This window comes from Astatotilapia calliptera, chromosome 5 (genome assembly GCF_964374335.1).
Source record: "Astatotilapia calliptera chromosome 5, fAstCal68.1, whole genome shotgun sequence".
In the NCBI taxonomy this organism is placed as follows: domain Eukaryota; kingdom Metazoa; phylum Chordata; class Actinopteri; order Cichliformes; family Cichlidae; genus Astatotilapia; species Astatotilapia calliptera.
Genome location: NC_137426.1, coordinates 30,856,952 through 31,001,130, shown reverse-complemented (window position 1 = coordinate 31,001,130; position 144,179 = coordinate 30,856,952). Strand labels below are relative to the sequence as shown.

Below are 144,179 nucleotides of genomic sequence, written 5' to 3'. Positions count from 1 at the left end.
TCATACTTGACAATTGCTTACCTCGGTTAGCATTTGGTCTTTTCTTGGCAAACTGTTGTTGCTTCTGCTGCCACTTTTAAAAACGTGCCTGTCATCTTCTTCCCTGTACTATTTTCAGGCATTACAGTTGACATAATTTATAATTTTATATCACAGTTGACGAAATGACTTTGTGTGCTATGAAAGGTGTTGTTTGTAGTGACAAACCCACAGAGAATTCTCACTTTCTTTCATCTCATTGGTTTGTATTTACGGCCTGTGACAAGTGTGTTTTACAGGCTCCAAGTAGCCCAGCAGAGTGCAAAAAAGCCGACTAATTTTTAATTTACAAATACAACTGCCTGCTTTGGAAGTTAAAATTAAGCATTCAGGGTGACCAGTGGAATAATTAACTATAACGTATGCCAAGTTTTGAGCCCAAAATCATTTAATGTAGCTTTAAATTCCATGCAAAAAGCAGCAAATCTCACATCTACCTGCATTTAATAATAAAGCTTTTAAATGCTAACCACTGCTTTCTATGAATGATTATCAAATAACTTTCTGCAGCCATGCATTAAACACGGTTTCCAAGTAAACATAGAACACAATGCAGACAAAAGAATGTAAAACCTATCAAAACATATCTGTCATCATCTAAGTTTTTTGAGATTCTAGCTGGTCAGGTCTTCCTTTATTACGTTTTCTTTTTAAAATTGTGCCAGATCTCTTCGGTGGGTGCCCTACAGCTTCAAATCCATAATGTTGTAGTAAGAGGTTTGGGATCATCTTTCTGACTAGCCAAGACACTTCCTGACCAAAGATGCTGTCCTGATGACCGTCTGTGATGCTCCAAAAACTGTGTACACTCTTTAACATTATTGATGCCTCTGAATCTGCAGGTTACCCAGGACAGACATAAATGAAGCCTCATGCAGTCATGGATGATGGCTCTTCAACTGTGTGGTGATAGTAAATCAAATGCTCCCTCTTCTCGTTAACCTGGAAAAGAGAATTTCAGTTTTTGATTGGTCATCCCACAGGACATTTTCCCCACTTTGCCTCAGTGTTAGACACGTTTGGAGAAAGCAGCTCTATTTCTAGTTTTCATGTGATTTTCAAGTGATTCTCAGCCTCTTGTGGGATTTCCAAAAAGAATCCTACCTCTCTGTGGGTTATGAAAACAGTTTTGTTTTTTGGCCATGTCCCTGCCTACAGAGATTGTTATTCACTTTATGAATCTTTTAATTATGCAGTGCATCATATATGATAAAAACCCCAAATTCTTGGCAACTTTAGATGAACAAATCTTTATTTTAAACAATTTAAATTTAATATTAAGAAACTCAGCCCTGCTGAGTTCTTTTTATGCCCAGTCTGTCACTTATCATCTTAATTACTGACAGATTCTGAAACAGGTGTTTCATAGTTTTTTCTTGAGCACTGCACAACTTCCCCAGTCTTGTATTTCCCTGTCCCATCTGTTTTTGAAGCATGAAACTGGCTCCAGCTTCGATGCATGTCTATTTTTTAAAGGCTGTTTTTCAACATTTGTCTTTTGAGTTAAATTTGAAATGATTTGAAAAGTATTGTTGTCTGATTTAGTTTTCTATTTTACACATCTGTTTCTGGTTGGTATACAGCCTTTGAATTGCCAGTTTGTGAACACTTTCGGCTGTCTCATTGACCGTATATCTATAAAAAGGACCCTAATCGTTATTTTCTACTTTGTTTTACAGACAAAGTAGAAAATAACTAATTATTAAAAAAAAGACTGATGACTTATTACACTGTCATAACACCACTGAAAGCCCATAGTTAACAAATAAAGACCGGCAGACAGTGGGACCTGGCGCAGAACACTTTGTCTCTGTTAGTGCGTTAATCCTGATCTTGTTTAAATAAGGTGTTAAAATCGTCACAAGGGGATGATCCTAAAACTTTCTGCTTTGATCTTTGTGTAATAATAAATGTTCCATGATGAAATGGTGATACAAATACACTTTCAGTCAGCTACGCGAGACCAGAGCACAGTATAAAGTCTATTCTCTGACTGTGGTATGATAAGGTAGTAAATCACGTCCGTCGTCCCCCCCCCCCAGGCTGGCAGGCTCACTGATGGGCGGCTCGGCTTGTCGCTGCCCGCCCTGTGGGTGTGTTTAAGGCAAATGGGCCTCTGCATCCACCTGCTAGCGCCCTGCCTCCCTACAGTCAGGAGCGCCCAACTTTCCGACGGAGCACACGCTACGCGTCTGGACACCGCGGGGACTTTTCTTGTATCGAGCGGCTTCCCCCCCCCCCACCCCCCCCACGAGATGTTGATTGTAGTCGTGCGACGACAGCATCCAATCGACTCTCGGTCACGCACAAGGTTCAGTTAGGAACATTTTCTCCCTTTTTATTTTCGCGCAACTGTAATTTTTCTCATTGTGTTCACTGACAACTCCGGGGCCAATAGACACGCAGTGCGCACAGGTACAAAGTGCCCCCACCCCACCTCCACCCCACTCCTGAACGGGGTTCGACCAGAAAGCCGCGCCGGGATTTTCTATTGTTATTACTGCTTTCAACTTGGAGAGAGAGAGAGAGAGAGTGATCGATCTGTTGGAATTGGTTTGTTCAATGACTTGCAAGGCTGAACTTATATCCGGAGACCCGTGAGGTAAGCCTGTATGGACTGTTCCTTTGTGATTATGTATCTATGTATTTATTTTACACTTTATTTCCTTATTATGAATATCACGCAACATGTTACCTGCATACAGGATCGCGCTTTTTTTTGTCAAATACTTGAATTTATGATTGGCACCACGCCTTACCGACTCTCTCATTTTCTTTTTGAAACAATGAAACAGAAACAGCAAATTATGATCATTATTAATTTCTTTTGATCGGAAAATCAATTCCAGCGCGAATCATTATCACTGTTTATTTAATAGCTGTGCAGTTTACCGTGCGCTCTAATACCGCACCAGACTGTTTACAGTTCTGTCGTCCATGTGTAGCCAAGACTGCCAGTCTGTTACACACATTTCAGCGTGTTTCAGCAACATTCAACATTTTTGCATGAAATTTGTTTTATTATTATTATTCATTGCCGAAGAACACATTCATACATGCACGTGAATAAAGTTGTATAGTGTTTTATTTATTTTTACATACAATACAACACTGAGGAATTTCCCTGTGTCACGGTAACTGTGAAATGTTTTAAAAAATGTTTTTAATCGGCAGCAAATGCAGATGGTTATTTTCTTGTCTGCTGGATTAAAGCAGCGCTGTAGCCACTGAGCCCTGTCCATCCAGATTTTACTGGTTTCCGTCTGTAAGTTTTAATGATTGCATTACATTTGTTCAACACATGTCAGTTAATAAACTGTGAAGAAGCTGAGACCTTTTCTTCTTTTAAGCTATTTGGACTAATATGATGTTTCCATGACTAAAAGGGTTTTTGTTTTTTTGTTTTTTGTTTTTGTAAACTTTTGTATTAATATTTCATATCACTGTCTATGACATACATATTTGTATTTTTTACTTCATGGTACGGTGTGTCTTTCGCAATCCTCGGTGTCATCTGTGAGCGGTGCCTTGTTTGATTTCATGCGCTTGTGCGAAGGAGTTGGCCTCTCTCTTAGAATAAACAGCTGGATGGTTTACAAATTGTAAACAGCCGAGGTTTAAACAGCTGCTTTTACTCATAAATTCGCTTCAGCCAACCAGTCTGAAGACTGTTCTGCTCTGTTGAGGTCTCTGAAGGTGCTTTTGAGGTGGAAATTCGTCCAATGTTTGAAGTGTCAGTGGTTTGTGCGGAGAGGAGATATGCAGGCTGTAGGTGTCCGGTCAGTGAGCTCAGGGAGGCTTTATGGGAACAAAGGTGGAAAAGAAAAGTTTTGCAGGTAAAGAGGTAGCCGCATACACGAGTATTTCTTATGGTCAGTCACATATGTGTGAAACATCAGCTGCTTAAAGGTATCTATACTTCATCAACAATTAATGTCACCACCTTTTTTTTAGTTGTTCAGCTTTGAGGCTGTCATTACTTGCAGGCCTTTTCTTTAATCAACAGCTAAGACCTGTATTTGAGATGCATCAATCACAATGTTATTTTTGTGCTATTTTCCTTAAGTAAGTGTGAAGTTGTGGTATAGCCTGGCATTAGGTGAACCCAGTAATTACAGCGTGGTGTCATGATGCAGGAATGCATTTTGGTTGCGTGTAGAAGAGCAGAAGAAAAGCTTCAGTGGAGTCAGCGCGATCCTGCCATTATTTTGTCGCGCTCTGAAAAACAAACATAATTTTTACCAAATGGAAGCAATGTGCAAGTCTCTAAAAGTCTGGCTCCTTTCCATTAGGACTCATCAGTTTAATGAAGCTCCCAGAAATCTGGGCGTAAACTCTGCACCTCGGTGCGGTGTCGCCCAAAACTCGCAGTGTGATGGGGCCCTTGGGAGATACAGATTTGACGCGTCACATAAAATTATAAATGAAAAACAGGCTCACGGTGGCAGATTCTTTTTTGGTTTTAAGTGTAAAGTAGAGTCAGCATCTTCTCTTCTCACGTGTTTCTTTTTGTCCCTGCAGATTTAAAAAAACAAACAAAAAAAACAAAAAGCAGCCTTTGGAGCTACAGGAGGTTGGTCCACCATGCAGCTGGACGGTCTGTGGACGGTCCACACCCTCCTGGCACTGTGCGGCTTGGCTTTTGGGAACCAAGTGAGCAATGAGCCACTGGCCGCGCCCCGTGTCTTCATCTCTTTTAAAGGTGGGAACCTGAACTGCTCTCTTCTACCCTCATCTTCCCTCTTGCTTCTAATTCTTGGTTTACTCCTGGCTTTCCTGTGTTTTAGTCAGTGCTGGTTTTTCCTCTGCCATGAGTTTGCTCACCGGCTGACTGATGAAATGACAGTTGTGCAATTGGAGTGATTGTGGCTTTGATAAGTTCTTGAGGGTTTTTCAGAGGAAGAACTTAGAGCATCACCAGAGCAGCGCTGCGCAGACCACAAACAAATCATGCAACTCTCATACGCACGCTGCTCCCTTTCCTCAGACCTCCAGGCATCATAATAACCACCAGATGCTCCCACTGGCCTGTATTGCACAAATACAAACACAAACAGTGACGGAGCAGATGCACATATTGAGAAATGTGTACGTCTCGCCCATTTTGAGAGCATATACATGATTATTGTTTTAGTTAATCAAATGCAGTGTCTTTATCTTCAGTCTTCTTTAGTACTGAATCTCTAAATTGGAGCCACAAAGAGAGATGGGATAATAAGGAGCATGTAATAACTCCATGGCCATTATGTGATTATTCTCTGGTGAAGCAGATGCACTTTGGGAGGCGGGGGGAGGTTGTATTTGTGCGTTCCATCGGCCATACAGATTAGGTGAGATGGTCTTCCGGGTTCTCCGGGGTGCAGAGTGAGAGAGAGGGTATTACCAAGAGCAAATTGCCAGGATCAGCCAAGCAGAGCGACATCCCCGGGGCCTGTCCTGCTCGCAGATCAAGCCTTTGATTAGCATCCAGAGAAAAGCTCGGGGAGCAAGCGGCAGCTCCCCTGTTTGCTTTTGCTTTCTTCGTTTCCCAGCGCTCCCTGGTAGTACAAGTTGACTTAATTAAGTGGACTGGCACAGTTCATTGTCGAAGGCGTTTTCCTGCTTTAATCAAGTGGGATTTAACACACCAGTGAGCTCACATCCCGAGTTCAGCAGTTTTTTCATTTTCCAGATATCATCTTAGTGCTGTGTTGTTTTAGAGAGAACTGTGCAAATTGTTTGTGTGCGTGTTGTTGGTTTTTTTACTCTATAAGCTGTTCTGTGTCCAGTGAGCTTGTGTATAGGTTCATCTTTGGATGGCTGAACTTATATATTTGAAAGCGACAGACTACAGGCGCTGTTCTTTGGCTGACAAGGAAAAAGCTGGGCACTGCTGCTTACCTGTGTATGTTTGCCTCTCTAGTCAATATGAATTTCACAGTCTACTGCTACTGCCTCTCTCAGAGGAATGCACCCCCCTCTCCATTCAATATTATGACTCCCTCTGCCTTAATTGCTTTTTTGAGAGGGGCCTTGTAGTCCTTACCTTGGCAAGCTGGCTGCACTTCCCCTGATGCATCATGATGTGTAAAGTTTTTTGCTTGAGCTGTTTGGGAAGGCAGTTTGCCTCTGAGCGGCGGCATAAATGGAACACAGCTTGAAGACAAGTATGGGCAATATGCAGGTCTTTTATGGTGAGACTACAGGAGGGTATGAGTTAATTTTCAGGTCCCACTTCATAATTATTGATCATTATGCCAGTGAGTCACCCTGTGAAGAAAAATCTTAAATTGCAGCTATAAAGCTGCTTGTCTGTGCTGAACTAAACACATGTTTCAAACTGATTAACTTGGTAGCAGAGCAGCGAGGTTAAGAACCATGACCTCTGTCTGGGAGGCCCTCACTTCCCTATTAAAGCAGGTAGAGTAAATCATGGGACCTAATTGCTTTTGCCTTTCCTCCATGTCGCGTGTGCAGCTTTTATAGCAGGAAAACACGTTCGGCGATGCTAAAATAACCCTCTCAGTGTACTTAGAGGACACGGGAAGTTGAACAATGTATCTGCTCATATGCATTTGATAAAAGATTTGTGTTTGCAAAATCTAATGGATAAAAAGTCTAACGGATAAACTTAGCAAGTAGACTTTGTTCAGGCTTATCAGCTGAGGAGAAAGGGCAACTCTGGCTGAAGAAGCCTTCCTCACTTTAAACAGCAAAAAGCTGTAGTCAGTGTCAGATGAGCAAATTGGGGACAAAGCAAACCCATAACAACTAATCAAGTGACTTTTTTTTGAAGTCGACTGGCATGATAGACTCTTATCAGATAAGTAGCTTATTTACACAGTGAAAGTTTTGATATTAAAATATCTTCCTGTTTGGGGACTGAATCAATTATGGTTTCAATAACAGTTTTTAACACACAGTAATGCACGTTTTCTTCTGTTTTAATGATTTTAATGGAGACATGCATCCTGTGGAGATGAAAACCTGTCTATTGTAATAATCACTTTCTGGCATCTTTGAGCTAAGTTATCTTAAATAAAGCAACCAGTCTTCGTTTAACACCAGATACAGTGCATTAGTGAAGTGATGGGCAGAATTGTGTATGTGCTCTACCCTTTTCTCTGAGACTCCCAAGTCACGCAAGATCTGAGTTTCAACATTTTAAGAGTTACATTTTTTCTTTTTTTTTAAAATCTTTTAAATGTTCTGCTTATATCACGCTGTGTTGCAGAAAACATGGCATTTTCTAAATGGACAAAACACTCCAGGGAGGAGGGAAAAAGTCATGCTGCTTCTGTTGGCCCACATTTCTGCTATAACATGTTTCAGTTCCTGCATAAAGTAGATCCAAATCTAAATCCATACTAATGGCTCTGCTACTCTGGGCACATGAACTTTAGCCTCATCTGGGCTGCTGTGAGTTCATATGCTTAAAATAATCGCAGAACATCACTTAGGCTGTGCTGTGTTCTTCAAATGCTTTAAATGCAGTTGTTGACATAACGGGCGTGACCGGTGATTACGAAAAAAAGAGAGAAGAAGAAGCCTTTTAATGTAAAGTTTTTCTTAGTCTGCTTAATTGCTAAGGCAGACGGCAAACGTCAGCTCAGAACAAACAGAGGCACGGGGTCAAGAGTCTCCATGCAAATTTTCACTTTGAAAAGTCAGGCCAGCATAATCTACCGCTGAGGGTGGAGCCATGTCTTGCACCACAAAAGAGCACTTCAGAATTATCACCTTTTGGAAACAAGCTTCTCACACTTAACTTCAGCAATGCCACTCTGTCCCGTCAGTACAAGTAAAAAGTCCTTTAAATGCCATAACATCATCAGGATTACAGCACACTAGCCCCCACCTCCTCCCTCTGACTGCGCATGAGGCCAAAGCCACCGGGATGACGGCAGAATGTGGGTCAGCTCCGCTACAATAAACAGGCTCGCCACAGGCAGTGCAGGTGGCAGTAAGAGAAAGCCACCCTGGCTCATCATTAAGCCACATATTTCTCATCTGCACGCCCTCCTGTGAACGGCAAACAGCGGGCTACTATTTTTACCCCACAGGAAAGTCTGTAGTCTATATTGGGTGAGAGTGCATGTGTGTTTTGGTGGGTGGGTGGCAGCGTAGAGGGTTAGAAACTTCCCTTTGGGGTTAAATGCCAGGCATTCTGGTATGTGTCAACCCGTGTTATGGGGTGGTTATGTTTCTGTTTAGCTTTTAATTCCATCGAGTAACAACAGATGAGGATCAAATCTGAAACTGTCATGTAAAAAGCAGTGTAGCAGGGAAGTAGCTGCTTCGATAAGTCAGTAGTTTGGTATCGCTTCGACTTTGGGCTCGGCCTTTTACAACCAGCCTGTCACTTGTCTAGTAAATGTTTAAACTGTTATTGCTGTTGTTCACACAACACATTCCCATGGTCACTTTCTTCTTTGGAGCTATAGATTAGTTGCCCGAATGAACCCAGGCTCTTAACACTTGTGACCTTATCGGCGTGCATGTTTGAGTCTGAAGCCTTAAGTGTTTATTCAGCATTGATTGTTTCAGTGACAAATGCAGTTTAAACTTTTGATCTTTTGTATTATTACTTGTGCATTTGCTGACAGTAATAACAACCTGCAGCTTCCCTTTCAGTTTCTTGATGCACATCTGACTTGCTTCAAGCATACTGGTAGAATTTCACCCTCGCAGTAATATTGCAATGGTGCCCGACCGCGTGCATAAGCCACGAAACCACTGACCCTGTCGTCTGGGGCTGCTGCTGATGTTTTGCTGTGATCTCTAATTACTGTTTGCGAGGCCTGAGTCCATATAACCCCACGGCAGTAGAGTAATGACTGAAAAAGCACTGAAAACCACTATTACTTTGGCCACGTCCCAGACCTCAGCTTGTCTCCACAGCAGCTAAGCTCAGTTATATTTAGTGTAAAACTCTCTTCTCCCTCGGCAGCCACACAGAAGTCATTTGTGGCGCTGTGGTTAACCACTGAACGCAAACGGCCAAGTGGTGACGGTGGTTTAAGTGCAAGTGTAGTTTGGTCCGGAGCAACTTGTGCTCTGCTGCGATCCAGCTGTCAAAAGTGTCACTTAATTGTAACGTCCAACTTGGCCTGGAAACCATTGACTTTTAATTTAATGGAGTGGGTGTAGAGAAGAGTGTGTATATTAAAGAAAAAAGAGGCTGAGCCCGATGTTCCAGGAAATGGTGTTAATCCTCCGCTGCGGTGTACATGACTTCAAAACATTTGTATTTGTAACGGCTGCTCCTTAAACTTTATGGGGAAAATTTGTCTCTCATTTATAATCACTGCTGAGGACTTTAGAATTCACACATTTGTTTTAATTTATGGACATAACTTCTGTTGCGTGGTTTTCCTATAACTTCACACGTGTGAGGAAACACATTAAGTGGGGATTTGTGCTCAAGCAATTAAAAGCTGAGTTCATGTTAAAATGGGATGCAGCTCAGCCTGAAATCTATTTATCTCTCTGGCCAAGCTAATTTCTGAGCACAGCATGGTTTATGTTCACTTCATTGAGCTTCATTTAAATCTTTTTAGCAGTTGGCGTAAATGAAATGTGACTGCTGGTCTGCAGCAGTCCTCACCCAACTTTAGGCATGAATGCTTGTCTGGTCACAGGTAATCAGTGAACGCTTCACAGCGGTATACGTCCAACGGCCTCAGACTGAGAGGTCAGACTCTGGGATCGATTATCTGTCTGTCTCTGCCCCCCTGCAACCTTAACTCTGCCCCCTATTTGGTGGATGACTGATAGTACCGTGATTACATTTTATTTCTGGACCACTGAGTCTATTGTTTTGATTGGAATGCACTGAAGATGAAAAATAACAGCGTACTTTTCACTTAAAGCACAGTGTCATTAGAATTTGTGTCTGTGGATAATATTTTAATGTGATTCGCAATGAATCAATATGTGTTGCAGGTTCTAATTATTCTTTTCTTCAAGTTTTACTCACATCCGTAATGAAAAGTAATGTAATCTGTAATGCATAATTGCTTTTAAATGTGCTAAGAATTTATCGTCATAAAGTTTTGCAATTGAATTTATTCATCTGTTGGCCATAGACTGCAGTACTGCAGGAGACAGTGCTCCTGCCACCCTCACCCCTCTACTTGTCAGGTATATGTGTGGGACAGACGTGTGATATTCCCTGAAAAGATGAGTCTGTTGGCTCCTTTCAGCATGTTGCCCCTGAATCCAGCAGTAAGCTGATGCCCCGTCTCTATCAGTGCCAATTTCCTTCTGCAAATAAACTCGCGTTCACAGTGTCATCTCATAGCCAACCGTTAGCTCTGTCTGAGCCTCCCACCCGGCGCTGATGCTGCGCCTCCTGGAATATGTGTTTTATCCTCTCACTGCCAATCGCTGTTAAATGCGCACAGGCTTTTCTTTATGATGGTCCATGAATTGACTCATTGTGTTTCAGTGTTATTGAATATAGCCGCTTGGCACCTCTGCTTGATTCTAATGCCATATGGCTGTGAGGTTGTAAAGAGTATCACATGCTGCTTGGGTGGTCCTAAGGTTTGATAAAAGAGGGAGTAGTATCATTGCTGGGATTCTCTTTCTTCAGCATATGGTTACTGGATGTAGGGAGTGTGTGTGTGTGTGTGCAGGTGTGTGTGTGTGTGTGTGTGTGTGTATGTGTGTGTGTGTGCGTGCAGGTGTGTGCAGGTGCAGAGTTGTTAAGAGAGAACATTGTTCTTATGCTTCTGATGATTGTGGGCAACCAATGAAGGTGACAGCTGATCCCCCACGCACCACTCCCATCCACAACCAGTTGTGCTGCCCCTCATTGAGTGTCCTTCCTGTTAAAAGGGGGATTTTTCATTCCCATTGTCATCAAGTGGTCATTCATTCAAAAAAAATATATCCAACATGCTGACTTTCAGTTCTACCAAATTCTATCTGTGACTTTCTGCACATATTTATACTTCACACCTGCACATATGGATAGTATGCATTCAATTGTTTTATAGTGTTGGTTGTGTGTGTGTGTATGTATGTATTAGGGCTGCCACAAACGATTATTTTGATAGTCGACTAGTCACCGATTATTTTTGCGATTAGTCGACTAATCAGATCATCATCCATTGGACGTACAGCTTATTGCACCAGCAGCATCTGGTCTTATATAACTATCATTAGCTTACAGCTGAAGTGTTTGTGCTAACTAAAAATAAAGACAAGATGGTAGTTTATTAATTTTTAATGAAATTTGCAGATTGTTTCGGTGAAGTTTAATAAACTCCTTGCTTTCTAAAATATAACAGGACACCGGAGTATATTCTCCAGCGTCTCACACTTCTGATAATCAGCTGTCTGCTTGACAGTTTTAGCTGTGCAAAAACTATAACTTTAATCTCAGCCAAACCGATTTACTCAGGAACAAATAAAATACTAAAAAAAGCCAAACAATAACATTTTAAGTTATCTAAGTGACTTATATATATGTTTAACCTGACTAGCGAAAGACGGCGGTGGGTTTGAAAACGATTTGCCGGGAGTCCGGTGTTCTCACGGCTCTAGTTAGCCTTGCCCCCGCCTAGCTAACGAGCTAGTGGGTAACAGACGTCTCCGAAAACGTCGGAGCGCTTTTGAAAATATGTGGTGTCTTGATAAACTGAGCAGATATTTGAGGTTTACACAGCTACATTCTCGCCTGAAAATATGTTAAACGTTTATTTTGTGACCCAGAAAGAATAATAAGAGTAAAGTTAAAACTAACTAGCTGCCGCCATTGTTGACAGCTGCGCTATGAATTCTGGGACACAGCTTCTTCTTCTTCGGGGTTTAACGGCAGCTGGCATCCTTGTACATGCAGTGCTGCCATCTTCTGTTTCAGTCCGTTATTACACTCTTAAATCCTACTACTCATTCCTGCGTCCTTTGTGATCTTACAAAGCTTCAAACGATGCGTCGACTATTAAATTAGTCGTCGACGATTTTAATAGTCGACATAATCGTGACTAGTCGACTAATCGTGGCAGCCCTAGTATGTATGTATATATATATATATGTATATGTATGTGTGTGTGTGCTTCTTTTCATGTGTGCCGAGAATTACCAAATTAAATTTCTTTACGTGTGAACATATAATCACAATAAAGGACTGTTCTTCTTCTTCTTTCAGTTAGTTGAATACATACATACACAATTTCTTTTACAATAGGTCTGTATAATATTAATTAATTTAATGGAATCTGATCAAATGAAATTTACTTGATCGGTATGCAGTTTATGCGAAGCATATTTTCCAAGCATATTGATTATTATTATTGTTTATTTATTATTATTATTATTATTTGAATAAATAAACTTTTGATTTGATATATTTCAGTTGCATTTTACTCTTAAAATTATTGCTTCATGTTTATGAGAATAAACAACATTGTTTTTAGGGTAGGGGTCTGATTGATAGGATCTTACAATATGAAGCACCTGGAAGTGACTGTTGTTGTGATTTGGTGCCATAGAAACAAAGTTGAGTTGAACTGAATTAAAAATGGTTGCTGTAACCAATTAACAGTTTAACTACTGGTCATATTGGGTAAAGAAAAGCCTGAACTAATTTCAGAAGCCTGAACTGGTAAATAACTCCACTCTAACCATAACATATCAAAATAGCTGCCAAATAGTCTGTTAATTTCAGCTCAGCTCTAATCGAACTCTTATGCCTTAATGTCCTTTTTCCTTCTACTACTTAGCTAACTTTCTCTGGCATCGGAACTACAGTAAATGCACGGGGACTGGGGTGTTTTGGATTCCTGGCGTGTCAGCGGCGCTCTCTTTTTGCATCTGCAGTATGAGATCTGTCATATCGAGAGCAGGGCGTTTGCGCTTTGGTCAGGGTTTCACCTGACGAGCAGCCTTCTGAGTCAGGTGACTCGCCAGTGAAACCGAGATGGTCTCTCAAAATGAATGAGGACCCAGTGTTGTCTCTCCATCTTGTCTTTCAAGGGCATGTTGCTGCATCTAATGCCGCCACCCTGACTCTCCTCACAAGACTGAAAAATACCACCCAAACTGTCCAGATATTGTTGTAATTTTTTCTTTCTTTCCACCAGTAGCTATCTGTTGCACATATGTTTTCTATTTATGGAACTGTACACTCTTCCAGTTTTTTATGAAATTGCCAAAATATGCAGGTTTAGAGCACTAGAGATCTCAAACCGAGCAGAGGACGTGGTTATGTCACAGTATGGACAAATGTGTTGGAGTCGTAAATTATTTTGCATGTTGAAACCAAGTAATGAGGTTAGATGATGTACTTTGTTAGTTTCTGTAATCACAACAAGCTGCCAGGGAAAGGTTTTACTGCCAACAGTAGCCTAAAACTTCTCAAAGGAGAAAACCGTCAGTCACCCTTTGTTGTCATTGTACTACATTTTCCTTTGTTGAGGAAACTGATAATAGATAATGATGTAGCATTCCCAGCCTTGACATCTTGGTAACCTGGTTGGTATCTAGCACACCTGCCAGTCTTCTAGGCTCATTCTTTCCAGGTGGCATAATTAAGACTTCCTGTGGGACTTCATGTCTTTTCTCACTTGTGAAAACAGGGCATTAGCGGAGACCGGATGAACAGGTTGAAGACTCAGACTAGCTTTGTCTTTGCACTGCTGCTGAGGCTGAACATTGTATATTCTTAGCACCAGTGTTTCTCTTGTGGCAGATTAAGGTGTCAGGGAGAATAATGGTCCAGACGGCTTACACAAGTTCTTGGATCCAGCTCAACCTGCGCCCAAGTTTCACAAAAGGTTTACGGTTTCGAATGTGGCATTGTGTGTTTTCCTTTAGGAAAATGTAACTCAAGAGAAACATGGTAAAAAAGACAGGAAGCTGTACACAGAGGTGTGGGAGTAAGATAATGAGACAGGTAAAATGAATTCAGTGGTTGCCCAGGTGAATGGCACCTGCTTTGAAGTGCTTCTTTGTCTTGTCATCTGGGCAGATGGATGACTTGATCCCTATCACGGTCTAATACTCACCAATTTCTGTTATCTTAGATCATCAGACAGAGAATTGTCGTTGCTTTTTGAGACTTAAAACTGTGGATGGTATTCAGGTTTGAGTCATTTATCTGCTCCTGAACACTTCCCTTGAAGCCAGCCTGTCAAAGCACTCTTTTCATTGCAGCTCATCCAGAACACTGAACCACCTTGTCTTCAACCTCTGCAAATTCACCCCGCCACCCCCAACGCCAACCCCCTACCGGGGCTGTATGTAGACGTTCATATCATATTCAAAGCACAGTTCTGCCATACCAGGTTTTGAAGGTAACAGTCCCTTTCCTCTCCTGCCTTGTACCTCCTGGTCTGTGACTTTAGTCCTGCACACCACCCCAAACTTCCCCGGGGTAAGCTGCAAAAAGACACTTGGCTCGTTTTTTGCTGCAAACAGCCAAATCATCACTTGTTCGTTCTTGTTCCTTACTTAAGGCTTCTGAATGCTTACCTCACTCTAGCCTAAAGAGTACAATCAGTCCACGTCTGTAGTTGCAGGCTTTTAACGTTATCTCTTAACGAGGTATCTCATATCACCCTCATATCAAGACGCTAAGTATATAGGAGTTGCTCAGGAAGGTCAAGTGGGAGGGAGTGACCCAGACACGGGAGGTCAAGGCCACTGTCACCTTCTGATCTACAACCTCAACATTATTTCTCACCCTCTGACGCTGGGGGGTAGTATTTCAGATGCCTCTTGCAGACTTGGAACTCCTAAGATGAGCACTTTTTTCGTCCCTGCAGTAAATCCACCATAGCTGAGATGGTGCAATGCACTGTGACGTCATAGACTGCATATTGCCAGTACAGATTAAATGCTGCACTGGACCATCAGTTTGTTAACTGTCAAGACAGAAATGCTGATAATGTTAATGGTATGTTTTCTATGCTTTTGCTGTGTAAACATATTTACTGTGATATCTGACAGCTTGTTTCAATGAGGCCCCAAATTGCTCCCGATGGTCAGGCCGCTACCTTTCATAGCAGCTCTCTGTGTGTGAGGTCGGTCCAAGTACTTGAGCACTTTGGACAAGCATAGGTTTACTATGTACAGTATGAAATGATTTGTTTTACAACTAAAAGATACTGTAGACCATTTATTTAAGTAGAAGCACTGATAGCACCCAGTTAGTGCTCAGGTAAAGTATGTATAGTAACCATGATAAGATAAAAATATTTTAAGTATTAAAAGTGATTGCAAATCGATTATTGTTTCTCATTCATTGACTTTGGGGCAGCATTTTACTCTTGGAATTAGCTGAAGTGGAACAGATTTTTAAAAAAACAAGAGTATTTTGAGATTTTTGTGTGTTTTGCATGTAAATTAAATAATCTGAAAAGCACCTAGTAGCACAAGCTGTCATATAAAATCTACTGGAATGAAAATAATGTTTATTTCTGATATGCTGTGAAAGTGGAAGTAGCTCAAATTCCAACTTAAGAACAAACCATAAAATTTGCAAATATATTTAAAGGTGGCTACTTTTCACCAATTTATTTTCCTAACAATATGCTATATTTACATTTGATCATATGAGTATTAGTTAGATTGTTCAACAAGCAAGCGGCTACTTTCTGAGTAAAGTTTTAAATAAAGTGTTTACATTTGACTCCCACTTAATCTTTGTCATAATAATCTTGATAGAGATTAATGTTGAAAAAAGGGTTTTGCAAACATTAGGTCATGTTAGTGAAGCTGACGTAATCGCTGCCATGTAGTTTAAGTCATAACACAGAGTTTTTAAAGTGCGGTGTACAAGAAGAGCATACATCCATAAATATCTTTTTCAGCTGAAGCTCCATTCATGATGTTTCTAGTTGCTGTGTATCAGTGCAGCTGGCCGCAGTGATGAAACTGGATTATTTCTGCTGCGCTGTGACTTTTTATTGGGGTTTCAGAAAATTTAAAAAAAGTGATAGTAAGTAAATCCAGGGCAACATTTGACCTCTTCAGATTCGCATTTAGTGACAAACAAATGTTCATTATCAATCACCAGTCACCCATACTGCTAGGACAGAGAAAGTCGTCTGTGAGATTGGAGTGCAGAACACAGAAACTGTGCGCTATTCAGCTCATAAACTGCAGTCAGCAGTTCACCTCCCGCCTAAAACCTTTCACCATGTTTAGACCCTGCTTCCCACCTCTTCATCCGATCACTGATGAGGTCATACATTATTCCACGTTGGTAAGGGGAAATGAGGCCGTTTGGAAGACACACTGAAGAGTTTAACCCATAAGAGCACTCGGGCATAATACAATGCATGCACTTTGATGTCTTTGTTGTGGTGTGGTTTTGAAATGCTGATTTGGAGATTTCTCTTTTGCATGTTGGTGGAGTAGGTGTTAATTGCAGAGTGTGGGGACGGACTCTTGATCCCACCCATTGAGGATGGGCTGGGGCCGGCAGTGACCCCCTGATAGGCTTGTTTTTTTGTAAATGTCCCCCCTGTGGTGTTGTGTCCTCTTGATTGGTGAGGGAGATGAAAAAGGGGAGACCCTGGCATGCAAGTCCCCTTGTTGTTGTTGTTGTTTGGCGTCGCCCACACACTCTTCCCCCTGTGAAGGTCCTATAGCTGCAGGGGTGTTTGTGTAGGTTTGCCTCTTATTCATAGAAGTTCATTCACATTCTGGGAGACCTGGGGGTGGACGTCAAACTGGCATCAGGCCTTTTTTGTCAATGAATGCCGCACACAGGATCCCCGCAGGCCTTTTACCGTGCTTCCTATAGGATTCCTCGGTCCGGGTCCGAGGAGCACCACTGTGGCGCTCCAAAGGGAGGACAGCAATTTAGAGTGGAGGTGAAAAATGAGGTCCTCAGATGGGAAAATGAAAATCAACAAGAGGAAAAGAGACTGTTTACATCCTGCACTCCACCTGGCACGCTGCCAGACCAACAGTGGGAGATGTGTTGCAATATAAAAGCAGAGAGGATTATGAGTAGTAAGGGAAATATTTGTGAAACTATTTGGTAATGCCCTGGTGTTGCTAACTTTGTTCTGTCATCCTTTTCTTTGATTCTCTCAGCGAGATGTACATGCTCATGAGCTCTCCAAGCCTCTTATTGTTTTGTAAATCTTCAGATGAAAGAGCGTGGTGTTACTGTGTGTTCTAAGTCCCTGTTTGACTTCTTAACTCAGTTGCTTGTTTTCCTGCTTAGCCCTTCAATGGTGGGTTAATGAATACTTTATTGCCACTTTACTGTGTGGATCTTAGTGGCCGTATTTAATTTCTCCCCCCTCGAGGGACGTCCTGTGGCGTTTCCCAGAGTTTCGGCGCAGCCTACTTTGCATTTCTTTTCTGCGAGAAGACAAACGCGCCTAGAGTCCAAGATGAAGCGCTCTGACAGAGGGAGGCCGGGACAGAGAAAAGGGGATGAGAGGAAGAGAGGCAGGCACAGAGTGAGCTAGGATTTCACTCCCACTTCTTTGCCTCCGAGCTCTGAATCAGTCCAAAGTTCCTCTCATGGGCTACAGTGTGGATCAGGTTTTACCCCTGCTTGTCTTCTCCTACCTTCCCAAGTTTTGACATGCTTATGTTTTATCTTTCAGGGTGGAATTAAAAGCAGCACAGTAGGGCTGCACAGTCAAGAATAGAGTTGCAGAAAGTTTGTTGGATGAGCTCTCCAGGATAGACACAGAAAAAAAACATAAACACAGAAAACCCATTCAGTAATCATACACCATGGGATGTGTCCATATTTTGTCATTTAACTGGAGTTGAGCTTCAGTGGTGTGGATTTCAGGGAGCAGTGAATGCATTTCTGTGTCACTGTAGTTGACACCTAGAGAAAAAAGACAAAGCTCTCAGGTCCACCTCATGTGGGTCACCACTGATATCATAGCCCACCTTGAAAGTGTTTCTTCTCTTCACTCAAAATGCTGTCAGACAGATCTCAGTAATCCTGCTCAACTGTGATGAGTGTTTGCTGTTTTAAAGCCTGTAATTAAGTCAGTTAACCTCCCCTCTGTTCCAAGAAGTTCCAGAGAGAGAGGTTCCAGGGGGTCCAGGCGCCCTTCTCTGTCACATGCTGAACCCCGTGGTGAGCGATGGGTTTTTAATGGAGGCCTCCCAGCACAAAACCAACCTGAGGGAATATTTAAAAGATTGGCACAAAACAAAAAAGCGCAGGAATGAATAAACAGCCCCTTCCTGTCCCCGTAAATTTGGGAGCCTCCTTTTTCCAAAGGTAATTGATTGGAACAAATTAGCAGCGGAAAGATAAACTATGGCTAGGTGAGATGCTGGGCTTCTGGTGATACGCTCTGGGCATAATTAACTGTTGCGTTGAGGCCCGTGGTAAAGCTCGCCCCTGTGTTTGCCGTATTAGCACTAGTGCTGGACTCTGTGGAGACGATCTGTAAATCTACTCTACGTTCAAGCAAAGTGTTTGAGTTGTTTTAGGGGATGCAGTTTGTTTCCACAAAAGTATTACGCCAGAAATAAGAAAAAAAGTTGGGCGTTGCTTAGACTGGCAATGATGTGGGAGGCACTTGTTGCACATGTGCTATTGTGGTGGTTGTGGTCATCAGTTTGGACATAGGGTATTGTAGTTGCACCTCATATTGCACCTTAAAAAAAATCCGTAGTGGCATCAGAGACTAACATCACAGTCAGAAGTAATTACACCATGACTCAGTTTATTATGATTTGCATGGTTAAGGGAAAAGCAGGAGTGTCTTTTAGCTAAAACTAAGGCAACAGAACATGAAAGCTCAGTGAAATAAAATCAACAGAAGATGATAAAACCTGGCATATTTAAATTATACCTAGTTTAAGTTGCACATTATCGGCTTTCCATTCTCTTTCTATTCTTGCCAAAGAAACTTGCAAAATCTAACAACCAAGTTACGTCAAGTTCTGAAACAGCTTTTAACACGCAGACACCAGAGTTGCTGATAGATGCAGCGATGAGTCTTTTCACAGCTCAAGCCTACCTCTACCTCTGTGTCGTTCCAGGTTTAACACATCCACACTTCTTTCTCTTAACAGTGTGCTTCAGCTGCTCGGCAACGCCTCTCGAGATGTCAAGAAAATTCACTTTCATGCGTTAATCAGACGGGAAGTCTGAGCGAGCTCTGAAAAGAGCTGTCATGACCCCAAACAATCACTGACACACCTGATACTTTACCTGTCACAGGGTTCCCTCTCCTTTTTAATTCTCCTTTATGAGCCGTGCCTTCATTGTGAAGGATGCTTTCATGTGCTGTTAAATGTCTGTTGATATGCCTGCAGACATTTTGTCCTTTTGTCGTTAGGGCTTCACACACAAGGTCTGCTGTTAACATTCTCTAATAATGTCATCTAAATTAGGGCTGATATAACGATATATATCGAATGACAATATAAAAATGTCTATCGTTTCATTTTACGCTATCATTTGTTTCGTGGTGTCGCAAAATAAACTGTTTACGGCAATATTTTTTCATCGTTCTGATGGTCACTGTAGTGGCTATATTAATTTCTTAAGTATTTCTTAATTTCTAAGCAAGTGCGACGTTCGTGACAACAGCTGTGTGCAGATCAACAGTGCATCATATATCGAGTGCGGGAGAGAGTATGAGCGTGCAGCGTTTAAAGCGTGGAAGTACTGACCTTACTTTGAGTTTGATTCCATAAAAAGTGACAAAAACATTAGTGTCCATTGTGCGTGGGAAGAAAACTTCTTTTTACAGCGAAAAAAACCCCCTAAACTTCCAAGCAAGCACTGAGTGCGCTACCACGTAATGGGGAACTCACAGAGAAACTCGCGGATTCTTCCACTGACCGCCGCGGCACACCTGCACCAGGGTAAACCTCCGCCTACCCAACTCCTGCTTTACAGGTGAAAATAGAGCAAAAGGACCGCTAGTCTTTGATTTTATTTATTTTCTGCTGTGTTTTACTTGCATCTATTTGAAAGACTGAGTGTAAACACAAAAAATATTTTATTTTATGTGCTGGAATGTGCAGAAAATAGGTTTAAATGTTAAACAAATTTATTCAAGACAGAGAATGGTGCATATAATTTTATTTTTGCTTCATGCATACAATTAAAAGATTAAAACTAATAAAACAAGTTTTAAAAAGAGACTTTTCCATTTGATTACATTTTGTGTGATGGATTATGTAGAAAAAGTAGAATTGGGCTGAAAGAGCTATCGCTTTATCACCTATTCAGGTTGTAAATCGTGTTTTTAAAAAGTAACTAAGTAACTAAGTAATTAATTACTTTTGAAAATAAGTAATCAGTAAAGTAACGGGATTACTTTTTTGGGGAAATAATCAGTAATTAGTTACTGATTACTTTTTTCAAGTAACTTGACCAACACTGTTTGAGGTTAGCAACAACAACGGTAACAGCATCGCGTGTCCGCTTGATTATGTTCCACATAAACCTTTCACAATAAAGCTCAAGATCTTGTTGAGACTTTTCAAAACACCGCTTTTTAGTAAAGCTTCCATCTGCAGCCTTGGTTCTCAATCTGACTCTTGCTTGTTTTGATTTAAAAAGGGCCTTGAGGTTTATTGTGAGAAATAACATCTGACAAAATGAGGTGTGCTCATTTCTGCAACCTAGACAAGGTTAAGGGGAAGATGACTGATAGATGGATATTTCTGTAAGTTTCCCATTCTTTCACTCAATTTCAATCAATTCAGTTTTATTTACAGGGCGTGAAATTTAAAACAACAGTCACCTTCTCCCCCATGAGCAAGCACATTGTGACAGTGGGAAGGACAAAAATCCCTTTTGACAGGAAGAAGCCTCCAGCAGGACCAGGGGCAGCTTTACCAGATTTGTATGCTTTAACCAGAATCCTTATATCCTTATTATAATTATTTTCTATTACTTTCTTCTACCCTACTTTTTAAAAACATGCTGTTTACAATGACACAAATTGTTTACTTAATTACCCCCCTTTGTTTTTTAATGTCACATAATCGTGACACTCATGCTCTGGTAACTTCAGGTAAAGGTTACAACATGTGACATGAGACGAATCTTGATAAAAGATTTTTGTTTGGCGGCCTCAGGCTACGTCCACACGTACATGCAGAAATGAAGGAAAACGCTGCCAGGAACATGCCAAAGCAACAGGTGGCGCTAGATTCCTAACCGTGTAGAAATGTTGGCCAATCAGAAGTGTAGAAGCCTCAGTGGGAAAAAGTAAACAAAGCTGGGGCATAGAAGCAGAACCGAGTCGTATGTGTGGAGGGACAGTAACTGTGTGTGTATATGTAAGCATTTAAACACTGCAGAGAGTAAAATTAACAGTAACAGTATTGTAGAAATTCATTTCACGGAAACAATGACGTGGCGCACAGTGTGACGTCAAAAAATGCGCACACCTTTGATGCTGCGTTTTCTCCGTTTTTCTCGTCCACACGTAAATGCAAAAACTGAGTTTTCGAAATTATCCACCCTGGCCAGAGTTTTTAGAAATCTCCGTTTTCAGTGACCGAAAACGCCGTTTACGTGTGGACGAAAGGTGCAAACGCATAGAAAAATCTCAGTTTTCAAAAATACCCGGGTACGTGTGGACGTAGCCTCAGTTTTAGAGCAATTACAGCAGCTGACCTGCTGATCTGAAGCAAGTCTTTCTGGTTGGCGTTTATCTAGAAGTTGAATGTTTTTCAAATATAAACTGAGCATTATGCGTAATAATTTTCACATAATATTGTTTCATGTTTTCTTACTTAAAGAAAACCTTGAGAAGGTTTAAAAAGCACTGATAAATGCAAAATAATCTAACTGCCTGCTTTTCATGTGTATGTCAAACATGCATAATTTGTTTTATACCGGTTAAAATCCGGCACGACCCTTTAATGCTGATGTACACTAATTAATCTCCCACTACTCCCAGCGGTGATACACTGCAGTTAACTGCACATTATTCCCAAATATTTTCTCTGCAGTGAACTCTCCCTGTCTGAGATACAAGCAATATATCTTGGATGAATACTCCACATTCTCAAGATAAACTTGCCCGGGGAAGCAGATTACTCTGCTCATATAGAGGTTCCGCAAGAGCTCTGTTTTGACTTGTCTGGCTTAATTGCTGCGTCAATTAAAATGTTTTTCAGAAACACTGTGTGAGCTGGGCAAGGGCCAGGAGAATTGCTAGAGGCTCCGGCTTGTTCACAGCTGTGTGTTGCCTGCAGTGTTGATGAAGGGAGAGTGAGAGGAAGTGAGGCTGAGTTGCCGAGGAGCTCAAGCGGTTAGCAGCCAAACAAAGGCATAAGGTGCGCGCTCCTGCCCGCAGTAAACAACGAGCGCTGTTATCAAAATGTAAACACAAACATTGGGATGTAGTTAGGCTTTATAGCGAAAGAAATAGACTAAAAAGTCACCTAAATACAAAAAGCATCAGTTGTAGCCTTATGATTGAAATTATGTTCATTTTGTTAATATAGTCACCATGGCCCTCTGCGAGTTTATTATTAAGAGTGGAGCCAATGACAACATACGATATTAACAGGATTATAATTGGAGCTGAATCGTGTTCTCTTTGGCGATGTGTAATATATTAATGTGGTCTCCTTTGGGACATGAAGGACGTGACCCACGATGGGCTTCGTACGAAATTAACGGGTAATTGCCGGGTGCTACAGGGCCACAGATGACTGTGAGAACAAGGCCGCTTTCCTGCACAGATATGCTGGCTGAGAGCATCCTCCCATGAAGAACAACAGCATCAGGACATGTAACATGAACCAAAAATGACACGAGTGACGTAGTGCTCCAGCTATCACGTTAATCATGTTGAGCAATGAAGGAAGTCAGAATACATTATTAAAGAGCGACAAAGTTTGTGTATGGGGGAAGCTAAGCTGGATGGATGGACTGCGTTACAGTCTTGGCCCATCCATCCAAGACTTGTTTTTTAAAGCTTGGCCAAGCTCCTTCCTAACCTTAACCACATGTCTGGAACCTTTAAGAAGCAGTCGCTTCAATCCATAAAAAGGATGTTTACCTAAACCTCAGCAAGACAAAAGGAGTGCCACCTTAAGGAACAACTGTTTAGGGTTTTAAGAAGTGTAGTAAGATCAGTGTCTGTGTTACAGAACTAACAAGCTTTCAGATAAAAACCTTCAAGTCGAAGACCCATCACTCAAACTAATTCCTGAATTCACAAACGCTGAACCTCCAAAACAGGAGCTCTCAAACTCAGTAAAGGTGAATGGTGCCTCAAACAGGAATCAGCTGTTGCTAGCTACACATGTCGTGGTTACACTGGGCCCCTAAATGTTTTCCAACTACCATAATTTATTTTTCTCATTTTCTTATTCCAGTGATTATTCGCCCATTATTTGTGTCTGTTTCGCAGCAATCCCGTGAAAGCCTTCCCACTCGGCTTCCTCCCCTCTGCTTTTCTTGTCTTTACCATCTAGCAATTCACTCTCAACAGTGCAGTATTTTAGCCACTTTGTAATCCATACCTCCGACCTCTCCTGTAGCTTATTACCTACTGCCAAGACTGTTCAAGAGGACGACTGCGGGGTCACAGAACAGGATATCCTGCATGTCAGTCAAACGTCAAGGCTGTCAGGTGTCTCCGATTTTAAACCCAAATCGGGGAAAGCCTGACTGGTCATTAAAAATCTCCCAGGGAGGCTGAGTTTTGAGTTTTGCCAAAGCTCAGTATACTTCCACAGCTGTCAAGGTGTCTGTATGTCTGCTGCGTTGTGGAGATGTCACCTCAGGCACTATTCAGTCAAGTAAGAAAGAAACAGGCTTCCTCTGGATTAATGAGGAAGGGATATAATAATGTTGGGATATAGATGAGTTGAAATGTGACCGGCTCTTCTTTTACGTGTTGTTTTTTTCTTCTATAGATGACTTCACTGTACTCTCCCAGGCGTGTTTCCCAGTGCGTATCCCATATATGGGACTGATATCCAGGCTTTTGGCTGAATGAAAAGAAATTTTTATTAAATAAACTTCCACAACCTCAGGATATAAAATGATTTTAAAAGAAATGTATTCTCATGGTCAAGAGACCCCAAAAGGAGTATAATATGGAAAATAAAATCCTGCTCCAGTTTTTATCTGATGCCGTACAGTATGAGATTTATAAGTTTCAGATTTTCTTTTGTCAATTTTGCAATCTCAGTGGTATTGGCCCATAGGGAGCGTGCTAAGGAGCATGTATAGCAGTACAGTGAACTTGTTTGCTCCATTTAGACCATTCATTCACTCTTCTCCTCCCCTCCCGCCTACTCCCTGCTGATTTCTGCTGTCATGCCAGCCTCAAAAGTTATAAATCACTGTGGATTCTGCAGCCTTTTCATGGGTTTGTGTAGGGGAGTCCCTTTTGTAAGCTTCAGATGTTTGGGGTCAAAGCCAGGCTATCAACCAAAGCAACCAAAAGAATTGTTGATGTGTGAAGTGCGAGTTTGTAATTGAAACGATAAAGGAAGTCCTATAGGGACTGTATATCATCCCACTCAACAAACACAACAAAGTGTATTAGAGGGATTGTGGACTTCTCAAATGAGGAGGGGGGTGTCTTCAGAAACAACACTTTTCACATTCTACATTTTTCTTCCTCCCGGTTGTGGTGTGGGGCTGCAAGAGCGCAAAAGCGCCGACCTCTGAGTGCACTCAGGCTCTCGGAGAGATTGCAGCCCTGTCAGAGAACACGATGCCGCCCCATTAACTGAGATAAGGCAGGTAGGGATTGAGAGGCTGAGATCAATGAGTCATTATGGGGAGTGCAGAGGATTCGAGGCCCGAGTGGGATGGTTACATTCATGGCTTAGCAGTAGGACGGCCCAGCATTCCCATAACCACTTCCTACCAATCCGTGGAGCGACCATCAGGGTAGGAAAACCCTGCAGGATTTTCTCTGGATTAACAGTTGAGTCCATGTCAAATATTCTATCCAAGAATAATGAGGCAGGGCACAACCTTTTCACCTGACACATTTTCATATCTCCAGAGCAACACATTTATGGATTCTGCTGTTCTGTGAAAATGCTTCACGGCCTCAGGTCTTTGTTCACGTGAAGAAGATTTAGCTCTTAAAGTAAGATAAAATATCGTACATCCATTTTTCTCCAACTGAATGTAACTCTTATAAAATCCTGGAGGTTAATTAAAGTCAAAATGAGCTCAGTTTGAACATTTGGTTTGTTTTCCATGTAATATTGTGAATAAACTTTGGGTTTGTGAGATTTATGAATCTTTTTTTAAATTAACATTTTTCACAGCATCACAGCAACGTTTTTTCTGAATTGGGGTTGTAAAAAACAACAAAAACAAAACAAAAAAACAACTTTATCTATCTCACTTGTGATTTTATTATGTTGATAGTTGCGGCAAAGCCTCAGAAAGAAGTATTTTTTAAAGAAATATGTTGGTGCAGTTTAGTGTGGTTTGGTTTGTGGTGTGATCCCATTTTTCTGTTTTTCCACTACCCATTTTAAATGCCCACTCTTACCTGAGGCACAGTGCTGACAGTCCTCTGTGTTACTCTCTGACTACATTTTGGCTGAGATTGATCAAACTTGAAAGGGGAGCCCTTAAGTGAATGTGTAAAAAGTCCTGGTAATCAATGATTGACAGTTGGCATTTCCCCTCATCAAGGTCACCTTGCCAATTTCAGCGTGTGGAAGAGCTGCAGGACAATCAAGAGATGTGAGAAAGAGAGGCTGTTTTGTCTCTTCAGATTTGGCTTTACCAGAGGGAGGTTGAGCGCAGAGCACGACTTTCAATCACAGAAGTACTTCAGCTGCGAGAGCTCGGTAGACCACAACTTAAAGGAGAAAAGGGAATATCGATCTTTGTGCCACTAGCATATCTGCACTCCGCTAGACATGTAATGCTGCTGGGATGGACTTTTTCGGTCTGCAATTACAGCTACAGCTAATTCACCTGGGACACCACAGGATTTTTTTTTTTTGGTTTTCTTTGCAGTTCAGTTCAGTCAGAATCTATAAAACACACTTTCTTGGTGTGTATTTCTCACCCATTTGATTATTGCACTATACACCTATTGCTGAAAAGAAGATGTATAGCCATGTAGTCAGGGCTTAGCCAAGACAACCTGTGGACTTGAATTTCGCCCCCTGAAGTTTCTACATGTGATTTTTAAACCTGGTTGCACCTGAAGTCATTAAATATATTTTGACAAGCACGTTTTATGTAGCATGTGTAAATAAAAGCTTGCTTCTAAATGAAGTCCTGCTGGGCTGGAAGTGAAATGTAAGACCACTCAAGTTCACAGCTTATTAGCTCCTTATTACAGGTCACATACTGGTAGAGTTATGCTCATAACATCCCAGCTCTTTAGATTAATTCTGTTTGGCTGGGAATGTGAGAAAAAACAGGAGAAGGCTCCCCTGATTTAGAAAGCATGTTTCCTGAGTTCGGAAAGAAATGAAGTGTTTATGGTGGGGCAAAAAGAGGCCGCACTGAGGGGGGGTTATAAAGGAGGAGCAGTACGAAGATGCTTTGGCTTCACGTTCCTCTTTTCGCCTCTGGGGCTGAGGTTTTGGTCAACACTGCCAAAGCAAACACCTCCATATTCCACCACAGAGGACCCGATGTGAACCTTTCACACACTTCTTGGTTTCGCCTAATCAGCACCTTCCATCTGGAGTTGCCTCATTTATCCTTAGTTTGCATTGTGGTTTTGCATGTGTAGAGAAACTGCTCTAATGGAGACTCTTGGTTCTGTATCCATTACAGCGTTGTTGCATCGTTTGATTATGTTGTGTGCAGTGATGTTTGAAACAACATGACACACCAGGAGTGGCCTCCACTTGCAGGCCAGGGCACCTCCCCTTACTGCAAAAACTGCTCAGAAACAGCTCAAAGAACACAAGAAACATAACCAGGGCTATTGACCTGACCTCTCCACAACCCCCAGATCTCAGTCTGATCAAGCATGCACAGAATTATTCAGAACACATCTGATCTTCTGGGGCTCCAAACAGCAACCCCAGAAACCAAAAGATCAATTTCTAACATCCCACTCAAGTGGATGAGAGACACCACAGGACACCCTGAGATATGTTTGTGTCCATCCGCTGAAGGGTCAGAGCTTTTTTGTGGGGAAGAGGAAAACCTAGACTACTTGAGCCAGGTGTTGTCAAAGTTGTGGCCCATCGTGTATACGTGCATGCTACACATGTTATCAGTATGTTTGAAAGATACAAAGGGAGGAGGCTGAACACATCACTCTCGCACCCACTTGGTCTGCTTCACTCTCTATCCATCTCAGCAGTTATCAGGCTGATTTTAACATCCTGTTAGCTGCCGGGAGATTACCAGTGACAAACTGGGATGGCTAAATCGGCTTGGTAAACTCGCTGACCCTGCAAACCACCACCCACCCTCTGAGCTACTATCTCCTTAACACCACCTTACATGGGAATAGAGCACGGTTGGCCAAAATAACAGTCTGAACACAGATAAAGCTCAGAGGAAGCATGTAGGAGAAGACTGCAAAGAACTAACTCCCTAAAAAAGTCGATCAGGCCAAGTAGGCATGCATACAGTACAAATTCATTGACCAGGCGACGTGAAATGAACTGTTCCTGATATCATAATAACTTGTTTTACTTATTTATTCATTTCTTTTTTTGCCTTTTTGACGTAAAATGCAAATTGTCAGTTGGGGACAGCATAACCCACCACACTGATTCCTAGGGTCCTAAGGGAACCTATTATCTTGTTATGACTTAGAAGCAGGATAAGATTGCAGAGCCTTAGAAGCCCCTTTAAAACAACACGGTTTAGGAACAGCAGGCTTATAGCACCAGAGAGCATAATGAAGTCACAGTTTAGCTTTTTGCTGACTTGTAACTTCTACGCGGGTTTCCTTTAGTGGCCAACAAACTGTTAGTTTAGTTCAGAAGGAGTTAGCCCTGTGACCCTTGGTTCCCATGGGTGCATGTGTTTGGGGTACAGCTCATTTAAAGCTTAGCCTAGTGAACGGTCCCAGTGAGGCAGTGGCAGCCGAAAACACAAAGCTGTTTATAAAGGCTAATCGCCTTCATTTCAGATGAGCGCCCTTTAAATAGAGAAAGTAAGTGATTAGGCAAAATGCAATGAAGCTGCTGACATACATGTGGAAAAACGGGATTTGTTCACTAATCCCACTTCCTGTCCCCAAGGCCTGGGAATCAGGGGCACACTGGAACTCAGCTGATCATTTGCCCCTGTTCAAAGAGGCGACGGGGAGAGGGGGGACGTCCTGCTTCTATCAACATCATGTGGCTCATGTCGAGGGTGACTGATGACTATACAGGCTCCAAATGGCAAAGAAAATGGCAAAGGCTTTCCTGCCTACAAGTTCTGTTTAAGCCTGCCCACCCAAGAAACAGGAAGACAAGCACTGAGGTGGCACCGTGCGCACTTACCCAGGATGAGGGAGCAGTGGGAGACTGGTGGGAGGAAGAGACCTGGAGCAGAGCCACAATGGCTGCTGTCACAATCTGTCCTGCCTTCATGTCATTCTCAGGAAGGGGCAGGAACAACTGGCTTCCCACACGGTGACCCCACACTGGCTCGACAAATAAAGCATTCATAACCACGGGGCATGTCAGCGAGACACTGGTGTCAGATACATTAGGTTTCTATATCCTGTGCCTGTTCAACTGTGAATCTTCATGTAGCCTGTCAGGATGCACCTGAGAGAGCTGGGACAAATTGTTGCACTGAGACGTCTTTCTAACAGTTTTCTATGTGGTGGTCCTGCTGTGCTCTGAAAGCCCTTTTCAAGACAAAGTTGTTCCCCTGCTCGTGCAAATCAAATTATTGGCTCACTGGATGAAAACTACTTGGAAATATGGTTTATAAATTGGATATTTATAATTGAGCTATTATATATAATAGAGCTATTTTGTTATATTTTGTAATTTTGTAATATATTCTATTATATAATTTAGTGACTTACTGTTCTTACTGTCTTGGAACAACTGCGACCACATAATTTCCTCGGGTATTAATAAATTATTCTTAATCTGATGATTGTGATATTTAATGGTAAATCTGCAGAAGATTTACTTTATAGCACAGCATGAAAAACATCAGCAACAAAAAGAAAATAGAACCTCTTAGCTGGAAGTCAGCCCATGGCAGCTGAAACCTGAATTTTGATGCCCTTTGATGCAACTGCTTGTGCCTGTCACACTCAAAATATTACACACATAAGCATTTAATAATATTTATTATGAGGAACTGTGTCATTCACGATAAGAAAAGTAAATAGTTTTTTAGTGAAACCTCTGGGCAGATTCTTACAAAAACGACAGATCCATCACAGATTCAGCTTCTTTAAAAAAATCTCTTTGTTCGTAAATTTGACAGCAGCTTTCAGGATGTTTGAACAGAACTGAACTTCAGTCTGTAGAACTGAGTGTTGTGAAGCCTGAGTTTCTATGGGCTGCTGTTCTTTAACCGTACCTGTTTCTGTTCTACTTCTGCTTTTGGTGAAGCGTGGCACACATTCAGTAAAATTAATTTCAGCCTTCTCACAGAGACTTTCTACAACATTAAACAGAGAGTGAGACTGAGACAGATCCATCTCCATTACATTAAGGCTGTTCTGGTCTCGTAGCTGACTGTTTCTCCCAGGTGCACACACCGTCTGGCCGCAGACAGTAGAACGCTCAGGCAGAGTGTGTCTCTGCCTTTTGAGTGTGTCCAGCACCATATGTAGGGATTATAGGCTGACATGAATCTGAGGTATGGCAGATTACGATACGGTAAGGCTAAAGGTAATGAGGCTCCTTCAGTCAGGGTTTCACGTTTAGTCTCTGTGGCTGCTTCGCCCTAAATTCCTTTGCTAATTCTGCAGTGGGCTGTCTTTGTTGTTCTGTTATAAATGCGTGTGCTCTGCCTTCTCCCCTGGCCTTTGTACAAAAAGTAGTGTTAAAATGAATTTACCATGCTAAATGTCCTCAGGAAACCAGAAGGTATGCACATAACTGTGGCTAGACCACAACCCTGTGATTCAGTGGTTCTCCGGGTGTAGTAATTCAGAGCTTTTTGCAATTCTTATCTCCACTGAGCTGAAGCTGGAGTGATGGCAGAGAGGTTACAACCCCGAGCCCACTGAGCCATTCTCGACATACACACTCCCTTTTTTTCCTTTGCTCCCGTTCAGTGGACTCATTGAGATTCTGGACGGGCCATCGAGTAATGCCAGTTTACCCGAGGCAATCCCAGTTTCCTGATTCCTCTCAGGCTGAGGAGAGATAACCCTGACCCTGAGCTAATCCCAGATTAAACCAGAACATAAAGCACTGCCACTGCTGTCCAGTGACCTCTGACCTCTGCACGTCTCCCAGCTCAGGCTGCAGCAACACTGCTAAAAGGAGCTTGCAAAGATTTTAGCCAGGTATATTCCAATGAGGGCTTCTTTATCTGTGCTGCTGAATAATAACCCCAGAGATAACTCAGAAAGCCAGACTACTTAAGTAACCAGTAAGTTATTAGGTGACAGTTTTAGTTTATTTGGAGCAAAACAGGTCTGCAGAGCTTGCCAAAGTATTGCAGGAACTGACGCGCAGGATGGGTCAGGCGCATTGATGTGTCAGAGTTGAGGTAGAGACTGATAATAAAACACATGTCTGTTAAAACAGAGCCCTGTTTGTGCAGATGTGTGTGATTAGATCAAGGCTCTCCAGAGAGGATCTCCTTCCCTACTAGTTCTCCACATTTGACATCATCCTCAGCCAAACCTCTGCTTTCATGTGTTTCATCTAGACCGAGAGGGAAGGACATTCATTTGTTTGGAGAGAGAACGCAGAGTCCAAAAGCAGATCCTAGTTCGAGGGAAGATACAGAGTCAGACTTACGGATTCTTCATTGCCTCTGCACCGTGAGCACATCTGTCTGCTGTTACAAGAGTTTACATGAGAATGGAGATAAATGTGTATCTCTTTCCCCTCAACCACAACCCTCCTCACCCCTCCCTCACCCGTTCTGCTTGTCCATCAGCACGCCGGACTTGGCAGGGAGCAGGAGAGAGGCTTAGGTGACGGGAGCCAGAGGCTCTGTGATAAGGCCATCTCTCCGCATGAGAGCTCATCAGAGCTGACAGTGAATACAAATTGATGCCATTAGCGAGGAGGGGGTGTGGATGTAGGAGGGGTGGGGCACGACAGTGGCTCCTAATTATATAGTGGGTGAGCCTCCCTAGGTCGACAGGGGCACGGGGCACGGTAGTAACGAGGTGACGACGGTGGGGTGTCACGGCTCCCGCCGACACAGACGATGGCGGTGCGATTTCTGGATACTGTGAGGACAGACGTGGTGGTTAATGATGTGTGATATGGGATCGCTGTTAGTGCGTATCCATTATGACGGATCACATTCAACGTATGTCGAGACAAGAGGGGGGCACACCTTTTCCCTAGCGAGGGAGCTCGCAGCAACAGAATACAAACAGCATGCCATGAATAGCCAAGTAGCTTCACTTTGTTGTGGTTTTAATGGCTGGAATCACGCCAAAGCTCCGCACACACTCATTTGTGTGTTTTTGTTTTTCATGGCAATAATGATTTCAGATACTTTTGTGCACACTCCTGTTTCTACACTGTAAAAAAAATTGTAATATAAAAGTACTTCACTGTGTGTTTTACAGTTTTGTACTGTTCTGTACCATTAATAGACTGTGATTTTACATTTCAAACGTAAATTAACATAAAATCACTGTAAATGTAATAAAACATAATTTTCTTGTTTTTTAAATGTATTTGTCTGTACATATGCATATTTAGATTGTTAAAATATGTTCACAAATGCATCATAATTTCACAAATATTTGTCCGTTATTTGAAAGATTGAACTGTTAAATTAAAATGTAATGCTATGGAAAAATCTATAAAATGAATCTTATAAACTTTTTATACATCAAATAATAATAATTATTATTGCCGTGGTTCAAGAGTTGGCAGTTTGCCTTGTAATCAGAAGGTTGCCGGTTCGAGCCCCGGCTCGGACACTCTTGGTCGTTGTGTCCTTGGGCAAGACACTTCACCTGCCACCTACTGGTGATGGCCAGAGGGGAATTATAAAGTGGGATTGTAAAGCGCTTTGAGGGTCTCATAAAGCACTATATAAATGCAATCCATTGTTATTTAAACCAACTGTTAACTGTATATTTCTGTACATTTAAGTATTATTATTCATATTGCCACATTCATTGACCTTGTTTACAGGTAATTTCATTGTTTAATCACATTAAAATGTTCCTAATTTAATGCTTAAAAGCATTTGAAAAAGGCAGAATCCCATGTAAAATTAGGGCAACAAACTGTATTGTCATTACTTAAAATAACCGTATTTTCATGAGAAAGTTATTTTGTTATTTTATGGTATTATTTTGGCGCCCCAGCTGCCAGAATATTACTGTTTTTTTAGGATTTTTTTTTCACGGTGTAGGATTAATGCTGCTTATCCGGAATCAAGTTGTTCAAATACAGTGCTTACAGTAACAGCTTTTGAATTCACAAAAGAACACCATAAAACTTGCAGAACTTTGATTTTCCAGAGAGAGGAAGCAAGGATTCAGAGCTTTTGTATCCAGATGCTTTCATGACCGACAGACAGCCACGCATTTTAACTTGTCTCTTTAATTCCCCTTTTTCCTTTAAAGTTGCATCTATTTGAGGTCTTTGTATCCACAAATAGATTTAACGCTATAAACATGAGTGCAGAAAATTTGTGTATGTAATTTTGTTCTGCTGTCCTAACTTGAACCCATATTCCAGTTCTGCCGTTAGCTTGATCGGATGATACGGGGATCGTGTGCAAAGTATTCTGAGAATTTTCAAAATGTTTTGGTGTTTGCAACATGTACGAGAAAAGAAGACAACCAAGACAACAAGGCAAAAATAACACGACTGCTAATGACTGATTTGTCATCTTAATGCCATGCCTTGTCAGTTTCAAATTTGAAGTGAGATGATGGCAAGCATAACCGCTTTTGGTGATGCTTTGCACATATGGGGCAGGTGTTTGTACAGGCACGCTGTGTTGTCTGTGTTTTCTTTCCTAGTAGCAAGCTGCAGAGCCTGCCTCTCCACAAACACACACACACGCACAGGGTGCAGTGAAGCTTTGAGGCCATCACAATAGATTACCATTCCTCTGCGGGTCAGACTCTTTGGCATTACCAGTGGGTCAGATCATATCTCTAGATTCTGTGCCCTTGCATATTTGCTATCCGCTGAATGATGTCCTATCTGATGTGACACAGTGGCCAAGCCTTTGACCGCTTTTATTATCCTCTGCCCTCACAGTGACGGAGCCAAGACGAGCAGCTGCTGCGTTCTCATGCTCTTATCGTTCCTTTTCCTTTAGCAGCCCAGCTCACCTCAGACCCACTCTCCAGTAATCACACAGGCATTCTTTAACAACTCTGTCACTCCTCTGCTGGCTTTGAAGCATGCAGCTCACGCAAACCCAAATAAGTCGTGTAAATGTTTGACATGAAGGGAAGTTGAAAGAGGCCGTCGAAGGAGAGAGAGAAGGCGCTCTGGGCCCCGAAAGTTGCTGATTTAAAGTGAGTCTGCTGAAAAGACGGCAGCGCAAGTGGCAGTCAGGCCCTCCAGTGGGCACCCACTTGTCCTAAAGCAGAAGGGGGTTTCTTAATCTCCATCGCTATGTTAGTGCCCCTATATCAAGGCTTCCTTATTCTATAAATACAGGAAATCGCTGTGAGAAAGTTGTGCTAGATTAAGATAAGAGAGGAAACACGGCCGCTCTTGCATACAGGCATCTGGATATCGGCCAACTCTGCTCACAACTGTGCAAATTCAATCATTTCTTGGACTTTTTCTTACAGAAAAAACTCCCATGTTAAACATATGCGTAAAACAAAAGTCTGAATGTGTTGTTTATGGCTATTTTGCATAGAGGTGCCAATTCTTTTTCACCAAACAGTTAAATACCACATCGTAACTCAATAGTTAAACAGTAATGTTCCAGCTTAGAGGTAATTGCTCAAATAAAGTGCAGAAAGTGTTCTGAACTCTTTCCAAACACATGAACACCCTCATAGAAAAGGCAAGCATATTCTCCTGACTGAGAAGATAAACAGAAATCTGCAGGAGCGGCATTAGGAGGTCATGCTACAGCAGGATGAGCATAGATTGACACAGTCCTCTTAGACAGATAGCAGCTTGTTTGCCCAATCTCCACTCTTACTCTCAGCTTCATCTCCACTTTATTGGCAAACATAATAAACAAGGTGCACAACCATGCCCGAGAGAATAAAATGCACCTTTATACAGCTCAGCAGGGAGTGGTTCTTATGAATATTTCAGTGACTTAGACTCATACAAATTAATGAGAATTGTGTCATGTCGAGCAAGTCTCTTAAACCTGTGGCACTGTCGCCTGTGGCGTCTCAACTCATTAATGCGCCTTGTTAAAAGTTGACCCAACTGCCAACTAGGAAACCCTGCATTTATTTTCCTTCACCCCCCAGAAAAGTCTCTGAAGCTGTTTTGTGCCGCTCCATCATTGCAACGAAGCGTGCCTTGTGAGGAGTAATAAGAGTGTCTTAACTGGAGTTTTCCTTCTTTGCATTGACAGCATTCAAATATTTGGCTAGGATTCCTGACAAGTGCTGCCTTTGATGTGTGAGAGCATGCAACCTCTCCCACCCCCTCTTAATCACCCTAATTATCACCTGTGTGCGTGTGTGTGTGTGTGTGTGTGTGTGTGTGTGTGTGTGTGTGTGTGTGTGTGTGTGTGTGTGTGTGTGTGTGTGTGTGTGTGTGTGTGTGTGAGAACCGACACACCTTTCTGACGGGTTGGAAACTACCTTGGGGCAATGCTCAGGTAGTGCAGCTTGTTTGTGATATGCCAGGAGCTACTGGGGTATTTCTGCACTACCTATTATTGCACTACCTCAGAACATTTAATCCAAGCCTATTTAACCCTACTTATTTTAATTTACACTTGTTTGATCTGCATAGATCATAACCAGCATTTTCCATCTCTAATCATGCATCGCTCCTTAGACAGAAGCACAGGGCGCCGCAATAGTTTCTAATTAGCCACAAATGTTCCCCAATTGAAAACCACTGAGCTGTGAACTGAGTAGATCATTGCTCCACACAATGCTCGTCCGCTTTGTTCATTGCTCCCTTCCTGCTCAGTGTCAAAGCAACGGACTGCAAAGTTTTGTCTTTTCCCATCATCATCCCCCTCCTCCTCCTCACCTCCCATACTTCTCTACAGGGAGTACTGCAGGCTTCAAGCAGCAACATGCACTGACACTCACAGTGGCCTCCACTTTTAATTTACCCAATTTGAAACCAGAGAAATATGCAGTGGGGTGGAACACCCATATCAGTGTCAAGTAGCGAGTGGCCACTGCGCTGTCAAGTGCCAGGATGTGTATTTAGGCCCTCTCAATTCTCTCGCTCACTGTCACTGTTTTGTTTAAACACACAGTCTGAAGTTTTCCATGATCCAATCACTTATCCGACGCTTGCTGCGAATTTGCCAGGAAAGTTATGAGTGGGACGGGCCGCGTACTGTTAAGCTACGCTGGATACAGTAATGAGAGGAAGTTCTTATGTTACCGAAGCACACTGCGAGGTAGGACGCATTAAAAGCTGAATATGATATGTGAAATCCCGTCTCCTCTGTCCCTCGTGTACGGCATGGTGGGAAATCACTTCATATAAGTCGGCATTAACCACTGCGCTTTCTTACTTTCTTACTTCTGGAGATGAACTCTCGTGAGTGCGCTCCATGCCTGTCCAAACATATTTCCAAAGTAAACTCGGCCCGTTGGCTATTAATTTAAGATCAGGAGATACGCTATAACATGCAGGCCTGCAGCCCTGGAGATCACCGTCAGCAGCCAAGTATTCTCTCAGGAGGAAAAGGGCTGGCTCCATCTGACAGTGAGGCATGCTTCTCCCCCTATGTTTCTATACCTCATTTAACCAGGTAAGCTTATAAAAATACATTTGTACTTCTAATGGTCTGAGGAAAGGGTTGCGGTCAAGGTACATCCACTATTCTCCAGAACAACAACTGTATTGTATTGCAGTCTGCAGAACATGTAGTCACCTTGAGTGAATGAGGAACTCAGGTAATCAGTCACAGCAACCTGCATTTAAACTCGGCTAATTAACCTGATGAATGCAAAGAGAAAGAAATAAAGAATCTGTGCTTTGTTCGATATATGTCTTGCTTTGGCACTTTAGTGCAACGAAACACAATTTTCTTCCTAGCCAATCACCCATTTTAGAGTGGACTCACATTGGTAGTGAAGATGGGTTTTGTAAATGAAGTGCTCTTTAAGGTTTTGAGTTTTTACAGTAGAGTCTGATGGGAACTGCATGATGAAACAACCACTAATAACATCACTGTTTCTAACTCTAAGTACTGAACAATGGCAGTTTTGCAGGAAAATGCTAGAATTATAAACTCGATATCAGTTTGTAGTGCAGAAAAACAAACAAAAATAAACAGAGGAATTTTTTTTTGTCTGTCTGAGGTAGTGCTGAGCTTCTGCTCAGGTTTTGGCATTGTTGTTAAAACAGAGTTGGTAAGAAAGGCTCACACTTTCAGCTTCAAACTACACCTTTAAAAGAAACAGAACACTTAGGCACAAATAATTGTGCTCCGCTGTTAAATTAACACTGACTATTAACATTACTGACCAGCAGCACTAATAATGTTTGCTAAATCATTTTGTTATTGGTCATAGTCATTTTTCTGCTTGCCACTACCTCAATGGTAACAGCTGGTTAATTTTGGTATTAGGTAATTGCTAATAGTTAAATGGCTGACACTGACAAATGTACAGCAAGATTAAAACTTACAACTGTTTAAAGTCCAGTGGTGTTCAAACAGGAGCTTCACTGAGCTTCAGTGCTACTACTGCTAGTGGCAAATTGTTTGGTATATTAATCTGCAGAATGGTCACAGAATTTGAGTTTTGACAAGGATGGTTGTACTGATTATGTCAAATTCACACAAAACTGAATAGTACTTTTTACTTTCTTGATTTGGGTAGAAGTAAATATTTTTAATACTTAAGTAAATACTTGGTACTTAAGTACAATAGTTTTCCATAGGTCATGACCCTCCAGAGAGGGGAGAATATCTTAAAACAAAACTAAAAAAAGAAAAAGTAAAGTTTGCTACAAAAATCTTTTGACATTTTCAAATCTTATTCTATTTTTTGTAAACCGCTGGATAGCTTTACCTCAGTTATTTAAAATATAATTAATAATTAATTCATATCTACAACATTTTTGCACACTTGCACTTTATGTGGTCCTGTGCCAGTTGTCTGTTATATGTAGCACCATGGTCTCTGAGGAACGCCGTGTCATTTCAGTGTGTACTGTACAACTGCACATGGTTGAAATGATAATAAAGCCACTTGACTTGACATGACAAGAGGTCCCAGGTTGCCACTTAATTTCTAACACTGCGTTCAATCTGTGCTGTCGCTGTAATGTTGCTGCATACCATATGACTCGACCTACACCATAGCCTGACATTCACCCGCGCAAGCATATAAAATTCAGCTGCATGACCACAACAAGTGTGATTGGCCTACTTGGTAGTAATATGCCATGTAGACCAAGTATATTGATCTTGGTATACTGAGCGTAAGGATAATGGCTCCGTGATCCAAGATATAACTGGCTGTGATTGTATCTTGCTTGTCTCCAGTGCTAATGCAGAAACCAGTAATCCCAAGCGCTTAGAGTCAATGCGTAATCTCATTTGGTTCTGAAGTCTTCATTCTATCCTCCATTTTTAGCTCCAACATAAATGTATAAATGCAAAAAAGGCTGTTATCTATATTGATATCTTTACTACTTTATGTCAAATTATAGTAAGTAAAGTATAGTAACTACAGCTGTCTCACACAATTAGTGAAGTACAAAGTACACTGTTCCCTTACAGTTAAAATATAGTAGCAGTTAAAAAAAAAGAGGGGACAGTACAACTAAGTCGTGACTGAGTTTAAGTGTAGTACTCGTGTCAAGATACACATCATATCAACTTACCAAAAGTTTGGTAGTAGATTTTTGGCCTTGTATTGTTGGTAGATCTCCAGCATCTTTAGCAGGTTGCTCTGATGCCACTAAGCTAGAATTTCTTCAGGTCTCGTTCAGCTCAGCATCCAGTTTCTCAAAGATCAGCAAAGGGCTTTCTTGAGGCCAGAGTGCAGCGAGTAGCAAGAAACGGGCAGTGGGCTGTTTGAGCCAAGAGCACCTTGGGTTCCTTGGAGAGAGAAGCGGATTGTCTGTGTTCAGCAGACTGAAGAGTGTGGACCGGAACGCCACACACAAAGGAACCGAGATGCCTGAGGTGACTACTGTGAAATAGCTTAACTTTCTGCCTTTATGCTACACCTGCATTTCTTTCATGAACAAGAAAGACTGAAAATAGGAAAAATGTCATAAAGTGACCTTCTCTCATTTGTGCGCAGGTGCAGGCATGCTACTGTAAAAACCCAAGTGAATGAGGAATGGGATAGACACTGAGCTTGAGGATCAGGTTGCCCCACCGGCTTACTTTCACCTCCTAATAGAGCCATTGCAATTTCACAAGGGAGAAGCAGTGTGGTCCTGAAACAAAGCCCCTGCTGTGTGTGTGTGCGTGTGTGTGTGTGTGTGTGTGTGTGCGTGCGTGCGTGCGTGCGTGTGTGTGTGTGTGTGTGTGTGTGTGTGTGTGTGTGCGCAGACCCCCCAGAGTGGGCCTAAGCCATACAGGCAGTAATGGGCTACTATGAGTTTATCTGGCTCTGATAGACATATTCACACTCTGCTCCCAGCCTTTCAATCTCTCGGATAAGTCTGCATGTGGAAAATGCTGTCATGCTCTAATGTGGCTGACAAAAGAGCACAAGTAGTTCAGCCTCTCTGAGCCTGTCCTGTGTGAAACTGTAATCTGCGGCTGCAAATCTGTAAGTAAGTCTGGGAAAACAGCTGATTGAGTGTGCAGCCTAATATATCCGAGCTCAATAAAATGTGACTGGTTGAAAAACATCGGGGGATTGTCTGCAAATTAGATTCAGCTCAGTGCCAGAAAATTAAGACAAATGAGTCGTGTAGCAAACATAAGATTTTGTTACTCTCTGGGAAATGCACCCCAACCCCACAAATTCTCCTTCATCTTTTAGGTATGGGCATAAACAACAAAAAGAAAAAGCACACACACTCCAAACTGGCATTCTGCAAAAGTGTAGCCTCTCTGCATGTCTTTTCGAGCTGATTGTGATTGAGTGTTTGCTTGGCACCAATCTCAGCCCAGAGACATGCTGTGCGGCCTGACCTCTGGAGCAGAGTTGCAGCCAAGCTCAGTCTGCTGCCATTATACGTCCTTGATCAACATGTCAAACGAGCACAATGCCATGTGGCCCCGCCTGAGGTGAAGTTTGACTTTGGGATTGAGTTAAGAGGGACTGACAGAAAAGACAATGATATCCAGTAGGTGGAGTGGCGCGCCTTTTTGTAACCAGGTTCTGTTGTAGTTAAATGGATTTCTAAAAGGTGATGTCTATGGTGGAGACCACATTACATGCAAATATGAAGGATAAGTCACGAGGAAAGGCACAACATTTGGGGTAAATTCTACCTGTGACATAGAATTCAGTCTGGCCTGTCTGCATGTTGTCAGATAACTATGAGATTAGAGTACATGTGTTTGTTTCTTAATGTGCGCCTCTCAATAGGGCGTGTTGTTGCTTTGCGCTGTTCACATTTCCTATTCGGCTGACAGATGGTCCCGTCCAGCTCCTCTCTGACAACAAACACACACTGAGAAGTCGCTGACAACCTGCTTCAGAAGGGGGGGCGCCCTGACTGGCCCTCGGAATGTGTGTGTATATGTGTGCGTGTGTGTGCACAATGCATTCTTATCCAGTGTGCACTTGGCCTAGAGTGTATGGGGACTCATCATTCAACTTAAGACTCAACACAAATAATCACAGGGTCCAGCCACATGTTGCAGCTCCTCTACGCGGGGCTGACAGCTGCCAATCACTCTGCTGACCTGTAAACGTTCCATTGGTGGGCACAGTTATTAAATCAAACTGTATAAATATAGAATATCTAATGCTATTAATCTTTGCTTATTGACGTAACCCCCGTGCTAAATTTAGATCTGGCTCAAAAGACTGGCAATATCAGATTCCATAGGGAGTCTGTTTAAAAAGGTCTCTAGATGGTGTTTATTTTAAGGACCAGTGGTGGACATGTGGATGTCTTTGCATGCTTGGGTGGCCAGACCTCTTCTTCAGAAACACCTAACAACCTCGTAGTAACGTCAAACCCACAATACATGACTACACATACAGAGCTTGTTAAAAAAAAAATTAAAAAAAATCTTAAACTGGCCATTATAAAGCTACAGTGTGTTTCCTTCAAGGTCTGATATGCCACACTGGCTGTGCGTTCGCTCCTTTAATAACACGCCGGCACACCAGTGTTCAACTATGTCACATTTAACCAGTCAAATGCAGCTAACTGCATGTAACGGTTTATCCTTTGGTTTCCTTCTGCCATGTTTTGGTGGCTAACTCTGGGTTAACCTCAAATCCGTGCCTGTGATCTCTCGATTATAGAAGAAGGCTAAATGGAGGATGGGAACTTTCCTGCTGTTTGAGTGAAACCTCTCTGTTTGTCCAACAGTATCTGAATGCCAGCGTCTAAGGCCTCTTACCCTATAGATTGCAAAGGAGTGTGTTTATGTATGGTGGGACACGGGGCCTTTGTTGTCTTAGCCGTGGCCTTTTGCTCTGCCTGTACTTGGTTGCTGAACGAAGCAGAACATATCAAACAAACACTCCAGCACAGAGTCTATAGGGAGATTGGGTTACTGTAGACATGCGAGGACGTGTCAACTGCATTGTGTTGCTGAAAGCGCACACTTGTCTGACCTTCAGAGAATGGTGTCCAAGCATGCAATGAAATGTTGTGCCTTACCCTATTCCATGAACTATGTAGTATGAACATCATAGCTAACTGCCGGTCTACTGTTTCTGTGTTTGCTGGCTTCCCACAGACTGCCACTAACGAGTGACTTTCTAGATCCTTTGATCCACTCAGGAGGTATTAAGCCATCAGTGCTGTTTGACAGACACTCAGTAGCACTTGTCTCTAATGAGTGGTGTTCTGTTACACAAGTGTCGGTGAAAAACCATCAGATAAGTCCACGGAGGAGTGGCACGAGGAATGTGTCAGTTGCCCATGCATGTGTGCGCGCGAATATGCGCACATGTAGCTGCAGCTGTCGGTAACCAATGCATTTCTGTTTCCATACAGAACTGAGATCCACTGGTACCGCTCATCACTTCGCCTACCTCATCAACACATCTGACTATCGGATCCTTCGTATGGATGAGGACCATGATCGAATGTATGTTGGGAGCAAGGACCACATCCTGTCCCTGGACCTCCATGACATCAACAAGAACCCACGTATTGTAAGACCTTTCCCATGCTTTTCTCCCTTTGGGCCTTAAAATGGGCTGTTACCGTGGGATAAAGCCAGCACCTTTACTGCAGTTTTACCCAAAGTGAAATGTTCCCCACTCTTGCCCCAGCAGCAGACATTTCGGTTTGCTCACATCAAGTTTTTGTTGGACTACTCTTCTTTTTTTTGTGTTTCTGGTGCAGCTCATTAAAACCCTGTAACTGGTCTATGACAATCCCAACAGGACTTATATTAGCCTTGGTGGATATCCCTTTTAAAATTTTAATCCAAATATGCAATAAATGCCAGTGATGTATAACGTTTTGGGCTGGAGCTATAAAATGTCCCGCGTTCCCACTCTTGCAGATCCACTGGCCAGTGCCTGAACAAAGAAGAATGGAGTGCCTCGTGAGTGGGAAAGATGCCAATGTAAGTATGCGCGTTGAAAATGCACATACCAAGAGCAGGATTGCCCGAGTAAAGTTGTTTCCTTAAACTTGATAGCTTGAAAAAATAAAATATATCTTTTTTTTTTTTAAATAAATTGCATTTAAAATATATAATTCCCTCATCTGTTCACATCAGTTTTAATGTGATGAACCTGTTAAATGGAATTACCTGCGGAGTTGGACCTGGCCCAGTAAAATTCTGGTTCCCTCGTGTCTAGCCAATGAGACAGGAATGGAGCAGAGAAGCCCAGAATCCTTCTTTGTGCCAGCTTGAGTTCGGGAACCAAGCACTGCTGGCTGATAGTTTGATATATTGCCCAAATACAAATAGAAGCACATTATTACTGGCAGATTTTTAAGTTTTAATAAGAATCAGTGAGCATTCAGTAAATCAGCAGGAGGTCTGGCAGTAAAGATTAACTATGAACTGCTATTTAATTTCCTTCAATGTCTGTGTTTCCAGGAGGAGTGTGCAAACTTCATTCGTCTAATTGAGCCATGGAACCGGACTCACCTGTACGTCTGTGGGACAGGAGCTTACAATCCGGTCTGCACCTTTGTCAACCGCGGACGCAAACCTCAGGTTAGAATTACAGGAATGTAGAGGCCGAGAAGTTGATCTTAGCAGCATTAAAAACTTCCTCCATCTACATCATGAATGATATGGTTTGCCTTACTCTCCATCCGCCCTACACTAAGCTCCCTTTATGATGATTTTGCTCCATCATTAAGCTTGCTTGTGGTACCCTGTGTCCCCATATGGCGAAGCAGCCAGCACACCAGCCTCACCAGCACACAGCTGTTGTCCCCAGTGTGCCGTTAGAGCTACTCTGTTTAGTCTCAATCTTTAATGGGACCTCTTGAATTTCGTAAACCTAGCCAGTCCGCTTACGCTGCCGTACTCCTCTTTAACACCTGACTTTCCTTTAAATATCACACTCGCTCCCTAATTGTGACCAGGGGACTTTTATAAAAGGCAATAAATAAAAAGTAAATTTCCCATTTGACTTTCCCTTGTGATCACAGAGAAATCGCAACAGCGAGCACAGCTTGCTCGAGCCCCTTGCTGCATACAGCTTGTTACTAATGAAGGGCTTCCACCCAGTCACTCACCTATCCTTCCACCCCTTCATGCATCCATCCAGGCCACCCGCCAGCCTCTACCATGTGAGATGCTGGGTAATTGCAAGTGGGAGCTCCCATTATGGGGTGCAAGTGGAATGTTCCAGTTCTAGTGGATTAATGAGAGGGCTGTTATTTTCTCTGTCACACTGACAGGTCCAAATCATACACCCCTGAGCACCTTTCTCAGCTGGTCTGTGGAGTTAACCACAACTGTAAAAACAAGAGGGGGTAAACTCTGCACGGACGCATGTACACACACATATCCTGACACACATACTGTAGGAACACTTGTCATTCTTAATTCAGATGGATTTCTATCAATAGATTTTACCATCGCAAGAAACATTCCTAAGATGCGCTTAAAGACTCGTAGCTAAATGTTTTGCAGTGCCAGCAGATTTTAGGGGTGTGTATGTGGCATACTGTGACAGCCTTTACTGACAAAACCACAGAATAGAGGACTGTTATTGTTGCCTTTTCCACCATCTGGTCCAATAAAGAAACCCGCATTCCCTGCACAGTCTTGCGTCCATTTTTCTTTATCCTTTCCCTACGCGCTTGTATTATATTGATCTCAGAAGTTCAGGGTTTAGGGAGTTTCTCATGTCTCATGTCTGGAGGTCAAAACAGGCTCAAGCAATCTGCAGCAAGGTCATGAAAGGCCTTGATCCCTCCTCATCAGTAGTGTAACGCCGAGAATGTATTGCTTTTTCCTGTTTTAGACGTCCATGTATCTGCAGATGGCCCAAGCCAGAGGAAGGGCTAACCGTGCAGCTGAACCCAGTGCGGTGCACGAGACACTCGGACTCAAGGTGCGATGCGGGCCCTGTCTGCACGAACCGATCACCAGCAGCATGCTCCCCTTTTTTGTGTCTGTGCCCATTTTGTCGATACCATCTTTAACCTGGCCATCGTTTGTTCATCTCTGTAATATTTTCCATGCACTGTTTTTCAGTCCCTGCACGATCTCGACATTTTTAGTGTAATTTGAAAATGCATTTCATTTCACGTCGCTTCGTTTTCTCCTTGTTTCATTCACATTTCCTTTGTGTAAGTCTTGTTGTCTGAGCACCCTGTCTTATTAGCCTTTGTCCTTTTGGTGCTTTGCCTCTGTGTTAAATGCCACATTTTGCATGAGAGCTGGCTAATCAACTGGAAATGGCTGATCCGGCTGTAAAAAAAACAAAAGATACACGGCCCACGTTTAATTAAACAGGCTTTTGCTGCTGTTCAATGCATGACACGGTCATTTCTATTTAGCATTTAGCTGGAGCTGTAAAGAGCAGATTTCCGAATCATTCTTCTTCATCATATCAGACATTCGAGGGTGTCACACCCAGCAGTTCTTCACCCCAAAGAGCCCTCCGCCTTCTGTAGGAATGTTATTCAGGCTCTCCCACAGAGGCGACAGGACTAGTCAGCATCTGACCCACTCCCACAGCAGGCTCTGTTAGCTTAGAGCAAACACCAGCCATCTGTAGCCAACTAGCTATGGAGCTGAGGAAATAAAAGAGTCACATACTTCAACATGTCTTCTCTGTTTGAGCTCTCCAAGCACTTTAAAAAGCAGAGAGGGACTTTTGAAGGACAACAGGGCTTTATGTGAAGTGGGACACTTTGAAAGTGTTTCAACTGTTTTCTTTTTCAGGCCGATTCTTTTTCTACACGTGTTTCAACCTTTTCTCAAGGGTCACATTTTATAGCAGGGTTGTAAAAACACATTCAGGGCACAGTTTCCCTCCGGTACACATAAATGTTTGTGACCGTTTTTGGGTTTTTCTCCAGAATGGCTTTGAGTAAGCTGCCATCTACTTATCGGCGCAAGTGGTGATTTTAATCAAAGATGATGTAAAGGGTTGCGTGTATGATCTAGTGAAGGGAGTTTGGCACAGTGCTCCTAAATAAGTGCTGACGGACACCGACACAGATGTCTTCATCTCGGCCTGCTGGGAGTAAAAAAATAGGGATTGGATGTGCTCTGGTTTTTGCGGCGGAGCTACAGGACATGTCATTGCGTGCCACTGTTTCATTTTCCCCACTATCATACGCAAATTCCTGCTAATCACCTTTCAGTGCTTGCGTGCTGGGATGCCATGAGCAGTGAGCATCAGTCATCCAGCCTCCATCGCAGACTTGTTTTCACTTTGCTGGATTGCAGGTGTCACGAGTCGACCTGCACACCCATAGGCACAGAGAAGCTGAGAGATATTTGGCATGCAGCTTTATTATGCCGAGAGAAGCAGCACCGCAGCACATTGTTTTTTACAGTGGAGTGGCATGGAGATGGATTAGAAATCCATCGCTTTTCCTGCATGTGTTTTTTCTGTATGAACACACACTCATTATTTTGATACTTCATCCCCCATCAGGACCTATAGGTCCCGCAGGAGTCAGAGGCAGCGCATATGCTGCCTCATTTTCCCTACACAAGGGAATCACAGTGACAAGATGGAGAGTGTTGAATTTATTGCCATCTCTGTATGATTTTTTTTTTCCATTTCAGGAAGAAATCTTCCATTTGGAACCGGGCAAAGTAGAATCTGGGAAAGGAAAGTGCTCCTATGACCCGAAGCTCAACAGCGTGTCAGCTTTGATCAGTAAGTATCATCTGGGTTTGGTCACATGGGATTGCAGGCACAGGCACGGTCCAGCACAGTTCCTTCTAGCAACAGCAGTGTCATCTCATATGGATTCTTCATCTTTTCTTCCATTTCTCCTTATATGATCTTCAATGGGCTTATGTTTGGCATACTTTGTAAAGAGCTTTTTATTGTTAGCCAGTGATAACCACAAGGTCAGGTCAAGTGTCCTTGTCACTTTGCCTTTTTCCCACAGTTTAGCTAGAATCACTAGGAATTTTTCCTTCTTAGGACTGCAATGGGCTCAGTAATATGTGACTATTAATATTTATATCCTCCACTGAGGAATTAGTGGCTTCAAATCTAAATACGTCTGACATGCAAAAATAAAAAAATAAATAGTTATTGTATTACCATTTGAAAAACTAAAACTTTGACTTAATTTGGCAGTGTGCTGATATGTGGGATCAATGCCTCAAACAAAGTCAGTGAAGCAAAATATTAACAAAACGATTGTGTGCTCTCGCTTTTTTCACGTTTCAGCCGTTAGATGATTTTCAATTTTCAGTGAGATTAGGTTTGGATGAAATGTCTTATCATCTGTTGTTTCACTCATGAAGCCAGTGTCCTCTGTGCCACTGCCCAAGGTCATTTAGTCAGGTCCAGGCCGCACAGTTGCCACCAGTGAAAGGCGATCTTCTCTCTGTGGGTCGAGGCGGCGGGTGTAAATCACTGGCACTGTTTTCCCGCATTAGCGCAGTGCCAGATGACCAGTATGGAACCAGTACTGTCATCCAAGATGGATTTACCTCCCACATCCACCAGTTAGCGTCATGTAAGGGACACTGTTGTTAGTGTTGATAAGGATTAAGAACCCTGTACCACAACAATAGATTCACCATTGACCGCTGACTGCTCGATGCGCCACCGCATTAGGTATCCTATCATCCGTGGACATTTTAATGATATATCATCAATCTCCCTATAGTACTGCCGGGGACCATGACATTGAGTATAATGGTGGTACAACAGTGTTTCCTGTTCCTACTGTCTCCATTCTCCATCTCTGAGAGCCCTGAGAGGCACACCTGCTCTCCAGTGGGGCCCACACAACAGCTGGAAGACCAACACCTTTCCTCCCTGTGGCTTAACAAAGCTGTTTTTATACATTTGTCAGTCTGCACACACGGGAGTGCTCATATCTCATGTCTTAATGAAGTGCATTTGATGGCTGTTTCAGGAAGTTTGAAGTTTGTATTGATAGGAGCACACAGTTAATACCCTGAAATAAGAGAAAATATGAATGAATTTAATGTTTTAAAAATAAGAAATTTTTATAGTGGATCTGACCACCATTGATACAGTTGCATTTATGACAGTGTCGATTGTTGTTTGTGTTCAGCGGATCAGCAAAGTGTTTGTTAATTTGCAGCTGAAAAAATCCCCAAGAAACGAACTATATACTCCTATTTTAGTAATGTTTGCTAAAAGCTGTAGAGCACATCAATTTTAGAGAATTAAAAAGACATTTGTAGTGGGCTGAGGTCTGACTACCACACAAGAGGCCCAAAAGTATGTAAATGAGAATTTTGTTGAACGCTTGAGTATCTTTATCTCCTTCGTGTCATAAGATAATTTTCTTTGTCTTAATCCTTTAAACAAGCACTTTGTACTGGTACAAGAATACAAGCTACTTATAGTGTTTTAAAGCAGTACAGCCCCAAAATGCTGACATATTATTAGGAGACAATGAGAACAGTGGAGGCTTACCTTGTTTATCAGCCATTTAAATGTCAGTTGCTTACGTCTCAAGTTGCAACCACGTCCTGACCACTCGCATGTGCAGATGATGACTTTGTTATGCTTAGCTTCTGTGTTGTGAAACTGAAGAGCGTCATGATTTTTCTAAATATACTTTTTGAAATAAAAGCTGGTGGTTCGTGCCAAGGGTGGTGCTGGAATAATGTCAGAGTCGAGGAATCTCACGAAACTCAAGTGTTTTCTCTCTTTCTCAGATGGAGAACTGTACGCTGGGGTCTATGTTGACTTTATGGGAACAGACTCTGCCATTTTCCGTACTTTGGGGACAAAGACTGCCATGCGAACAGATCAGTACAACTCCAGATGGCTGAACGGTAACAGTCCTATTTAGCCTATAAATGATACACAAGACTTTTGTGCACAGCTCCTTATCGTGCTATCCAAACAAGCTTATAAAATATAGCTAAAATGTAAGGATTGCTGTTTTCTGAAGATGTTTAGAAAGCCTCAGCAAGTGATAAACAGGAAAGGCTGAAAGTTTAGAAAAGATCTCAAACCAGATGTTTTCCCCAGATCACTGTCCACATAAACATCTCACCACTTCTTCTCCCCACAGACCCCACTTTTGTCCACATACACCTCATCCCGGATAGTGCCGAGAGAAATGATGACAAGCTGTATTTCTTCTTCCGAGAGAAGTCCTCTGAGATGGGCCAGACTCCTGTGACCCAGTCCCGTATCGGACGAATCTGCCTGGTGTGTATACACTGAGGAGCATTTTTCCACTGAGGTGTGATCCTGATGAAAAGAGAAACTGCAGCGTGATTAATAAAAGTCTGGAGTCTCCCAGTGAGAAGCACCCACTGTCTTTAAATGTGTATGGGCTAAGGACTTGTATTTACCTCTTGTTAACTTGCTGGACTCCACATGTGTCTTTAACCTTCATGCTAACAATGGATCCCTCTGTATGTCAGATTGCCCTCTGACCTCTGATCACAGGATCTCCCTCTGCACTGATATTGTCACTAGTAGTCCTAAAACACAGGATCACAAGGCCTGCACACTGTGTCATCTTACTGAGCTGGTTGTATTTACACATTAAACGTTCCTGTCTTACAAGTTTGCGTGCACGTGTGAGCCTAACAGCAGGAATATGAGAACGGTTCGGAGTACAAAACGTGCGCCTCAGTTCAAGGTTCAAGGTTCTTTATTTGTCACATGCATAGTTATACAAGTATAACACACAGTGAAATGTAGCCTGACACGCTCCTCGACATGTGCAAAAAAATTGGGGGGGGTGTAGAGGAAAAACATTATACATATATATATGTAGTATATACATTGGGTGAATGTGCAGCAGTAGCAGCAAGCAGGTGAATTCTGTACATTAATATGAATAGACATCTGTTGTTCACTGTTGTATTTATTTGGGGTCAGGTGCTGACCCGACAGACAAACACTCATCCCCCTCTCGGTGGGCTATGGAGACCCCGGCCTGTCACTCTTACTTCGCCACACATCTGGATGCTCTTTGCATTTCTTCGCACCGTGCATACCACCAAAACTACACTTGGTTCATTTATGGTAGAGAGTATGAAAACATTTCAACTTCCCAAATGGGAAAGCATAAAGAGAGTGAAGGTTGGCCACCCTTAAAAAATTACTATAAAAAAGACAATTTCTTACAAAGTGTGACACATTCTCGAAATATCTTGGTATGGATTCTGGCTTCACTCCATCGCAGATGGGAGAGCCTAAATAGGAGGAAACTGTGTTTACCTAACCCCATCAGCACCCCCCCTTAGCTTCCTGTCTTTGCAAATCAGAGACACGTATGTGTGGGTGGCTCCACCTGGGCTTTTTTTTATTTTTAAATCAGGAGGGGGTGGGGTGAGGGCTAATGAGGATGCAACTGATGGAGAAACTGTATTTTTGTGTCCACCCCCACCCTTCCCAAAAAATAGAACGACGACGGAGGTCACTGCTGTCTGGTCAACAAGTGGAGCACCTTCCTGAAGGCCAGGCTCATCTGCTCTGTGCCCGGGGCCGACGGCATGGAGACACACTTTGACGAGCTCAGTGAGTACAAAGGACTGTAAACCCGCATCATGCTGTGTTTCTTTCCACTGTTTTTTGTTGATGTGGAAATGAGTAGGTTACATGGTGGGGGTGGGGTGATGTTTTATAGACTTCCTTGTCAATCAGATGTGCTGCAAGCTCCGCAATGCCTTCTCTGTGGGCGGTGGTGCTCACTGCTTATTTTTCAGTTTACATCCTACACATTTGGGGCTGCTAACTCACAGTTATTTTTTATTAGCAATTAGTCTGCAGATTAGCATCTCTATCAGCAGTGTAGCTGTGTGAATCAGAAAAACACATTTAAAAAAGTTACAAAAAAACATATTTGGATCACCTTCCTAAATCTCACGTAAGTCTTTTGGCACTTTTCAAGTAATATGAGGGAAGTCATTAACTCATGATTGAAATAGTTAGTGCACCTGATGTATTAAATCAAGTTTTAATTGTTGTAATCGGTCTAATTACACACTGTAAAAGTTAAATGTGTGTGTTTGAATGTAGTCGTTTTGACACTGAAATTCCACTTTTTCAACAAAAAAAAAAAGAAAAAAGTCAGCATTACTTACGCATCCTCCCACAACTTTAGTTACACCCGACGTTTTGACAGAAGCCATGCTTCTTCTTTGTGCAGTTAATCATTCTGACAGTGGGTATTGAATGGCAAAGGAAAAAATGGCGTGACTGGATTTATTTGAGACGTGCTCATTTTCATTTTCTGTCATGTACAATCGCAACTGAAATAGTGAGTAGACAATAGTTCTCTGCAGGGTTTGGTTCTATTGCAGCACCTGCCAAGAGTGCAAACACACCCACACACATCAGTCTTTGAACCATATGGTAGGCCCATTCACGGTATTGTAATAGGACTGACACCCATAACCCCGCCACTGTAGTTGTCATTTACTTTCGAGATTTTTTTTTAAAACAAAAGTAAGTGTATGTGTCTGTGTGCATGTGTGTGTGTGAGTGAGGAGACGGCGGCCTGATGGTGGACGAATGGGGTCACCGAGCAGGAATGTCTGTGACTGTGAGACTATTAGACTGTCTGAGGGAAACTCGTCCTCTGTCTGTCACCACTGGTTGGAAATGGAGACAAAGACTGATAGGGGGATTTTCTGTGTGCCCGCTGTTGCTTTTGAACTAATTTTAAGAAAGAACAGTGCTATGCCATGCTAGTTTTTTTTTCTCTTCATTGCAGTCCTTGCTTTTATCATCACCTGACTGCAGTTAAAAACAAACAAACACCTATTTGTTTTTACTGTTGACATTTATTTTATACCTCTGAACGATTTGGAAAGTGACACTTGAAAACCCGGTGGCCTTTTTGTGTTGTGCAGCCTCTTCCCCACAAATCACAAGTAGGAATGAGCTGCCTTTGCAGTTACAAACAAGGCTTCTGTCTCTACCTAGTTCAGTCGGTGTTGAAACAGACACTGTGCATTGTAGAGCGGTTCTGTGAGCCGGGGAGCTGTCAGTGTTTGGCGCCGATGATGAATCTTTTGGATATTTCTTGAATAAGGCTGTAAATGTTTAATGGAACAGGCTTGTTGAATGAACAAGGACGGGCATGCCAGAGTAGCCCAGAGAGAAGGAACGGCTACACAAAGCAAGCATCCCTGCCAAGGACTCCTAGAGGAGACAATAAATGGGACACAATTTTTTCATGCAAATGGCATCACATTTACTGTCTAGTTTGAATGTTTGAAAAGCTCTTTAGCTGGAGAGTTAGTCTTTGCAGACAAAAGCGGCAATTTTAGGATGTTAAGAGGGCCTTAAACTACTGAGCACAATGGAGATCATTGGGAAATACAACAAAATGTTCTCTTCCTAAAAGTTAGATGAGAACATTTGTGCAACTCTCATGAATGAATATGACATCCCCTTCTATAACAGGCATCTTCTATAATCGTGAAAAATAAATAATTAAAAAAACAACAGGGAAAGTAACTAGCCTGCCCAAATATCCACTTACTAGAACCACTAAATACTAAACCCATCCATTTTCTTCAGTTTTCATGGGTCATGTAGACCCTGGACACCTCTCATCTGTTGCAGGGCTAACACAGAGGGACACCTATTGACGCTCACATTCACACCTACAGCCAACAGTTAAGGTTTGAGCTGTTAGAGGAAGCTGGAGTACCAGGAGATAACTCCTGCAGGCACAGGGAGAACATGTAGTTTCCATTCAGAAAGGCCCAGCACCTTTTATTGTAGAGCTCGGAACATAAATCTAAGAATCTCAAGTAAATGAAACTCTGCCGCACAGCTCTTTTAGTTAGATGACTTCTCTACAGATCCAGTTGCAGTTATGTAATAAACTCAGATGAAAGACTCCTACAAACATCTGCAAGAAAGAAGAAAACCCCCCCCACAGTTCATTCAGTCCCTGTTAACATTTTGTCAGATCCAGATTTTATTTATGACTGCTGGACTGTATTATTAATGTCTTCCAGACATGTTTCTGACTACAACATAAACATCTAAACAATGTCTTTTTTGTGCAGTGTGTTGTTTATTTACCTATGTTGAGGCTACCTCTTGTGTGACATGAAAACTTTGGAAAAGTCTTTTTCCAAAGTTTACACAAACATCCACTATCATGTCGAATAAAAGCAGTACTGTAACTGCGCATCTGAAAATGGTTTCAAGCTGGGACACGTTCTCAGTTCAGCTAGATATCCTTGAGTGAGGAGACTCTTAACCCTGCCATTCTCTAAGAGTCTTTAAAATATGAATGTATAACTTATTATTACCCCGCGTAAGTACCGTTCCATTTACTGAGGAGTTTTTCAAACATCCAGAGCAGCTGTTGTCTTTGATGTAGAACGTTTTGGCAAATCACGTCTGAGACCTTGGGAGTTTTTGCAGTTGGAACATGTAACATTTTCTTTGCTCTGTCTTTCAGTTTTTACCTAAATGACCCACAATGATCTAAAATAGTGTTAACCATTATAAAGCTTCTATGTTTTATACAGGCAATGCTTTAAAATGCATTTCTTATCAATAGGTAGGGAGAAGAAAAGCCAGAGAGCAAGAGGAAACGAGTGAAGGAGTGAGATATGCTAGAGAAGAATAGTAATTGTTCACTCAAACAGAAAACCTTTTCTTTTATTTTGTTTCTTTTTTAAATAAAATTGGATGCGTGATGGCTGAGATATTATTGCCAAATGAAAATAAAAAGAGCTGGTTGTGGTATGTGGATCCTTTCCTAGTTGTTATTAACATGCTACATTCCCTGGAGCAAACTCATCCCTGTCCTGTCAGACTAGCTTTTATTGGAACTCACGTAGCTTTTCTCCCCTGAAGCCTTGATCTGTTTTTAGCGACTGTATAACTCTACTGTATGTTGGCCTCGGTGCTGTCTTGTCTACATGTGCACGCACTTGCATCTCGTTGCGTGAAAGTAAAACAGCACCAGCTGGGTGTCACGACAAGGATCATCTGCTGTGTGACACCCGTGACGGCCCATCGTGCTGTGAACGCGCTAAAGCCGTGACCGTTCCATGCTCTGCCTCTGGCAGCTGTGGAAGATGGCGTGGCGATGTGGGTGTGTGGATGGGTGTGAAACTGGTAGCCACTCAAAAAGAAGGGCAAAGTGCCCGCTATCTTTGAGCTGTATCCTTTTCCTCCTGAGATGAGTTCACAGCTGCACGCAGTCCCCAGAGGAAGACTGTACAGCCTCGCTAATGTGGACAAGCCCAAAACCCTGCAGTTCAGATTCAAAGATAGCTTATCTCACCCATGTATCATTCTATCTACATAACAGTCTGACAGCTAATTTCTCATGCTGGTCTATATGGAACTGAGAGTGCATAAATCTTGACTGGTATAGCTTCTTCTATAGTTCACCCTTATTCTCCCACGTTGCAAGCTCTAACAGCCACATTTGAAGATTTTTCCTAGTCGTTTTCAGCTAGGTTGGGAGTGCATTCTCTTTTTCAAACTGAAGGCCATTTCCTATTGTAGACTGAATATGCCTCCTGGGACTGTTATTTAGGCCAGGTACTAAAGAGCAGAGAGACTCATCACTAATCATGCATTTACTTCCTATTTGTTGCTGTCAGAGGATTGGAGGTGAGCATCTATGATTTAAATACCTCTAAAACTGGCCTGAACGCATACTGTATGATGCAGTTCTCCTTTGGGAGAGAAGAGATATTTCCTTTCTCTAAAATTGGAAAACGTGAGCTATGGATGCTGGAAAAGGATAGAAAACCGTGTATAAATTTTACTGGGAAATCTCTCGGGGTTTAGCAATCCTCCAGTCTAGACTGTAGATATCCAGACTGTTTGCTTTCACAGCTCGACTTTAAATGCCTGTTTGGGGCTTGGATTGCTTCATATGGGATGATTAGGTGATAGGTTATAATATTGTGGTTGCTAAAGTTCTTTGAAGCTGTAAAAAGCTCCCGCAGTTTTGTAAATACTACAGTAGATTCATTTCCTGTGTGTCATTTTATTTGATTACGTAAAGGCTGGATGTGTAAATGCATGCAATATAAGGCACCGGCACAGATTTTCCAGGTTTATGCAATAAACAAATAACACATCATGTGCACTACTAACATGGATTTTATAGATGTCTTAATATCAACTATTATAGCCATGCTCAAGACCTAAAAATGCAGTTGTGTATTTTTTTTTTAACACAAGCTGGTTGGTTTCAAATCCTGTAGCATGTACTGTTTCCTTGAAAGTTCATCTTTTTTGGGCATCGGTTCTTCCGGGGAGGCATCGCCTCCCCACTAGCTGAGAGTGACTGGACTCACTGAAACAACTGTAAATATTAGTGAAGAAGAGTGCTTGCGCTTTGCACTGACCTGACTTCTCTCTTTTTCCATCACAGGAGATGTTTACATACGACCAACACAGGATATAAAAAATCCTGTCATATATGGAGTCTTCTCTGTCTCTGGGTTAGTGCACCACACCAGATCCTGAGCAGGCTCTGTTCCTGCTTCTTTTTTAAGTTACCCTTTTTTTTTTGTCTTTGGCTCACTTTGTGTTTCCTCCACAGCTCTGTGTTCAAAGGCTCGGCAGTTTGTGTGTACTCTATGGCTGACATCCGGATGGTCTTCAATGGCCCCTTTGCCCACAAGGAGGGACCTAATTACCAGTGGGTGGCCTACACCGGGAAGATACCCTACCCTCGACCTGGCACGGTGAGCTTCACCTCTCGCTGACCCTGGACATAAATCCCATTGCAAGCTGGCATAACAGGGCCTTCTATCTAACTTAAGAAATAGCTCGAGTTAGATGCAAGCATCAGCATAAGCAAACTTAAAATATTACTGCAGGACAGGCTCTTCACCAGGCATTTTTTTATTTATTCACATCAATTTTTTCGGCTTGTGGTACTCATGCAGAGAATGTTATTGTTTCCCTTCCAGTGCCCCGGAGGTACGTTCACCCCCAACATGAAGTCCACTAAGGACTATCCAGATGAAGTGATTAACTTTATGAGGAATCACCCTGCCATGCACAACGCAGTGTACCCAGTGCACAAGCGCCCCCTGGTGGTTCGGACCAACGTGGACTATGAGTTCACCACTATTACAGTGGACCAGGTGGCAGCTGCAGACGGCAACTATGAAGTGCTCTTCTTAGGAACTGGTGAGTGCTTTTCTAAAAGTGCAATAACTTTAGAAATGATCCGTGGAGCCAGTTCTCCATTTGTGGGTCATTTGTAACGAATGTGTATAAATGAAGTCAGTCTGAACCCGCGACCCCTTTGATTAGAGTCGGGGAATGGTGACTGACAGTGTCAGTGGGACACTGAATAATGGAGAGCAGAATGCCCCAGCCCCCTGGAAATAAATCTCATGTAAGTGGAGGGCTTGGCTCCCCTGCAATCATTTATCATTAGGAGAAAAGCATTCTTCCCCTTTTGTGCTGGAGTGGAACTTTAACCAATCAAAGGGCTTTTACCTCGCTGTCTTCTCATGGAGTAAACAACAGGAGATTTGTACCTGGAGGGCGGGGGTGGATCAGCAGCGGGGGGGGAGTAAAGCGGAGAAACAGAAAAGTAGGGAGGAAGGAGGAGTACAGTGAGCATACGCATCACCTTAATCTTGCCCACTGGTGTCAGAGAGATTTGTCTGTGAGCCTTTAATAAGGCCCCTGTGTGACAGCCGCCACAGCTCAGTATGCTGCCTTTACATGTCGTGTGTGATGCCTCCTTACCGGTTTCTTTGTGCGTCTGTGCATTATGAGGAAGAGACTAATGGGCCTGCGTGTGACGGCAGCCACTTTGGAGGAATGTGTGTCCTTTCAGCCGCTGTCAGAGGCAGCCTTTCAGTCCTGCACCGGGGCTAGAGCAGAAGTCATAATAAATCTCAGGTGTCCCCTCTCACAGGAACTCTTTGTAGAACATCTCACGGCATCCAAATGAATAGGTCAAGGCAAGAATGACGGGAAAGGTTTGTCATGGCGGCAGCAGTCAGTGTTCCAAGGAGAACAGAGCTTCGTGTCACTGAGGGAACCAAAGAGAGCCGTGTGACAGAAACACAGAGTACAGTGCGGCCTGTTGATATGAGGATTATCTCCTGTTAAAGGTTGCTGAGAAAATAAAATGGAAATCCAAGGGCCCGTTGACAAGCGGCGGGGGTGTGAGGATGTCGGTGTGTAACTGACGTGTGTGTGTTGTGGTCCACAGACAAGGGAACGGTACAGAAAGTCATTGTGCTGCCTAGAGATGACCTTCAGACAGAGGAGCTGGTCCTGGAGGAAGTCGAGGTGTTCAAGGTCAGCTTTGATTGCTCTCTCTCTCTCTGTCACCCTCCTTTTTATTTCTGTTTTGCTATGTGTGTCTGTTGTGCTTAAACTGACTGTAACACACTGTGCTCCCCATTCTCATTTTCTACATCAAGGTCCCCACTCCTATAACTACAATGAAGATCTCGTCCAAAAGGGTAAGCCTGTCTGCACTAACTGATTTACCTAACCTTTGCTCACACAGGAGAAAAGGAACCCGCCCTCCAAAGAAATTAATGATGTGATTCGAAAAAGGTCACAAGCTACATGCCTACAGCTGTATTCCCGTTATTTTTTTCCCCTTCCCTCATAATTTATAGAAAAGTCTGGGAGACAATGAAGAAAGAAAAGATGGAAAAGACATTAAAAGCTCCGTATTTTCTTTCAAAATGATTCAGATACTTGGCCTCTTCTGCACGTTATGACACGAGTCTGCAGATGGAGTTAGGGTTACACAAAGCCTGCCAGACTGATGAATGTCAACAGCTGATCATAAAATTATGATGGCAACCTGATAGAGATGAGCTCAGTGTTGCCCCCGATGATCCAGGGACTGCTGCTGTTTTAGGATGGATGCTCATTACATCCAGCTGGGTTTAGGTCTTTATGTGAAAGAAAATAAACGCTGTCACACAAATTATTCTTATGCTTTAATGTTGGAATTTCAGCAGCATTTACATTGAAGTGTAGTTTTCTAAATATAGAGCACTTTTTAAAAAACATACCTGATGTGTGTGATTTGCAGTTCTCCTATAAAAGTCTAAATACCTCTCTCGCCCTCTTTCTTTCAACAGCAACAGCTGTATGTGTCATCTGCAGTAGGGCTGACCCAGTTGGCTCTGCATCGCTGTGACATGTACGGCGAGGCCTGCGCTGACTGCTGTCTGGCCAGAGATCCTTACTGCGCCTGGGATGGCAAGTCCTGCTCCCGTTACTCCGCCTCACAGAAAAGGTAAGCACCAACAGCGCTGTTAGCATGAGCTACGCTAACTTCATAACTAACTGACTGACCTAACGTGCGTGTTGAGTGGCGCTCAGTTGAGATTGCCTGGATGGCTGAATGGCTGTTTCAGTGGCATTCCTAATCAGTTGTGTTCATGTCCCGGTCTTTGTGGCTGATGACACTAATAAATCATCTTCTTTTAACAAGTAAAAACACACAACACAGATGTTAAAGATGTTAACATGACGATAGTTTGTGATAATTTCAATGTGCATTGAGTACGTTACTGCATTTCTGTATTGTCAAACAGCTTTGAATGGCTTGCAGTTGCTTTATGATGTTTTTCTCTCCTTATTTGGCAATACTGGTCTGACCCATTTAGACGTAGCCGGAGGCAGGATGTCAAGTACGGGAACCCCATCCGCCAGTGCAGAGGCTTCAATTCCAAGGGTAAGACATGTGTTCCTGTGCCTCCTGGGTTGCTGTTACCTTATTAATAAATTTAGACAGTTGACATTTTGGCTCATTTTTGCTGCTAACTGTATAACTGTATCCCGGCACCTGTTAAAGTAATTACAAAGACAGGATTTTTTTTTTTTCTAATTTGCCCCAACTGAGATTTTGGTTCCACGGAGCTCATGGTAATGAGTGTTTTGGTTGCCATGGAAATCTCTCTCTGTGCCCTGCAGCCAGTAAGAACACTTTGGAGATGGTGCAGTACGGGGTGGAGGGGAGCAGTACCTTCCTGGAGTGTCAGGCCCGCTCTCCACACGCTCTCATCAAATGGCACGTGCAGAGGGATAACAGTGACCGCAGGAAAGAAGTGAGCGGCCTAACAGTGTGTTTCTCAATTTTTCTTGTTATACAAGCAGATTATATTACAGGGTAGCTCACTCAAATACATAATTATCCATTTTTAATGTCACATAGACTTCCTGAATCACTGAATTTGCTTGGATTTCCCTTCATTGGTAACACATGAGCAGTTCCACAGATTTCCTTTTCGATATGCTCACCACAATGTTTAATTTCTTCACTATGTTGCTGTGGAGAAGAGGAGAGATTTATGTGCAGTGTGACACATTTGAAAAATAACTCTAGTCTAATTTCCTCTTGATTATCTGTTAACGTGATTAAGTGTTTTGGGCTGTGATTGAACGATGCCTGATTTCTTGCACAGGCCTCCAGCTGTCCTGAGGCACGGAGGGAAGGACACATAAAGGGGAGCTGTGAAAAAAAGCTCTCTGTTGTGATATACAACCCTCAGGATCTAGTTAAAGTTTTATTGTGAAGCTATGTACTGTTGCTGCCTCTCTTTTATTGACTATTCTGTTGGATGGTATCTGTTCCCAAAAGCAGAGCAGTCTTTGCTGCTGGTGAGCAAAAAAAAAGAAAAGAAAAAAAGCTCCCCTCATCCAATCAGATTTCTATATGTAGATATACATACAGATGTAGTTACAGTTCATTCACAATTTTTGCTGGCTCTGTTTTCTTTTTACCTCATGACCAGAATTAATGCTGAAGACACCTGATGTAAAAATACAAACAGTGAAGCTCAGATCAAATGCTGGAACAAATAAATAGAATCAGCTTCACACATTCAGCCTGAAGTGCAAAAGGGAGAAATGCAATTAATAACGCAATTAAATCAATAAGATATCATGTCTGTTGTACATGATAGACTCAGCATATCATAATGGATCGTTTCCACCTGTTACATTTTAAAGGATAAGACCTGTTTCTATTAATATTTGATAAAAGCCTATATTTAGTTATGCTGAGAGTATCAAATTCTATACTTATTAGTCCCAGGAAGATGAGTTTGCTGTTATTATGTGACACTATAACATGCTTTCAAATTTAAGCGTCTTCATTTCTGCTGATTATGTTAAAACCTAAAACAAACACATTAATAGCACTACCTCCAGCAGTCGCAGAGGTTTGGAGCAATAGGTGGAGATCAAATTGTTCGATATACTGATATGAACATACCTACTGTCTCCCATTGGTTTGTTGACTGCTGTTTTGAAGCCTTTCTAATTTTGGCCTCTGTGATTATTGTTATCAGCTAAGGCTAGCAGGCTTTATTAGAAAACTTAGTGTATTGATTTTGCTAAGTAACAGGCAAACATAAAACAAGAGTTTTGCCCTCCAAAGCCAGCACATAGACTTATTTTTTTTAATTGTAAGAAAAATTGTTTCAAAGGACACCAACACCACAAATACACTCAAAAGATCTGGTTTAGTGACTTGAAGTAACCGAGGTGAAGCCTGGCAGACAGTTAACAGCCTAGTCTGCACCTGTAACTGAAAAGACCCAGATGATGCAAAACTTTGAATTTTCAAAGAATTTTAATTTCATTCATTTAAAAAAAATTTTTTTAAAGCTAAGGTCTAAAGGTGACTCACTTTTGTAGACAACCTCAAGTGGCCACTAGAGGAACTGCATGTTTGGCACTTGGCCATTTCGCTACTCCTACAAATTAGACAATTATACATGTAAGTAACACAATGGAAAAAAAAATTAAACTACAGTTATTAATGAAACAAAAGAATGATGACTACAAATGACACAATCTAGATGATGTTGGTTACATCTACTTAAACATGCTACATAAACAAAACCTCATTAAGATATATGTAGCACTATTTTTGTGAATCAAGTAAATACACATGTATCTTTGCACAGGTTATTGCACTACTTTTGCTAATGGACTGTAACCCTTCCTTTGCAGATGCGCTCAGACGGTCGGATTTTGAAGACAGAACAAGGTCTGCTCGTGCGATCTCTGCAGCCCTCTGACTCTGGCTTGTACCAATGCACGGCCACAGAAAAGAATTTCAAACACACGCTGATCAAGCTGCAGTTGGTGGTGTTGTCAAGCCGGGCTGTCAACAGTGCACTGGTGGAGGGCGGTGCAGGTTTGATGGCATCTTCTTTCCACTCCGGCAGCACACAGTGGACCCCCAGCGCAGGCCAGTACAAGGACCTGCTGACCATCCTGAGCCAGCCAGAGATGAGCCTGATTAATCAGTACTGCCAGGACTACTGGCAGTTTGGAGACCCACTGCTGGGCCCCCTTAAGGCCAAAGACCTGAAAGAGCTCAAGGAGCAGAAGAAGCCCCGCAACCGCCGACATCACAGGGACGGGGAGGAGGAAAGGGAGCAGCAGGGAGTAGAGACATGAGGAGCCCGACTTTGTGTCTGAAGCACCCCCCTCAAACCCACCCCCAAACACAACCCTCCCCCACCCCATGAAAACTGGGAGCGACTCAATGAAAGTAGCAGCGTGAAAAAAAAAATATCCACAAACCGGAAAAAAAAGCTGAGAAACTGACAAAAAAAGAGGCTTACGAGTAAACCCCACTACACCCAATACATCCATTCAAACAGTAAGATATATGATACACAGTATTTATTGTAGGTTGTATATAGTATCATTCTGTGGATTTCTTTGTACTTACAGAAAAAAACATGCTCTTTGTGTATAGGTACCTTTGGGGCAAATATTGTTATTATTGATATTGTTAATTTTATTGTTGCTGTTACTGTCATTACAAAACTCATCTGCCAGCATCGTATGACTTTGGCAACTCTTTGAAACGTGTTATGAGGCTCTTGAGCTGTTAGGGTAGAGCTACAGCTCTGAGTAACGGGGAATTGAGCTACCTGACGGGAGGTGATGGGATCTCTGTTGTTTTTTTTTTTTTCGCTTGCTTTGACTAAGTACCGGGAGTTTTGTATATGCGGACACTGCAGGAACACCTGTGATGCACGCAGACAGAGACTTCATATTGCAAGGGGACCACTGACTTATGGTCCCGGTCATTGTGGAGAAACAGTATTTTCTCCATAGGAACCCAGACTTACAGAAGACTACTCGAATATTATCAAAGTTGTAACTGGGTCATTTTACAGGAATCTTGTGCTTGCCCTTTGTTTTTGTTTTGTTTTTTTCTTCTATTTTCTTCTTCCTTGGAGGACGGATTGTAAAATATCTGCAGCACCACTGCTACACGCCAGCAGAGACACTGATCATGCTGAAAATGATTTCCATTTGTTTAGCAGTGATAATAATCTTACTGTACTCTACTCTCAGTAACCTGCAGTTTCTTCTGGCTATGAATCCAAGTTTTTTTTTTAAAGTAAACAAAGCAAAAATCAGATCAGTTATGTTGCAAGTCTATTAATAAAAATACTTTTTCTTCCCGATGCAAACCTCCTTTGAACTGAGACCGAGGTGCAATACGGGGTTGAGGATTTTGCACATTGGGCATTATTCTTTTACATTTCAGGGGACATTGGCTGGGGCCATATGCAACAAGCACACTCGGGCACGGCACAATTGTGGAAGAAACAATTGCAGTGCATTTAGGGGAAAGTGCCCGGATCAGGCAGCAGTTGTTAGCAGTTCTTGGCACACAAGACATCTTTTTTTTTTCTCTTTGACATTCATGTGTGGAAAAAAAAGTAATAGCCCGTATACACAACAGAGCATTGTAACAATGTTGTGACACTAACCAAAATATTGAATATTGGGAAGCTGGCTTTCATTGTGTGCATGAACCTGTATTTGTACTGTAATTCTGAGATAATACGATAGTGTGTGGTTGTTTTGGATTTTTTTCTTCTGTTTTATTTTCATCTCTGTGGGTGTACAGTGCAGTCTGACCAACTTAACTACAGCAAAATGGGGAAAATAAATGCTTTAAAGATGCCGTCATTTCAGATATTCCCTGTAAAAAGCACGATACATCTTTTTATTGACATTGTTATAGATCTTGTCAAAGTGTAAAGTAAAATTATGTTGCTCATAAGTTTGGATAGGATATATGTGTGAGAGTCATTTAAGTGGGAATAGAAAGCAAGCATCATATTAATTACACAGAGCCTCTATTAGACAGTTCTGGTGAAAACGTTAATACAGCACATCTACAGGAAGTAAAACTATTGGAGTCTCCTCTGTAAAAAAAAAAAATTAATTCCCAAAAAATCAGAACAAGTTTAAAATATATTATTTTCATGTTACTTTAACATTAAGGGGCTTCCAGTATATCTTCTTTTTAGGCAGTGTGAAAGTCAGTGTGGATGCCTCGGGGAAGATGCATCTATAATTCATACATGGGTATCTGTATCTGCTCCTTAATTTGGGATCTGTCTGTATTCCCAGGAATCAATCAAAGCTCCTGATCATCTTGTTTAAATGAGAGGAGACGAAATATGAAAAAAATGCAAAGAAAGGTTGTACCATTTTTGTTGAGTATTTCTGTTTTTTTAAAAGTGTCTTTAGTTTTTGAGTGTTTTGTTTGTTTTGTATGTTTTTTTTTCTTTCTGCATCATCCAGACTTTATGAAAAAAAAATTAAGCAAAAAAAAAAACAGAAAAAGAAAATGCACAAAGGTGATGTTATTGTAATGACTCGTGTAAATTACTCTTATCCTCCCTTTCCATTGTTGTTGCTGACTAATAAATTAAAGCTCTATATTTTATAAGAATGGAATGCTCCCCCCCTTCATTGTGATTCGCTTGATGCTGAATGTTTTCCATGCTCTGCCTAGAACCCTCTGGATCCTTGGAATAAAGTTGTACCTGTAAAAGAGATATGTATGCACATTTCTATAAAATGTACGCAATTCATTTGAGTTTGCAATGAAGTACATTTGTCCTCTGTTTATATCTGTGCATCTGTACCTCAGGGCCTAATAAGTATGGATTATACAAGTTCCTAATCCGCATCGGTTAATATGTCCAGGCTCGATCAGTACTTAAAGGCTAGACAGTCAACAACACTGCAAGCGCCTTAAGGGGTTGATAATCAATGCTTATTTCCTGAGAAAGACAGACACTCCAAAACAAGGTTATTAAAGTTAGGAAAAATAAAAATATAATCTATTTTGGGGAAAGAGGAAAATCAGAAATAGCTTTAGTTAAAGGCTTTGGTCACATCTGTGAGCACAACCTACCTGAGGAGGCTTTGGTGAAATTGTTTATTGAGACTTGAGGAAGCCTGCATGACTCTGAGTCAACTGCCTTTACAAAGTGTGTCTATTTGTATTGTAACATGGCTTCTGAACTTCTTAAATCTGCCACTAACAAATACCCCCCATATTACAAGTAAAAAGACTGAAACTAGTACGGAAACCAACCAGTAAACTAAAATTTGAATTTTCAAACAATAATATCTGAACTTAAATGAGAAAACCCACCAATTTGCTTGTTTAAAATAGCGCATTTGACGCGTCACTGTAGAAAAAAGCAGATGTGTGAACAGTTTAATGATGGCTGCTTTCTATTTAGCCGATTCAGCGGCTCATTATGATACTGCTCTGAGTTAAGAAGCTTAAATAGAGCTGGACAAAAATACCTGCTTTGATAAAGGCTTAGTCCAACTTTATTCAAGAAGGTTGCAGAGACCGAGTGGGTCTGGGTCTCTCTCTTTAGAGCTGTAGTCCTCAATGGATCAATACAAAAGTATGAAGCAAAAGTAAACTGAACTAATATGAAATCTGAAGAGAAAACAGACAAAAATTTACAGATGTCATCATACTTTTTCTTCTAAACAACAGCTTGGATCTTGCTTCATGTCTAAAATTGTGGAAAGTGGAGGATGGAGAGAAAACGTTTTGGGTGAAGGAAGGCATGGCAGAAAAACTATGAGAGCTAAGAGCTAACTTCTCTCATTTCAAAACATGAACTTGTTCAGGACATAGTGCAGTTTGCTATAAAAACTGATCTAAGAATGTATATTGCAATCCTTTTTATTTTTTATTAACTACTTTCTATTTAATAAATAAGTTGCAGCAAGATTTCACCTTATACAGCGAGCTCATCGTGTAATGATAAGTTCATGTTTGAGTCAGCTGTGTTTTCAGCAGTGTCGGGCAAGTTACTTTGAAAAAATAATTAATTATAGTTACTAGTTACTTCTTTAAAAAAGTAACTGACTTAGTAACTGAGTTACAAGATTCTAAAAGTAATTAATTACTTGAAAAGTAACTAATGCGTTACTTAAAAAAAAAACCCTCTGTGGTCCAGGGTATAATTGGCCATTTTTAACTACTTTTGATTTTACCTTTGAAAACGATTTACTTTGCCTTGTTTCATCCTTTTCAGCACAACCTCGCGTGTCTGAATTTACAGTTATGTTTTCATTTTGACATACTGTAATAAAACAATTGATCTAAAAAACATAAAATCCGAGTAGAAAAAGTTATATTTTTTACTGTAACAACCACAAACATGTTTAATGAATCATAACTTTAAATGCAAATATAAATTGACAATTTTAAAATTATATGCACAAATTTTACAAACAACATCACAAGCCTGATACCTGCAGGTCTGACAGCAGCAGGTGCATCACTCCTGTTTTCTACCTGGAGACAGCAGTCGCCTTGTTGTTCTTACACACAACACAAAACTATCCACAACACTACACACTAACTACACAAGACAACACATCACTCCTAAAACTTCCACCTCTTCCTAAACAGCCAAATGTCATGTTGCCATATCATTCTTTGACTGGTGACATGGTGCATTTTTCCACCAACACGAAAGGGCAGGTTTGGGGGTTTTTTTGGTCATAAGCAGAGACTGCTTGCTAGCGCTGTCCTTAGACAGTAAACGTGATGAAACTATTGAGGAAAAAACGCTGCGTATATATAGTTTGTCATGACTCTGGTTTTACGTGGCCTGTCTTAAAGTGGTCGTGTGATTGGCTTACCACGACTACTTTATTCTTCCTTAATCAAACAGCAGCACTCATGCCATTGTTTTGCCCCCTCAGCTCCAGGTGTTGTGCCAAAAAGTGATCGTTGGGCAGAAAGCGATTGCCGTCCGCGGGAGCGCGCGCAGCTGCTTAAAGCTGTAGCGCCCGCTTAACTTACATAGACAGCAACTTCCGCTTAACTGATATAAGGTACGGTAAGCTGAAGACAGCTTCAACCGTTAGTAACGCCGTTACTTGTAACGCCGTTATTCCCATCACTGGTTTTCAGACATTTTAAGGGATGTGGCCAAACTTCATATGACATGATATGAAATCTTTGGTCACTAGCAATAATCAGAAATGACTCTCTTGCCCTTTGAGAAAAGGTTTCAATTTTACCCTTTATTTTTCAGACCGCATGAGGGCATTATGAGCTGCCATTGTTCTGTGTTCATCTGTTGTGCAATCGTTCATTAAATGCAGCTCTCTCAAGTCCCCTTACTCAGCACTAATATTTCCATCATATAATGACTCAGATGTTACGAGGTAATGGAAGTTCATGGAGGCAAACTGTGACCCACAGCACCCAAGGGGAACAGGCCAGAGCGGTGTCAGTTACATCAGACCAGAGTTTCTGCACCTCATAAAAGCCTTAATGGCACGGCTGACCTCCGATCAGCCCAACAGTGACTCGCTTTTTCTCTCAACAATCTAGGTCAGAATAAAGTGGCAGTGGAAGAAACAGAGATAGGTAAAAGAGGACAAAGACTAAAAGCCACTGGAGGAGCTGGCAGGTAGCTGGAAGTAGATATAATAGAAGAAGACAAGAAAATAAACCCAAGACAGAAAATGACTGTCTATACAAACAAACACAAGACAATTAAAAGCAAGTAATACAATAACTGGATGATGAAAACCTCTCACATACATCCTCACAGGATTTGCATCCATCCATCCTCTTTTCAGCTTCCCTGCTTTTTGATGCTAAATATATAAAACATGGAAAGTGCATGAAACAACATTTTATTTTGTAAAGGACAGAAAATGATTTCCAACATCACACACTTAAGGAATTGTGTCATATACTTGGTTTGTGAAGTTAAGTCATTTACTGTGATGTACTGAGAAACTGTCACTTGGGTGGGTCAGGGTTAGCATTGGGATTTATTCTGAGTAACAGTGGACCTCTGTGGTTAAGAAGAACAAAGATACTGGGCTTTAGATATACATGCATTAGACACCTAGGACACCCTTAGGTGCATTTATTCAACTGGTTACTAATGCAAATATCTAATCAGACAGCCACATGGCAGAAGCTCAATGCATTAAAGTATGTAGACATGTTGAGGACAAACTGCTGAAGTACAGTTTTCGAACACAACCATCTCTAGGGTTTACAAAGAATGGTCTGATCAACAGTTTTCTAGGTGAAAACCTTTGGTAATAACAGAAACCAGAGGATGATGGCCAGACTTTGGGGTGATAGAAAGCAGCAGTAATTCAAATAAAGACTCAGTGCACCCAAGGTATGCATGAGAGCATCTCTTAAAGCATAATACATCAAACCTTGAAGCAGATGGGCTCCTGCCACAGAAGATAACACTGGGCACCAGCAAAGATCAAGAATCTGAGGCTATAACTGGAGACCAGAAGATTAGTAAAATGTTGGTCTCATGAGTCACTGCTGTCACAGAATAGAGTCAGAATTTAGTTTAAACAACATGACCACATGGATCCATTCTGTCTTGTATCAACAGTTCGGGCTGGTGCTGGTATTATAATGTTGTGGGGCATGTGTTTTGGCACACTCTGAGCCCTTTAGTGCCAACTGAGCATCATTTAAATGCAATAGCCAACCTCAGTATTGCTGTTGACCATGTCCATCCTTCATGACCGCAGTGTAATCATCTGCTAATGGTTTCTTCCAGAAAGATAGCGGGCCATGTCACAAAGCTCAGATAACCTCAAACTGATGACAAATCTCCAGTAGCTATGTGATGCTATCATGCTAATATGTGACCAGAATCTCTGAGGGATGTTCCCAGCACCTTGTTAAATCTCTGACATGAGGAATTAAAGCTGTTCTGAAGGGAAAAGAATATCCAAGAGGGTCATAGTGAGGTTTAACTAATTAAAAGCCTGGTTGATGTTTGCGGTTGTTCTCTGGCAGCCAGTGTTATACAGTACAAGCACACCTTTAAGTAGGAACGTTTTCCCCATCAATACTAAGACAAGCAAGGATGTAAATAAATAAAGAAGGCTTCATCTCCCTTTGATGCTCAGACAAACTCAAAGGGTTCATAATTGATGGGAGCTAAATCATAATGAGCAAACAAGCAAAGTCAGTGATGTGGAAGATTTTGCTTTGACTTAAAAAAAGAAAAGATCAGAATGCAGAGAACACTTGCTCTCAGATGTTCATACATAAGTGCATACATGTACACTACAGGTAAAATGTTTTAAAACACCCATTTTTTTCACTTTTTTAAATAAAATTTTTGCAGTTTAATGTCTTGTTGCTCTCTGAAATGAAAGCAAACAACCAAGCAACTGGAATTAAAAAAATAAATAAATCATGGAATGAATTTATAGACCAAAATGTATTCTAAACTTTTGACTCATCAAAGTAACTGCCTTTAGCAGATATAGCAGCTGAACACACCCATGTTCTTTCCACAATAGAAATCAAATATTCTTCAGAAAGTTCTTCCCATATCTGCTGCAGAAGTTCCCATAAATGTGGCACTTGTAGGTTGCTTTGCTTTCACTCTTCTGTCCAGTTCATCCCAAACCGGTTTGATGTGGTTTAAGTCTGGAGACCATCGTGTTCTTTTTTTCCTGAGGTAGTTCTGCCATAGCTTGGACTTGTGTTTTGGGTCATTATCTTGCCTCTCACTGACCCTGGATCCAGGAAAACAGCCCCAGACCATCACACTTCCTCCTCCATTGTCTGACAGTTGGTGCCACACACTGTGGAGCCATCCTTTCACCTACTCGATGGCGTACAAATCCTGCGTGATGAACCAAAGTTTTCAAATTTTGATTGACTGGTCCATAACACCTTCTTCCAGTCTTCAGTAGTCCAATGGCAGTGTTTAATGGCCCGGGAAAGCCTCTTTGTCTTATTCTGACATCTTAACAATGGCTTTCTTGCTGCAACTCGTCCTGTCAAACCTGCAGCTCAAAGTCTTCTCTTCACAGTTGAAACTGAGGCTTGCTTACTCTGACCACTATTGAGCTGTGTTTGAAGCTGTTGGCAAGTGAGCCGCCTATTACGCAAGCTGCTAACTCTCAGAAACTTGTTCTCTGATTCAGTTGTGGCTTTGAATCTGCCAGACCTCTTCCTGTTAGAGTTTGCCCCAGTTTCTGAGTGCCTTTGATGGTGAAGGGAACTGTACACCTTGACTTTCTTTGCAATTTCTCTGTATGAAAGACCTACATTTAAGTGTTATGATGGTCAGTCTCTCTTCCATTGTTAATTGCCTTTTTCTCGCCATTTTTGTAGCAACACTTTCTGCAGTAAAATAATGTTCAACGGATGCTCACGAGGCTATGGTACTACAGTGTGTTCCACCACTGCTTTTATGCAGACAGAGGGGATCGTAAGCACTCCAGAAAAGTTGGAACACCAGCTTTTAAGGCTTGATCAACCTTCATTGCTGCAGAACTGCTGGCAGTTCTCCACTTACCTTTGTGCCATTTCAAACTATTCACTGGACTTGTACGAATTGAACTGCAATAAATAACTAGAAAAATTGGGGCGCTCTAAAACGTTTGACTGTTAGTGCCTGTCACAAAGGTGGTTGAGACCGTTCTACAAAAAGAACTTTCATTGCTCAGTTTAGACTAAATGACACATCTGAATAAGTGACAATGACAACATGCCTGCTCCTTTTTTTTTAGAACAGGGTGGATTTGTTTCAGGATACAAGGAACAACATATCAGATTGTTTGAAAAACCATCACAGTGCATTCAGAGAGCATCAGATGGCGTCTGGGCTCTAGAGACTTCTGACGTCTCTTTTTCTCCTTATAGACAGGGCTCTGTTCCAACTGCTTATCTGATTCCTACCAGCGTACAGCGGAGGATGTACGGGGTGTTAGGTTGGGAGTCCCACGGTGCTGAATAGATGACACCAGTAACTGAGGTCAGCTTCCTGTGCTATGGCTGTCAAAATTATGTATGTCATCAACACGCAGATCACTTCTGATTCAGCCACCTCTGCCTCTGAATCATAAACCAGTTAAAACCAAGAAGCAGATCTACATGTTGGGAATTCAGCACCACTGACAACAAAAGGATGACCTATTACAATCTGATTGGACATTTCTGTGCTCCATTCTTTACAACACAATAGGGATGTGTTACTGTAGGGAATTATCTCCAAAGAGTCAAATCACATGACATAGTGCCAAGCTATGGCATCATTCAGTGGACTTTTCAGATGTGGAATTCGGCTCTGTCTTATCAGCGAGTCTCATCTGGTACTCTGCAGCTCAGAGGCAGGAGAGTCATTCTCTGGATAGCTCCCACAGTGAGAGCTGTCGGACAGTGCCTGCATTGTCAGGAAGGAAAAACCCAGAAGTCTGAGAGGCAGAAGTCTGGCACGAAACTGTGTTCTTGTTCACAAGCATCCTCCTGAGGATCAACGGAGCAGTATTAAAAACTAAGGCCAGTCTGTTGGAGAGATGATGAACTGACAGCAATTTAAAGTCTTTTTCTGGGACTTGTCATAAACGTGTTAAAGAATTCACCTCTAAAAGTATCTGGCAGTTTTATTTTACACAGTATTCTGGCCTTTGTAAACTGTCAGCCGTCGTTTTGTCAGACCTTCGTATACGCTAAACACAAACAGAGGAGGCTCAGGGGAAAGTGCGAAACAACCGCTGCAGACAAACAGCACCTGTCAAAGTAAAGCAGAGGAATGGGAGGGAGCACCACTGCTCTCTGCTGCATCTATGCAATCATAACAGGGGTCCTGCTCACACATGCATTTCATGCTATCAGCCAGCAGGTGGCATGTTGTCATCAGTACTGTTCATGGGGTTCAACTTCTTAGAAAATAAGTAAAAACACATGACACCTATAACACTTTAACTTATTCTATGATTTTATGTTGCCTGCAACATTTACTGACTGTGGTAGAGGTACTCGCACCAAATCCCCCAGTGCTACTTGAAGTGCTGGATTCCTAAACCCTATAATTAAATAAGGTATTATTGGCTAAATCTATTCAATAAAAACGTATCAACGCTACTAACATAATGATAAACTGTTAAGGATGTTGGAGTGGTCAAGCTGAGCTACTGTTAGGCACCTTAGTTTATTCTTGGAGCTCTTTGGAGTAGTCTTCCCAAAAATTCAGAAGCACAAAATAATTAAGTGTATATTTGTGTATATAATAGTCTGTATTTAAGGAAGGAAACTGGATAGTTTTAACCTATTAGCCTCATTCACTTATTCACATATAAATAAAAATGAGTGGGAAACATAAAAGGAACGTGTTGTTTACATTTAGCTTTATTCTCTGTTTAAAAGGCTTTTTCATGAAATACTAATAGTTAAATAAGATAAATAAGAGTACACAGAGTGATTCACAGCTCCAGTTACACTAAATAGGTTCAGTCAGTTTATCTATGAGTTTGTCTATTGAGAAATATCAGTATTTCAAAATTAACTTAATTGAACTTTATGTTGCGTGCTTATCACTGTTTAGCTCACACATGCATGTTTGTATGTTCAGGTAAGAAACTTCTATACTGCCGGTATTTTAATGTGAGCATATGTATTTAATGTTTGCATTGCAGGCATTTTGCTGTTCCTTCCACTGACGTGACTGCTGACTGAAACAAACCTGGTCACCAGAGGGCAGTGTCAGCTTTTCTCTCATATACCATACCAGCTCTCTACAGCATGACTGAAGTATTTGGAGTGAAGTGTGGAGACTGTTTTGCCACTCCAGTTATATTTGCATTTGTAAATGATTACACTGTTCGTGCTTTCTTTCTTTCGACATCCAACATCATCTTTCTGTGATTAGACCATTGTTGAACATACCTGAAAATCCATATATTTTTAAGTCAGTAACTCAGATCTTGTGCTTCATGTAGATCAATCAAGCACTGTGAAACAATAGAACCATAGATATGAAACAGTAAACTGGACAGCTCAGCAACACCGAAATGTTTGAAAGATCACACAAGGCAAAGTTCATGGTGGCAGAAGAATTTTGTTGGTTCAGAAAAACAATCTTGCATCATCTAGCAAAGTCAAGAACACTGAGATAAGCCAGTCATTGTCAAGATCTGCAGTCCAGAGATACCTTCATGAATGGAAATGCAGAGGACTGGTTACACTCTAGAAAAAGAAGAATGAGATCAGGCTTTCCCAGAAAACTTAAAAACAACAGAAAACAAACAAAAAAAAGATGTTATGTCATGAGCATGTGTAGCTGCCACTGGAACTGATGTTTACTGATCATGTGACTGCTCGTGTGAGCAGCAGGATGAACTGTGAAGTGTAGAGAGCTGTGCTCTCTGCACAGATTCAACCACATTTTGCAAAACTGAGCAGACAGCACATCACAGTTTAAAAGTGATTGGAGCAAATAAAGTAGCAGTAAAATTCTGGAAAAGCATCTCGATGAAGGAAGCAAAGCATTTGGTGACGTCTATGGATTCCAGATGTCAGACAATCACTTACTGCAAACAATTTTCATCAAAGTATTAAAAGCAATCTTTGTATTTAAAATGAAACAAAATTTAATAGAGAGCCTCTGAAAATGGTGGACTATGTGTAAAAACGGCTGTAATGCCAAAACTATCAGTGCAAACTTTTTGTACAATTCAAAATTCAAGTCTGTACTTCAGTCACACATGTACTGATTTACAGTCCACTGTGGTGGTGTACAGAGACAAAACTAAAACAAATAGGTCTTTGTTTAATAAGTTATGGACCTAATTTGTAAAACCATGTCTATAAGAAGTATAGCACTTAAGTGAAAGTGTCTATTTTTGACAATATTTAAACATGTATGTATCAATTATTATATATTGCCATTTGACAATTTTTTTCAGTATATATTTGATTCATCTTGGAAAAATACCACAGATTATGCTCAGTGTCCTTATTGCCCTAGAAATATCATATATAGACTGTAAAAACATATTACTAAAATATTTCTTGGCATTAATTTAGATGCATTTTTTTTAAATTAACATTATTCATTGTCAAAGTTATACTATTATAGACTGTTTACAGATAATAACAACTGAAACATATACGTGTATTCTGTAGGATTTTAGAGTGAGAGGGAGGTAAGCAAGTTCATATGGGAATGATTTGTTTGATTTTCTTTTTAACCTGCATGCCAATAACTGAGTCTACAGCACATCTGTTAATCACTACCAGATTGAGGAAGAGGTAGTAACATCGACAAAAAGACCAAAAAGACCATCGATAAAAAGAAGAGATTCATTCTTGCTTGTTGCTGTAATTGCACATTATTGCACAAAATTTAGTTCCCAATGTGCAGTTATTGTCTTAGCTTTTAGCTTATATGTAAGCTTTGCCCAGAGGAAGAACATTTTTTGTATTCCATATGAATTTCTCTTCTCCTCTCAGCAAGGACGGACTCTGATCACTGGCATTTCATCTCCACGCAACTGCTTGAGAGAGTGAGGAAAAAGACGCTTCTCTCATCCTACCATTTTTAATGAAGTCATCCAATGACAAAAAGACAGAGTTAGGATCCCCTTGAGCCCTGATGGCTCTATCAATGGCTGCATACTATTGCAGAATGGGCATTAAAAAGAGAAAGTCTCACTAGAGGAAGCCTATTTAAACCCCGGAGGGCCTGGAGAGTGAGCTCTCTGCATTATTATTCCAGTGTGATGCAATTCAAGTGTCTTGGAAAGTGTCACCAAATGGCACTGCTGGGATTTTTCGAAACACGAGTTCACACCCCACGAGGATGGGTGCTAAGCTGGTGCTAATTGAGCGCGTGTAACACAGATGCTCTCCTCCGGGTTAAGGGGAAAGCAGAGTGTAATGACGCAGGCTCTTTCCCACATTTTCTCAAAATAATCTTCACTGGTTTGAAAGATGCTGTACACAATCTTTGCGCTTGGACGAGAAATAAGAGCTGATCGCACATGGATAAACAGATGAATCCAATTTTATTACCATCAAAGTCATCAACTCAGTCAAAGAGTACAGTACAGAGCTCACAAATGCAGGACAGGACCTACAGATGATCACTGGTCCTGGCAACATCACATCTACGAATACACCTGGAAGTGCTCGGCAAAATGAACAGACATGGGTTATTAAATACAGGGTTTATGAGTATGTATTGGGAAAAAGCATTGCTTCAAACTGTGCAACAGTATATGAACAGTATTTATTTGCCATCTAAACAAAGAGAACACACTACATGAAATAATCTATTCACATTAAAAAAATCTGATATCTTTCTGACTAAGCATCTTTTTAAAGATGAAATATTCATCCTAAACAATGTAAGAAAGATGGTGATGCAATCTGAACGATGCTTCGACTAATCTACTTTAAACACATTCAAAGAGATACTTTTATGAGTAAACGACTGTAACAAAAAAAGGTCAAACTTGAGATTCTATTGTAAACCTTTTCTTTTTTCTTCCCATTTAGTTTCAAATGGAGAAATATATCTTTTTATTATATAATTGGACAGGTGTGCACAGTAAATATTCTTGACAACAGAGTGGGGAAATCAGACAAGCTGGCTGTGCATAAGCCATGACATACTACACTTGAATTAAGTCATAGCACTGGCAGAGTGGCTACTGTCTTCATGTGGCCCGTGTTTCGGGCTCATGGGAACTTACAGTCCACCCATTGAGAGACACATATGAATTTGACAGCAGCCATATGTCAGTGTCTATGTAGGTCAGTGGCCCTCATGGGCCTGACAGCTGAGAAAGGACTACAGACTTCTACTTACAGGTATGTGGACTGTATCGAAAGGACACCAGGAATCACAGTTTCTGCAGCCAGTCAAATATTGCTCTAACTCCACTAGAGTGATTACAGAGGTTTCCTTCTGTAGCTCATTATTAAAACTCAAGGGGATCAGTGATAAGAAAAGATGAGATTGTTATTACTGTTTATCAAGTATAAGCTGAAAAATCTATGAAATAAAAAGAGAGAGTAAGAGCCAAATAAATAAAAAGAAACAGAAAAAAGCAAAATGATCATGTACATAAAGTTTTAAATAAATACATAATAGAAATAGTAAAAAAAAACACAGTGTAAATATGTGGTTGCACATCTCAGTACAATACAGGTCAACAAAGAGTAAGTGATGGTGCCCTAATTACAGCAAAGTCACCACAGTGCATGAAGTATTTTGAGTCGGTATCTGAACGCAAATGTTTTGAACAAGTCAAAGATGGCGGGATGTCACGAGGGCGTCTAAAAAAGAAAAGCTACAAAAAAATTTGGATGCATAGAACTGCTATGTAAAAATGGGAGGAAAAGAGTGGTGGGGTTGTTTCACATTAACAGCGGGGGCGCCAAAGGAACAGCAGCAGTTGATAGCGTAATGTACAGTATGCTTTTGAAAAGAACATTAGCCTTCACATGGCTTGTGGCAAGAGACGACAATGCTGTGGCCTGTGATAAGACAAAGCTGGCTGTAGCACATCTTTATCCACCAAGTGGGTGTAAAATGAACAGCAAAAGTGAGAAAGCATGCTGTTTTGGCTACTTCTACAAAGGTCTCTATGTACAGAATCTTTACACTTACAGCTATGAGGTTCTTTCCTGAGCAGGAACTTAGCAAAGAAAGATAGTGTCTGTGTGTGCTTATGTGTGCAGCTGCCTCGTTCTAAACAACACTGGCTTAAAAACTCCCAGTCGCTGATTAAAAGCCCATTAACTGGTAAGTGGAGAATACAACAGACGGTAAAGATAGCCATATGTGTCAAGTGAGAGAAGTGCTCGTGATATTCTTCAGGTGCGAATGTTAAGAAGCAAAACTTTTCTACCGATTCTACAAACAAATACTGGAATTGCGAGGATAACTGCAGGGAGAAGTTTCCCAAGTCGGCTCATTAAAGAGGAATCAAAGCTGTTTTCAGCACAATTATGTCTTCCATTATTCTCTTATCACTATGAGAAGAAATGGAAAGAAAATGTTAGCTGCAAGCCACAGCTTGACAGCAAATCGTTTTAGCCCTAAAACTAAAGATTTTGAAGTTAGTGTTTATATAATCTGACGCACACTGGGGGAGGTCAGGGGAAAAAAAGCACCGTACATGGGTAAAAAAACAAAACAGAAAAAGCCAAGGCAACGTAGCAGTCAGGCTCAGGAAAGGTAGCACACAGCTTCCATGAGATGATACTAATGCTGCAAGTGAAAGAGAAGCAGAGTCAGTGTCACCATGCTAGCAGCTAATGTACAGTGTGCAGGAGTAGGTGGGGACTGCAGAAGTCAAACAGGGCGCGGGGGTGGGAGGTTGGTTTTTAACCCTGCTCATCACCAGCTTCAGCAGGTGTGTGAAGGGCAGCTGAAGCTTCACCGTTGCAACGCGATGCGGGCTCGTCCCCATGTGGAGCCGGGCTGGGCTGCTGATGGTCTTCGGCTGAGGGCGCCACCCCGGCCGAGGCCTCTGGTGCCGGTTGACTTTTCTCCGCTCCGGCGGGGAGCTCTGTGACCGGAGCGGTTGAACCCTCAGGTGCTGTGGCAGATGAAGGAGCAGGAGGGTCGGCAGCAGCCTGGGGAGCTGTGGAGTCTGCTGGGGCCCCGGCTGCAGGGTTTGCCGCCTTTGCGTCACTGTGCTCAGGTGCTCTCAGTCTCTTCATGATGGTGGTGACCCGAACAGCTTTCTGTGGGAGAATTAAGATCAAACTGAACTCAAATTGATGCTATAACCCCCCCCAAAAAATGCAACTAACAGTTACACAACACTGTACCGTGCTGCTGTATATCCTTGTTCAAAGACAGTAGAACTATTGTCGAACGTTTTGAAAAAGAAAAAAAGCTTCCGGAAAGAGAGAACAAAAGGGCTCACCTTCCATTTAGCTCTGGCAAAGTTCTTTTCTATTTGTGCGCACACGTTTTCCTTGATGTTCTTATCTGAGGCTGCACCACCAGAGATCCTGTTGCACAAAACAGGAGAAATACAACTTCACAACAGAGATTCACATTATCCTTACCTTCATGTGCCACGGGCTGCTACACACAGTATAACTCAATTTGCTGTTTGTTTTATCGATTGGCAAACTTTTCTAAGGACAAAATAACCTTTAAGGATCATTTTTATCTTGGCTATTTTTCTTCAGGAATTTGGCATTGACAGTCTATTTGTGTTCATAGGTTAGACTTGTGAAATATAAATAAGCAGTGGTAACTGGGAAGCTAAAAAAATGCTGTATACAGGTAATAAAGTCAACTTGATAACATGAGATTATATTTATAGAGAAATGTAACAGGTAACTCCAATTAAAGCACATTTAGACATGCAAATGGGATTCAGAAGAATGTTAATCAATATATTTTCAGGGAACCAAGTTTTAAGACTGTTTGTGCCTGATCTTTGTCTCAGACGCAGCCAATAATAATTGGCTAACCGCTAATAATCCTACTATAATGATCGTAGTATATGTATATATATCTGTCTGTACCCTATCTGCTCCCTAATGGGTGGGCTAATCTGAATCAAACATTGCACAAATATTGTTGCACCTATAGTGAACATCTATATGCTTAAAAAAAACATTTATAATAAATATTTTTGCTTGATGTGTCGCTGTCACCTGTGCAGAATTTGACTGTCAGAGAGTGCACTGAGAAAGTGCAAATAATGCTCAGGACAGTAACAATCCTGGAAATGCTAACCACTGTTTCTTTGCATGATTCTACCAAAAAACAAAATGAACTTTTGAGAAGTCTTTCAGGTCAAATTAATATGGTCGGATCAGAGTCCTTTCATTTAAATGCACAATTTATCAAAGCTCCGTTGCCTACCATTCATGGTTTATAGCCTCCTGGGCTGTCAGTCTCTGGTCTTGATCCACCTCCATCAAACGAGCAACCAAACTCTTAGCTGTCAAAGAAAAATATCGTACAGAAGAAACTCAACAAAGAACAGGTATATTCCCCCGACAGACGAGAACATAAATATGACATATGTTTGAACACTCTAGCGGAAAGAAGAGGAGAAAACTCTCCAAATCTGAAATGTTTACCGAGCAAGCTGTCAGTGTGTTGCTTCACAATGTTATCTTTATCCTAAAAGTACCTGAATCAGAGATTTCATCCCAGTACGGAGAGTCAAACTCATAATCTCCTGCTAGGATCTTTCTGAACAAGTTCTTGTCATGGTTTTCATAATCATCATCATCAGTTTCATCGTAGAAAGGTGGGTTGCCTGACAGCCTGATGTAGGATAGAGTGAAAAAAGAGTGAATATGTGGAGTCCAAAAAAAGCCTTCATCCCATATTTAAACAAGCTTATGCTGTAACAGAGCATTACAGATCAATCAAATTTCCACATGTGACTGAGAATAAGCCTTTAAGTCTCATAAACATAACTTACAAAATATACGTGATGACGCCTGTTGCCCAGCAGTCCACAGGTCTGCCATATCGCTGTCTGCCAACTACCTCTGGAGCTGCACCAGAAAAAAAGACATTCACTAAATTTCTACACGTCTGTAAACCAGAACAAGCACTGCCTCATTTGCATGTTGTGAAATTTAATATTCTCACCCAGATACTCTGGCGTCCCACAGGGCTCTTTGATTAGTCCGTTCTCCAGCTTGGCAAGATGGAAGTCACTGATGACTATTTTTGAGTTCTTCAGGCGGTTGTAGTAAACCAGGTTCTCCAACTGTGAAAAGTGACGTTTTTTAGCTGATGTAATATTCATATTTAAGGCATTAAAAAAAGCGAGTTTAAATTTCCAGTGGTTTCAAAACAAAAATAAAGAGAAGACTTAAACGATGTAAATGTTTAATTATGTATTACGAAGTGGGATTTCAACAGTTTTCACAGCATTTGTCACTGACACACATTTAAAAGTCCAAAATCATACAACACCTACCGTTCTCTAATTGTCTCAAATTTGCATACTAATGAGTTGCAAGACAGTGGTTTTTAGCTACATGCTAATGCTATCCCTCTCACTGCTCATAATGATAACACTCTAATGTTTGGCATGGTTACTATATTGTAGTGTCTTAGTTTTATGAAGCCTATAATCATTATTTTTGGAGGTATTTGGTGAGAAATTAAGGTGCTGCTATCTTGCTATCATGGTGCAATGATGCTATCTTGTAGAAAAATGCTAACTTTATCAACAAGAGGTTACAAGGACTAAACATTATCTCATATGGTCTGAGATTTATGATAAGTAAGACAACACAATTAAACTAGTTAAGATGAAGAAGAAAAAGTTGTAATGCTTAAAAGTGAAATTAAAACAAACGAACAAAAAATTCAAATAAAAGAATAAAGACAACAAAAGCTTTAATAACAATAAAAGACGACCAAAAAGCAACATTACAGAAAAACAAGTCAATAAAAAGGCGTCATTGATCCTGAAAGCCTCGTTTCCTTAGTGTTATCTACAAATGAACACATTTGTACCAGCATCATATGGAGGTGGCTTAGCATTGGGGGAAAAATAATACTAGATGTTTGTGCCTGCTCTCTTCTTTCTATGCTGTGAAGGACATACATAACCTATGAGATGCTCTCTTAAGAAAACAAACCTGAAACTCACCATTTTTCAGTGTAATGAGATTAAATACGTCATTTTTAAGAAAGAAAAGTGGTGTGTGCAACATCCCGCTGCAGGAGGCAGCTGTCAGAGGGTGGAACAATTGTGACTATGCACAGTAGCAGGTAGCTTGGCAGAAAGGGAAATTAATTCCAAGAAGCAGATGTTTTGGATTGCACACCTTTTCTCTAAGCTGAGGTTTGTTGTTGAGAAAACTGATAACGGTGCAGAAATGTCTTTCAGTTTGGTTTTTCAGGGAAAAGTCATTTAGCCATTTAGTAAAACTGGACTGAAAGTTGCTGGAAACCTTTTTACATCGTACTCTTTATTTCAATGTGATGAAAACAGCTTTTAACTGATTAACTGAGGACATGTGTTTAAAAATGATATTCTTTGTATATTCTTGTCTCTTTTAATGAACTCCAGTACAGTCATGTTGTTTTGAATACTTCTGATTTGATGATGCGACTTGATATCCTGAAGCATATTACCTTGAGATTTCTGTGAACAATGTGGAGTGAGTGGAGGTAGGCAACCGCCTCCAACACTTGGCGTACCACATTGCTGGTGTCCCGCTCTGAATAGTAGCCTTGATCCAGGATCCAGTCAAACACCTCTCTGCCTGTTGCACTGTGGAAGTTGTTGGAAATTAGGAATGTAATTTAATTTCAGTAGTGAAAGCTTTAACGAACAGTTTAAATTTAAGATTTACTAAAAACTTTTCTGTCTTGGCCTATTCTTTTTCTTCCTTTGCTCTCTACTATTAACAGTTTAGAAAAAAGAAAAAAAAATACATCTGTAATTTAAACTGAAATAAAGACATCCTAATTTGATTATTATTTAACAAGATTGCATAAAAGATTTCCGTATAACCAAAAGCTTTTTAAATCACAAAAAAAGAATCCCACGTTCTGGAATTCCATGGAATACAGTACACAAGATTACAAAATCATGAAAGAGCTAATTTCACAATGAATACCAAGTGACTGGAGCTGTTCTTGTATCTACAGGACCTTGGGCTCATTCACCACAAGTATCAACAATATAAACACATACATTTCAAGTTTAAGTTACGGTCAAGACAAGCAGAAAGGTTTTCCCTTGGCTCATCAGACATCGGAACTCACAGTTCAAGGAAGAGGAAGTACTCTTTTTTGGTCTCAAAGACATCCACCAGTTGGAGAATATTGGGATGCTTTACCCTGAAAAGATGTGTCAAAAGACACAAGAAGAGAATCAAGTCAAATATCAGATAAGATCTGAGTCATTCATTCTTTTAGAAGGCTAATGTAAATACCTTTTCATTTTAATGCACATAAACAACATGCATTCTGAAATCTGAGAGAGGGAACAAGACATATTTAAATATGCAAGACATATTTAAATTCCCATAGATACGCAGATTTGTGTAATCTGATGTATCCATATGGGCATATATCTCAAACATTTATATCATGAGCATTGACTATGCCTTCAACAACCACAGCAACATGCAAGAAACTCTGAAGGACATTCACGAGCCTACTGGTTATTTTCATGATCATTTTTCCACAGTGCTGACTGTGGAAGTCTGCTAAAAAGCTCTGTCTTTAATTGCTTCCTTATTCAATCACTCCAAGCACAAAGTTAATTTTGTGAATGGAAAATTGAGATTTGGGACATTTATGAATGATTTTCATCGTGCATCACAGGTGTGTGTTTTGTAACCATAATTTACATGTCTGAATCAGAATCCAGACACAAGCTGTGAAGTACTGGAGAATTTTTAAAGAGCACATACTCATCATGTGTTATATAAATGTTCTTTTTCAAACCTGCCATGAAATAAATGGCAGAAAGTAGATGCAGTCCAGTATATTACAGACCAGCTATTAGCTACTGTAACAACTTATTAAAGCAGATAAACACTATTTTTTTCTGTTGTTGTTTAGGACTGGAATATTTAGTTTAGTTTTAAAATAATCAATGATGCCTAAAAACTGCACTTCCTGGAAGGGCTACCTGAGGTTGGTTCCAAAAGTGAGTCAATCCTCAAACACCCCCAAATGAACAATGTCCAGCTTCATAGTGACAGTTTATGTTTTACAGTATGATACAAAAATATTTCCAGAAGATACTAAGGTGTATGCTGTTGAGCATTTCTGGTAAGGAATAGTATATACTATTTTAAAATGATATTGGATCATGCAAATCTAAGTAGCTATACCCAATGTCTTGATGCAAACTCAATCATCCAAGTAAAAGAAAAAGAGAATTCTGTTCAACTGGATTTAGCTTTTTCAGTGGGAGAAACATTTCACCACTCGTCCAAGTGACTTCTTCAGTCTCAGCTGACTGCAGGTTTCCCCAACCTTATAAACAGTACCTTTGCACAATGACTGAAACTAGCACAACAGAATGAACAATGGCCTGTGAGGTCAGTTCTTTGATCATTAATACCTCTTTAATGTTTCCATACCAACCCAATTAGACGTGTACTAGATCTACTACTAGATCTGTTACTTTTCCCGTATTAAACTATGGCTGCATCACATGTTAAACTGAGATTTAAATCTCAAATCCAGGATATTTACAGGGGAACCAAAACATGAAACTAAACAAGAAGAAGCTAAACTGACAGAACATACAACTGAACGTTCTCTTGCGTAACAACAAAACAAATGGAAGAAGGTAACTTGAAAGAGTAATCTCTTTTTTTCCCATTTTCATTCTTTTCTTTTGTAATGTCAGCCCACATTTGTCTCTTCAAAATGTAATTTGATGTTTTGCCAGCAATTATTCACAGGCTTTGACACTGTCATCTTACTGCTCAACCCCCTTCATTGATGACTACAACATGAAATGTGGATGCAGTGCACATCCCTGTTATTAAAGTCTAATTTTGAATGGAATAATCGGTGTTTTCAAAGGCTCCTTATAAAAAAAAAAGCACTTTTATGGTAATCTCACTCTACTGCTTTGCTTGCTGACAGCGACAAATTGTTTGATAAGGCTCAGGTTATGCTAATGTGGGCTTTACCAGAAAGTCAGATCATCAAAGAGAAGCTGAAGGAAAATCTCTGATAATAAAGGCTTTAAAAAGTGACTGCATATGATCACTCAGCAGAATGAAGTTCACTTTTCTGCTTTCTTAAAGAGCACTGAGCTGTTTCTTCTTCTTCATAAAAAGATGTTTTCTGTGAAATCATTTTCAGTAAAATTAAATATAAAGCAAGAGTCACACAGCAAGATGAATCAGATGAAAAACTCACATCTTCAATATGGCAATCTCGTTTTTTGCAGCCTTACGGACTTTCCTCCCATCCTTTTTCAGGAATTTTTTACATGTGTACATCTTCATTGTAGTTCTGTCCTTGGCCCTGAATATCTCACAGAACTCTTCCCTGAAAAGATTTTCACAGCACTTCAGTTTTTCTTAAACAACATAATGGAAGCATAATTCAAATTCAAAAGCAAAAACCTTCCGAGATACTTACGATTTAACGATCTGACCCAGGTCATATTTATCTGTCACGTCCGAAGGACTGTGGTAATCCTTCTTTTCCCCGATTGTTAAACAGCCAAATGGCATGGCCACTCCTGACCTGTGGTATAAAAAAAGACAGAGCGAAATAAATAAGAATAAAGATTAAAATCATTGCAATTTGTCAGGTCATTCCAACTACTGCTGATTTATTCCCTCACACAGATCCTTAATCTTACACTGGACGATGACTTGGCTGCAACATATCCCTCCCTCAGCCATAAAATAATTATTCCAGAAATGCTGAGAAAGCATTTCCAAAGTGTGAGCACTAAAGAGTCACCAGAGGCAGTATGAGTGCCACAGATTGTTTTAAACTTGCTAAACAGAGCTTTCATGATCCAGCATTAATAAGAATAAAGGCATAACTGCTACACAGTCCTACCTTTATGTTACAGCTCATAATTTTGAAAAGTCTGCACTGAATATACCAGCACTTTTCCGTGGGCAGAAACTTACAAAACACAGGGGTCAGGGAGCAGCAGGACTAACGGTTAATTCAAACACAGAGCCCAGTAAGGTGAATCCCACAACAACTGAAGCATTTCCAATCAAGAAAGGGAACCAGCAAATATCGGCAGAGCACCCAGAGAGGGAATTGAGGGAATTCAAGTATTTTCTAAGCTCTAAATCAGCACTTTAATATCTAATTGCGTTACAGTATTTCTGTGACTCTCTTTAACAGTTTCAATTTCAAACTTGTTTGTTTTGTTTTGTTTTTTGTTTTGTTTTTTTTTGGGGGGGGGGGGGGTGCGTAACATAATTCTATGTTGGCAAGTTTTCACAGTTTTCCTATTTTTAGTAAAGGATTCTATGATTTAAAAAATCCTCCAGCACTCATTGTCAGCTAATGATAAATGTTTTGACAATATCTATTGAAGTGATAATATTTTATATAACACAGAAAGATGCCAGGCAGGCATCATAAAATCATGCACTTTTTAAATGTGGTCCATTTTCTTAATAAAAAGTAGTGGAAGACTTTATTTTATTTTGTTTATTTGTATTTCTCTCTGCTTGCTTTATTACAAAAGTCACTACACATCACTGCTACACATTAAAGGTTTTATTTGCAGCTGAGGTGTAATAATTATTGTAGAGATCAAAGGAGAAATGATTTTTTTCTTTGTAATCTTCTCTCCGCACAGTAAAGTCAGGAGCAGCGAACCCAAGACCAAGACCGTGACAAGCCGAGCTGTTTCTGAATTTTCATGGTTCGCTGCGGTTAGCATGTGTATTTTTGTTTATGGCCAAATGCAAAATTGTGTCTGAAGTCAAAATTCCCAATCCATCTTCAAACACTTCACAGACTTCAATCAGCTTTTTTACGTGTCTTTAATTATCTCAAACCTCAACTCTAACTCTTCTCAGTAATCTTCATAGCAAATCAGACACAAATCAAACAGATCAAACACAAAAGAGAAAGCTGTTACACACAATTAATAAATTCACTAGTTTAACAAGAAATGTATCTCTGCGTCGTCTGAAACTGGTAATGAAAAAGAGATTAGGGATCGTCACAAATATAACAGTGTATCAAGCACATGACTCAGAGTTTTAGAATATAAGGCCAGGCATCGAATAACCTCAGTCTAGTCCCTCCTATCACTCCAACTCATTCAAAAAGACATCAATAACCAGACAACAACAGCATTTATTCCACAAGGACCTAAACTCAAGCAAACTAAAAGCCATACATGATGCTCAGTGGCAACACACTAAAAAGTGTTCTAACTGTTGTACTTTTTAAATAAAGTTATGCAGCAGTAAATGCTTATCAATATTCCTATCAATCTGGGAACACATTCACTAGTTTTGGGGTGCCAGAGAATTTGGGTTAAAAAAGCAAAATCAAAACTAAATTAATTCCAAACAAACCCAACGGTTTCCAGACTTCATCAGACTAGTTTCCTCATTTGCTCTCCATGCATAATGCTTAACACAACCAGAACTTGCTCAAAACGACTCAACACTAGAATTGGGGCAAAAAGTGGACCACTTAAAAACCATCATATACACACAACCGTGTTGTTATTCATTCAGAAAAGCCTTTAATCTTACTGAGTTGTGACTTGGTGCTCCAATAAGGAAAAACCACCTGTTTACACCCTCGGTTATGGACGAAGCATTTCACGGCTGGCTGGAGTGTGGGATACGGTCTTTCAACAATTTGTATATAGATAAGAGGTTTGTTTCTTTTGAAAAAAGCTTTCTCAAAAAGTTTTAATTTACGTTGATTTAAGTCTTTTAGATATTTGCAAATTAGATGTTTTGTCTCATCTAATTCTGAGTGTTTCCCTATGCACCCGTCCACTTCTCTGCTGGACCTGATAATTAAAAACAAAACGGACTCAAAGAAGATCATTGGTAAAATGTATACAGTGTTTAATGACCACAAGCTGACTACCTTAGAGGGCCTTAAGCATAGATGGGAAGGGGAACTAGGAGAAACAATACCCGAGACAACTTGGCTACAAGTTTCAATGAATATCTCCAACTCATCAGGCGATCTGTTATACATTTTAAGGTTGTACATCATCTCCACTGATTTGGACCCCACATGCGGCCTGGGTAAGACAGCTCCAGCCACTCTGCTGCACATGTTTTACATGTTTTACACAAGTTACATGGATGGAGCTCAACCTTTCAGACTAACTCCAACATAACAGGACAAACGATCCAGCCAACCCCTCTGATTTAAATGTTTGGTGTGATTCCCTCTGAAGCATCCCTGAATAAACTTGCTCTATCACCTCTCTGCTGGCCAGAAGATTTATTCTCACCAAGTGGAAGGACCCCCGGCCCCCAACATTTGGCCTGTGGATTAGAGACGTGATGTTCATCTAAGGAAGATTAAGTTCACCATCAGAGGGTGTGCTGGAAAATTTCATCCTTCCTGGCAACCGGTCATTAGTTATATTGACAAAATGTCATCCTGTGATATGGAATCATGATTCTGTTATGTTGAATGTATATAGCCCAGTGGCCCATTGTCTTGCATGCCTATAGTTTTGTGTGTACTCTGAGTATATATATCACTATTTTATTTTTCACTTGAGATCTGTTATTGAGAGGTGGGAGCAATGTTGTACATTTATTGGTATATGCTTATGTGTTTAACTGTTGGAAAAATAATTTTAATAAACTACCTGGATCAAAAAAAAAAGTGGACCACAAATGGAAACTTCTTTTATCATTATTTTCCTCATTCCCCATAGACTCTATAGATTTATGTGACCGCATCTGCCTGAGTAATACCCTCTATATCACATGGTAGTAAATCTTGTGAAAACATAAGTAGTGTTGTGTTTCGCTAATTTAGCACCTTTAATACCTGAGAAATGGAGACACTTGTGCTCATTGATTGGCAACACTGCCTCCAGTGGTTAAAAACTGTGTTAAAGAATAGCTCTCTGCATCAACATAAGTCATGAGGATGCCTATGGTATGAGAATCCTAACATATTGAGAAATGTAATTTTATTGTGTTTTGAACAACCAATGCGAAGAAAAATGCCCTCCAAAAACCAAAAGAAATGGAATCAGCAAGAATGTGGATGAAATCCCTTGATATATTCAAGAAATCCTGAGAGAAAGCAGTGACTCTCTCTGTGTCTACTAGTGTTTTTAAAAAGGAATCATACTACTTATTAATCCAGTGCAGATACCTTGGGGCCAGCAACCACAACACTGCATGCTTGCTGACTGGACTCGCATAAATATCCTCTTTGCAAAACTAGGAATGTAAAGCAGTAGTGGAAAATGCCTGAACAGCATTTTCTAGAGATGAACATACGGTATAAAATATATATTTCCTATCCATGAAGCAACCATTTGTATTGTCACTTTGTGACGCAGGGTAGTAGGGAAAATGAGAACCTTCTTACTATGTAAGAAGGAAATTTGTCTTCTGCAGCTTCTGATATCCAATCTAAATGAACAAGGCTCAGCTGAGAAAACTGTGAAGAGAAAACTTTGTGCTCACTTCCCTTCCTTTTCTTAACTGAAGCACAACACTGACTTGTGCAGTCAGTGAGAGGAGCTGACCTTTTTTGGCTCCCTCTCTTTCTCTCACTCTCAGTACATTGTATATCAATGCTGTGGCTCAGTAAAATTGCGCTGCAAAGATGAAAGGAAAGTTCTGCAGGGATGGTGGTTTAAATGGAGGACATTCTGAGTAGGTTTAGCAGACCGAAAAAGGCCAAAACATGTCTGAAAAATACATTATGGCTACGTTCAGCAAGTAGCCACAGTCGTGACATTCTAGGAAAAATGCACATGAGAAGAAGAGAGTGGGCACGCAATTTTGAGAAATGAATTGCATGAAGTAATCCAGAAAATTAACCTTTGCGGTTTTTGAAAAACTTTATCTTGAGCCTGCAAAGCCACAAGAAGCACAAGGGAGAACATACGCAAAAAATTCAACACCAGATAATGTAATTCTTCAAAGAACTCATGAAGCAATGTAATGGAAGAAGAACTTGTCAAGCACTTGAAGCAGAAATAGCAGGATGCTTGCTATATCACATAACAGAGGCTGCATAATGGATCCATTTCAATCGACCGGCATCAGCAACATTCAAGCATTATCGCCCCGTGTTCTGACTGTTATCTGCCTCTGGGGAGCACTACTCAATGGCTCTTAATGCTTTATGTGCCACTGTGTGCTGTGACTCTGCTGTGGGCCCACCTCGGGACACAGTACTATATCACCAAGGAATTTCTGCTAGTGCTGTGAGGATTTACAGGACAGAAGATGGATAGTGAAAAAAGATGGAGGCTTATTAAGCAAGTGCAATACCTCCTTCAGCCAGGCAAGGCCGTCAGGAAATGAGTCGTTTTAGTTCTTTGTGCTTGATGAAACTCTTGCAGTGCCTGGAAAAGCCAGGGATTAGACTAAAGGCAGTGCTGAAAGTGCTTTTTGAAGCACGTAAGTGGGGATTATTTTAGCTGCTACTGGGATATAATGCAGGGTTACTCCACAGGGAAGTAGTTGGTATAGTTAGCTTACTTAAGTGAGCCATTTTTCCCTTGTTTTTAAGAAATGTTTCACTTCATGTTTAGTTGTTGACTCTCTGCGCGGCGTTCTTTCACACCCTTACTCCCCCTCTGCCTCAGTAGCTACTAAATGAGGATGCACAGTAAAGATCAGATCCCATGCATTACGCTTGTGCTGACTGTAGGCCATTACATACTTCACTGAAGCGAACCCAAGCAGTGCTAAACTGCAACAGTCATGCACAAACCACATTTTACACACATAACTGCTCATCTTATATAAGAATAACAGCATAACACATGATTGAAAACCGTGTCATATCTTTTTAATATCACACATTTCTCATTTGAAAACATTTTTCAGGATCAAGAAGTATAAAAAGCTTTTATATCGCACCTAAGACCAAAAAATTAGACTAATATACTAATAAGATACCTTTGGACAAACAGAGAGGTTTCACTCAAACAGCAGGAAAGTTCCCATTCTCCATTTAGCCTTCTTCTACAGCTGAGAGATCACAGGCACGCTTTGAGGGTAACCCAGAGTTAGCCACCAAAACGTGAGAAGGAAACCAAAGGATAAACCGTTACATGCAGTTAGCTGCGTTTGACTGGTTAAATGTGACATAGTTGAACACTGGTGTGCCAGCGTATTATTAAAAAAGCCAAAACGCAGCCAGTGTGGCATATCAGACCTTGAAGGAAACACACTGTAGCTTTATAATGTTTCACTGAAGCTCTGCAGTCACAGTCCGATCATTTACTATTAATGCTCTTCTGAAGATTTTAGGTAGCAAACATAACCAGGAGATAATATGAATAAGTGGTCAAAATTCATCTTTCACACAAATACCACCCATGCTGAGTCCCTCAAGCACACTACTTGAGTGTTTTGGGCAAACTACTAATTCTGTTTTGACAAGGCTAAGATCAAATATCATCTCTTTCTCTGTCTCTCATTATCTCTCCATTCTCTGTGTTCCTAAAGACTGGTTGGAGCCTGAGTCTAAAAAGACGCGTCTCTCTAGGTTTTTGGAAATAAACATTCTTGACCTTCGTTTTCTTTCATCCTCACTGATCTCCTCCTGGGATTGCCCAAAAGACTGCGAGAGCACTTTGCTTTCAGCTAAAAAGAGAAAATAAGGGCAGCACAGATGGGCACAGTGACAATTGTGTAAGTCTTAATAAAGCCTTCTGAGCAGAAAGGTTCTATTGCACGCACACAGTGCAAGGAAACTATTCTTTTTGCAGTGAAAGCTAATAGAAAGCACATCTGTTGGATTGCAGCACGTCAGGTCTGAAAGCCCTCAACTTTAGCTGTGCCAAAACAATGGAAAACTAATGGGCTCATAAATAACACTCTGGCTACAGTTAACTTTGAGTTTCAGTAAGAATGTATCGACTCCTTCATGTTTTCACGACTTTCAAACAATGATTTCAAGATTCTTTTCAAATCCTAGCTTCACTGAGATTCACACAGACTGTCAGCGTCAGGCGATGGGATTGGTTACTATGGGGGACATAATACGCAGAACCTCTGTAGCTTCTGTTGTGTAATTGTTGTATTTGCATCTGTACTACAAAGACCATGGTGCTCTTCTATTCATTCCTGACTGACAGTAGAACAATATAAAGCACTGAAACAGAGAGCACATTTTCCAGTCCTAAGCAGTGTCTACAGACATTCAATCCAGCATTTAACAACCTGTCTTTGTAACTCACATCGATAACTGTATCAACATATTTACTAACCCAGGTGTTGTCTAATCTTATGCTCCTCGTTACGCCGACCTGTGGCATACACTGTATTCTGTTTCTGTTTATGATGACATCATATACATGTCACGTGTTAAACATAATCTCAGAGGTCAGACGAGTGCTATATTAAAAAAATGACCAACAATTGCTTTGTAAATCTTACCTATCACGTCTGCTTTCTAAGTGAAACGTTACTAATTCAAAAAAGAAATCTGACTTTACTTGCAGGTGTGAAGTTTTGAAGGTGCAATAATAATTTTAAGCAACACCAAGACTGTGAAGCAGCTATTTTTCAAGTCGGGTGTAGACACATAAAACAAAAGGATGTGTCGGCTGTGAAGGGTGAGCAGGTGTATGAAAGCTACAGGAAGTAAATCATTAAAATGACATGAAGGCAGTCCAGCCGTTGTACTCTAACTCAAAACCTATGTGCAATTTTACCCTTGTAGCTGTTCTGAATTAAAGATACAGGCAAATATAGACACTGCACTGAAATCATTTGCTATCCATTAATGTAAAGCTGCCCAACTCTAAGTGAACTTTTATAAACAGTTTCAGCTAAGAGCCGAGACAATCCATTAGTGTGGAGAGTAACTGAGAGGCCAGCAGACGCGGTGGAATACTGATGGTATGCAATAAATCTACATCGGCAGTAAGTGACCCCGGCAGTGCCTCTGTTATAGAGGCCAGAATAATAGCTGCTACTATTCCCAGAAAAATGGGCCAACCAAGATGGAAACCAGTTCAAAGATATTTTACAGTATACAGTTCAAGCTGCATTAATTGAGTGGCATATGAGTGCATTCATAAAAGAACTTCCCCAAAACTCACTTGGAAGAGCATCAGCAACATCATCGCTCTGCCTCATTACTGCACTGCACAAGAATTACATCTTTTTTTCATTTTGATTAAGGGAAATGAATTCTTAGAAATGTTGACCAAAAAAAAAAAGTTTGCATGCTATGTCTCTGGGGCTTTTTACTGCACTAATTAAAATTGCAAGGCGGCATATAAATCTTGCTGTTTCAACCTTTAGAGAGCTAGCTGAAGAACATGGACGAGAGAGCTCTATAACAAGAGGAGGAAGGCAGGGTAATAACAGCAGACAGGGAACACACGAAGGGACTGGGAGTTGCATTAATCCGCAGCATGTGTAGAGCAGGGTTAGAATAAAAAGATAGTGGCAAAGGTTTTAAAAAGCCGGCCAATTCACAATTGAATTAATTATTCATGGCTGGCAGTCTCATTTTCCACGGTGTGTCTCACTGGGCCTGTGATCCGTGTGTTTCTTGTATCGAGGAATCTCTGTGTCCTGGGGCACTTGCTAAACAGTGTGCTAGGAGCAGAAGCATGGCAGGTCTGGCAGTACAGTAATAATTACAAGCCTTCTCCACTCAGCCCTCTTTTAATCCTAGTTCAGTACACAATACTGCTCACGGTGTCTGCATCAGTCTCACACAGGGCCAGTCTCTCCAGATCCACTACATCTCTCGTTTGTTTGCGTAGCATCACAGAGGAATGAAAAGTTTTTGAGGGTTTATTGAAGGACCCTGGATCCTAAACACTTCGTCACCTTTAAAGTAGAGATGGACCGATCCGATATTACGTATCGATATCGGTCCGATACTGACGTAAATTACTGCATCGGATATCGGAGAGAAATAAAAAAATGTAATCGATCCATTAAATATCAAAAAAGCACCTCACAAAACGCGTCGGAGCAGTATGCATCACGTGATAGAGCGGCTGTGTGTATTTGGAGCCTCGCTACCAAACCAGCATTTCATCTCCGAGGAAGTTTTCCCAGAGAGAAGTAAAGCAACTGTGTAAGTTCATCTCTGAATGTTTGTAAAGCATTCCAGCGTTAAGCTTAACAACCGATATATGGAGCAACTGCCTCTTCTCTCCCTCCCTCCCTCTCCTGCTGCTACTTCAATCATGAAACTGATTAATGATCAGCTGATTGGCTTTTGAGAGTCCTCTCTCTTCTTTGTTTTTGGCCCACTTTGCACCAGAAAGAGGAAACCAGCGGCTGAACAACAGCAGCACGTTTAACCTTGATAAGCTGTTGTTAGAATGTATTTAATATTACTTTGTACACCAGGATCTTTTTCTAGCTGATGGCTGGTAACTGTGCAGGGGCGGATCTAGCAAAGTTTAGCCAGGGGGGCCGATAGGGCATGAACAGGGAAAAGGGGGCACAAAGACATACTTTTCTTTCTTATTCTCATTTAAAATGTCAAGCTTTTAAAAAATGATTATTTGAATCTTACACCCAAAGTTTTAATCTTATGTAAAATATATAGAAGTCCATTACTGTATATAGTAACTGTTAAGTCTAATATACCCTAGTAAGCTATGCTACTTTTTCCTTTGGGAAGATACCATCTGTGCAGTCTGCAATTCTGTTGAAGAAAGATGTTGAATCTATTTAATTATTCTTGAAAAAGTAATTTATTTATGTGCAATTTTTTTCACACTGCATCAAATTAAAGTTGATTATGTCAATTAAGCATCAAGAGGTGGAGGGTGGTTCCCTATTTTTTTTTTTTTTTTTTTGCTGGGAGTTTGCAACCCTATTAGTTAGGTTGCTTAATATTTCTGCTAAGTACTCTTTAAAATACCAGAATAGGAAGGATGGAGTAGGTTTAAGTTTATCTGATTGATCAGTATTACTGAACCATGAAATATTTTGGGTGCAGGGTATTTTTTACATACAGGTATAACTAATAGCTTTAGTGTTGTTGTTTATTTAAACCTGAATATGAACTTGTACAAAATGCAGCAAGATATTAAATAAACAGTTTTTTTGATTAAAAAACACACTATATCGGATTCATATACAGGGAGTGCAGAATTATTAGGCAAATGAGTATTTTGTCCACATCATCCTCTTCATGCATGTTGTCTTACTCCAAGCTGTATAGGCTCGAAAGCCTACTACCAATTAAGCATATTAGGTGATGTGCATCTCTGTAATGAGAAGGGGTGTGGTCTAATGACATCGACACCCTATATCAGGTGTGCATAATTATTAGGCAACTTCCTTTCCTTTGGCAAAATGGGTCAAAAGAAGGACTTGACAGGCCCAGAAAAGTCAAAAATAGTGAGATATCTTGCAGAGGGATGCAGCAGTCTCAAAATTGCAAAGCTTCTGAAGCGTGATCATCGAACAATCAAGCGTTTCATTCAAAATAGTCAACAGGGTCGCAAGAAGCGTGTGGAAAAACCAAGGTGCAAAATAACTGCCCATGAACTGAGAAAAGTCAAGCGTGCAGCTGCCAAGATGCCACTTGCCACCAGTTTGGCCATATTTCAGAGCTGCAACATCACTGGAGTGCCCAAAAGCACAAGGTGTGCAATACTCAGAGACATGGCCAAGGTAAGAAAGGCTGAAAGACGACCACCACTGAACAAGACACACAAGCTGAAACGTCAAGACTGGGCCAAGAAATATCTCAAGACTGGTTTTTATAAGGTTTTATGGACTGATGAAATGAGAGTGAGTCTTGATGGGCCAGATGGATGGGCCCGTGGCTGGATTGGTAAAGGGCAGAGAGCTCCAGTCCCACTCAGACGCCAGCAAGGTGGAGGTGGAGTACTGGTTTGGGCTGGTATCATCAAAGATGAGCTTGTGGGGCCTTTTCGGGTTGAGGATGGAGTCAAGCTCAACTCCCAGTCCTACTGCCAGTTTCTGGAAGACACCTTCTTCAAGCAGTGGTACAGGAAGAAGTCTGCATCCTTCAAGAAAAACATGATTTTCATGCAGGACAATGCTCCATCACACGCGTCCAAGTACTCCACAGCGTGGCTGGCAAGAAAGGGTATAAAAGAAGAAAAACTAATGACATGGCCACCTTGTTCACCTGATCTGAACCCCATTGAGAACCTGTGGTCCATCATGGAGGGAAAACAGTCCACCTCTCTGAACAGTGTCTGGGAGGCTGTGGTTGCTGCTGCACGCAATGTTGATGGTGAACAGATCAAAACACTGACAGAATCCATGGATGGCAGGCTTTTGAGTGTCCTTGCAAAGAAAGGTGGCTATATTGGTCGCTGATTTGTTTTTGTTTTGTTTTTGAATGTCAGAAATGTATATTTGTGAATGTGGAGATGTTATATTGGTTTCACTGGTAAAAATAAATAATTGAAATGGGTATATATTTGTTTTTTGTTAAGTTGCCTAATAATTATGCACAGTAATAGTCACCTGCACACACAGATATCCCCCTAAAATAGCTGAAACTAAAAACAAACTAAAAACTACTTCCAAAAACATTCAGCTTTGATATTAATGAGTTTTTTGGGTTCATTGAGAACATGGTGTTAGGATGCCTGGGTCATTGACCCAGGGTTTTTGAGTTTATTATATTATTTATACTTTCTAGTCTTTGGTTTCTTTGAGTTCTGTCTTATGGTTTATGTCTCTGTCTTCTTTAGTTGCTCTGTCTCCCCTATCACCTGTATCCCCTTGTCTAGTTCGTGTCTCTGTGTATCCTTAGTTCCTATATCCCCGTGTTCAGTCAGTGTTTGTGTCTGCCCTGGTCCTACGTCTCTGTTCCCTCTGTAGTGCCTGCATGTGAGTCTGTGTTATGTGTTTCCTGTTTTACTTTGAAGATCTCTGTCTTATCTCAGTGTGTTCAGTTTACGCTTCCTTTTGTCTCGTCAGTTCTGATTTGCCCCAGCTGTGTTTCCCTCCTGTTATTCATTCCCTGATTGCTCCCTCTTTGTATTTAAGCCCTGTGTTTCTCTGTGTCCGTGTCGCGATCTACCGTTTATTTTGCTGTGTGTTTTGTCAATCCGCCGGTTTAAGTTTATTTAGATTTTTTCCAGTTATGTTATGTTTGAGTTCAGCATTAAAGCTATTTCAATTTACGTTTGTCTCTGGAGTCTGCACCTTGGGTCCTATCCCTGTCCGCACACAGCCCACACCTAACACATGGTTGTTGTTCAATAATAAAATTATTCCTCAAAAATACAACTTTCCTAATAATTCTGCACTCCCTGAAGGTATCGGCAGATTTCCAGATTTATGATATCGGTATTGGACATAAAAAAGTGGTATTGTGCTATCTCTACTTTATTAAAGAATAGGTGACGATGTGATTTCATTCATTCAAAACAAAAGCTGTGCATCTGACTCACACTGCTGCATTCTTCTATGAATGAGAACACTTTGCAGCTGCTTCATCAGCACAAGAGTAAGCGCACTTTTGCACTTCACTTCCTTCCCACTTCCTTCTGTCATCCTGTGCCATCACTCTCTCGCAGCCACGCTTCATGGCGAAACACTTTAAGCAAACAACAGCACGAGCTTAACTTTGCACCTTACAAGAGTCACATGACAAATCAGAGTACAGTTGCTTCTTACGGCAGCTTCTAGAGAGGAAGTGAGACAACAGGATGTGTCACATACAGCAAAGAGTCACAGTTATATGGTCAATGTATTTCCAACCCTTCCAGGACCGGCAAACAACCCTTTTTACATCTGATGCCCACCATGTACAAAAGAAACACATCCATCATTACACAGTATAGACCATTTTGTTGTTGTTGAATACAAAAGAAACTGTTATACTCATGATACATGTTCATTTACAAGTGTGATAAACTTTTGAAGTATTTTAATACTCAGTGAAAACTATAAAGAAATTTTTAATAGGCCAGCTCTGAATTAAAAGTAATTTAACCATATTTCCCTAAAAAGTGGGAACGTATTTAGAATGTACTTAGAATTAGAGATGGCACGATACCACTTTTTTATGTCCGATACCGATATCACAAATTTGGATATCTGCCGATACATATATGACTCCGATATAGTGTGTTTTTTAATCAATAAAACTGTTTTTTTAATATCTTGCTGCATTTTGTATAAGTTCATATTCAGATTTAAATAAACAACAACACTAAAGCCATTCTGTTATACCTGTATGTAAAAAAATACACTGCGCCCAAAATATTTTAGTAGTATAGCTTACTAGGGTATATTAGACTTAACAGTTATACAGTAATGGACTTCTATATATTTTACATAAGATTAAAACTTTGGGTGTAAGATTCAAATAATTATTTATTAAAAGCTCGACATTTTAAATGAGAATAAGAAAGAAAAGTATGTCTTTGTGCCCCCTTTTCCCTATTAATGCCCTATCAGCCCCCCTGGCTAAACTTTGCTAGATCCGCCCCTGCACAGTTACCAGCCGTCAGCTAGAAAAGGATCCTGGTGTAGAAAGTAATATTAAATAAATTCTAACAACAGCTTATCAAGGTTAAACGTGCTGCTGTTGTTCAGCCGCTGGTTTCCTCTTTCTGGTGCAAAGTGGGCCAAAAACAAAGAGGAGAGACGGACTCTCAAAAGCCAATCAGCTGATCATTAATCAGTTTCATGATTGAAGTAGCAGCAGGAGAGGGAGGGAGGGAGAGAAGAGGCAGTTGCTCCATATATCGGTTGTTAAGCTTAATGCTGGAATGCTTTACAAACATTCAGAGATGAACTTACACAGTTGCTTTACTTCTCTCTGGGAAAACTTCCTCGGAGATGAAATGCTGGTTTGGTAGCGAGGCTCCAAATACACACAGCCGCTCTATCACGTGATGCATACAGCTCCGACGCATTTTATGAGGTGCTTTTTTGATATTTAATGGATCGGATTACATTTTTTATTTCTCTCCGATATCCGATCCAGTAATTTACGTCAGTATCAGACCGATACCGATACGTAATATCGGATCGGTCCAGCTCTACTTAGAATGCAATACCTATTTTACTATATTTAAAGTCTCTACAGTGATGTGCATACGACAATAAGGTTTGCGCCAGCCCTCATTTCTTTATTTTTTGTTAGGACAATGGGAAATAGGTGGAGCACTTCATTAAAATGTGCAAACATTCAAGGGAATGCAGCATATAGGCCAAAAACAGTTTGGACAGTTCTAAAAAGCTTGAAAGTTAATATTAGGCATGACCACTTTTATTCTTCAGCAGAGCCTGAACTCTCTTAGACAGTTTTCTTGTCAGTGCATTAAGTAGCTTTCAGGAATATTTCTTCGAGCCTCTTGAAGAACACACAAAGCTCTTCTTTGGATGCTGACTTCAATAATGATCAGGTTCAGGTTCTGGGGAGGCCATCCATGATTGATAGTGTTTTATTGTATTATTCTTTTTTACATTGGCAGTGTGTTTGAGATCATTCAAGAATGTTAAATGAATTAGTTGCATATCAGATGCTTTCCACATGGTAAATCAAAAGATTCTGTGTTCATAATTCCATCAATTTCGATCTCCAACACTAACCGGGTGAAATGCCTCCCCAAACCATGACAGAGCCTCCAACACGTTTTGTTGAAGGCTGAAGACAATGTGGTAACTCTCTCCTGACCTCCTCCGTACATATTTACAACAAGTTGAACCAAAAACTTCAAATTTGGATGTGTTGCTGCCACAACTTTTCAGTCAAGTTCTTGTGTAATTTGGCATGTCTCACTTTTCCCCCCTTGTTCACCTAATTTGAATGGTTCTTTGCAGCCACCTTTTGCAGGCCATTTCAGTCCTATAAAAAATGGACAGGTAAAAAAGAGCCAAAGACAAACAAGCTTCAGAAACCCTGAAAAACTGTTGCTTAAGACCACTTTTTAAAAATTATAAGAAACTCTGACTCCTTTGGAACAAATTATAATGAAATGAGGGGGTGGCTAAAGACTTTTGTACAATGTTATATATTCTACTAGAAAATGTAGAACTGTCTCTTGCAAGTGCAGTTTCTCTAGTGAAACTAGCTCAATGAAACAGCGAAGTAGTGAGAGTTGTGTTGATGGCAGCTGTTCCAATAAAGCATACAGCTAAAAATGCTGATAAAAGCTGATAAAACTGATTATATCTCTATTATGCGTATGTAAATGACAAAGAGTTAGATATCATACATAAAAAAATTAACTTCTATATCTACGTCCTACTGAGAGGATCAAACTGTATTATTAGAAATGCAATCCAAATGGCCACTTTTGACTTCCAATATGAGTGTCCATGGGTACTTTAGTGCAGACACTGCAGTACATACAGTGGGGCAAAAAAGTATTTAGTCAGCCACCGATTGTGCAAGTTCCCCCACTTAAAATGATGACAGAGGTCAGTAATTTGCACCTGAGGTACACGTCAACTGTGAGAGACAGAATGTGAAAAAACAATCCATGAATTCACATGGTAGGATTTGTAAAGAATTTATTCGTAAATTAGGGTGGAAAATAAGTATTTGGTCACCTCAAACAAGGAAAATCTCTGGCTCTCACAGACCTGTAATGTCTTCTGTAAGAAGCTTTTCTGTCCCCCACTCGTTACCTGTATGAATGGCACCTGTTTGAACTCATCATCTGTATAAAAGACACCTGTCCACAGCCTCAAACAGTCAGACTCCAAACTCCGCCATGGCCAAGACCAAAGAGCTTTCGAAGGACACCAGGAAAAGTATTGTAGACCTGCACCAGACTGGGAAGAGTGAATCTACAATAGGCAAGCAGCTTGGTGTGAAAAAACCAACTGTGGGAGCAATCATCAGAAAATGGAAGACATACAAGACCACTGATAATCTCCCTCGATCTGGGGCTCCACGCAAGATCTCATCCCGTGGGGTCAAAATGATGATGAGAACGGTGAGCAAAGATCCCAGAACCACACGGGGGGACCTGGTGAATGACCTGCAGAGAGCTGGGACCAAAGTAACAAAGGTCACCATCAGTAACACACTACAACGGCAGGGAATCAAATCCCGCAGTGCCAGACGTGTTCCGCTGCTGAAGCCAGTGCATGTCCAGGCCCGTCTGAAGTTTGCCAGAGAGCACATGGATGATACAGCAGAGGATTGGGAGAATGTCATGTGGTCAGATGAAACCAAAGTAGAACTTTTTGGTATAAACTCAACTCGTCGTGTTTGGAGGAAGAAGAATACTGAGTTGCATCCCAAGAACACCATACCTACTGTGAAGCATGGGGGTGGAAACATCATGCTATGGGGCTGTTTTTCTGCCAAGGGGACAGGACGACTGATCCGTGTTAAGGACAGAATGAATGGGGCCATGTATCGTGAGATTTTGAGCCAAAACCTCCTTCCATCAGTGAGAACTGATGAGAACTGAAGATGAAACGAGGCTGGGTCTTCCAACATGACAATGATCCAAAACACACCGCCCGGGCAACAAAGGAGTGGCTCCGTAAGAAGCATTTGAAAGTCCTGGAGTGGCCTAGCCAGTCTCCAGACCTCAACCCCATAGAAAATCTGTGGCGGGAGTTGAAAGTCCGTGTTGCTCGGCGACAGCCCCAAAACATCACTGCTCTCGAGAAGATCTGCATGGAGGAATGGGCCAAAATACCAGCTACTGTGTGTGCAAACCTGGTAAAGACCTATAGTAAACGTTTGACCTCTGTTATTGCCAACAAAGGTTATGTTACAAAGTATTGAGTTGTATTTTTGTTATTGACCAAATACTTATTTTCCACCCTAATTTATGAATAAATTCTTTACAAATCCTACCATGTGGATTCATGGATTTTTTTTTTTTCACATTCTGTCTCTCACAGTTGAAGTGTACCTCTGGTGCAAATTACTGACCTCTGTCATCATTTTAGGTGGGGGAACTTGCACAATCGGTGGCTGACTAAATACTTTTTTGCCCCACTGTATATATGCACAATAGTCTTCAGGTAACATGGCTCATAAGCACATTCCCTATGGACAGAGTGTGTGAGAAACAATGTTAGCTTGTTTTTGATGAAACAGCTGCAGACAAGGAGAATAGTTTGTTTGTATACATATGAGTACATACCTGAATACACGCCTGCCATTGTGCAATGCACGGTGAAACCATATAGTGTGATGCTCTATGAGAATTTGTGTCCTTTCGGATTTCCATTGGAGACAGCCACAATTTCTAATTTTAGCCCAAGAAATGTCTCTGCTGTCAACACTCCTGTACCGTTATGTCACTTGTAATTCAATACACAAAAGTATTGTGATTGTAACGAATCACAACATATTGTATGTGTTCTCCGGCTGTACTCTTTGTAGATACACATCAAAGATTATAAGAAGAATACAAGTTTGGGGAGAATTTAAGGTTGAAAGGCTAATGCAAGAGTCTTAGCAATACTATCACAAATGATTGGTGATGTCTAACATTGGTGCAGAAAACAGATGTTCCTGAGTATGCACACAAATCTGCACAAAGTAGATTCACAAGAAGATGCGACAGTCAGCGACAGTTTTGACTACCAATTCATTTCCAGAATAACTATAAAGATACTGGCTGTCGCCCATGCTAGCCCTCAGCCTTCTAGTAAATGCACTTATGGTATACATTTTAAAATCTTAGGTGCCATCTTTCTTGAGTTATCGTGTTCATAAGGTTTTCAGAAAACATGACTTTTGACCTTGATCATCAAGATTTTTAGTAGATGTTCCCATGGCATCATTTTGAAAATGCTTGAAACTCGGTGTCCATGCCTGGTGATGTGACAGCAATACCCCATTAGACTTTTATGGCTGACGGGTCACAGTGGAAGGAATCAAGAACCCTAACGTGATTTTTCTCTGGGGGCAACAGCCTATTTTTGAAAGGGTTTCCAGTCCAGCCACTTGGTATCTGATGCAAAACCTCTAGCAAGATTTTCATTGAACCAAAACCTGCTTAAACATCAGTCGTCAGTAAAACTAAAGTCATTAATAGGACAACGAATGTAAACCACAACACTCCCAGTACCAAAGATGTTGCCTGCAGATGTCAGCATATTCATATATATTTAAACACACATTCATGTAAGCACTTTTTTTTTACCTACCTAAGCACTTTGTAACATTCCCGACACTCACTAACACTCCGATGGATTCACTGAGGGAAACTTGTCTTGCCTTGACAAGGATACTTGTCTTGTCCAAACATACTTCACCATCCAGACTGGAGTAAACAAGGAACTGATCCACTGACCTTCTGACTGGCAGAAGCTGTACTCTACCTCCTGACTCCTGCACCTTTAAAGATATCATAAGCTATGATTGCTGTATGATTTCCATTAAAACAAAAGTTATACCACTTAAATTATTTATTAGGTGCATAATCATCCATCAATCCATCCATCCATCCATAATCATGCAAAAGTGAAATTAAATGAGATTAATAATCATGGCTGCCAATTCCAAACAAATTAACTTTAATAAAGCTGTGCCTTTTGGAGACTCATTGGGAGATTTCTCCTCTCCTCAACTTCTCCTCTACAACACCCAAGTCTTTACTAAGCCAACCTCATTAACTGCTTTGCTCCTGCAAGCTGCTTCACGGGACAGACACTTTAATTGTTACCCATAAAATCGACATTACATGAAAAATATAATCTAGAAGCAGTGATAAATAAAATGGACTTGTTTTTAATGTCGAGCTAACACTAATTGAAAGTCCCCTTAGAGTGCTGACTGTGAAATTAACAGAGCAAAAGAGACACAAATTATGAACAGTAAATTTATGATAGGACATAAATAAAACTGACCAAATGAGACTGTAAATTGGTCACATTTAGAGCAAACAACTGTTAAAAAAGAAGAAGAAGAAGAAAGAAAAGAAAGAAAACAGTAGGAAAAATAACTTTCTAGGACAAACACAGCAAAAAAATCAACCTCAGGCTGATATTCATGATGTTTCTTTTTCTACATAATATTGTTTTGTTTGGCAACATAAAAGGTAGATTAAAGTCACAATGAAGCCACAATTAAATAGCATTTTATTAACACAGCCAGGTAGTCAGTTACATGTTTCATAACGCTGCTCCTGCTACATGGCTTCCTTCAAAAAAAGGAGAATGTTGATCAGTTATCAGAGACTTCTTAAAAACCTCTTAAAAATAGCAGTTCCTTTTCTTGAAGTTGGATATATAACAGATCAAATTAGCTGAATGAAAAACTGCTATTTCTTTGGCCCAGCACCCAACACACTAAATGCCCTGTCTTACTCTCGTAGTCTCAAGATCCATCAAGTCATCACCAGGAGCGACAGCCACCCCTGACTCTAATCTCATCCTTTTGCTAAATCTACTTTCACCTGTCTTCAGGAAGAAGAAATGCTAAAACCAAGAATGTCAGTACTTTATGAACTCTAGGAGTTCCAGCAGCTGATTTGTTTTTCCATCAAAACTGAAGCTTTTTATTAAAAAAAATAAAATAAAACAAAACTTCAGTTTTAGCCTGTATACAGTACAACAAGATGGTGCATACAGTCCATGGAAAGACAGTACAGACATGCATATATAAGCACCCTGCCTGGGGCAGCACAGACAGAAGTAAAGATACATCTGCAGGAATTAAAAAATGCTTCTAAATGACTGGTGTTGTAGAGACCCACCTTTTAGCACATCCCAGCACACCCACTCACTTCACCAGATGCACCTAGTTCTCTCACCTTTGATTGGGTGTGGTGCTTGTCCTTGATTGCACTCACCTGTCACACATTATATGTCACACAGTACATAAGGACTGCATTCACTTTTGGCTGACTCTTTCCTCACTTCCACACGGGGCGGCAGCTGAGCATTGGCAGTCCATGTGTGTCTTTGTTTCCTTCCTTTTTTGCCTTATTTATTTGAGAATAAAAGGAGTACCCTGAAAATAATTCTCCATTAGATGGCTGCTTTTCTTATTCTAACCGGATGAGCCCATGAAGCTGATTGCTTCAGCCCTGAACCTTCCTCCCTTCAAAACATGGTCCTCCAAGCCGGAGAGGTATTAGCATCATGGATACACAGCAGCCATCTAGAAGATCCAGTCGTGATAGTAGACCTCCTGCCTACCTGCAACAGTATGAAGTTCAGTACCCTGGAGCTAGAAGAGCTACATGTGAGACAGAGAGCCAAACTGAATGGCAGCACAGTGATAAAGACACACATGGGCTGCAGGATCCTGTCGGAGAGTCAGAAAGATCACCAGAGACATCCCTTGTTCCTTTACCCACCACCCAAGATGAGGTCATGAGGGAACTCCTAACGACCATGAGGGAGATTAAGCAATTTATGGTTCAATCATCTCCTTCCCATTCTCGTAGCTCCAGATCTTCAATTCGCACAGTCTCATCTGATGGAATCAAAGCTTCTGTATGCAGTTTACGAGCCAGTCCTCAAACACATCAACAACATGAGCAGCTCCCAGTGATTGATACAGTAACCTGTCAATCACCCTTCCGGCCCCCGCAGATTAGCCGTCAGTCTGGCTTAGTTACAGCTGCCAGCCCTCCTTTACCTAATTCAACAATACTAGATGCTGCTATCCCTTCAACTGGTTTGCCTAGACCAGTCCTTGCTACAGAAGATGAGACTCCCTTTGATTTCCTGGCCTTATCACGGCAGGATCCCGACCAGATCTCATGTGTTCAACCTGCTGTTCCTTTAGCTGAAGACCCTGTTCAACCTCTCATTCGCATATCTGACCACAAGCATTGCCCTCCTCTAGAGCAGCAACCAGCTACATCCAATACCTCATATGAACAGAAACCTTTGATATCTGGTACTGCTAGCTCGGGTCACTCCTCTAGCACGAGAACACATGTATATAAGCTTGAAGGTCCTTCATTTCCAGACCTTAGTAGAGAAGACGAAATGCAATACAGGATGTTACGGATGGCCCTTACAAACCTTCTTGATCCTCATGAGACAGAGCACTTCAAATATCATGTCCTTCTTGATCACCTCAAAGTAGACCAAGCTAAACGATTAGCTCTTGCCTTTTCCTACGCTCCTGACCCATACACTCAAGCCATCAAAGCCCTTGATGAGCGTTATGGGCAACCAAGACAGCTGGCATTGAAAGAGCTAAAGAATATACTGGAACTGCCTCCTATCAGAGCAGGTGATGGTCAGAGCCTTGATAATTTTGCTCTTCGAGTACAGGCTTTAGTTGGGTTGCTTAGCACTATGGGAGAACAAGGACGTGCAGAACTAGACTGTGGCTCCCATGTCGATCGCTTGTTAGTGAAGTTGCCTGCAGAGCATTTCAGTCGCTTCAAACGGCATGTTTACAGGGAACAGGGAGAAATGACGTATACCTTGCCTTTGTTCTCATCCTGGTTGCAAATGGAATGCAGGTGTCAACCAAAGAAGGCCAGTCCTGTTCCATCCTTCAACCAGACACGACCTGCCCGTAAGTACGCTTCTCCACTTACAACAATATTACATGGGGCAAATACATCTGATGATCCTGTACAGGCAGCACAACCCATCATAACTAAGGCAACATGTGCATATTGCCGCTCACCTGAACACCACATTAGTAAGTGTCCCGAGTTCATTCAGAAGACAAAGGATGAGAAAATAAACTGGATAAAAGCAAACAAACGGTGTTGGCGTTGTGCTAGGACTCATCAGGCCGCAAAGTGTGACCTGAGGAAAGCATGTGCCACCTGTATGGGACTACATCTACAGATCCTATGTGATGTAAATAAGAGATCTAAAACTGAAACTAATCCTGTAGTGAGGACACTGTACTTTGATAGACCTAGTGACTGTCCTAGTGTCCTTTTAAAGGTTGTGAAAGTGCTCCTGCGAAACGGCAAAAGAACCCTTGAAACATATGCAGTACTTGACGATGGCTCCCAGCGTACCATTCTTCTGACATCAGCTGCACAGCATCTCAACCTAACTGGGGAAGCAGAGAGATTATCACTTAGAACGGTCCGTCAAGAAGTTGAAACTATTCATGGTTCTTCCGTAAGTTTCAAAATCTCACCCATCGCACACCCAGAGAAAACCTACACAATTAATAATGCCTTCACTGCAAGTCACCTAGCACTTTCAGACCACACCTACCCTGTATCATCTCTCCAACGGAGATACAAGCATCTTCAAGGTATCCCATTACCCATTATTAATAAAGCAGCGCCACTCCTGCTCATAGGCTCAGATCATACTCACCTCATCACGCCTACTGCTCCATTGAGACAGGGACCATATGGGTCTCCTGCAGGAGTTAAAACCCAATTAGGATGGACACTTCAAGGTCCGATCACAGATTTTCAGCCCCAGAGCAGTACAGAGCATGTGCAGTGTTTGTTCACATCTCTCAGTTCATCTGCAGATGTACTGCGTTATCATGTTGAGAAGCTATGGCAACTAGACACTTTACCTGAATACAGTGAGAAATCTGTGATCCGATCAAAGCAAGATCAACTGGCACTGGAACTCCTTGAACAGGCCACAAAAAGGGTTGAGATCAATGGTGTTAATCGCTACGCCACTCCTCTTCTTCGGATGGCAAACTTTCCTCCTTTGAATGTCCCTCCAACTGTAGTCATGTCTAGACTCCACAACACTGAGGCTCGGTTAGCTAAAGATCCTGACAAAGCCATGTCTTACAAGGATCAGATTTTGAAATTGGAGCAAGCAGGCTATGTAGTCAAACTTAGCCCAGAGGAGATGCACAATAGCAAAGAAACCTGGTATATCCCTCATCATATGACAAGTCACAACAATAAAGATCGCATAGTCTTTGACTGCTCTTTCACATTTCAAGGTCAGTGTCTCAATAAGTACCTATTGCCAGGACCAATCCTAGGCCCAACACTTCTTGGTGTTTTGTTGCGTTTTAGGCAACATTCAGTAGCAATAAGTGGCGACATCAAAGGCATGTTTCACCAAGTCCGTCTTCTGCCTCCTGATAAACCACTCCTCCGATTCCTGTGGCGTGACATGAACAAAGCAGCTCCCCCTTCAGTGTATGAGTGGCAGGTACTCCCCTTTGGTACGACCTGCAGCCCTTGTTGTGCAATCTATGCACTGCAGAAACATGTGAAGGAATATCAATCTGACAAAGATGTGCAGTCTTCAGAGAGTCTTCAGAGTTTTCCATCAGCAGAGTTAGCTCGAACACTCCTAGACAAATTAAGAAACCATCTATCAGAAGGAGGCTTCGACCTTCGCCAGTGGGCCAGCAATAATCCTGTTGTGATTAGCCATCTACCATCTGAGGTAAGAACGGCAAGTAATGAACTTTGCCTGACTGAAGACAAGCCATCTGGCCCACATGAACGCACATTAGGATTATTGTGGAATTGTGAGACTGATTTGTTTGCCTATAAATACAGAACTCTAGCCTCACACCCCACCACAATGCGTCGTATCTATGCAGTACTTGCTCGTCTGTATGACCCATTAGGCTACTTACTCCCATTCACAACACGCGCCAAAACCTTGGTGCAAGAGCTATGGAGAAAAGAGAGAGATTGGGACGACCCTTCCCTTCCACACGACCTCTTAGAGGCATGGAAGTCCTGGGAAGAAGAACTTTGTTATCTCCCACAAATTGCCATCCCACGTTGCTATACTTCTAAGGAAATGGATGTTTCTACCACAGTTCGAGACATTCATATCTTCTGTGACGCTTCAGAGCGAGCATATGGTGCTGTCGCATATTTGAGATCAGATGATCTTGAAGGCCATGTAGAACTGAGTTTCTTGTTAGCTCGCTCACGTGTTGCTCCTAAATGGCATTTAACAATACCCAGACTGGAGCTATGCGCAGCCCTACTAGGCGCACGCCTCTGTGAGCTCATACAAACAGAACTCGCCTTACCAGTCAGGACTACCACCCTTTGGTCTGACTCGACAACTGTGCTTCACTGGCTTCAGTCAGATTCCTGCCGTTTCAAGGTATTCGTAGGAGCCAGAGTCTCAGAAATTCAAAACCTCACAAACAGTCAAGACTGGAGATACATCAATTCAGCCACAAATCCTGCTGATGATGTTACGAGAGGTAAATCCCTGAAAGAGTTCCTTAGCCCAAACAGGTGGACTGAGGGTCCCTCGTTTCTGCATGAACCTCCAAATAACTGGCCCACAGTTACAGATCTCCATCCTGATGATGATCAGACTGAGTTAAAGAAATCCTACTTTTTTGGTATTGTCAGTATACCCTCCCATACATACACACCCAGCTTCAGAACGTATCAAGAGCTATTGGATTTCACGGCTCATTCACTCTCCAACCAAAAGGGTAACATTCCTTCTGCAGCTGATTATCAAACAGCAGAACAAGAAATCCTTCGTCAGGCACAACTGGACAGTTTCGGTGAAGATTTAGCCCGTTTACAGTCAGACAAACCCCTCTCATCCGACAGCCGTCTATTGTGTTTGTCACCAGTGTTGTGCAGGAATTCTGGACTTATCCATGTAGGAGGCCGACTACGGCAAAGCCCAGACTTGGAATTGAATGTCATTCACCCAATAGTACTTGATCCTGCTCATCCAGTGACCAAACTGATCATACAAAATTATGATGACAAACTGCATCATGCTGGTTCAGAAAGACTTTTTGCTGAACTATGTCGGAAATTCTGGATTCTCAGAGGAAGGGAAGCCGTACGCAGGCATCAGTATAGCTGCGTCGCATGTCAGAAATGGAGAGCACAGCCCATCATTCCAAAAATGTCAGACTTGCCTGCTGCTCGTCTTAGGTTATTCAAACCACCTTTCTACTCCACAGGAATAGACTGCTTTGGACCATACAAGGTCAAGACAGGCCGCAGATCGGAGAAAAGGTGGGGAATAATATTCAAATGTCTCACCACTCGGTGTATACATCTTGACCTCCTAAACAGTATGGATACAGACTCCTTCCTCATGGCCCTCCAACGATTCATTTCTCGACGAGGAACACCCCTGGAAATTATATGTGATCAAGGAACTATCTTCAAAGGAGGAGATAAGGAACTACAGGCAGCTTTTAACAACCTTGCTCCGACTCTACAGCCGGTCCTGATGACTAAAAGAATCCATTTCAAATTCAATCCCCCGCATGCACCCCATTTCGGTGGAGCCTGGGAGAGGGAGATACGTTCTGTGAAGAATGCTCTGAAGAGAACCATTGGTGCACAGATGGTCACTGAAGAGGTCTTAAGAACAGTCCTAATTGAGATTGAAGGCATTCTTAACTCAAAACCCCTAGGCTATGTATCCTCAGACATTGCGGACATTGACCCCGTAACCCCAAACCTTCTCCTTATGGGCCGACATGATTCATCACTCCCCCTGGTATCCTATTCTGATTCTGACCTCCTAGGCCGACGACGATGGCGACATGCACAAATATTGGCAGATCACTTCTGGCGACACTTCATAAGAGACTATCTACCATCCCTCCAAAGAAGACCCAAATGGCAGAAGGAAAAACCAGATCTCACACTGAACTCTGTCGTCATGATTATGGATTCACACCTTCCACGAGCCCTTTGGCCTGTAGGAAGAGTGACGCGCTTGCTGAAAAGCCCAGATGACCACATCAGAACTGTGGAGGTCTTAGTACAGGATAAAACCTATATCCGCCCTGTCTCCTGTCTGATCCCCCTGCCCTCGCTTCCTGACGAAGACTGATCCTGATCATATCAACATATTTCTCACTAGAAATATGGGGGCGGCTGTTGTAGAGACCCACCTTTTAGCACATCCCAGCACACCCACTCACTTCACCAGATGCACCTTGTTTAGTTCTCTCACCTTTGATTGGGTGTGGTGCTTGTCCTTGATTGCACTCACCTGTCACACATTATATGTCACACAGTACATAAGGACTGCATTCACTTTTGGCTGACTCTTTCCTCACTTCCACACGGGGCGGCAGCTGAGCATTGGCAGTCCATGTGTGTCTTTGTTTCCTTCCTTTTTTGCCTTATTTATTTGAGAATAAAAGGAGTACCCTGAAAATAATTCTGCATTAGATGGCTGCTTTTCTTATTCTAACCAGATGAGCCCATGAAGCTGATTGCTTCAGCCCTGAACCTTCCTCCCTTCAAAACAACTGGATAATTTTCTCTTAACCTGAGGCTTAATGAATCTGCCTGATAAATTGACAAGAGGGGGAAAATAAAGAGAAGTGTGGGGAGAAATATGAGCAGCTGAATCGGTGCAGCCCTGAGCTAATGCCTGTACAGTTCCACATTAAAGACATAGGAGTCCAGCAAGAAAAATAAAACATCGTTGTGTCCTACTTTACTAACAGCTCTTCAAGGCTAACCACCAGAAATCTATTTAAAATCTGCTGAGACATTTCACTAAAGACTCAAACCATCAATCTCATCATAGTACAAAAGGAAGAGTAAGGGGATCACCAAAGTCATTAAGGGTGATCTTTTAGGAACCAAGCCTTCCAGTTCAAGACAAATGTGCAAACGCAAATTAGCCTGGAGCCCTCCAGTTCAGTTTCAATTTCCAAGGGGTTTTCATCAACAGACAAAGACTAAAATACTCCTACATACAACTTTATTAATGCACTGCACTACAATCCTAGACTGTACTGCATGGCATGTGTCTGACTGATATCATGGTCGTGATAAAAAGAGGGAAAAGCCCAATATTTCTTTTTGTCTTTTTTTTTTTTTTTGTTGTTAGCACAATCCAATTCTTTCCTGCACCACCCCGTGTCCTCTCACAATCTGCTGTTTCCTCTACTCAGTGTAAGGCGAGTAGTTTGGGTCTAATGCTCTCATTAGTTCCTGCTCTATCTCTGCATAGCATTGCATGCTGGCTTCATCTTTTATTCTCTGTTCTCATTCAGTTTGAACAGCCCTGCTCTCCCATCTGGGAGCAGAGGATTCTTTTCCTCCCATTATATCATCCTTTCACTGAACTGGATAAACTGTAAATAGGAAGTTTAGAGCCTCTGACAGGGGATGGAGAGTGCTGATGCTCCTCCTGCTACACCCAGAGCCTGATGGTTAAAACAAGGATGATGTGGAGGCTTTTGTGTTAAGTCCTGCACATCTGAAACTGAATGCCACATGACAGCGTGTTGCTCAAAGGCAACACGTGTGATGAGGATATGGGAATCTGCATGAGTCATCATTATGAATTTGATGACAAAATAGCATCAATCCACAGAGAGTGCAGACACTGACATCAAAATATGCTCCTTAAAAATACGTAAAGATCACATACCATCGTGATATTTTATATATATATATATATATATATATATATATATATATATATATATATATATATATATATATATATATATATATATATATATATATATATATATATATATATATATATATATATATATATATAAAAACACCCAGCACGCCCCTGCGGGCGGTTTATCCTTCAAGCTCGGGTCCTCTACCAGAGGCCTGGGAGCTTGAGGGTCCTGCGCAGTATCTTAGCTGTTCCCAGGACTGCGCTCTTCTGGACAGAGATCTCCGATGTTGTTCCCGGGATCTGCTGGAGCCACTCGCCTATCTTGGGAGTCACCGCACCTAGTGCTCCGATTACCACGGGGACCACCGTTACCTTCACCCTCCACATCCTCTCGAGCTCTTCTCTGAGCCCTTGGTATTTCTCCAGCTTCTCGTGTTCCTTCTTCCTGATATTGCTGTCATTCGGAACCGCTACATCGATCGCTACGGCCGTCTTCTTCTGTTTGTCTACCACCACTATGTCCGGTTGGTTAGCCACCACCATTTTGTCCGTCTGTATCTGGAAGTCCCACAGGATCTTAGCTCGGTCATTCTCCACCACCCTTGGGGGCATCTCCCATTTTGACCTCGGGACTTCCAGGTTATACTCGGCACAGATGTTCCTGTACACTATGCCGGCCACTTGGTTATGGCGTTCCATGTATGCCTTGCCTGCTAGCATCTTGCACCCTGCTGTTATGTGCTGGATTGTCTCTGGGGCATCTTTACACAGCCTGCACCTGGGGTCTTGCCTGGTGTGATAGACCCCAGCCTCTATGGATCTTGTGCTCAGAGCTTGTTCTTGTGCTGCCATGATTAGTGCCTCTGTGCTGTCTTTCAGTCCAGCTTTGTCCAGCCACTGGTAGGATTTCTGGATATCAGCCACCTCCTCTATCTGCCGGTGGTACATACCGTGCAGGGGCCTGTCCTTCCATGCTGGTTCCTCGTCTCCCTCCTCTTTCTTGGGTTTCTGCTGCCTGAGGTATTCACTGAGCACTCGGTCAGTTGGGGCCATCTTCCCAATGTATTCTTGGATGTTCGTTGTCTCATCCTGGACTGTGGTGCTGACACTCACCAGTCCCCGGCCCCCTTCCTTCCGCTTAGCGTACAGCCTCAGGGTGCTGGACTTGGGGTGAAACCCTCCATGCATGGTAAGGAGCTTTCTTGTCTTTATGTCAGTGGCTTCTATCTCCTCCTTTGGCCAGCCTATTACCCCAGCAGGGTACCTGATCACGGGCAGGGCGTACGTGTTGATGGCCCGGATCTTGTTCTTACCATTCAGCTGACTCCTCAGGACTTGCCTGACCCTCTGCAGGTACTTGGTGGTTGCAGCTTTTCTAGCGGCCTCTTCATGGTTCCCATTCGCCTGCGGGATCCCCAAGTACTTGTAACTGTCCTCTATGTATGCAATGTTGCCTTCTGGTAGTTCAATCCCCTCAGTTCTGACTACCTTCCCTCTCTTTGTTACCATCCGACTACACTTCTCCAGTCCGAACGACATTCCAATGTCATTGCTGTATAGCCTGGTAGTGTGGATCAGTGAATCGATGTCTCGTTCACTCTTGGCATACAGCTTGATGTCATCCATGTACAGGAGGTGGCTGACAACTGCTCCGTTCCGTAGTCGGTATCCGTAGCCAGTCTTGTTAATGATCTCACTGAGGGGGTTCAGGCCTATGCAGAACAGCAGTGGGGACAGAGCATCTCCTTGGTAGATCCCGCACTTGATGGTGACTTGTGCTATGGGCTTGGAGTTGGCCTCTAGTGTTGTACGCCACATCCCCATTGAGTTCCTGATGAAGGCTCTTAGGGTCCCATTGATCTTGTACAATTCTAGGCATTCCAGTATCCAGCTGTGGGGCATTGAGTCATAGGCCTTCTTGTAATCAATCCAGGCAGTGCACAGGTTGGTCAGTCTGGTCTTGCAGTCTCGGCTGATTGTTCTGTCTACCAGTAGCTGGTGTTTTATTTATATATATATATATATATATATGCAAAACGGGGCTAGGCTGCTAAGTACTTGAATGCATCTGAGCAGTATAAATCAGCTCTGGTGAAATAGATTTAGGTATTCAGCTAAAAAAAAGTGAGTCAGCAAAAACAGGAATGCTGCAGTGGGAAGTTTAACACTGTTGTGTAAAAGGAAAGCAATCTCATAGGTGTGAAATCGACGTGGCTCACTCATTTTCAGCAGGAAACCATCATCAAATCAGCACACACTGCAGTATAACGGATGAAAACCAACCCAGCGATAATGATTCAGTCTCATAAACAGGCCTCCCTCATTCTTCTAGAATTAACCAGTTTTAGATTTTGTTAGCTCTCCCTCCAAGTCCAGCCTTAAAAGCCATCCACGTCTTCATTTAAATTCTCTTTAATTTGGAGAGAGCAAATAAAACTCAACAGCATAAAGAGACTTTGTGGTCAGGGCACCATGCCGCTGCTTGTTAGAAGTGTGCTACTAGGTTCTTGGAGGGAATAGAAACTGATGGGGATGAGTGTTACAGAACTGTTGTTTCCTGAGGCTTTGGTGTGAAATCAAAGAGAAGTTTCTAACGCTCGCTGCTTTGGAGAAAAGCCTAGAAATGGAACGGGGATATTATATCAGTTAATGATGACTATCTACAGCAAAACTCCTGCAGGGAGATGTTAAGTACAGTAAAGACAGTCAGAGCATATCATTACATGAATTCTACTTTAAATGTTTACCACCTGAAATGGAATACACACAGCTTTCTAGTTAAGGTTTGAGGTTTTATTTCAGTCAAGAACCATAAACCTTTTTCCCTTTATTGTCACACAGATTAACCTGCCAAATTTTTAAAAAGCATCTGGTCACAAAAGAAATAACTGTTCCAGTTTTCCTTCATTATTTAGGCTCAGAGTCAGTCAGCAGAGCACACTAGCTTTCACTAGTTTGACATGGCTTTTATTTGAGACACAAAAACAAGAGGACAGGAAGACAGATTTTGACAGGGTGCTGTTGCTTTGATGATTCAGCTCAAAATGAACTCTTTGCCAAATTGTCTGCTTGCTTTGTAACAATGTTTAGCTGGGTTGTGCATGTCATCCACATGGATGCCAGGACCCAAGCAGTATTTTGCATTGTGACAACAATACATGAATGCTGTCACGGTCCTGGGTCAGTGGCCCAGTGTTTTGAGTTTCTTGTGTCTCTGAGTTTTTGTATTATGCTCTTAGTTCTTTGTTGCCCCAGTTTATTCTATAGTTTAGTGTCTTAATTTGGCCTTCTTGTATTCTGTTTAGTTCTCTGAGTATTTAGTAGCTGCCCTCTATGTCTCTTTGTTGTTGTTCTCTGTTTTTCTTAGTTGCTCTGTCTCCCCTAATCTAGTTTGCGTCTGTGCTACTTCCTGTTTTACTTTGAAGGTCTGTGTCTCATGTGAGTGTATCCTACTACTTTGCCCCCTTCTCTCGTCAGTCCTGATTTCTCCCAGCTGTGCTCCCCTTCTGTGTCTCATTCCCCTCGTTATTTCCCAGTGTATTTGAGCCCTGTATTTCTCTGTGTCAGTGTCACGATCTCCCTCATGCTGTGTGCGATTCTCCCCGTGTCTCCTGGTGTACATTATAATTAGCTTTTCCCAGTTTAGTTTTGTATTGTTTGTGATCTGTTTTCCAGCAATAAAGCTGTGCTTTTGAGTTCAAGTTCTGTCCCCGTGAGTTTGCATCTGGGTCCAATTCCTGCCTGCCACACAGCCGAAACATGACAAATGCATTCCCTTGCTGCACGTTCTAAGGGTACTGTTGTTGTCTGGCATCCACATCCAGAGAATCTATAGCAAACGATTGATTTAGGAATGATCATTGATGTTTTTGAAGACTTGTGAACCAAATACAAATACGTGTGCACCAAAAGGAAGCAATATTGATCAGTATCAGTCACAGTATCAGTTCCGCTGTTCATACATAATTCGGTTAGAAATGGTTCATAGCCTACACATTTTAAGCATTTACGGTTTACAGCTAAAAAGATGATAAGGGGCCGGTGATTTCATGATGAAATTATATGCCATCCAGTATAGGTACATGTACCTATAAATGTAAAAATTATGAGTGCAAGGATTTTAACTATTGTCTTGAACAATGCATCAATTCCACAGTCAGTGCTATAAGGAATAATATGTGGTTAATTAGCCAAAGAAATGAGAAACGCTGTGTGGGAGTGTGTAGCTCAACTCACAGTTTAATGGAGTGTAGGTTTCAACAGATGCTGATACAATTTTTTAGGGTAATTAAGATAAGGTAATATTAACCCTCTACAGTCTGAACCATGAAATAATTGCTAGAGAATTCAAATTTTTTGAAAATGAGTGTTTAGTGAACCTTCTAATGAAATAATTACGATTCATATGTTATTGCTTGCAAGAAGACAAATGAGACCTTCACCTGGAGCACAATTTGGGGTAAAGACCAAATTATTGTGTGATTGGGTGATCATTATGTGCAAGCAGATGCTACCACAGGTGATACCACTGTGGACTGTGTACGAATGGACGGACAACAGACGCGTGACCATTTAATAATGATTAAAATCAGTATACCTGGCAGCTACGATAGTTTTGTGCACAGACAGGCAAAACCGTTAGAACAAAAATGAAATAAGTTCATTATTGTCCAGACAGCAAAAACTGTTTCTTAAAATTTCCTTTTAAAAAATCTTTACACTGATTTACATCTGGAATCCAGGAATCAGGCAGCTCAAGGCAGAGGCCTTATCAGTATGCATGTACAGTACTTTGTTCTGACAGTCACATACTGTACACCCAAGAAAACTATGCACAAAGGAAAGCATGACTTTTTCAAACAGGCTGGTCTATGTGTACTTTCTTGTGGACAGTAGATTTTTCAGAATGGAGCTTGTGAGGATAATTTATCTCTACTGAAGATAAAAAGCGGGAAAGTTAGTTGTTCTTGCACAGCAGTTATAAAAAAAAATATGGCACGAGGGCCTAAGTGGCAAATTTGTTAAAGAGAGTTAGTAAATTACCACAAATTCAATAATTAGATCCGACATTTCTGCAGTCATAAATATGCAGAATGTCTGCCGAGGTCTTTAAAACATTGCCACAGAGCAGATTAATTCAACCTTCATGTCCTATTTGAGAAAAATCGCCTTTATGCTTGTGCAAAGACTGTTTGTTAAAAAGCTTTTCTGCAGAGTAAGTAATCTCTGGTGCAATGTAAACTAGGGATAATAACATTTTTGTCTTTGTCTGTAAAATATCAAAGATCCAGTTCGTAACACAGAAACCTACATACAGTGTAATGTCTAAGTAAGTAGGTCGTTTTTGCAATGTACACCACAGCGTCATCATATTTACCAGCTATTCTCTCTGGGGGGGCAGCAGGATGAGGAATGCATAATCTCCCTTGACAGAATGTTCATGAAAATTAGGATGGTGTCACTGCTGTATGCTTTTGGATGCTTAGAAAGAGAAGCAGGCTTGCACTGAACTTGTAGCTGCTTTACAAATGGCAGCTGAGTGGAGCAGCTACATTTCTCACTGTGCGCAGGTAAGCAGATGTTTGAGACACCGACTTTAAGAGAATTCAGTTGCAAACAGAATCACAGTGCTGTGGCTTACAAGTTCCACAAGAGCTTAAGTGCAGTCTCCATGGTTACATAGTACTCACATGGGTGAAATGGAACAGGGCTCGATCTGTAAGAGATGACATATTCACGGTGGAGAAAGAACTTTGCCTTCTGGAGGGAACACACTCTAACACCTCAGACTGGGGTGAGTACGTGTTGAGACCCACCATATGGACCCAGTGAGGGATGATGAGCTGTGTCTCATATGGCCTTGATAGCCCCAGTGGAATCGCGCCTGCCCACCAGCCCAGGCCCACCTGGTCCTTGGCAGAGCCAAAAGCAAAACTCATTCTCTGCAGGCGATACTTCCTGTTGCACACAGACAAGCGCTGAGCCACCCAAGAAACGTCATTCAGTTTGCATTTCCGCCAATGCTTAAATTGTTCTAGGCATTCATGCATGTTTCACACCCACAGTGTGATCACATTTGTCCTTCTGAAAGGAGACGATAGTTCACTCCAACCACGTCAGATCCAGCACAGCACTCCAACTTAGCCTTACTTATTTTATTGTATGTACCAACGGATGACCCAAAAAGGAAGTTCATTAGATCAAACATTTTATTCATTTAACCTTTTATTCATTGTTGTTAAGTATTTGCTTCAATTTAACAATTCATAAAGTAAATGATCGCATTCATTTTATTAGCAAAAACCCATTCTTAAAATTTTCATTCATGAAGTGAGGCAGAGACTGAGCGAAACAGGCCTTTATGGTCAAATAGCTGCTAAGAAACCACTACTAAGGAAAAGCAGCAAGCAGAAGAGATTTGTTTGGGCCAAGAAACACAAGACATGAACATTAGACCAGTGGAAATCTGTGCTTTGGTCTGATGAATCCGAATTTGAGATGTTTGGTTCCATCCGCCGTGTTTTTGTGTGACACAGAAAATGTGAACGGATGGCCTCTACATGCATGGAGGTGTGATGCTGTGATGGTGTGGTAGGAAGGCTGGCTAGCACAGCATTCTCCCATCCGGTTTGTGTTTAGTCGGATCATCATTTATTTTTTTAACAGGAAAATGACCCCAAACACACCTGCAGGCTGTGTAAGGGCTATTTGACCAAGAAGGATAGTGATGGATCGCCACATGACTTGGCCTCCACAGTCACCTGACCTAAACCCAACCGAGATGGTCTGGGATGAGACGGATTGCAGAGTGAAAGCAAAAGGGCCAACAAGTGCTCAGCATCTCTGGGAACTCCTTCAAAGCTGTTGGAAAACCATTTCAGGTGACGACCTCATGAAGCTCATCGAGAGAATGCCGAGAGTGTGCAAAGCAGTAATCAAAGCAAAGGGTGTCATATGCTGTGGGAGTGTCTGGTTGGGCGTGGTCCAGGTTCCTGTCATTTGTCCCTGGGAGTGGAGTTGGCCAGCTCATCACCTGTTGTCAATCTCCGGGGCTCCACCTAGAGGGTTTTTAAGCCAGCACGGCCTGCCACTCCTCGCCAGTTCGTCCTGCTACCATCTGTGGTAAACTCGGCCTCCTCTGAGCTCTGACTCTGTATATCTGGACCTTGGGTTAATATGTTTTTGTTTCCTGTATTCTTCAGATTCTCCACCCATCGCACTCACCAGTAGTGCTGTTTTTGGTCTCCATCCTGTCCTCCCATCTGCTCGGAACCCGAGGATTATATACTCCACTTCTCCTCAGCCTGCCCTTCAGTCTGTATTCTCCATCTCTTCGAAATCTGGACCGGACTCTCCACTCTTGACCCTCTTTGGAATACACCCCTGGCAGCCTTTTCCCCGTTAAATGACTAGGGTCGCCAAGTAAGCCCAAGACTATTCACTGGCACTCCGTACCTTTGTCCCTTACTCGTTTGTTTCCCATTCAGTAACATTTCTCCCCTGTGTTTACAGAAGTTCCCGTTAGAAGTCTCCCCGTGCTCTACGCCGGTTTCTCCGCCCACGGATTTCCTTTAGTTTTCTGCGTATGGTTTTTGTTAAACCCAGTTCCGTTCACGTTTTGTTCTTTTCAATAAATTATACACAGTTCTAAGCAAATTGAGTCTGCTCTTGAGTCCACCGCATTCTCGTCCGTGACAAAGGGTGGTTATTCTGAAGAATCTAAAATCTAAAACATGTTTAGAGTTATTTCACACTTTTTTGTTTACTACATAATCCCATATGTGTTCATTCATAGTTTTGATGCCTTCAGTGACAATCTACAATGTAAATAGTCATAAAAATAAAAATAAAGAAAGACCATTAAATGAGAATGTGTGTCCAAACCTTTGACTAGTAGTGTATATATATCGATAGGCTCATTATAGTAAGATAATAACTTAACTTGGTTAAAGCCTTGTTTACCCAACACTATCACTAACAATGTCTTCCTTGTACTTAATGTTAAATAAGAAGAGATTTTTGCCAAACATACTGAACACATATGCACACACAGACGGGGTAAATCTGTAACCTATGAGCTGATGATACAGTAACATAGTGCAACACACTTACTGGCTCAGAGGAGTCCTTTGTAAATGACTGGAAAAGCACTACTTCTACATGTGATAGTTAAAAAAACCTCCTGGTCTATAGCATTTGAAATTGATGCCACAACGTTAATTATAAGCAGATATAAACACATAACGCCAACTATGGGAAAGCAGCAGCACACTAATGCTTTGTTACATTGTATTGCAATTGTAATAACTTGCCCACTGAAATAGAGCAGACTCTACCGATAACGCTCATGTAATGTGGCTAAAAGCTTCTGAAGAGTTGCAAAAAGGCCCTTGAGGTTAAAACACTTCTTCTTCCGGTGGCACTTTTTTGAACATGTACGGCAGATTTAAGTATTCTCGTTGCTGTTGCTATGTATCAGAGTCCTTTAAAAGGATGCATGCTTCTTGACATGTGGCTCTCTTTTAATAATGCTCTCATGACGACAATGTTCCTGGCAGAAACAACATGCAACTGTTGAGGCACAACAAAGCCAGTCTGAAGTGACTGACTCATTTAATTCTATGATGGTTGGTGGCAAGTGAATGTATACGAATGTGTGCTGGGAAAACAGGAGCGGGTACACTAAAAACCCATGGGGTCAGTCCTCCTATGCTTGCTTGGCCTTTTTTGGTATAAGTTAAGAACAGGCTAACAGCAAAAAAACCCTAGAAATGGTGCTTCTTTACCTCCCACGTGAATGAAGAAAGCCTACCTCTGAGGCCTTTCTCCAGTCAGTAGTAGCTGTCTGTACCTAAATATACTTTCCTCTCTTTTCTTGCTTGGTCTAGGCAGTGATACAGTTAATCTCCTCTCTGTGTGCTGCTGCGCTCCATAAGAAGAGAATGAAAGGGAGAGAAGCGTATATACACGCTGAGAAAACAAACAGGGAGGAGTGGCGAGGGGCCAGGTGACTCAGAACATGTGACAGGGGGGTCATTGCGGTGGGAGGCAGTGAGATGAATGACTGAGGTGTGAATCCGAATCGCTAATGGAGGCATCCACCCCCACCAACCCCTCTCTTCCTGAAGTCTGCGATTAGCTCATCTCCAGCCTAATGTCAGGCTACAGGGCTTCATCTTTTGAGCCAGGCGTTTGAATATTCCTGTTTTAATGTGAGAATCTGCAAAATTTCCAGATCTTCTCTGTGGTATTTGTTTATGCAACAGAGAAAACCAGATAAAGTGCATACATGGAAATTGTTCATTTCTGCTTTTCACGGGCTGTTTTGATGTACGACGGCTTGACCATTTTGCTTTATGTAAAATCTGAAACGCTTCCTTTTCACACTTCAGCAGCTAATCTGACCATTCACTCTGCCTGTTGTTAGTTGCCTTGGTTACACAGTCAGTGTGGCATCATAGTACAGTACCGATCCTGCTCAATGCAGAGAAGCGCACTGAGCAGAAGGGTGTGTGTTGCACGCTGCATATTACTAAAATTGGAAGACTTTTTTTTTTCATCTTTTGGATGTCCAAGACGTTTGTTTATGTCACCAAACATCGAGTAGAGATAAAATATTCATGTACATTACAGCGCAGATAAGTGCTTCTGTTGTTGCCTTTCGTGCAAGAAGAGCAGGAACAGTTGTTTTGAATGATTTTTTATTAGAGCTGCTCATTCAAGTCTACCACCTGCTCCCTCGGCTCAGTTTCCCTCCTCCCTTATCTGTAGTCGAGTGGGATTCATTCAATGTGAAGCTTCTACTTCTTATTAAAGAAGAAGGTTGTCAAATTAGCAAAGGATACAAATTTGCTCAGATATGGGACAGACTGAGACAAAACTACTGTCTGAAATCTTGGAATATGGCTGAATCCATCAGGATGTCATAATACAACAACATGTATGAAGGATAGATGGGTCTTTTGCAGTGATGATCTTAGAACTAACACCTAAATGTGCAGTCCTGTTTGGCATATCGAAACTTATTGTTGAGTTCGGCTCATTGTTTACCTAAACACACTGTTTTGGGCCATTGTTAGCAGTCCTACTGTTCCACTGTTCATGAACGTCTAAATTTAGATTTACTTTAAACTTTTAAATGGAAAAACAAAGATCTAATTGTAGCGGGAAATAAACATAAACACAAGATCAACCCAAACCAATCTAATACCAGAGAAAGAGAGCTGATAGCTGGGATATGTGCTGCAAAGCCAGTTCGGGATATCCTGGGTTTTATTCAACCCAAAATTCACAGTCCCATTAAGCGGTGTCATGAGGGTGTTTTCAACTCTGTTTGTGAACCCAGGTGTTCTGAATCTAACTGTGAGAGGTGAAATAGGCAAGTGTAGCTGTGTATTTCTCTCAAGAACTCAAAGCTATATGCTGCATACAAAGCCACGAGAGAAAACTGGCAAAACTGTTCCATCAATAGGGCACAAGGAGAGCATCTAACAATAATTACACTTGTGTATTCCAGTGATTAAATATGTTGCTTTGATATATTCTTGTAGTGCGTAAGTCAGTTTTAGCCTCATTCTTTGTGCTGGAATCCTGACAGTATTAAATGATCCTGGGAGCTTAATATATAGTCATAATTCAAAACAGTATGAAGGCTTACTTGCAGGTCTTATAGTGTCAACAAATGCAAGGCTTTAAAGCTCTAATCGCTCTGTCTTTTAGGATTATATCACCATACAAAGACCTTTAGAGCAATGAAATGGCAGCTCCCAATGCTGAGAATTTATTTCTTTTATATAAGATAAGTAGGCGCTCATCAGGGAAGGACACTTTTTAAAAAAAATTTTGTAAGAGCCCCTCTCACAAGCTGTCCACCGTGCTTCACTGGATCTTCTATGCAAGGCGGTGCTTTTATATGCATTGATATAAATCACTGCACGATATAAATCATCTCGCACATAACTTTTCTTGAGAAGGTTGTGTCGTCTTAAACACTCTGAGAATAAGGATAACAAGGTTAATAAGGATATCAGCCGTTAGATGACTTTCTGTTTTGCTTCTAAAAGTAAAAAGCTAGACTCCACCCACACAAGATAGGCAAACATGTACATTTAGCACCTAAAAAGAGTGCTAATTTCCTCAAGAGATCAGAAGTAAGAGAGGTGATAGTGGGCTTTTTTAGTGGTTTTAGGTTTCTGTTCTGTAACTTCCTTTTATAGTCCTGAACTATCACTTGAGCATCACCCCAAGCTTTTGGCTTTGGCCCTCTGCATCTGGGGTCCTGTTTTTCAGGCCCTCCTCTCCTGTGGTTCATTATACAGCTTTTTATGAAGTTGCGTAACAGCTTGGTGTCAACTGTTTGCTTTAGCTTTCTCTCTCAAGGTGACATCTGGTCAGTGTTGTGTTCACAACCAGTTTCCAGGGCCCCCAAAGTGGTCAACAACCCCTCAGATAACCCAGGTTTAATGCTGTGTTTTATTGAGGCAATAAAGATAATGGAAGCTGCATACAACTAGCCAATGCCAAGCTATTTAAACAACAATTAAAAAACAGAATCCTACTTCCATTTGGAAATTACTAATTTGAGAATATACAATGAGACAATAGTGATTAAGCCTGCAGTTCACGTATGATTGAAGTTGCCTCCTTTAGAAAAAACAAAATCCTTGCCCTCCTTTAACATTTCTGATTTAATTGCACACTGTCTTAAAAGCTGCCAGCTCTATCACCGAGCCTTTCCTCCCCATTCTCCTCTTTTCTGCCAGAAGCCAAAGCCGCAGTGTTACACTTCTGAAAACTGCAAACTGACAAATCTGAGCTTGTCATCTTGCTTGAAATCCAGAGCGAAGTCAGAAAACACACACAGACAATACAGCCTGCTCAAGCTGAAATACGCCTCCGTTTGAAGGTGTCTAAAAAATACTTTCTATCCCTCAGGCTGAATTCAGACTCTCATTAAGTCCTGATTCAGGGGGCAACTCAAGGCACATCTCTGCCCACGTGACCATGGTGACAAACGACCAGAGCGCCATTGATTGTAGTCACGCAACAGCCCCGTTGTATTCAGGTCCTGTCATACAACTTTAATGAAAACAGATTGCCCCTGTCCTTCAACTGTGCAACATGCAACAGGGACCAGAGCCACATGTAGGCAAGACAGTATTAAAAGAGACAGAAAAACCAATAACATTCCTCATGCGCAGAACACAACAAACATGAAAGTGCTTCATTTTTTTGTCCCAGATAATAATCTTGTTACATCGACAGTAGTTTTTTTATTTAACTGATTTCGGAAGTTAAAAGGAAATATCGCTAGAAATTTCAACACATTTCATCAGCGTTTTGTTCTATAGGGCAGAAACATACTGCAGACATGCACTGATGTGCAAAATGTCAACGTCTAAATTTTCTTTAGACCCTCAAATATTAATGGAAACAACAATTTGTTTCAAGATGCAACACCACAAATCAACATCGCTTTAAGCCCCCTTTTTCTTCTCACTACTGTGAATGAGAAAATAACAGAGCAGGCAAAGTAGGGTGACAAACTGCCAATGACAGCAATAGGTAGCCTGTTACTTCTAATGCAGTGTGAAAAGGAGGAGATGTGCCAGATCAGGACCACACCAACGTCACTGCCTGATTTTTGCATAAGCAACTCACTTGCGGATGAAAATGTCAGACAACGGCAGAGCGAATCAATCCTGAGGTGAAATATTAATCTGCTTCAATTTAAAATTCCCCTTTAAATTTTCTATTTGTGGATGGCCAGGCAGCGTGGCTCTTTGAAGCTTCGTGGTGCTGTGGTAACCCTTCCTCTAAAGATGAGGTTTGAGGATAGAAACAACTCCTTCCTGCGTGATTTCCACATGGACACACTCTCTCAATTTATAAGGCTCTTAATTGTTTCCTCTCCGTAAACAGAGCCGGCAGCGTGACATGCTACAACACAACCACGCTCCGTGTCTTCCCCTGGTACGACCCATAATGACTCATGTCAACAACTTGTCCCAAGTGCCTGCAGAGAAAAAACCAGCCTAATAAGAAAGCAGCGGTGAGAGACTGACAATCCACAGCTGATCTGCTCTACAGAGCATGCACTGGCATCTTTCTTTTTTTCTTTTCCCATCAGCTTCCGCCTCCCTCACAACACCAAATTACAAAACACGTTGCAGTAAATAAGCAGAGCTGCAATACCAAGGAGAGAAACAAACAAAGCATCTTAAAAAAGTAAAGGTGAGAGTAAACAATGATCCATGCGAGGCACTGCACAGTCAGTGGTGTGTGGAAGTTGAAACATGGACAAAAATAGTGTCCTGATACATATTGCATGTGCAACTACAGCCTGTAGCTCAGTGCTGTGGAAGTATCATTATACTGAACAACTCTTGAGGCGTGCAGATGTCAGAGCCTATTTTACAGCCTCTGAAAACTTGATCTCTGATATTAGACTAGGATCTCACAAGTAAAAAGACATTAGCTGAGGCAGATTTCACAAAATATTTGAAGTTCCATTTATTATTATTGTTATTTTTTTTAATAAACTCATCTAATGCGTATCATTAGAGCTCTGTGGGTGTGGATTCATTGGATTTCACTGATTGTATATGAAACTTGGACGTAACTACTGTGACTTTTAAAGCCTTGGTCAGAGTAACTTGTAATCGTTGCATCTTAGTTTCTGAAGCCAGTCAAACCAGTCTGGACTCCAACATCATGTCATATGTAATAAGACTTGAAGAGATCAGGGAAGAGGTCTTTTGTGAGGAGTCTCTCACAGATTAGTAAGAATGTACTGAGTTCACTTTTCACAGAAGCTATGTCCATCTTTCATACAGGGTCTATGTGAAAAAGAAAAAGAACATAATTAGATTCTTAAATACTGGATTGATGCAAAAAGAATTTTTTTGCATCTGCGTTTTCAAACAGTCGCCCAACTTCCCACTGGATAGAAGGACAGAGAAAAAAAATACATGAAATGTCCCGTGTGATTAAAAACAGAGGATGATGCTCAGTGCAGCTGACAGTCCACCTGACTGATTTTATATTTTATCGATTTTATACATCGGTGCACAATTCCAGACGCTGACTGTTGCATGCCACTCGTGAAAGTGATGATGGTCAATTCCACAGATGTATTTTCTTCTTCTGCTTTTATCAGCCTCCCAATGTATAATAATAAATCAGTAATAACATTTATTATTATAGCTGCTGTGATGTGTTTTAACAGTCAGAGGATGATCTGGAAGGCTGTTTGTATTGAAAATTCATTACTATAGGAGCTGTACCGTAGGAGCTTACAAGGATTCTGACAGTCAACCAGTAATGTATGCATACACTGTATGCTCAGTGTACTCATTTTAAATGCAACCTCCCTCTCTGTCACAAACGTGAGCGTCTTCTCTTTCATGTTGAGATTAGCAGCTTAATGTTAGATGCTGCATTGCGTGAGTGCTTAACAGCTGCCACAGGTATCACTGCAGGATTTTTTACTATAGCATACCCCTTATTTTCCTCTCACTCACTTGTCACAGTGGGGTATTGATTCACTGTAAATGGAGTGCTACAAGCACGGATACAGCAGCCGCTGTGCACTTAGTCTCTGACTTGATGGTATCACTTATTCCTGCTTGGCCGCTTGAGTCACGTGAGGCCAGCTTCGACTTCAATTTGATGGGCGGACAGGAGCCGCAGCAAAATTAGGAAAGCCGTCAAATGAAGCATATTAATTTAAACAGGGCACCCTGAATCAGAGATAATAGTGGCAGCATTTGCATACGTGGAAGTGGAAGTCAGCATGATTTATTTTGTTTACAGTATATGGTTTGCTGTGAGCATCACATCATATTTGCATGGCACCACATTTATGAAACTGAGGGTCTGCAGGCTGTTTGGAAATGGTTTCTAATGAGCAACAATGCATCATGCAATTTAATTTTCTCTCTGCTGAAATGTAGCATTTAATATGTTTGGCATGCTTATTAAGTCTAGAAAAATATTTTTTTAAGTGAAATAAACAGTTTAAATGGTAAAAAATGTGTATCTATGAGGCATACCTCACATCTGTGTTATGTAAAGTCAATACAACAGTCAGCCTCTGCAGTGGCTGAGTATCCACATGCCTTTTGATTCCGCTCTTCAAAAGGAGAGACCGCACTCACACGCTACAGTCCTCATAAAAACAGCCCGTCCCATCTCTTATTACTTTATCTCTAACCCTGCCACACTCGGTGGATGTTTCTTCTGACTTAAGTCATTAAACTCCCCTCGCCCACTATGTTTATTTTCTCACAACATTGAAAACAATGTAATGAAAAATACCACACTGGGAGCATCTGTGTAAGCAGCACAGCCTCCTCCAAAATGAGCAAACTCCTCTGCTCCTCCTCATCACTGCATCACTGTTTCCACTTGTTAGAGCAGAAAAGAAATGCTATATATATATGATAATCTCACCGGTCCTCTGTGTGATATCTCACTGCAGTACATACCAATTTATGTACCAATATTGTGGCTCACTCTGTGTTCAGATCTACACACAGTACAGGCGCTCAGCACAACTCAGCTTTTTATGTTGGTCTTGCACATTAGTGGCTCTCAGCGGTCCCACAAAAATTTTAATGAGCACAAATAAACTATCTCAGAGACAAAGGATACAGTGTAATATTACATAATTGAATGTGCTGCAGTACTTTGAGAAAAAGCACAGATTTGAATGAGCAAACCTCGTGAAAGTGATCCCACAGCTACTTCTACAGACCAGGGGAACCAGCTCTGCTCTTCTCCCAATTATTTCTATTAATTAGCAATGTTACTGTTGTCCTCGTAGATAAACCAACAATAACAGATTCGTACATTTGCATTTGCCTTTTTCAAAACAGTCGCTGCACCTTCCACATCTATATTGTGCCAGAAGCTCACGCAGAGTCAAGAGCAGTTGCAATGCAAAGTTGGAGCAGCTCTCTCCCCGGAGATCTAATTGTGTACAAATTGCGAGGCTAGGTGGTAATCTGCTGCACTTTCCTGCTGCCACTGGGGCCACATGGGGTTAAGCGGAGGTCTGGACCTCTTCTGGGACTAAACAAATCATTACATACAGCTCACCAGTGCATCACCCTTCTTAAAGTACCTTAAGGACATGAGTTAATGATGAATGGCATGACTCTATAATGGAAATGCTGTAGTATTTATTTTCCTATGTAATTCTGAGTGTGACTCAATCATCTGGCAAGGGTACGGCTTCTATCCATTGCTAGCTGTTCTTGAGAGATCCTGATTTCAGCATAAAAAATAAAAAAAATCTAAGATTTCCAACAAAACTAAACTTAATTGAATTAATACAAAGGTCATCAGTGCAATTTAGTGGTTTAAATTACCACTACCTAAAACATTTGCCCCTCATGACATATGTGAGGCATAATGAAAAACATGTCATTAAAACTTTTTGTTGATTAATTTGACCCGATTTGACCCGAACACGACAGGAAGGTTAAGTCAATTTTTTACATTCACATCTGGAAGTTTTCATCTGCTTCTGAGCAATGACAAAATGACTTAAGGTAAACCTCATTCAACAGCAGGTCTCAAAGGAACATTATTGACCTTTGACATGTCACCGTTTGCCAGCTTTTTTTCCCCACGGTGAAAGTTTGCTCTGCAGAGTGGCAATCGCCAGCACCGATCGTTTTATGATTGAATTTATCTGGGTGATGTGAGAGCATCTCCTGCACGTTCAGCATCAGCACGTACTGTGCATGTGTTTGTGCCGGGGGAACCAGTGAAGATAGAGTGCTGTAATAAACTCTGGGAATAGAAACTAGAGTGAAACTTGCTGTTAAGAATAAATAAATAATTAAACAAGGATTGGAGGTGTTAAGGATTCCAGTTCATTCTTCTGTATTCTTATTATTGGCGGACTTCGTTACATATTCAAATCCAGTTTTCTTGTGGATGCGATCACTAATGAAAAAGTGGTAACATGTGGTAAAATGTGGATGTCACATAACTTCATTATTTATTTATATATATATATATATATATATATATATATATATATATATATATATATATATATATATATATATATATATATATATATATATATATATATATATATATATATATATATATATATATATATATATATAAGTAACCAAAATCGTCAGGTTGCAATAGTCATTTTATTCAGCACATTCTACAGAACAAACCCAAATGTTTGGGTTTACTAAACAGATCGATAAAATAAAGCCTGTACGTGGTCGCTTTTTTTTTCTCTTTCACATTCCTAAATGTGGACGGCTATTCAGAAAAGAAAAAAAAAACACCACAACTTACCTTGACTCCAAATTCCGCCACTAAACGTAGGATCCAGTGCCTGTCAAAGTCGAGTCTGTCCTCACTCCCCACTCCTATTACACTTTACGTCCCTGTGAAGTTCAGAGAAATAAAAAGTACTTCTACAGCCGATTCTAGCGCTCCTGCAGCCTGTGGTACTGTACCATCTGTTGTGCCCGTGTGCGTCGAGATCTGCACGGAGAGCAGGAGAGGAGATAGGAGGAGAAAGGAGGGGAGGAGGGGAGAAAAGGGAGCGAAGGGTCCGGAGCGCACGGCACAGCGAATAGGACACAGTGGGTACGGAGGAGGAGGGGGGGCGCAGAGACAGGAGTTAATCTCAGATATACTGATAAAACTAAGAAAAGCGGAAAGAAAAGAAGTAAATTAAAAGAAAAAAGGTGATTTTAGGGTTAAGCGAGTTGAGATGTCGCCTTCAGATAGGTTCACTCGTTTGTAACCTCGAGTGATTGATTGACACATAAAAGCAGTGTGAACGTATTATGCGTGTGTAAGTTTGCTACCAGCAACTGTGTTAACAAACTTAGCCGTCAGAACGGAAGGGAACGCCGGGTGTGGGTGATGTAGAAAAAAAATGACTCTGACCGATGTGCTGGCAGCAAATCAGAGCCATGAAGCTTCTGCTATGGCTCAGTGTGATGGACTGATTTACTTTGATTTACCGAGTACGGAAACAACACTGACAGATTTAATGATCTTTATATTTTTTAGTGCATCACTTAAATACAGATTCAATCAGTTTATTTTTTAAAATCCTTCTTAATTAATGTTCTAGTGCCTCCTTTCAGACTCCACACCGTTTAGGTGAAGTAAACTCATTTGTACCATCGTTTGTTTGCTTGTTTCTTGTTCCGTGTTAAAATGTTTTCTCCTTTTTTCTTTTTCCTTCTTTCTTTTTTAAAATAGAGGTGTTGATCCAGCTGTGAGGTTACAGGTTGACTTTTTTTACTCATTGAGACCTGCATTTATGCCCTTTAAAGCCCATACAGGTATGAGCACATAAACGAGGAATTGTGAAAAAGAAAAAGAATTCTTACACGAATTGTTTTTAAATCTGTAAATAATGGTGATAAATAAATAAATGATAAGTATTGTGCAATCACGTGCACCTCCAGACATTTTTCATAAGTGTGGCCATGTGGGGAGCGACTAAAAGTACTGGGATGGCACACCAAAATTACAAATTGAAGTTTTACTGTACTGTTGTCAAATATAGATTACTTGAAAAATATGTCCAAAAAGAAAGGATATGAGTAGTTAATTTCCTGCTATTAAAGATGATATCACTGAAAATAGGTACAAATGACAACCAAATAAGATTTTGAAATCCATGATAATCTGTTTTAATAGATTCATTGACAGACTGACTGAATGGAAGTCCCAACCATCACTTTAATGATTCTTAGCAGAGCTGAGGAGAAGCAGCTGAAGTTATAGTAAAATAATGCCATCACATCACAAAATGATCTTTTAAAATCTCTTAATTGGAGAATGAACTACGATCTTTAGTTAATTCTCATGATTATTCTGTATGTTCAACTGTTTAAAGTTATTGCATTTTAACATGTGGAGTTTTCTGTGGAGATCTTTATAATCCCTTCTTGTGGCTTTTTTGTGACACAACTGGCAAAGTTTTATGTTTTATTCAGTAGGTATTGCATCAAACCATTTTGGAGTGTAGTGCTTTTTGTGATTATATGACTATATCTTTAGTATAAAGGAGTTCCACTGACAACCGTACAAAGGTGATGGCAGAGATCTCTCTGGGTCACTGCCATGTCAATGAGTACAATGAGAAAATCTGTTTTTTTCTTGGTTTTTTTTCGTCGCTGGGATGCAGGAACCTATATGAAGCTAATTCAAGAATCTGACTGTTATTGGAGATGAAATGTTGCTCTAACATTCTAAAAACCCTGAAGCATCCTAATGTCCACAAACATTAGAAATGAAGTGTGGGGGGAACATATAGGCTAATGGAAAACCTGGTACTGAAAGCAACAAATGGATGGAGACAACATTCAATGCTCCATATGTGCTCACAAATAAAAGGCCAAAAGAGTCCAGAAATTATATTTAATAGAAACAAAGATTTTTAATAACTAATCTAAATGAATTACTCTAAAGACTCCCAACAAACAGTTTTACAAACTGTTCTACCACCTCGTGCAAAAAGAAATAGATTCAGCAGAAATCTGCTGAGCCAAATAAACCTGAAGCTTCCCACCCAGGACGAACATTTTCGCTGCGTCGCAGACAGACCGTTGACCGCGGTATCACTGGGTGCCATCTGGAAGTATTGAGAGAAGCCAACATGTCATACTGGTCATTTATAACTAATGCCAACTGGGATCACGAGTTTTCAGCTATTCACGATGTGCTCACCAGCATCGATCACTCTTACGATGGCGTGGCAGAGGAGCTTTGCAGCAATGCGAGGTCATTTATTTCCAGGGATCGGTGCACTGTGTTGAATAGTTTTACCTCAGCCTTCTCAGAAGCATGTGTTATGAAACACTAATCTTTTTTAACCAAGCGTACGTGTTGATTTTTATACTTCTAGGTGATAATAGTTAAGTTTGACCTCTGGATACACCCGTTACCTGTTACTTCCTCTTTCTAGCAGACACGACACTGAGAGCAGTCTAGTAACTGAAATTTTGATAAGAAAGCAAGCCAGGATTCATCAAGAACTAAGCATTATTTCCTGAGCTGCTACAAAGTTTACCTGTTTAAGGAGATATTAATATACTTCTTATCTCTCTCTGCATGTTCACGAACAAAGGAATAAAGCAAAAAAAAAGACAGGATTTATAATGCTGAGTGGCACAGAGCAACATCTGACACGTTTAACAGTTAGTCACTTTGTTGTCAGTCACGACTACACCTGTGATGTAATGAGGCAAAGCAGTAGTTAGTGCAGAATGTAGACTCAGCTGTCATCTTGACTCAGAGACAGACGAGAGTCTCGGGGATCTGTCGCTACAACATCATGTTCTTCCTCATTGTGCTGCAGTCTCAAAAAATGTCTTAGAGTCGACATCGTTTCTTTTTCTGCTGATACTTTTCATTGTAGTGCACACTTACTGACACGTGTTCTTAAGGTGGAGGACCAAGTAGCCTTTTAATTCATTTACAGCATGAAACTATGAAGGGTTTGTCCTGCATAGTGTCCATATGAAGCGTGATTATCATATTCTGTGTCCTCCCTACTCACGCTTTTTTCTTTGTTGTATTTCTGTCCCTAATTATCTTCTCCGGTCGTTATTCACGGCGTGCCAAGTACTTTTGCTCACAGACTGTGCTGTTTTGCCGCAAACGCCTGATATCACCACAGCATCCGTGGCCTTGTAGCATCACGGCGCTAAAGCTGGAGTTGCTATAGCAACGGGTGATCAGAGGGGTTATTTTTCTGTGTTCGTGAACATATTGAGGAGATGATGGGGAAAAGATGATTTTTAATCAGTCATCAGCCTGATAGCGTTGTGCAAGCGCAACCCCACAGCACGCCAGGCATTTTAAAAGCCTGCAGAGTAATAAATGTCAACCTGTTATTGTTCCTTAACTCCAAAACATGCCAGGACACTGAATCTGATGTAATCAGTATAATATGTCGCTGTGATTTTTTTGGTAGCCATCCATGATTAAATGGTTCCTCTGGCAGCAAACTGCCACAGAACAGATTCTCCTGAAACAAGCTTTTCAGATGACGCGAAATCATGAAGGGCGCAGTGTGATTCGGTGTGGCCCCTGCGGAGGGGGTGCTGCTGTCACTTGTAAAGGTCACAGCTGCAGGCATCAACAGCAATGTAAGTTTTATATGATTATTTAGCAATTGAACATAATCACTGCAGATGTTAAGGTGATTGCAATGCACTTTGAAATGCAGTAAATTTAAGATTTTTTGGCAAATGTTTGAGTGCAGAGAAGACTGTGAGGAACAATATGGTAACAAAACATAGTTTATAAGTAATTTTGTCATAAATGAGTACTATAGAGTACAGTATTACATTTTTAAAACATTACAAACAAATATGATACAGGCTATATTATTAATGTCAAATCCAGTCATGGAAGCGTTAAGATCCTCAGTTTTTCTCTCTGGATAAGAAAGCATTATTCTCATTATAAATCATTGAAAGAGCAAACCATGTGAATTTAAACAATTCTGTGGATTCTGTCATTGCAAGTCACATCTCTCCAGAGGAAAGCTGATCTTTTTTTAAAATTTTACCTCCTCCCATCACAGCCCATCACAGCACTTAGAGGACTCTTTGCAGCCAGTGGATTTATCCACTTGCCCAAGATTTTTTTTTAGCATCCTACATCACAGCTAATGGTGAAAAAGAAATTAAAATTAGAACAACCAAAAGGCAGCAGAGGGTAAATATGGGATCTGGTTCTCACTGTGTTACATAATGATACTCTTGAATAACGTCAATGGCAAATGATTTGAGTTGCAAAGAAGCAATGAGAGAACCTGCTGACCTCAAAGGGCTTTTTCATTTATTTTCAATACACTCAGCCAGAAGTGCCTCTGCTGCTCACGTTAAAATGCACAAATCAAAATTTGAGACTTTGCAATGTGTCTTTTAATCCTTCATAGGGTTTCAACATGGTAATTTTTAAATGTGTCTGAGTACTAAACAAATCCCAGTGTGCCAGGCTAGATCTAATATTTTATCAGAAGCAGAGAGATTTTAACGTACACTGAGCGATGTAGTGTAGAGTTTAATTATTAGATAGCTGCAAAAGATGCTTTTTGTTTTGTTTTTTCTTTTCTTGCTAAAATGAAAAGCCGATCACAGGGAGCCTTATTCACCATTCCTCTCTCGTAAAGCTGATTACGCTCCAGCAGGTGAGTGTGCTGGCATCAAATGTTTAAGTGCCAGAGCTCAGAGGGGTTTTCAGTGCAGGCACACAGCCAAGTGGAGAAGCTGTTCAGCATTCAAATGTCTTCATGTCTGTTTATTTATGGCAGGTACTGTATCGGTACTTGCCAAGAGTCTCTGTGCTATTTCTGGTTCCCCTGAAATAACAAACAAAGGAAGCTCATTTTTTTTGCGAGGTGCTTTGAGGGCCACATTTAGATTATATGAATGGAAAACTATGGTCACCATAGAAATAAATGCTCAACATACGTTATTACACAAACCTGTTTCAGGCATCAGTGCACCCACCTCTTCTTCCCTGGACAGCTGGATGCATTGCTTTGCCCTGTTTCTGCCACTTGTGTTCAAGTTTAACTTTCAAGCACCGCCTGTTAACCAAAGCTGTGTTGGCTTTCCGTGAGAGTGATTTATTAAGTTCTTATCAGAATCGTACCAGCATGGCTAACACAGAGAGAGTTAGACAACCATTCACAACACTCACATTCACACCTATGGGCAATTTGGATTCACCAATTAACCTAAGACCACTACGTGTGGGAGGGAGTACCCAGCATGAACTCACACAGGCATGGGGAGAACATGCAAACTCCACAGATGGCACAATTGAACCCTTGACCTCCTTGCTGTGAGGCAACGGTGCTAACCACTGGACCACCATGCTGCCTGTAATAGATTCATTCACTCACTCATTCATTCATTAGCATTTATATTCATAATTTGCAATCACCAATGAACTAAATAAACATGCATTTCAGGAGGAAGCCTGAGCACCCAGAGGGAACTTGGATGACACTCAGCATCATGTTTGGAGGCTGAGTTTTAGCTGGTCCACAGCAAGCATTTATATATGTCTGCAGAGGCATTCCTTCAAAGAAGCATGTACTCCAACAAGAAGCCAGCCTCTGACACAAGTCGTGCTTTCCTTAGTCCTTATGCATGTATAATGTATTCGCTTTGGAAAACAACAGTTGTCATCACAAAACACCAGCTGTGGACATCTTTATATAGGCAGAGGCCCTGCAGCTGATTTCTTATTTGGCATCCGTTGTCCTCGGGCTCTCTCTGTAGGCAAAGTCCATCAAAGTCCAGGCAAAGTGGTTTGAAGTGACAGCTTGAAACAAGAATATAGATGCAAAATAGGATTGAATTGACACAAAAAGTAAAATAATGCAAGTTTACCATGCAGGGGAATGAAAACTACAGGGAGGGATAGTGCGCTTCAATTGGTTTTATCATAACAATGGTGTTTCAAAGTGACTTGAGATGTGTCCTGTGTCTGCAAAAGAGAGAGAGGGAGGGAGAGAGAGAGCATCTGAGGGTTACTTCATCATGCATTAATTATGACAGGATTTACTTTTCAGAGCAGTTTTTATATTCTTTTATTTTTATTATAACCAACTGCCAGGGGTTAGAGGCAAAATTCAGTCAGTGAAAAGCTTTCTTCCCAGGAAATAGTTTTTTCTCATCTATCAAAAATAAAATTTAGATGAACGTGATTAAGTTTTCAGATTCAAAAGAAAAATTATTCTCTGTTGGAAATGTTTTAAAGCTCATCCAGCTAGTAGGAGCCCTAGTTTCAAAGCTCCTTCTTCAACAGGACCCCCTTCATATCCCGAAGTTTGCTGTCAGTGATCAGTAGGGATGTTAATAGCTAGCTATTGTTCTTGTGTCCTTTTGAAGGGAACAGGGCTTGATGAGTCACATTCAGATTTTTAACAGTATCCTGCAATTCTGCTGAGCTACAGTAAAAGTCACCAGCAGTTTCCTGTGCCAGACTCTTCGGGTCCATCTGTCAGACTGATATCATACCACGAGATCAGAAGGGCTGCCAAACATTGTTGTAATCCTGTTTTGCACAAGGAAGTAAAACGGTGAAATAATCCTCTGCCAACAAACCGATGGATGTAAATTATCATAAAAGGATGTTTGATTGTGTTATACATCATCTTACCGTATACTGTTTTTGTGGGATAAACCTAATAAAGGCCAAAAGAAATAGTGCTCTACATCGTCATATTTTGAGGGCAATCAAAACTGTGCAGTTATTTGCAGCCAATGAAAAGAATGGCCACTCAGATCCTGATTAACAGTCATTACCAAGTCAGCTTTAACTGAAGGACTGAACCACTCAGAAAACCCTGGATTCACACATTTCCACTATTACCACTCGTGTTCTGTTTTGACTGCCAGGATCTAGTTAAACAGCTTTCCAACACTGAACTTTCAGACTATGAAGAGTTCTTTGGAAAGGGCTAGCATGTGAGAAGGATGTGGCGCTCGCTGCTTGGGGCGACCATCTGCAGAGCCTCTGGCGAAGAGCAGGTCATCCATAGTAATAGCTGTTTCTCAGTGCCATGCTGCTAAAGCCCCTCTCAAGGCAGAGAAGCACATGTGTTGCAGTTACCTCCTAGCACGTGGCATCATCAAGCAGAAAGAGACATCTTTGTGGTCCATGTGGTTTGTGGGCCAAAGAGCCACCTATCAAGTACCTCCAGCCTAGTTTATCTAGGAATACAACTGTTAGTGCTTGAGAAGTAATGTATGGAAGCCCGTTTCCGCCACTAAAAAAAAAAAGGATCCATAACTCAAAACTTTGCGTTATTTTCTCGAATTTCCGAGTTATTTTCTTGAAATTTCGACATATTAACTCGAAATTTCGATTTATTAACTCGAAATTTTGAGAAAAGTAACTCGAAATTTCGAGTTAGCGCTGCCAATCAGTAATCTACGTGAATGACGTCATTTCCTTGTTACCCGGAAGCTGAAGCCCTCAGCTACAAATGCTACAGCTAAGCTACCGGTATTACATCCAGTCGTGAATGCACAGATTGCTGAGTGTTTTCAGCCTGGCTACACAAATGATGAAATCCCTGTGTTATTAGCTGAATCACATGGTGTTACTATCAGCAAACGTACTCGTGAAAGCGCCAATTTGTTGGGATCCGTTTTTGAGTGCGCATTCCTCTGCGCCATATGCTTCCGGGTAACAAGAAACCGACCTCATTCACGTATATTTTTGATTGGCAGAGCTAACTCGAAATTTCAAGTTATTAACTCGAAAAAACAAAAAAGCTAGTATCCATAACTCGAAATTTCGAGTTATGGATACTAGCTTTTTTGTTTTTATTTAGTGGCAGAAACGGGCTTCCATAGTAATGTCCTTCTCACTGGATTAGCAGGTATTTAGTCAAAGTCCATGTTAAAAGAATGCAGTAAACTATGATGGTGAGAGTGTGCTGATTCAGGTTGCAGTGCAACACGAGGTATAATCCATTAAGTCCACTTTGAATGACAGATCAATGAGGTTGAAGCTTTCTCAGATGCTCAAATTTGTACAGACACAGTTAATACTGTGAGACAGGATTTCAAACCACTCAGCTGTGGCAAAAGTTCAAACACATTCCTGTTTGTTTGTTTGTGATGTTAACACCCGATTTGCATCCCAGGAAACAGAATGAATGAAACAAATGATTCAAGGTTTAATGCAACTTTAACTTTTAACATTACTGATCTCAAACCACCATAATACTCTGTTTAGCCTGATGCTTGTTTTATGGTATTGCAACGGTAATTTGCCTAAATAACCAGTATGCAACCAGTATGCTAACTTTTGCCAACCCTGACTCTACTTAGAATAATCATTTTCCAAAAAAAGATTACATCATTTCCACATGCTGATTTCTAAGCTACTTATTTGTTTGCTAACATACAAAATAAGTAAGCTCAGAACCAGATATTCTGACCATGCAATAACCAACTACAAGCGACATTAACATCAATTATAAGCCCTCAAATGTATTTGTGTTATAACAGAGGCTCAAGCTTAAATACATCTCAAGCACAATAATGAAATAGAGAATCCAAAGATAGGAGCTACTGTTGTCAAACTGTTTTCAAGACAGCGTTAAGACAAGGAGGGGGGTGGGGGACTGAATACACAGTGCATACAGGATTGTAGCTTTCAGTGACACTGAATCTGCATATGGTAAGCAACTTGCTGGGCTTTGTAGTGCCCCCAAGACAATAGTGGTGCTAGCAATGACAAAAAGAAGTGCACAGGGATCTTAAACAGTAGGAATATACAAATGGTTGTAGTCCTGACCTGATGTGCAGCGTTTCAGGGTTGAACACTAAAATCTGCTTGTTCTCTGAGTGTAGCCATAGACCCTGTTTGAGCAGAGCTGGAGGTGCCAAAGGAGATGGCCAAGTATATATTAGCTGTGGTGTTTCTTGTTATTGTAGAACATTTATGATCTTATCCCGAACATCTATTGCAGCCTTTGCATGGCAGTGTACTTAGAAATCAGCCTTTTGCTGCCACACTAGTACCCTTATGTTCTGACTATTATACTGTTAAAGTAGAATTATAGTTGCTGCTGATGTAAAAGAGAAACATGATTCTGTTAGCAATATAACTATTCCATTTGGAGAAAATGGACTTGAGTCCAATCAGATGCATCTCTTATAAATCAAATTGTAAAATTCAGAAAAGAAAACTCCGGGGGAATAAATGTCCTGCACAGTTGCAGCTATTACAGTGAGTCATGCTCACTGTGCTGTGTAATGGCAGCATTATAAAAAAAAAGTGTCATTTTCAAGCTGAAATAGAGGTCGGGTTCTGATAAAGCTTTGAAAGGCAGGTGTAATTTATTACAGTCTATAAGAAGGCAGAACAGTCGTGAATCGCCATTTTCAGGTCGTGAGTTTCTCCTGATACAACCAATCTTGTTAACGCGCCTTTATTTTCTATTAAACTCTGATCAAGTCTGCAGCATGACAGTTTTGGGCTCATACCTGAGGTCATGTCTGAAATTATAGTTAGATGATCTGAGTTGCCCTACTGTGAACTACTTCTGAATCACAGCTACCTCGCCAACAGGGGTGCTTCACAGACAGATGGTTTCCATGGCAACATTATTTGATAAGCTCTCTCAAAGCGATCAAAAGGGGGAATAAAAAGCCACCTACTTAATAAGTCATAGACTGGTGAGTGTGACTCTATCACTGCTTTGTGAAATTTGGATGTCAGTTTTTGCACAATGACAGCGGGTTTATTCAGGTGGAGGGCAATTATGTCGCTGTGAATCAAAATCCAATTGCATTTGGTGTACACAGCTCTCATATCGAAGTGCTTCCACTGATGCGCCGCCAAAAAATCGCACAAAGACTAAAGTTATCAGAGTTATGAATATGTGAGATAAATGATAATCAGAGTTAAGTTTGCTAGATGGAAAACAGAAGTTTAAAAATACTTTTTTATCTTTCTGCAGCTTATTATGTTTTCACTTGAGGGGCTGAATTTCAACCGAAAAATGTATGGGTCAAGATAAGTTTACCCAGCAGCTGCAAGGCTGTGAAAATCGTACATTGTGTCAGTGTGTGCTCATGCACCCTTTGTCTCCCTCTCTCCCTTCCTCTTATTTACCCTGTCTAATATGATTTATGATCTTACATAGAACCGAGAAAATGTTTGCATTAGATCACTGAAAGCATGACCCACATTTATATGTATCTTTGTCATATCTGCCACAACAAATCACTCACTAATCCTATATATACCAGCGTTAGACATGATTCATAAGCACCAACAATTAAATCGAACGATTACAGATTGGATGACACAACTTTATTTATGCATGCATGGTGACCTACAGTACAGGGCCCAGCATCATTATAGGCTGTTGAAGTTGGGTCTTGACAGCCTGGTTGCATAATCCTCATTGTTATGTCCCAGTACCTGCAGAGCAGAAGTGATTGCAATAAAAATGGTGGGAGTGGCAAAGCAGGCACAGGGTGAGGCGAAAAATCAAGCTCCGTCTCCCTGATTGAGGGCATAGAACCCAGCAAGGTAAATGTGATAACAGACACCACAGAAATGTGTTTGTGTTTGCATGCATGGCAGAGCAGCCCAAAAAACTTTGTAAAGCACTTCCATGCAAGCTTGAGCAAAAGAGAGTTTAGCTTCTGTTAAAGCCATCTGGCACCCCTTTGATAAGATGCGACTGAACTGTGTCATATTTTCTTCAGCTGGCTTGTCCATTAACACTACAGACCATAGAGGAGACCGAGACAGAGAGCGGCACACAGTGTGTGTGTGTGTGTGTGTGTGTGTGTGTGTGTGTGTGTGTGTGTGTGTGTGTGTGTGTGTGTGTGTGTGTGTGTGTGTGTAAGAGCTGGTGGCTGTGGGTGTGTGGGTAGGTGGGCGGTGTGGGATAGGGGCACTCAGAGAACGACAGGGAGAGTAAATGTCATTTCAGAACCCAGCACCTTTCCGCTAACATGCCACCCTCCTTTATTGTTTTATTCCTTTTTCAGATGCAGTGCGAGGATTTCACACTAAAGCATGAGGAATTCCTGAAAATGACAGCTAGTTTTACACATTTTCATCAAGTCTCATCAAATTCTTCTTTTATGTGTATGTAAAGCTTACAAAGCAAGTGATGGGGGATAGAGTTTTTAAGAGGCTATTCTGCTCGTGTGTGTGTGTGTGTGTGTGTGTGTGTGTGTGTGTGTGTGTGTGTGTGTGTGTGTGTGTGTGTGTGTGTGTGTGTGTGTGTGTGTGTGTGTGTGTGTGTGTGTGTGTGTGTGTGACAAAAGAGATGAAGAGGATTTATTTGTAAGAAAGAGAAAACAAAGGAGCAGAGGAGTTGACCTAAGGGGAGGACACTTTTTCTGCACTTAATTGCTAGCAGTCTCCCGGGATACAGAAGATGATCGTGTGGGCCTTATTCAGGACAATGTTGCAAAACCTCAGCCTGTTTGGCATTTTCTCATTTAATAATGCAACTGTGTGAAAAGTACAGGAATTTTTAAGACAAACAACTTCCAGGACTATTCATGAATTTTTGAGCAATATGTGTCCATAGACACGATGGATCAGCAGTTCTTCTCATCCCCTTCAATTCATGGTTCAGCAGCTGGAGAAGGCTCCCCATCCCCAACCAAGTTGCTGTTTAGCTGTCAAAAGTCTAAGTGAGCAGAGAACACTGGATGAATGATGTGGGGAGTGATCGGTGATTTTATTGACGGTGAGATGAAGTTCAAAATGATTCCTATTCCTATGAGATCATCGAATCTGTACTGTACTACACTGCTTCTTATCACGAGCATCCCACGGTGCCCGATGAGTCTAATTAGAAAGCAGATACAGACGGAAAGCAACGTAAACATGTGCTTGCAGAATGATTTGGATGAATTTCAGCTCGTACTGGGTGTTCCGGAAAGTGCCAACCTTGTCACACAACACATATTTCATACTTAAACAAATTCAATATGGCCCTGAGTAGAATCAGTGTGTGAGCAAATTGCACAGAAGATAATGTATCAAATAACAGGCTAAATCCAATTTCACAAACACATCCCCTAGAGTAAGATTCTGATAACTTGACAGCTAATCCTTGCTTTCATGCACTCATTGAGAGTATGAGAAGAAAGAGGCAGCAATCCCTTATTGTTAGATGGAAAACATGGAATTTTTATGTAAATAAGCTTTTATTTTGTCATTATCCTTCCACCAAGTTCTGCTTGAAATGGATTTTCTATTTCCAAATGTACATCTTTCAGTAGGAGTCCAGGTTACACAGGTCACCTACACTAAAATGGACTTAAGCATACACTTACTGACACGCACATATTAACAGATGAGTTTCTCATTTATCTTTGTATGAGTGGGGGTAATCTGCATTTAAAATGTATTATACAGATATCATTTTGATTATTGATCCAAGTGGTTGATATAGAGCATATCTATAGTTAGCAGTGATAAACAAAAAGTAAGTGCAATCACTTTACAGATGGAGCTTTCTTACATATTGTCTTGATGCATCCTCAATCATCCAGGTAAGTAAATCTTTCTTACATACATTGTTGGATATTTTGTTGGCAAATAAATCTTGTTGCTGTTACACATCTGCTTGAAATCCACAAGCTTGTCTTACCCTGTGTGTATTCTCATTGATTGCTCTGTCATGTAGAAGTCCAGCATGCGTACCTGTTCGCAAACTGTATGGTGAAACTTAAAAGTACCTCAAGCCAAAGATCTCAGTTAGTTACTAAAGTTATGTACTTTGCTGAAAACAGAAAACCTTGAAGGGACGCAAGAATATGGAGAGTTATAAAAACAGATGCCTTCAGTAACACTAGAGTTAAACAGTTGAACTGTAATGGAAAATGGATCCTAATGTATCCCTCTAGTTCAGGGGAGGGGAACTCCAGGCCTCAAGGGCCGGTGTCCTGTAAGTTTTAGATGTGTCCTTGATCCAACACAGCTGATTTGAACGGTTGCGGAGACTTTTTAGTCACACCATTGAAAAAGCACTCTAGAGCCCTGTAGAGGGAATGATAATCTTAAAATGTAGATTACTCAATAAATGCCCTTAAAATTCACTGATAATATTTTATTGACTTATTCAAAGGAAGTTTCTATCTCAAAATGTATTTTCGTGTTTATTCACAAATATAAATCCGTTTCCACACAACACAAAAGGTGAAAAAATGGACAACAATCAGAAAACATAAATGTAAATTAATTGTTTGTTTGAACAATATGATTTTCTACAAAAAAAATGTATTCACACTATTAGCATTTGTTTTCAATTAGCTAGCGTCCTCCCATTGCTTCTTTGTTAGCTTGACCTGCGTTGGCTAGCAGTGCTGGAGACTGCTTTGCAGTTGGCTAGGATGTAAATAGCTGGCTCACTAGGTACATAAGGTAAATGTAATTTTTAGGCAGAGAAAGTAAAACTTATTTCAAGATGTTTATTCAAATTAAAAATGGGAGATCAGGATCAGACGGTGATTATATTTTCTATTAAGTAGTTCCACTCGCTAATTTCTCCTTTGCTGTCTATAAATCGGAAATAATCCTTTATGTGTTCCTACCCCAGCTGTGGCAACTCTATTGTTTTTTTTATTTTCAAAAATATTACAGGAAAATGTGTGAACTTCTATTCAGTTAAGTAAGACAAAGGACAAAATGGGCCAGAACGATCTGGAATAAAGTCCCACCACCTTCAGCTAATGAGAACTTAAAGGCAGTTTAAAAGAAAATACTGTCAAGCGAGACTGTTTATTATAGAAAGCAGCCTGGCAGTCCTCCCAGCTGATGCCTCTGAGGTTGTTAAGGAAGTACATGGTTTACTCTTTACATCCTTTCTTTCTTCTCATGGCTGTTGTGCGTTCATGTTGCAGAGGTTTATGAGGACACATGTGTGGTACTTCAGTATCTAGCTGTTACTACAAGATAGATGCAAACATAAATGGAGTAAATCTTTTTTTACATGCCAAGTCATTTCAAATGCATTGGCTGAAAATGGTCAACAAATATAAAAAAAAACACGAACTGTTTTACAAGAACCGTTTATGTTTTTTGAGAACAGTAATTATCAAAAAACATAACTTTTGTCTGTTTTTTCCAAGAAGAATAAGAAATAACACGTGATTTCACTCTGAGTTGGAAAAAGACGCAAAGGAGAAATGACATGAGAGGAAGATGAGAAGTTATTGTCAATGCCAAGTTGAGCATGTGAAATTTAATAGACTGGAAAAGGCTGGAAATGTCGTGTTTTGTATGGATGAGGTAAGTACTGGGTCTGCAATACTTTCAGGGAAAAGGCACTGTCCAGCATTCTGGTTTTGATACTGACAAAATCTGACAATTTCCTCTGGCTACTCCGCTTTCATATTTTACCTGACCACCTGCAAGAGAGAGGAAGCATTACTTGCTGTAGAACTACTAAGACTGCGCGGAATACTGTCCAAGATACTGCTTATGGAATTTTTCATACACTGTGCTATTGTCAAACCTCATTCTCTTTAGCCCGGGGATATTTTTACTGGCTACTACAGTCGCACAGTTTCGTCAGACTCAGCAGTGTTGCTTAGATTATTTACCAGAAAAGTAATACAATTAAAATACAACATTAAGTTAGCTTAAGAATAAGTCATCCGGAAGCACAAAAGTAAACAGACAATCCACAAGAATTTCGCTAACCATTGTTTATGCCGAGGCCAAGCATAAACATGGCTGGAGTCAACTTACTGGGTCACACATGAGGAGTCAGGAGAATATAAAAAACACATAACAATAGTAGCTTTTTTCTATATTATAAATTCTCCTGTTTCATTGTTTTCTTCCCACTTCTTTTATGATGACCACAATTTCTTCAAATACCAACTTTCGCCATATTTGAGCAATAGATAACAACCGTGCTCAAATCCTAATGGGGCAACAGGCAGCCAACCCCAGACTGGCATCATATTTGTCCCATCTGTTTTCATTGCCAAAGGCTTTGGGCATGCGTATGTCTGTTTTCCCACACTCGAGGCCCACATGCAAGTGTGAATCTATCCCTGCATATCATGTTCTCGAACCAAGAGAAAAGAATACAGATGATTTTATGATGTTCTTTCAAGCAGCCCATCCAGCTTAGTAATGAAAAACAACAGCGCCAGCATGATTTAATCAAACTGTTTCATGAAGTCATAAATAAAACTATGAAGTTTTCTGCTGTCAGGAGGTAAGACTGCTCCCCACTTGCCCCAAAACAAGGCTTGAAATGACCTGTATCTGGACAAGATTCTGAAAACATTGACTTTGCATGAAACATCTCCTCAGTCTGTTAAAAAAAACAAAAACAAATGATAAAAGTGGAACAACCTCAAACTCTTAGTGACCACTTTCAATTGTGAGGCGATTCAACAGGTCAGCTGGTGGGAAGCACGATCTAAGTAAGCAAGTAAAACTGATTTATAAAGCTCTTTACAAAGACATACTGTCACAGAGCACTATACAATTAAAGTAACTACAAATAGTAATAATCATAATAAAATAGAAAACAGCCACAGACAGAAAGTCTCTGTCCCTCCTGGTCCTGAGTTTTATAACAGGAACCACAAATAAATGATGAACCTGAAGCAGCAGCGTGTTCAATAAGAAGCTGGGAGAAATAACCTGGAACTTGTCCATTTTCACTCTTCTATCTGTCTCGCCTCTTTGTTGTTCTCTATCTGTATGAGTTTGTGTGAGTGAACAGGTAACCACACTTTTGTGTTTCAGGGGCAGGGTTTCATTTGGTTTCCTGCCCTCTGGTCCTGTAAGTAATGAGCTCATCTGTGTGTAATCATCTGATTCTGCTACTTAAGATTTAGGAAGACCTTCAGTTGATGCCTGATTGTCGAACTAATGCCGTTAGTGAATCTGGCTCCTCTTGTGTGTATGCTTGCTTTGTTCTGTGCTGAGAATATTTCTTGCCTCTTTTCTTCTCTGCACAGAAACCTGGATGTGAAACTGAGCGACTTACTGAGAGAGAGAGAGAGCCTTGTGATGGAAGGAAACTGTGGATTTGCTTGTGTTTGAATTGTGGACTTTACTAACTGGAAACTCTTTAGCCTCGAGCCTTGTGATTGACTTTGCTGTAAATAAACCTGCTAACTTTTCTTCAGAGTCTCGCATCTTGAGTCCAACCCATTCGCTTGTTTATGACACATTTAGTGTTCTGGATGTAAGTACAAGATTTTAAAACCCACTTGCTAGAATGTGTAAATACTCTGGCAGCAGCATTTTTTATAGCTTAGAAGTGTGAAATGATGAGTTGTCTAAGCCAGTAAGTGGGACATTAGAGTAATCTAGGCACAAATGAACTATTGTCTCAATTCCACTGAGGAGACTATAGCTCGTAATTTAGAAATGTTCCTGAAATGAGAACTAGATTTTACATGTAAGACAAACTCCAAAGGAATCAAATAGTATGAACCCTGGACTTTGCAGATGAGTAAAAAGAAACAATCAATTATTGCCTCAGACTTTTCGATGCTTAAAATAATTGTTTGAGTCTGTCACCAACCCGGGTTAAATACTCAGCTATGGTGGACAACGTATCCAGCTGCTGCCGCTTAAGAGACACGTGCAACTGAATGTCATGAGCATACAAATAAGAAAGGTCACTAAAAGAATAAATGATGCCAGCCAAAAGGAAAACTGAACTCTGTGGAAACCCAGAGATTAGAGGAGAGCAGACTTTTCTTGCCCACTCCTGTCAGATCAGTGTAAGAAAAGACAGTCTAAAGCTGATCCAGAGGTACCTGGCATAAGCTTAACCCTATTGAGTAACATATTATGGTCAAAGGCTGCACTGCGATCAAGTAACATGAGTACAGACCAATTCCCTGTGTCAGAAACTATTAAAAAATCATTATAGACCTTCAAAAGAGCAGTCTCAATGGAGTGCTGCTATTGAAATTGAAATATTATTGAAATAATAAGAACCTGAATTGACTTTCCAATAATTTGTTGATAATTAGCTATTTTGAAATTGGCCATTAGAGCTAGCACTAAGATTAGGGTTTGTTTTGTTTGTTTGTTTGTTTGTTTTTGTTTGTTTGTTTCTTTGTTTTTACAATTTATCACAGTTTACTGCTTTTTTTTTATCACAGATTGCACATAACTGCCACTTTTAACTCCTTTTGTTCAATGGTCTGCAACCACTGTTTTCCCCTTGTGTGACCCAGGCCAAAAGAACAATTCAGGCCAGGTATTTATTTTTTTCACTGCTAACCATCTGTGACTATATAACACAAATATGTCCAACCATCTGACTAGTAGCTTTAAAGGGCAATGAAAAAAGTTAATAGGAATGCACAATCATAGAGTTATTAAGTGAGTGTATTTGTACTGGAGGGTGAAGCATGGCAGAGCTACCACCACACATTTCCTAAACTGTATAGAAGCTACAGCATTATAGGTAGACTAAAGGGGGCTACACAGAGGAACAGGCTTCCAGCAATGTGGTAATAAAATTTAATCGGTTGTCGCAGCAACTTGTGAAATAACTTAGCAATGCAAAAAGTGACGTGTTGGGTGCACACAAATGGCAAGGAGCACAAGGTTAGCACCTACTGCCTGTATTCTGAGTGGTCAGCTCATTTCTGCTTGCTATATTAAAGTTGCTCAGGTCAACCGTGGACCCTCAGGCAATGAAGAAATGTCCTGGTGCTCTCGACAGGCTGTCCACTATTGTTGCCTCTAAACCCAGTAGTTCACATATTCTTCCCTTCATGCTCTTACTGGCGCCGGCCGTGTGTTTCCACTCAATAGAAAGAAAAATCACA

General features: G+C 41.1%; 2 protein-coding genes and 1 long non-coding RNA gene across 10 annotated transcripts; 2 read left to right on the top strand and 1 right to left on the bottom strand.

Annotated features, from left to right (window-relative positions):
* Positions 1–2,191: 2,191 nt before the first annotated feature.
* Positions 2,192–62,741, top strand: sema3fb (sema domain, immunoglobulin domain (Ig), short basic domain, secreted, (semaphorin) 3Fb). 8 transcript variants are annotated; one of them, XM_026168853.2, is made up of 19 exons: positions 2,192–2,641; positions 4,561–4,741; positions 41,299–41,459; positions 41,816–41,878; positions 42,362–42,481; positions 43,746–43,835; positions 45,527–45,620; positions 47,618–47,737; positions 47,980–48,119; positions 49,328–49,442; positions 54,292–54,361; positions 54,463–54,607; positions 54,836–55,058; positions 56,101–56,189; positions 56,315–56,356; positions 56,993–57,150; positions 57,524–57,591; positions 57,831–57,964; positions 59,877–62,741. In XM_026168853.2, exons 2-19 carry the CDS (start codon positions 4,624–4,626, stop codon positions 60,327–60,329), a joined length of 2,403 nt encoding a protein of 800 aa, XP_026024638.1. In that variant the 5' UTR covers positions 2,192–2,641; positions 4,561–4,623; the 3' UTR covers positions 60,330–62,741. The 8 variants fall into 8 exon arrangements, with proteins under 8 accessions (XP_026024638.1, XP_026024637.1, XP_080158191.1 ...); XM_026168852.2 differs by having other exon boundaries at positions 57,831–57,979; XM_080302065.1 differs by having other exon boundaries at positions 56,993–57,151; positions 57,501–57,591.
* A 10,271-nt stretch (positions 62,742–73,012) lies between these two features.
* LOC113022918 (caM kinase-like vesicle-associated protein) lies at positions 73,013–126,810 on the bottom strand. Its single transcript, XM_080302062.1, has 11 exons — positions 126,166–126,810; positions 82,097–82,204; positions 81,872–82,003; positions 79,748–79,822; positions 79,112–79,250; positions 77,609–77,729; positions 77,436–77,511; positions 77,139–77,275; positions 76,865–76,943; positions 75,909–75,996; positions 73,013–75,723 (listed from the first exon to the last, which is right to left on the bottom strand). Exons 2-11 carry the CDS (start codon positions 82,189–82,191, stop codon positions 75,361–75,363), a joined length of 1,305 nt encoding a protein of 434 aa, XP_080158188.1. The 5' UTR covers positions 82,192–82,204; positions 126,166–126,810; the 3' UTR covers positions 73,013–75,360.
* Positions 115,127–116,490, top strand: LOC145428793 (uncharacterized). The gene is made up of 2 exons (XR_013909115.1): positions 115,127–116,256; positions 116,347–116,490. It is a non-coding gene; the product is annotated as an uncharacterized LOC145428793 (long non-coding RNA).
* Positions 126,811–144,179: the final 17,369 nt, after the last annotated feature.

What these genes read in the sequence shown, in the direction of transcription:
- sema3fb (XM_080302063.1), top strand. Translation starts at nt 4,624, where the DNA reads ATGCAGCTGGACGGTCTGTGGACGGTCCACACCCTCCTGGCACTGTGC. An exon ending in GGAGTCTTCTCTGTCTCTGG is followed by an intron (nt 54,362 to 54,462) that starts GTTAGTGCACCA and finishes TTTCCTCCACAG; the next exon opens with CTCTGTGTTCAAAGGCTCGG. An exon ending in CAGAGGCTTCAATTCCAAGG is followed by an intron (nt 57,592 to 57,830) that starts GTAAGACATGTG and finishes TGTGCCCTGCAG; the next exon opens with CCAGTAAGAACACTTTGGAG.
- LOC113022918 (XM_080302062.1), bottom strand. Translation starts at nt 82,191, where the DNA reads ATGCCATTTGGCTGTTTAACAATCGGGGAAAAGAAGGATTACCACAGT. An exon ending in GGCGTCATCACGTATATTTT is followed by an intron (nt 77,276 to 77,435) that starts GTAAGTTATGTT and finishes ATCCTACATCAG; the next exon opens with GCTGTCAGGCAACCCACCTT. An exon ending in GAGGCTATAAACCATGAATG is followed by an intron (nt 75,997 to 76,864) that starts GTAGGCAACGGA and finishes TTTGTGCAACAG; the next exon opens with GATCTCTGGTGGTGCAGCCT.